The sequence below is a fragment of the Onychomys torridus genome, chromosome 6 (assembly GCF_903995425.1).
Source record: "Onychomys torridus chromosome 6, mOncTor1.1, whole genome shotgun sequence".
In the NCBI taxonomy this organism is placed as follows: domain Eukaryota; kingdom Metazoa; phylum Chordata; class Mammalia; order Rodentia; family Cricetidae; genus Onychomys; species Onychomys torridus.
The window spans coordinates 95,150-239,328 of NC_050448.1; the positions used below are offsets into that span (position 1 = coordinate 95,150).

At 38.7% G+C, this 144,179-nt stretch overlaps 2 protein-coding genes and 1 pseudogene across 5 annotated transcripts; 1 reads left to right on the forward strand and 2 right to left on the reverse strand.

The window, feature by feature from the left end:
* Positions 1–3,107: 3,107 nt before the first annotated feature.
* On the reverse strand, positions 3,108–3,588 carry LOC118585515 (annotated as a pseudogene).
* A 12,541-nt stretch (positions 3,589–16,129) lies between these two features.
* LOC118585278 (ceruloplasmin) lies at positions 16,130–54,764 on the forward strand. The gene is made up of 19 exons (XM_036189619.1): positions 16,130–16,370; positions 22,976–23,223; positions 25,999–26,208; positions 26,955–27,128; positions 29,035–29,289; positions 30,092–30,269; positions 33,546–33,685; positions 34,784–34,936; positions 37,083–37,300; positions 39,471–39,621; positions 41,047–41,259; positions 42,283–42,490; positions 43,605–43,744; positions 45,148–45,276; positions 47,724–47,830; positions 49,241–49,457; positions 49,822–49,961; positions 51,093–51,255; positions 54,565–54,764. The coding sequence occupies exons 1-19, from the start codon at positions 16,225–16,227 to the stop codon at positions 54,579–54,581; spliced, it is 3,207 nt and encodes a 1,068-aa protein (XP_036045512.1). The 5' UTR covers positions 16,130–16,224; the 3' UTR covers positions 54,582–54,764.
* A 1,435-nt stretch (positions 54,765–56,199) lies between these two features.
* On the reverse strand, positions 56,200–108,722 carry Hps3 (HPS3 biogenesis of lysosomal organelles complex 2 subunit 1). 4 transcript variants are annotated; one of them, XM_036189620.1, is made up of 17 exons: positions 108,461–108,722; positions 101,718–102,185; positions 100,533–100,704; positions 100,348–100,433; positions 95,790–95,979; positions 89,793–89,874; positions 78,431–78,585; positions 77,444–77,552; positions 75,681–75,862; positions 74,514–74,694; positions 73,462–73,695; positions 71,945–72,130; positions 71,421–71,609; positions 69,470–69,577; positions 61,256–61,462; positions 60,538–60,628; positions 56,200–56,542 (listed from the first exon to the last, which is right to left on the reverse strand). In XM_036189620.1, exons 1-17 carry the CDS (start codon positions 108,675–108,677, stop codon positions 56,415–56,417), a joined length of 2,985 nt encoding a protein of 994 aa, XP_036045513.1. In that variant the 5' UTR covers positions 108,678–108,722; the 3' UTR covers positions 56,200–56,414. The 4 variants fall into 4 exon arrangements, with proteins under 4 accessions (XP_036045513.1, XP_036045515.1, XP_036045514.1 ...); XM_036189622.1 differs by lacking the exon at positions 61,256–61,462; XM_036189621.1 differs by lacking the exon at positions 56,200–56,542 and having other exon boundaries at positions 60,544–60,632.
* Positions 108,723–144,179: the final 35,457 nt, after the last annotated feature.

Below are 144,179 nucleotides of genomic sequence, written 5' to 3' on the forward strand. Positions count from 1 at the left end.
TGGCACATGCTGATGCCAGAGACCATGTGGATGTCTGTGATCTGTGCTATGGCCAGAAATCATTTGGCAGAAAACAAAATCCATGCCCCAGCTAACTGTAAGTGGCAAGGAAGCTATTTTTTCCAGTGGTATTGATAACTTCAGGCTCACAGTTGAGAGTCATAGAAGGTTCCCTACCTCCACCCAAAAATTTAAAGCCTAGACAGAAAGCCATCCAAGAAAAACCCTTAAAATTGTGACAAGGATGCTGATATGTAGCTCTCCCCAACTAATGACTTACTGCAGGGATGTGGGTGGGGAGGGACTCAGTTTTCTTTATGGGAGTTGACTATGCTCCAGTGAATACATGAACATTACAAATTGGACTTGTGTTTTTATTGTTTTGTTTGTTTGTTTTGGGGTTGGGGAAGGAGGTCACAAAGGTGGGAGGCAGACTGGGGAGGACTGGGAATTGATTGTGATTGGGGTGCATTATGTGAAAATTCCCAAATAATCAATAAAAATATTTTATTGGAAAATTAAAAAATGCAATGTCCTCTTGGTGTATTTTTCCTTTGATGAGTTTGAAGTGTCTTTCCATGACTATTTTGTTATATATTAAAATGGCTACACCACCTTACTGTTTAGGTCCATTTGCTTTGAATACCTTTTTCCAACCCTTTACCATGAGGTAATGTCTATCCTTGATGTTGAGGAGTATTTCAATATCATGAAACAGCCAAATCATGAATCCAGTTTTCACATTGATTCTTTTAGCCCTTGTCTTTTTATTGGGGGAACTGAGTACATTTAGTAGTACATTGAGAAATCAATGACCAATGATTGTTAATTGTTGTTGATGGTAGTATGTATATGTTTCCATTCTTTTCATATTGCTGGTGTGAGATTATTTATTTCCTGTGTTTTATGGGTGTTGTTAGCTTCCTTGGTTTGCAGTTGTCTTTCTGGTATCTTCTGTGGGGCTGGATTTGTAGATACTATTTAAATTTGACTTTATTGTGAATATATTCTCCATATATGGCAAGTAAAAGTTTCACTGGATATAATATTCTGGGCTGGAATCTGTGGTCTCATAGAGTCTGTAATACATCTGCCCTGGTCCTTCTGGCTTTCAGAATAGTCAGGTGTAGTTCTAATAAGTTTGTCTTTATATGTTACTTGATATTTTACCCTGCAGCATTTAATATTCTTTCTTTGTTCTGTATGTTCAGTGTTCAGTGTTTTGATTATTATGTGGCAAGGTGACTTTCTTTTTTAGTCTAATCTATTTTATGTTCTGTATGTTTCTTGTGTCTTTATAGGAATCTCCTTCTTCAGGTTAGGAAATTTTCCTTATATAATTTTGTTAAAAATATTTTCTGGGCCTTTGAGCTGGGATTCTTCTCTTTTTGTCTAATCCTATTTTTCTTAGGTCTGGTCTTTTCATAGTGTCCCTGATTTTGTGGATGTTTTGTATCAGGATTTTTCAGACTTAGAATCTTCTTTCACTGATGTGTCTATTTCTTCTATCATATCTTCAATGCCTGAGATTCTTTCTTTCTTTTCTTGTATTCTGTTGGTGAAGTTTTTCTCTGTAGTTCTTGTTTGAATTCCTAAATTTTTCCCTCAGAATTCCCTCAGTTTGGGTTATTTTTATTGCTTCTATTTTCCATTTTCAGGTCTTAAAAAGTTTTTTTAGTGTATACTTTTTAACTTTAAAAATGATTTTTTTATGTGCATTGTTGTTTTGCCTGCATATATGTGTTGTGAGGATGTCAGATCCCGTGAAGATGGAGTTACAGGAAGGTGTGAGCTGCCATGTGAATGCTAGGAAGTGAACCCAGGTTCTCTGAAGGAACTGCTAGTGTTCTTAATGGCTGAGCCAGCTCTCCAGCCCCCAAGTCTTGAACAGTTTACTTCAAATGTGTGTTTGTTTTTTCTTGGTTTCCTTTAAGGTGTTTATTCATTCCCTATGATTGTTTACTTGTCTTTCTTGGATTTTTTAAGGGGATAGGATCTATAGGAACAGAAAGAGAGGAGAATATCTATAGACAGTGTACCTGCTTTCATTAGCAAGAACAGTCTGTGAGTTAGCAGAAAGCTAACTTTAGATCTCTTCAAACTGACACTCAACATTAACCATCACTGTGCTCTTCTTAAGCTATTTAAATGTTGAGGATTTAGTCAGTGGGTAGAGTGCCTACCTACCTCACCATAGGCCCTGGGTTTCATCCTCAACACCTCCTAAACCATAGTAGTGGAGCACATTTAATCCTAGCCTTGCAGAGGTGGAAGCTTATGGATCAGGACTTCAGGCTTATTCTCAGACATAGCCAGATCAAGGCCCACCTGGACATCAGTAAACTCTTTCAAAACAACTACAGAATCCAAATTTTGTGTTCTACTAGGCATTATCTCATGTTCTCTGAAGTCCATTTTCCAGAGAGAAACTTTAAAAATGTATGTGACTTAATTTTTTCAAAGCAAAAATAATGTTCTATAAATTAGCAAAGATCTACTTATTGACTCTGTCTTTGTTCTATTCAGCTGAGTGTAAGTAAAAAGATAAGACAATATACATATTTAAGAGGGCAGTGACTCAATTTAAAATAAATAATTCCTTATGTATTCCTTCTTAGGTTACTAGGTTAATCAAAGTTTCTCATCTAATACTCCGGATTATCTCTAAAAACAAAGCCACCAAATCATGCTCTATTCAGTTCATGGGATAAACTATTCCACTGTTATTCCAATACAGCTAAAGTTTGGGAGAAAGAACATTAAGTCTTTGATGCAGTGATGGTGAGCAGGGACTAAAGAAAGCTAAATAAATCAAGGTTAACATCTAAAAGAAGCCAGTTGTGTTTCTCAGCGGTTAAGATCACTAGCTGCTCTTCCAGAAGATGTCAGAGGGAGGTCAACTCCCAGCACCTGCATAGAGAGGCTCACAGCTATCTATAACTTCATTTCCAAAGGATTCAACATCCTATTCTGACCTCTATGGATATTGTATGCATATGATTTACAGACATACACGCAGGTAAAATATCCACTCATAAAAAATGAAATTTTTAAAAGAATTTTTTTTTTGCCCTTTATAGTCCAGGTCTTTTATTTCTTTTTGTACATTAGGCCATGAATTCATATGGAATGGGCTCTGGCATCTCAGGCTCCTTCCCATTAGTCCTCACAAAGTGTGCTTCTCTGGGTGGGGTGGGGTGGGGCTTCAGGTGAATCCAGGTGCCCTTCTCTTTGGCTTCCTTTTTCTTCTGGTCATTCTCCTTCACCAGCTTCAGGAAGCTGTCTCGGCTGTTAGAGTGCTTGATGTGCTCAATCTGCATGTTAATTCTCTTGGCAAGAATCTTGCCCTTAACTTGCTTTTGTACAATGATGCCCATGCATGGTGGGTGACATTGTAGACTCTTCCGGTTTTGCCATGGTAACCCTTATGAGGCATTTCTTTTTGAACAGTGCCCATTCCCTTGATGTCTACAATATCGCCTTTCTTATAGATTTGCACGTAAGTGGCCAAAGGAACAACTCCATGTTTCCTAAAGGCCTGCAGAACATACCCCTCCTCTTTCCCTTTGTGTTCATCAGTTTGGCGAGTTACTGGAAGATGGCTGCCACGCCCCTTTTTAAATGAATATTTTTATAAAAGAGAAGAAACTAATAGTTAGAAGGATGGAAACCCTTCTCCTTCTGGGCTAGCATAATAAAATGAGGGTGTTTGAGAAAATCCCAGTGCTTTCCCTAACTCACCAACCCACTCCAATTCTCAGAAGTACTTTCCATTTCCTAATAAATTGTCTGTATTTCTATTTCTAACTCATCCAATTCTTTGTCCTGGTACAAAACTCAACAACTTCAGTTGGTATCCTGGGACATAGGCAATCTTTCTTAAATGTGGTTATTGTTCCAGAGGAGCGACCAATAGACTACAAAAATGACCTGGAGAAAGAATTTGTAAATAAAATTTATTTCCAAGATGGGACACTGAGTTTGGACAGATGAAGCAGATGGACCAGTACCAAAGTAGAAGTGAGGGTGCCCTAGGAGAGAAAGTGTATATGCTGAGGAGCTAGGTTCTGGTTTTGCTTCTGATACTTGTGAACTTTAATATTGATTGTCAATTTGAATGGATCAATAATCACCTAGCAAACAAACTTTTAGACATACTGGTTTTTTGCTTTGTTTTGTTATTTTTTGTGGAGAAATAGAGGGGTTTCTGAAAACACTGTGGCCAGCAGAGTGCTGATCCAGAGGAGGCAAGAAGGAAGTCTTGTTCAACACAATTCAGTAGCCAGTATTGACTCAAATTATGAACGTCTGATACAGAGTAGTTTACTTTAGGCACATTTAAGCATAACACAATTTGGAAGAAAGTTTCCTGGTGATAACTAACTCAATCCTGTGTGTACAAGGAAGTTAAAGACATGATTACAACAAAACCCTTGTAAAGTACAAGTGACAGCTTCCATAAAGATAGGTTCTATGGATTAACTAAGGAAGCAGGTTCAAGGTAAACAATGCTTATGATATGGGTCTAGTGTACTTTTACTATTTCTTGTAAAATAGCCATGTGGGAGCAGGTGTCACTGGCTAGCTTTGCAATACCTTGCACAGTTGTGGTATCTCTTTTTCCATATTTTTAGTCACTTTATATATTCAGCATGAACTGCTGCCTCTTACCCCACAGTTCTTTTTCATTAACATATTCTACTCAAAATTTAACTGAGTTATTATGAGCATTTGAAAATTTATGCTTCCAGGGTTTCAAGTAAGTATAATTTATTTATTTATAAGGCATTTCTTTTTTACCTTAATCTTTTACATAAACATTAATATATAAGTTAGCATCAATTATAGTCTTTGCCTTGAATGCCTCAGATATTTAATGTGACTACTTGATATTAGTAGAGTTTGTCTTTTATAATATTGTTAAAAGTTGAAGCAAACTTTTCCTGAATTCTAGATGTGTTATGTTCATAGTTTACTAATGTAAAGGGTCTATTATAGAGATAAATTTAAAAAGCATGCAAGATTTGATTTGCACAAAGCCTTATTGAGAATGTTGTTTCCCTTCCTATCCTCCAGTGAACAGATTTAATTCCTTTTAAACTTTATTTTCTATCATAAGAGGTTTCATTGTGTGGAATATTATATAATAAAGTAGGCAGAATAACATAATAAATTCTCATTATGTCTGACCTAGCTCTACCTCCCATTGTTATGCCCAGATCATGACCCCAAAGATACCACCGAAGACTGTGGATGTCCAGAATAAAACAGCAAGGTTTATTGTTTAAGTTTACAAGTCTAGACAGGGAACTCACTCCTACACCCAATACAGTGAGGCAGGAAGGAGTTGCTCTTTCATTTGTGGCTAGCTATTTAAAGGCTAAAACTCCAAGCCCTTCAGGGCGTTTGCGGGGGTTGGGGCTTTTGCACGGATGTAATTTGAATTGGTTAATTTTTTATCTCTGTTCTCTTTTAATTGGATGAGGGTATGTAACCTTTGAATTTATTGGTTGGGAGTGAGTCACAATTATCATTTTGGGGGCTGTCTGGGACAAGTCCCAGGCTTTGTCCTTGAGCTGCCAAGGGGGCTGGCTGGCCTATACTGACCTTGGGGGCTGGCTCAGTGGTCCAGGCTCTGCCCTTGAGCTGCCATGGACATAATGAGGGGTCCCAGACAGTAAACACCTGGCTGAACTTTGAGCAGTCAGAGTACGTGCAGAAAGGGAAGTACTACAAGGACTGTCTTTTGTTCATGGCTCTCCCAGAAACTGCTTGCTCAAGTCTCAGGAAACTGAAATTGAGGCCTGATTTCTGAGAGAAAACTGAGCAGCCTGTTATGGCATCTGCTTGGTCTTCTTTAAAACCTTCTCTGCTGCCCATAGTGATTTGAAGCTAAAAGATAGACACTGGGATTATTAACATGTTCATAACTTTGTATAATGTCATTAAAACTTGGGACAAATGAGAATATAGTTAAAATCTGGTTATAGTGTATTTGAATAGCTCAGTTTGGGAAATGCCTCTAATATTCCTAGAACAATAGTATGTGCTATAAGGAAGTGGAATATAGTATTAACAGGACTAAGTATCTCCCTTAGTATTTGTAAATGGAAAGTAACGAAAGTTAGATTTCAACAGTGACCCATTGACTCTCATTCCAGATTCTATACTCAAGTACTTTCCACAGACCCCAATTAAGAATGACCTCTGTGTATCACAGAGCCTCCTGTCACCAGCTCTCCTTGTAGTCACTCATTAGTCTCTCAACCTTGAGGTCTAATTTAACTGATTTAGTGTGATGTTACCCTGGGCTTTTCTCTCTGCATTTCCTGGACAGAGTGGGACAGTCCTTTGATGTTTCTAACCTGGTTTTGAAGTGAGTCATAGCTAATTGCCTAAAGGTACCTTCTTCTTGTGGGGTAAGTGTCCCGGTACTTACTGAATGAACATTTGCTGGTGTCTTGAAAATTGTTGTCAACCTAAGTAACAGAAAAACAGAGATTTTCAAAGAAGTGAGATTTAATTGGGGAGAGCACAACATTGCAAAAGGAATAAATAGTTGTGACAGGAACATATTCAAAGAGACCAAGGCAAGGGAAAGTTTTCAAAGGAAAAAGTGGGGGTTACAAATGATTTTTAACAATATTATTGGGAAAACTACATATCTTCATATAGAAAAATGAAAATTGATCTTTCAGATCACTGAAATTGATCTTCAGAGTTAGACATCAAAGTCTGAAATATTTTAAAGAAACAAGAATAGGGAGTACACTTCTAGACATAGTCTCACATAAGAGCTCCTTGATTTCAATTGTCCAGGAAATAAGACAAACAATAAACAAGGGGGGCTTAATGAAATTAAAAATCTGTGTTTCAAAGAAAACTGTTAATCAGCTTGAGAAAGAGGATGGGAGGAGAGGATAAAGAAGAAGGTTGGGGGGGATAACTTACACTGTGCACTGGTTGTAAAGGTCATATGGAAACCTAAATACACACACACACACACACACACACACACACACACACACACACACACACACACAAACTCACATAAAAATTTTAATTGCAGTTACTTATACAAGAAATTACAATTACACTCACCCCAGAAGTCAGAAGTTGCCAAATAAAAAGCCCAGTTTCTCGTATGAGATTCCTCCACTCAAGTTGTTATTCAGAGGTATCCTAGACACCTCCAAAATAATAAAGGCTATTTTTGCTCTAGGTTACCACCAGAAATTGGTAGTGAGACTGGATGAGGACTCAGAAGCTTGCAGTCTGAGGAAACAAGACCAGCTGAGGAACTGGCGAGGTAAGGAAGCAGTGGCTTGTTCTGTCTTTCTGATCTTCCAGAATTCACCCCAATAACTGGCCTCATGTTTGTTCTTATTAATAAGACCTGTTAAGATTCCTGCTACATCTGGCGCCCAACGTTTGTGGTATGAATTAATGAAAAAGCCTCTTGCCTGTGGTCTTTCAGGCCCCAGCTCAGGCCCGAGCTACCCTCAGCCAGTTGTGGTGGCACACACTGGTAGAATTTGCTGACAGAGGCAGAGGCAGGAGGACCCCGAGTTTGAGGCCAGCCTAGGAGGCTTGCTAAGGAGACGTTTTGGCCCAGGACCCAGCCACAAACAGTGGCGGTGGAACTATGGAGGCAGCAGCTGCTGCTCTGAGTTGCCAGCTCTTTTTCATGGTGTTGGTGAATGTGGTGATGCTGCTACCTGGGATGAAGTGTTTACTACTGCTAGTTCAGAGAAGAATTGCCAGGACCATCATGTTACAAGAAGGCATCAGCAAAGGTCAGTTTGGAAAAGTTTGGCAAGACAAATGGTGGGGAGAAATTGCTGTGAAGATTTTCTCTTCTAGGGAAGAACACTCAATGTTCCAAGAGACAGACATTTATCAGACTGTAATTGCTCCAAACCACAGAGGAGGCACAAACAAACAAACAAACAAACAAAAACAAAACCACAGGAACCATGGTCTCGCTTAACAATGACTTTGAAATCTTCAAAAAGATGACTGGACCCCACAAAGATGATTCCACATGGACTATGATAAAGCCATTAAGCTGATTAACACCACCAAAAGATTGACTTTGGACTACAAACTGCTTAGGACAATTTTGAGATGGCTAGCTGAGATGATCCAGCTTGACAGACTACTCGAATAAGGACTTGGGACAGCCCTGCACTTTCCCATTTATAGAGACTGGACAAATGATACAGGACTTGACAATTAACCCAAAAAGATCAATTTTTTAATCTACTTTTAAAAAGGAACTACTTGTTTTAAAAAGGATAAGTAATGAAAATTTTTTTGTCTGAGTTTATCAAATGTTACTGGACTGGACATTGCTAATATATATAATGGAATTTTTATCTGAATTTTTCAAATGTTAATAGACTAGACATTGTTAATGTAATTCTTGACTGTATATATTTTATATACTTATTGGATAGTTTTTCTTGTATTAGTTATAACCTTTTTTTAAAATTTAGACAATAAAAGGGGAAATGTGGTGGTATTGTGTTCCCTAAAATATTGTGCACCCTAATAAATTTATCTGGGGTCAGAGAACAGACAGCCACTAGATACAGAATCAAAAATGGTGGCTAGAAAATGGGTCAGAGCAAGCCATAGCAGAAGCTGGGCGGTGGTGGTGCACGCCTTTAATCCCAGCACTTGAGAGGCAGAGCCAGGTGGATCTCTGTGAATTCAAGGCCACATTGGAAACAGCCAGGCATGGTGACACTTGCCTTTAATCCCAGAAAGTGAGCCTTTAATCCCAGGGAGTGTGGGCAGAAAGAGAAAGATTATATAAGGCAAGAAGACCAGAAACTAGAAGCATTTGGCTGGTTAAGCTTTTAGGCTTTGAAGCAGCACAGTTCAGCTGAGATTCATTTGGATGAGGACTCAGAAGTTTGCAGTCTGAGAAAACAAGACCAGCTGAGGAACTGGCAAGGTGAAGAAGTTGTGGCTTGTTTTGTCTCTCTGATCTTCCAGCATTCACCCCAATAACTGGCTCATGTTTGTTCTTATTAATAAGACCTGTTAAGATTCCTGCTACAGTGAGACCCTAATACAAGTAAGATATTAAGTCATGGTCATGGGGCATGAAGAAATCAAATCCGTACTTATCAGGAAGTTCCTCCCCTGTTGGGTAGTTTTCAAAGGGAGGTACTATCCTGATTGTTGGGCATGGAGGAGAAAACACAGTCTTACTCAGCTGTGAATCCCATGAACTTCAATAGTGAATACCATGGAAAGATAAGTCCATGAATATTAGTTTACCACTGCATAAATATTATTGAAGTAACTAGGTACTTGCTCATTGAATTTAATGCCCTCTCCACAGAAGGAACTACTACAATCTGATTATGAAATCAGAGCTTGGGGTCTCAAAGAACCCAGGAGTGAACCTATTTCTATTATTCTACTAAATGGACATAATGTTAGTTATTTTGGCTCTCTTACCCCGTGAGGAACATGTCCCGAACATGACAAATCCACAGAAGAACTGTTTATTAATATAGGGTAGAAGAGACGTGACAGCCCTGTGTGAAACACACACGTGGTTAAGGAGATAAGAAGAGAAGAGAGAGACCTATGCAAAATGGCGCCGGCTTTTTAAAGAGTGGGCTGCGCATGCATACAGGACGGCTTGTGGCTACTCCACGCATGCACGTTGATTACATGGCCGCTCGCACTTGCTTTACACAACCATGTAAAGCCACGGAGTCCCAGTCCTGCAAGATGTTTTGATCTGGAAATGGCTATTTTATACCGGAAATAACTAGGCAGTCTGCTGGGCAAGCCCAACCGTGTGGACATGTTGTGATTTCCTATCACATACTACTCATGTCTGTCTACCCATAGATTAGTGAAGGTTTCAGGCATTATCAGAGAAGTTTCTTTTTGCAGTGGATGGTGGCTAATGCAGAAACTCACAATTGGTCAAAGGTCAAATGTAGTCTGTTCAGCCACAAATGGGACATCTAAACCACTAAACCAAGGCTCATGGACCTCATTGCAGAACAGGAGGTGGAAAGGTTTTAAAAGCCAGAGGTCAGGAGGGACCAGAATGAAATGGTGTCTTCTGGATATGACAAGACCACTGCACTCATAAATAAACTCACAACATCTATGGCTATCTGCACATGACTAAGCTAGTCAACATTCTATCATGGAGTAGGAAGGATTCATGAACTGCTGAGTATGGTAATTTGAATGTGAATGACCCCCATAGGCTCATAAATTTGAATGCATAGTCCCTAATTGGTGGGCTGTTTAGGAAGCATTATGAGTTGTGGCTTTGTTGGAGGAGGTGTAGCACTAGGGGTGGATCTTGAGTTTTCAAAAGACTTTTTTCAAAAGACTTTCAAAAGACTTTGAGTTTTCAAAAGACTATTCTCTTTCTCTGCCTGCAAATTATGGATCAGACGTGAGCTCTCAGCTACTGTTTCAGTACTATACCTGCCTCTGTACCACCATGCTCCCCTCCATGATGGAAATGGACTAGCCCTCTAAAGTTATAAGCAAGTCACCAATTAAACTTTTTCTTTATAAGTTGTCTTGGTTATGGTGTCACTACACAGCAACAGAACAGCAACTAAGACACTGAGGAACTGTGGATAGTTGATGTCTTCGGAGGAAGGAAAGTAAGTTTTTCTTTAAGGGTATTGCTCCTGTTAGAACTACTATGCCTCAGAGGATGGCCCATGCCCAGAAATTTAAGAATAGCACAAATTAGAGTTTTTGGGTGTCTTAGTTACTCTTTGATTACTGTGATAAGATACAATGGCTATGGCAACTTATAGAAGAAGGGGTTTATTTTGGTCTTACATTTTTAGAGGATTAGAGTTCATGACCACCAAGAAAGTGACAGATTCTCACCATAGCCTCCCAGAAGGTGTACAGCCTCCTTCAGCCTTGATTTTAGCCCAGTGATACATATTTCAGACATATGGAACTATAAGGCAAATTTGTGTTGTACTAGACACTAAGTGCATGACAATTTTCTACAGTAGCCTTAGAAACAATTTATTTACCTAATCAGTTGTGTAGGGGGGAAATAATAAGAGAATTATATGATTCTTGGCACAGAGCTTCACATAGAGTGATCATTGAAGAAATGTGACTATTACAGTAATTTACATTTTTTTTCTTTCAACTTTGATTAAATTATATGTTTAAAACTCTTTCAAGTAGGATTTAATTTGTGTATTGGGATTTAATACACAACAGGCTTTGCCTAATGAAGGAGACATCTACATATACATTACTTCTAATAGGAAGTATATACTCTTTTATATAATTTCTTCATACTCCATGGTGCTATAACATTTTTTGGGAGGGGAAATTTCTCTGACTAGAGAAAAACTTTCTAAAGTAAGTTAATTCACAAGGGTAGTAAAGAACTTCTTGGTGAACAGGTCTTTCACATACTCCCCAAAACCTGCTTTATTTGATTCTCATGCACCAAGCCAGTGTTTTCTCTATTCCAAACTCAGCACAGAACTAGATGCTAGACATAGGGACAGCACTTCTGCCCTTGCGGGGCATTTACCCACCAACCGCACAGTTCCTCAGAGTTTTCTTGAGTGCAAGCAGCAGGAAATATTAGAACGATTTAGATTGTGGAGATAATCAGATAGAAAATAAAGATTAGCCTTGAGAAGGCCTGAAACCTATTCCAAGGAGTCCTGTCTCTGCCCAGGGAATTTATAGAGATGCCAAGGGGTGGAGCAAAATATTCCCCCCAGCACAGCAAGTGCAGACCATCTCAGACTCCTACACTCAGGCCCATGGTCCTAATCATCCTCTCTATGTGGACCTGCTGGGTAAAGCCACAAGGAAGCTGAAAACAGGCTCCCACATGCTCTTAAAGAAATTAGGCTTTTTCAATTAGTCAATCTGAAACTGTTTACCCTGCACTCCCAGTAAAGGCCAGCCCAGCAGTCTGTTTCTCTTTATTTCTGCTGGTTTCTCTTGATGAGCTTCAGGCTTTTCCTTGCATGTCCCTATGTAGCATGCTGCTCTCTTGCTTCAAGAGGAACTGTGAGCATCAATAAACTTCTTAAAATTTGAGGTGCACTGGTTTATGTCATCATTCAATTACTTTGTACAAAGTAAGTCCTGGCACAAAACAATATTTAAGAACTTTGCAGTGTCTATCACCTCATAGAGCAGAAGCAAAAAGTCAGATATGTTAAGAGCTAGAGTATTTCAACAATTGCCCTTTGAAGTTTGAGGTAATCAAGTCTAAAAGATATGTTTCTATTATTATAAAGTAATTCTATTAGTTAATGGATAGTTAGTGGTGGCTCCTGCCTGTAATCCCATCAATTGGAAGACAGAGGAAGAGACAAGCAGAACTGTGTGAGTTTGAGGCCAACTTAGCCTATACAGAAAGTTTCAGGCCAACCAAGGATACATAGCCTCACCTTCCCTAACCCCAAGAAAAAAGTCTTTAGTTAGACACAGTTGCTCCTGCCACTTGGGAGGCTGATATAGAAGGCTCAACATGAGTTCAAGTCTAGTGAGTTCCAGATCATCCTGAATTATAGAGTAAGAACTTGTCTCAAAACCAAACAAAGAAACAAAAAAATAACCCAATAGCAAAACAGAAACAGAAAACAAACAAAGATCCAAATTAACCCACCTCAGTATTTAGGGTTTTGTTCACTGTTGATAAGCCAGATGCTTTGTATCTTTGCGATAGCTCAAGGCAGTAAGAGAATAAAAATGAAAAATTAATTTAAAACGTTCTACCATTTAAAAATTAAAAATATCCTTTTGTTTTACAGTGTGCTGTCAGCTTTGACAGCAACAAGGCTTTCTTGAAGCAGCAAGCCTGGACTTTCCTTCTCTCACCTGTGAGTGCTTTGTGTATCAGAACAGATGAGCTGGGTCATGACCTATGACTAGGCAGCCAAAGGAGTATGAAGCAATCAATCTTCTGAGAACTCCATCCCTAAGCAACCATGAAACAATCAATAGTACAGAAAAGCTTGGAAGCATTCACATTGTGTGGGGCTAAGTCAGTGTACACATAATGAAAGTCCTGTAGGTGTCCACATCACTGATAAAGTTCTGGAGTTGCACAATTTCCTCTGCAAAAGCAAGCAAGGTGGTGGGCTGACTGCTCTAGAGAGAATGCCTTCCTGTTTTATACTAAATCTCCTAATGTCAGAGTAAAGGACAACCCTTAGTGGTGACTCATCTTTAGTAATTCCATTAACATACAGATTAACAGTTCTCACTGGACCCATAAAAAAAAATATGAACAGGAATACTAGAGGTTCAGAGAGATTTCATCCTGGCTTACAGAAATAAACCAAAGTGGGATTAGTAGGAGGGCATGCCCCCCTTGATTTCAGTTATCATCAACTTCATAATCTTGATGCTAAATGTAGAAGAGATTCCCTCAGTCCATAAATCATTAAGACAATGAAAAAGAAGCTGTGGAAAATGATTGAAACATGTTGTATAACTTCACTGACATCACCAAACAGTTAGCTTAGACACATGATGCTTCTTTATAACAGCAAAAGCGTACCCTGAGGTTCTGAAGTGAAGACCTTCTGACAGGCACAGCTAAGGGACATGCTGCTTGAGGCTTGGGAGGCATCTCTTGTTTTGCTCTACCTTTGCTGAGTTTCTTTTTATACTCCTGCTCACATTTCTTGTCAACTCAATTTGTATTGTTGTGTTGTACTTTTTGAGTGCAGAGAATCCTCAACTACACAATTATCCAAAGTTTCCTTTTACATATCAATTCTGGGGAGAGATGTGTGGTGTTTAATGCCTCTGCACACATCTGGTTGCTTAGAACTTCTCCCTCTTATGTAGTTCCTAAAGTGTAGATTGTCCCCACTTCTTGCCACACAGCAGCCACCTGCTTTTCAATGGGAAAAATAACCAGCACACTCAATGATTACTCTTATACTATATATAAAGGACTCACTGACACCAGTTGGGGTTAGTGTTTAACCATTTAATTCCACCATCACTGTGAAGGGTCCTATAGGTATACTTCTGGAGCCCTTAATTATTTGATCCTGAATGGTAAAATTTTTGGAAAGAAGTCACTCTGGAGATGGCTGCTCTGGCCATCTTAATCCCACAGTAAATTTAAACATTGAAACAAATAAGATATCTACAGGATCATGCAGTGGCTTCTTGCCAATTAAAAGCACACCCCTTGGCCGGGTGGTGGTGGTGGTGCAAGTCTTTAATCCCAGCACTTAGGAGGCAGAGCCAGGTGAGTCTCTGTGAGTTCAAGGCCAGTCTGGCCTACAGAGTAACTTCCAGGACAGACTCCAAATCTACAGAGAGAAACCCTGTCTCAAAAAAACAAAACACATCAAAAAAAAAAGCACACCTCTTCCTCTAGAGAATGAACTGCTAAGAGATGCCCCCTATATGGCCCATCTATGGAGAAAAGAGCCTTTGGGAAGAAGTTTCATACAAGGCATAGAGCTTGACCAGTGAATTCTGCACATGATTTCAGACCTTCTCCTGTCTGCTCTGTGAATGTGAGAGGAGAATTGTTCAAGGAAAGCCTAGAAGGAGGCTTAGGACACCCTAGGTTTTATGACTCAGTTTTCTGTATCAAGTCATTTATCTAAGACTATTACTAGCTAGGACTAGGCTTAGTGGTAGAGCACTTGCCTGATATGCATAAAGATGCCTAAAGCCCTGTGTTCAATCCCATTAACACACACACACACACACACACACACACACACACACACACACACTGTTATTACCATCTTACAAGGTCATTTAAATTAATCTGGATGATTGCCCTTTGAGGAGGAAATGTAAGCTGAGGGTAAGAATCTTGATAGTGTCAGATTTTAACTTTATCCCAGCATTTTCCCTGGTACTCATTATTTTTTCTTCATGATTTATTTCTCCCCATAGCCCTTCTTACTGACATTATGTTCTTCATTTTTGTGTGTTTATTGTTTGTTCCTCCTAAATGGAATGTAAGCTCAGTGGAGTTTTATCCACTGCTGTGTGCCCACAATGGAACTCATTCAATATTTACTAAGTGAATGATCTATTAACATGGAAGGTCACCTTTTCCCATACCAGTCTATTTCAGCAAATAGTCTTTAATGCTAAACAGTATCCTATAAGAAAACAACAATAACAATAACAGCTGCATTAACACAAAACATTAACTGCTATCATCAGGATTGTCTTTGGCTTTAAAAAGTATTGTATATATTTAGATATATACCACAAGTAAAGGCACGGTTTTTATCAAACATCTTTTATCTTGAAGCTCACACACAGTACAAGAAGAGAAATTCTAGGCTAATAAACAAGGTTGTTTTTGTTTGTTTGCTTTTGTTTTTTTCAATTGAGTAAAGTCATTCTTTGCCTTTAAAAACAGACTTATTTGTGGCTGGTTTCTTCTTTTCCTTTCTCTTTCCTACCTCTTCCCCTTCCTTGCTATTGTTACTGTTGCTTCTGCTTTTTCTTCTCTTCCTCTTTCTTCTTCCTTTACCCCATGTTCATTCTCTCTCTCTCTCTCTCTCTCTCTCTCTCTCTCTCTCTCTCACACACACACACACACACACACACACACACACACATTATGTTCTGCTCTTAATTTCTACATGAAAATCCAGGACAGTTTGCTAAAGTTTCTACATAGAAGTGACCAGATCTCACAGAGTGGATAAAATTTCAGAATGAAATTCTTGTTGGCTTCTTTTATGACATGCTAAACATCATGTTTCATATCTTTAAAACTACTTTGTTAGTCTTCTAGAATAGTTAACAGCTGCATGTTTTGATTCATTTTATCTTGACTTGTTAAGAACTGGCTTTGAGCAGGATGCTGTAGTACCTGGAATTGCTAGAAGAACAAAGGGAGCATTGAGAGATATTCTCTGCCTTCCTGGAATTCACACAACGAATGGAAGAAATCTCAGAGTTATGAACACTCGGTGAGTCCAACACTAACTGATGACATTCCATTTGTATTTAGAGAAGCCTGGCAACTGAGAACTGTTTTTTTCCCCCTGCTTCCTGGTTTACCAGAGGCAAACTGAGTTGGAAAATGTTATTTGCTTTAATGAAATTATTTACTCTTGTGCAACATTAAGTTGTGTCAATCAAGCAAGTAAAGAAAGAAAAACTTATTTATAAAATTGCTTGCTTCTGTTTTCACTGTATTGCATCTCAGTCTCCAAGACAGGCAAAAAAATGAACCTTTTGCTGCTTGGTACTTTTCTGTTTTTATATATTCCTGTAGCCTGGACAAGAGATAGACATTATTACATTGGAATTATTGAAGCAGTTTGGAACTATGCCTCTGACAATGGAGAAAAGAAACTTATTTCAGTTGGCACGTAAGTCACTAGTCTTTGATGTTTATGGGCCAAGTTTATAAGTTATCAACTTAAAAAATGAAGCCAACAAGAAAAGTATTTCTTTAATTTGTTAAACATAGAAAATGCAAAATGTTAACTTGAAAACCAATACTTTTGCTGGTTTCCTTTATATTCCCAAAATTTGTTCCTATGCAGCTGTCCTGCTCCTTCCTGTTACTCCAAGGGTGCTGTGCTGTTTTTTCACTCCTTCCTGTGGTTAGTCATTCCTTTATCTGTATTCCAAATGTGCTCTCTCTCCGGATGCAGAAGTTCTTTACTTTAAAATAATGACTCTATAGAATGTCCCTAACGGTGACAGTGTTGTTAATCCTTCAAAATATCAAACATGAAAATGAAATACAACTTAAAGAAATATGATTTCTGCTTAATTCTTGTTCAGTGATTCAGGACAGTAAATGAATGATACTAATCTCTCTCACAGTTTCTGAGTACTTATCTATAAAATGAGATAGCTAGCACACCTCACAAGGCTATTTTTAAAGTGCCTGCAAAGCACTTAGCACAACTTCACACATAACATGTGCAAGAAATGTTATCTTCTTATTGTGAGGTTCTGATAAAATGCCATGTAACTTAAAAGTCTTTATGTTTCAGTTACTTTATATCAAGCACTATTCTCTATACAGAAGAATAATAGAGTCTCTTTGAAGTTTGACACCACCACTTTTAATATTATCTGAACATTTGCCACCAAATGGAAACTTGGGATTCAAACAAATATTTTTTTTTTTTTTTTGCCATTAAAATGGCAAGAGAGCTCAAATGAGCCAAATGAGCAGCAGCAACTAAGATTATTATTTAATTTTATATATGGTTGAATTTTTCATGGTAAGAAAAAATACATTGCTAATAATAATATCAAATTGTTATTTTATTAACCTAGTAATGTTTAGTAAGAAAAAGTTCTAAGTCGATAACTGGCTAAAAAGACAATAAATAGAACTTACGTGTTCTTAAACCTGGTTTTGAGATAGTATTCTTTTCTCAAGAGTTGGACATATTTTTCTAGTTTCACTAAAAGCCTAGTTTTGTGTGGTTCATTCTTTTCCTGACTAAGTACAATGTAAATTATCTAGTGTTTATTTCCAAGGAAAGGGGTCAGACACACAAAAGAACTGGAATGGGAGTATACCTCAGTGGTAGAGTACTTACCTAGCAAGCATGGGTTCAATGCCATGGGTTCATTTATCAGCAACACACACATACACACACACACACACACACACACACACACACACACACACACAGAGAGAGAGAGAGAGAGAGAGAGAGACACACACACACTAATTAATTAAAACAAAGAAAAATACTGTTCTACTCAATTGTCCACTAACCCGTGTCCCTGTTTATAATCATTCAGCTTTCTATTTATCATTGTTCTACAAAGAGAGACCCTGTCTCAAAAAACAAACAAACAAAAAACACACATTTATATTATAATAAGTTTATCTGACCATTCTGTCAATCATGGATTGAGCTACCTCACACCTAAGCAGTTCACTGGTTACCAAAGACTTTTATGTTTCCAGAATCAACGTTAAGAGAATACATTTGATTAATTAAAGTAGAAATTTTCTGGTAGATATTACTTAGCAGTTTCTGATTGGTTAGGTCCATGATATGTTCAACTTGCACTCCACAGGCCACATATACCTTTACAGAACAGTTATGAAAGTGGTCCAACACATTTGTAGATGGCAATGTTATATTATAATGTCAAGAGCTTAGATACTCTTTTTACATTAAATTATTTTTTGGTTGGCTTATATAGGTACCCAAGTTGCTAGGCCTGGCTTAACTGAATGGCTTCCTAATTAATTATTTTAACACTGCCTCAAAAAATAATTTAAAAATATTAAAGGACTACATGGTGAGTGTTAGGTGCCCCCCCAAATCACAAAAACCCAGGACAAATGGCTAACTCTGCTGTCTATCAGCATACCAAAGCACACAGCTGGCCTACAGGCTCTCTCAGTACCATGGTTTCTCTGTGTTCTTCTCATCTCTGCCTCATACCCTAAACTTCCCCAGCCCAGAGGCTCCCCTTCCCTTCCCCCACTTCTATTTCATATGTAAGCCTGCCATTCAGGTCTGTCTGTTGGTCTTGGCTCACTCTTGGACTCTTGGCCTCTTAGCTCTCTTACTCTGTCACCTTCCCTCCCCCATGGCCAGCATCAGTCTGGACTCTTTCAGATGCCTCTGGTTGTACTCTCCCTCATATCTACACTAAGACTCTTCTCACCAATACCTAGGAGTACTCATGTCATCAAATTCATTCAGTGAGTTTGAGTCTAACCTGAGGTATGTGAAACTCTGCCTCAAATTTTTCTTTTTAAAATTTCCAAAGAGGTACAACATTTGGCTAACATTATTGCGTAAATGTCCCACTCTCTGAGGTTGCTAAATAAAAATAACAGAGGTTTGTAAGGGACAACACCTCATACAGGACAGCCTCTCTGGATGTACTTAACCTTAACATTTCATGCTTTCCACACTTTGCTACAACCATTACCATTTCTCCTGACTAAGAAGGTTGATTAGCATTGTATTCCTGCTATATTTTCAAAACTTAGCTAATTTTGATTTATAGTTCACTGAGACTTGTACTATATACCCCTGGTTGGGGGTGGTGGTGGTGAGCTGCCTGTGATTAAACCGTTTTTTTTTTTTTTCTGTGATTTCTGTATGTTAAAGGCAATATTTCTGAAATGTCCTGCAAAAGCTTTCCTGTTCTAGTCTCTAGAATCTGTGGGTAGGATGAGACATCATGTACAAAAAGCAGTGTTTTAGTCACCAGCATAGCTAGCCTGGGTGGAGTTGGAGAAAACTAGCTTGTGTGTGGGGTTGGGAGAACAAAGAGTCCTCCCATGGCTGGAGTGAACACTGGAAGCTACAGAGATTAAGGGAAATTCTATGTAGTGTTGCTGATTGGAAGTTGGAAAGATTACTTGAGAAGCATATGGGCAGCCTTAAAGACCTGAGAGAGGGCCGCAGACATCAGCCACAAGCAAACAGTAATTTGAATCCTACAGACTAAAGACACTGAATTGTGCCTACAATCTGACTGATTCAGGAAGTAGATTTTTCTACAAGTCTTCAGGGGAGTGCATCCCCTTGATTTCAGTGCTATGGTGCCCAGGGCAGAAAATACAGTCATGAGGTGTCAGGCTTATAACTCATCCAACTGTGAGTTATAAGCAGGTATTACTTCATGCTGCTATGTGATGATTTGTTATACAGTAATGAAAAATCTAAAGAAGCACCTCAACAAGTGAAGTCAAAGCTCTTCTGTAATCTAGAGACTTTAGTACCCAAGCTAAGAATAGACCAAAACCACTTCAGTGAATTCTGAACTTACCAGTGGAACAGTATTATTAATTAATTATGGTAGCATTAATGACAAATTATCTACCATTAAAAACTCAGTTCTGATTCTGAATTTACCAGAAATGATAGGAATAGGCTTTTTATTTTCTTTAAAAATAAAAATGGGGCCTAAAATAGGAACTGTGAATGCTGGGAAGAACACGCATTTTCTGTACTGAGTAAAAAGAATTACAGTTGCCAACAGGAAGGACTGAAAATAAATGTGGATAATTCGTTTGGTTCAAAGACCAAGTATAATAGATTCTTGTGGCTAATATGTGACTGGCAAGTTCTGACAAGCTTCCAGTAGATGACTGACCCTTTGTCCCCAAGCCATGAATGGCCCCCGATGTTCCTTTGCAGGACAGCGTCATAAGCAAACAGACCTCCCAAAGTTAGCTATTTCTCAATTTGGTAAGGGAAATTTGTCACAATGACCAGGTCAAATGGAAGAACCAGTTTGAGATGTGTGTGTGTGTGTGTGTGTGTGTGTGTGTGTGTGTGTGTGTAAAATCTTTTAGTATATTTTAGCATCAGATCAACTTTTATTTTAAAGGTCATTTTCATGAATACTCCATCCCCTCAAAAACTTTGTTTAGAAAAAAATGAGTCACAAAACTAAGACAGAGCACATCTTATTTTAAGAAATAAGTAATAAAACACCAGAATAGTAGAAACATTTTGACAAATGGACATTTATTACAGTATATGGGATGGCATGGATTCCTGGGTGCTGTAGAGTCACCTTATGGAAATCAGATGCACACAGTGTTTCAATAAAGCCTTAGTGACTAGAGGGCTGCCTTAAAACCTGATTCTCCATAAGATGTATATCGAAAGGCATGGTAGATTAGGATCTCTGCTAAAAATTATCAGGTAAGACTCCTAGAAATAGTGTCAAACTCCAAAGACAATTTGTTCTGGGGTTTAGAAGAATATGTTTAAGACTAGCTCAGAGTTCTTTTGGCTCTGACTGACCTTGTTCCCATTCCCTGTGGGGCCCTCTTAACACAGTCAACTGCATGCCTTTGGCCTCAGGGGTTTTCAGTGCTGCACGGCCAAGCTGCTGTTTGAGCACATATTTATTAAGATTCCTCCTGTCTACACTAATTCTGTGGGTTTATGGCAGAGTTCACCCCAGTGCTCTGATCTTTATTCATGGATTTCTTGAAGTTTCCAAGCCACCTCCATTTTTTTTCTGCTTTGCTTTAACACAAAGGGAAGCACATAACAATTATAAGTAACACAGGCAGGACACCTCATGGCAAGTATTTTCAGTAGGATTTTGCTGTTCCACAATTAGTATGTTTTTAACTGCTTTATTTTTCTTACTTCCAGTGTGACCGTCACACCTGAATGGGTTTGAAGGAGCATGAAATACAATCTCCATCATTTTCAGTGTACAATTCTGCCTCCTTTGAGTCCTGGTGTTTATACAATCAGTTGTCAGTATATGGTTGTCTCTGAGACTGTCACTCTAGAAGTCCTTAGTCAATCTAGAGAAATGTGGCTCTTTTGCTACCTATTTCTTGCTCCCTCACCCAAATCCAGCCCCAGGATCACTGCCAAGTGGTGGTGCTCTCTGGCCACCGTACCTAGGTTTCATCTATATAGCTACCAAATGCAGAGATTTGGCACCACCATGGTATCAGCTGAAAACAGTATTTTCCATAGTTCTTTCTCATAATATCAAGGAACCCCACTGCCTCTGCACTTTACCTTCAACATATTACCTTCAACTTTACAAATTCCCACAAGCCCAAAGTGGCTGCCTGCACCAGAATATATTAGCCTGCTGGTTAAAAACTGAAGGTGCCTATGCTGCACTCCCCTCTGCCCCCAGTCAGAATCATCAAACTGAAGCCAGGAATTTATTTGCACATCACCTAGTGCATTAGTAGATAATTACGCAGGTTAACATTTAGAAAACATGAGGTTAGATCCCTAGACTTTTGAAAATCACATCTTCAACTTCTGTAGCAACTCCAGAGCTCCTAACTAACCTCATTTTTTATCTTGAAACATGGAAAGAAAAATGTCTCCGAGCCTTGCTGAGGAGGTCTGAGCCCAGGGAACATGACAAAGTTTACTTTCCAGTCAGGTTATCCTGTTCTGTGGTGGTTACGTGGAACATGATAAAGTATTGAAAACTGATGGGCTATAACAGACAACAACTGTACACAGTACAAATGCAAGGCCTTGGTTATTGAGGACCTTACCAAAACCAGGATTTAGCCTTCTAAATGGCTGCATGGCACTGTTCACAAACAGATCCCACTGAAAACAAATGTTTTAAATTCAGTATGTAAGAACCAATTTAGGTGTAAATATCAAATGTACTCCCCCCACTTTTTTCTCCCTTCCTAGTTCTATTTATTATGTTGATATATTTAGGAGAATTTTCAAATTATTAATTGACAATAATAAGAAGATAAGCATTCAATATGAAGTATTTATGGTAGTGAAGGATTGAAAAATACATGTTGTAATTTAAATGCAAAGGTAATTTTTAAACCCAAATATATATAAATAATAAATAAATATATCCCAGTTCTAGGACTCCTAAAAGAAATGAGAAGGATAGACTGGGGCTGTGGGGAAACTTCAGCGGGTAATGTCCTTGCTGTGCTAGTACAGCTGATCCCCAGCATCAGGAAAAGCAGGGCAGAGTTGGGTGAACAAATCACATCACTGAAGACAGACAGCCTCTGGAAGTGGGCGTGGGGAAGCTCACTGGCCAACTGAAATGGGGAGCTCCACTTCAGGGAGAGAATTTGTCCCAGAAACTAAAGTGGAAAGTGATAGAGGAAGGTCCTACTATGGCCTCCACATCCACAGGTGAGTGTGCACTCATACACACACGCACATAACGGGTGTGTGTGTGCACACATACCCCCCCACACACACACAAAATAAATAATCTAAAAGATAGAATTAATTTAGTTCCATTCATTTTTATTTTGTGTCATTTTTGGCACCATGGTTTGGGGAGGTCCTCACAGGTGGTTTTCTACCATGTGTCTGATACAAAACCCCATATATTAAAATAACAGCCAACTGGCAGCTCTCCCCTTCGTCTTTGAAGCTGTTTATACAACAGGCAAATACTGAATGTTGATGTGATCATTGAGTCTTCTAAATTCTAATGATATTTCCAGAAATGATGGCTTCTGATGAAAATGTCTTTTTCTTTGCAGGGAACAGTCCAATTTCTATCTTCAAAATGGCCCAGATCGCATTGGAAGAACATACAAGAAGGCCCTTTATATTCAGTATACGGATGGCACCTTTAGGATGACTGTAGACAAACCAGTGTGGCTAGGGTTTTTAGGCCCTATCATCAAAGCGGAAGTGGGAGATAAAGTTTATGTTCACTTAAAGAACTTTGCCTCTAGGCCCTATACTTTTCATTCACATGGGGTAACTTACTACAAGGAGCATGAGGGTAAGTCCAGTGTGTATTGTGGTTGCAATTTCTTCTTCAGGAGGAAAACTTTTTAATGTCTAAATTGATGCCTTTAGATAGAACCTGTAACCACACCCTTTAAAACTGATCTATTTTATAATGGATTTGAACTCATCACAATAAGTACTTTGTTTCTTCAAGTTATTTGGCTTCCTATAGTGGGAATTAGATATGAGGTAGATCATTGAATCTACCCTGAGAAAAAAGATAAAGAAATAATAAGATAAATGTGTAGATAATTGCATCTACTCTAAAAAGAAAAAGGGGAAGATATAAAAATGAAAAAAGGTAGATTATTGAATCTATTAGGAAAAAAAGAGAGAATATGGATATGATAAAAAAGGAGATTTTGAATCTCCTTTTTAAAAGGAACTACTTGTTTTTTGTTGTGAGCCTAGCCTTTAATGGCTGAGCCATCTCTCCAGCCCTAACTACTTGTTTTAAATAGGACAAGTAATGAAAAATTTTTTTGTCTGAGTTTATCAAATGTTACTGGACTGGACATTGTTTTATATATATATAAATAATGGAGTGTTTTGTCTGAATCTGTCAAATAATGGACTAGACATAGTTAATGTAATTCTTGATTGTATATATTTTATATACTTATTGGATAGTTTTTCTTGTATTAGTTATAAGCTTTTTTAAATTTTAAAAAAGGGGAAATGTGGTAGTATTGTGTTCCCCAAAATATTGTGCACCCCAATAAATTTATCTGGGGTCAGAACAGACAGCCACTAGATACAGAGGCTAGAAAATGGTGGTACTCATGCCTTTAATTCTAGCATTCCGGAGGCAGAAATCTCTCTGGATCTCTGTGAGTTCAAGGCCACATTGGAAACAGCCAGGCATGGTGACACACGCCTTTAATCCCAAGAAGTGAGCCTTTAATTCCAGGAAGTGATGGCAGAAAGCAGAAAGGTCTATAAGGCATGAGGACCAGAATTTGGCTGGTTAAGCTTTTAGGCTTCTAGCAGCAGTTCAGCTGAGATCCATTCAAATATGAGGACTCAGAGGCTTCCTGTCTGAGGAAACAGAATCAGCTGAGTCACTGGCAAGGTGAGGAAGCTGTGGCTTGTTCTGCTTCTCTGATCTTCCAGCATTCACCCCAATAACTGGCCTCAGGTTTGATTTTATTAATAAGTGCCTTTAAGATTCCTGCTACAGGGAATGCCATACATCCCTAAATGGACTAGGTGCTGATAGTGAGAGCCACAACTGGACCATGAGTACTTAATCCCTTATCTAATAGTGGAAGAATATGAGAAGTGGACAATGTGCCTGACAGCTTAGAAGAGGCATGAAGCCAGAGGGAAGAGAAGGATTCAGGGTGGAGGCTTTCTTATCTTTGGAATTCTTCCAGTGATCATATTGTAGCTGCTATCACCTTCCATCCTGACTTCTCATAAACTCCAGCCCAGCTAAGGTGGCCTAAATAATCTCATACACCAGCCACAAAGCTTGAGGACTTGTTTTAAGTCCCTGGAAATCACATAGTGAAAGGAGAACAATGATTCCCCCAAGTTGTCAACTTACCTCCACACATGTACATGTATACACACATGCAAACACACATGGTAAATGAATAAATGTAAAATAAATTTAAAAGAGGTAATTTTTTAGTAAGTTAATTTTATACATGGTGTGTCATTACTGAAGAGACACGTACTTTTGAGTATCTATCCCAGATAAGGCACTAAAGAATGATGTTACATAAGCCTTGAATGATGAACTGGTGAGTTGAACTGGGTTTACTTGCAGGAGCATGGCAACACACAGGCAGTGATACTAAAGAAGAGTATCATGTATATCCTAGAGGAAGGCAGGATTGCCATGGAGCACTTCTTCCTGAGGTACCTCATAAGCCTTCACTCTCTGGACCCAATCTTGTGAGAGTTTCCTGTGGGTAACCACAGCTGCTCTGATTGCAAACTTATAATGGCCATCTCATGATCAGAGGACAGAGTTCCACATTACACCATCTCTTTTCTCTTTTTATTAGCCAAGTTCTACTAATAAGGTAACAATTGGCTGTCATGCTTTTTCTTTTTTACAGCACCATGGTATACTATGGTTAATATTAACTTTCAAGAGACAACAGTAGGCTTGTGATTTTGTTAAAAGGAAAAGTTCTTATTTTTTAAAGATACATGCTCAGATATTTATAAATTAAATATGCCTAGAATTTGCTTTGAAAATAATTTAATATGGCTGAAAACAAATTTGAGTGGGGTTATGGAAAAAACAAGAATAGTTTTCAGTTTACCATTGTTAAAGCTGCATTAATAGGTACACTGAAAATCCATTAACACTTTAAGGAAGATAGAAGTTCATTTCACTTTTGCATGTTTAAAAATTTTTTAAATTAAATGTAAATATTTTTTAGTTCTGTAATTACTACACATATACACACAAATCAGATATTATATAAGAAGTTTTAAATTATTTAACAGGGTGGTTATTTTGCTTATTCTTTAAACCATGACCCCTAGGTGAAAGCTTTCCCTTACATTAAAATAATTACAATCATGCTGAAATATCTATTATGTATAACTCAATCACCAAATTAATAATAATCATTTCTGTGAGGCTTATGGACTCCCTAGACATTAGCTTTCTGTTTGCTTTTCTGTGTGTTCAAATAGGATCTTACTGAATGTCCAAAGGGCACACGTTGAGATGATGAAGACTGACTATTCCTTCACTATATTCATATGTACTCACTTTCTAACTCTGTTACATGTTGTTTTCCAGGGGCTATTTATCCTGACAACACCACTGATTTTCAAAAAGCAGATGATAAAGTGTTTCCTGGAGAGCAATATTTGTATGTGCTGCATGCCAGTGAGCAAAGTCCTGTTGATGGAGACAGCAATTGTGTGACCAGGATTTACCATTCCCATGTTGATGCGCCAAAAGATATTGCATCAGGACTCATAGGACCTTTAATACTCTGTAAAAAAGGTATATTTTCTCATTGCTCACAATATGGGAGGCAGGTTCAAGGCAGTTTATTTTCTTTTTTCAGTTAGTTTTTTAAACTGTAAGTTATTCTGTGATTAAGTTGAATAGATAAATGGTAAGAATAAAAAGAAGGAAGTAAAGTACAGGATAGGCCTTGATGATGTGAAAAAAATGAAACAAACCTTTAGAGGAAAATGCCAGTGAAGCTAAAATGCTTGAAATCATCTCTGTGGGATGGGTTTTCTGGGTATAACTTCCAACAATGGTGTTATATAGAGACACATGACTTTACTATGTGTGGCACTCCTTTACCTCAGTGGCACTCCCTAGCAATGGCTACAGTTACCTGTATTATGTTAGTAAGTATAATAATACATTTATTCCTCACCTTATGAAGACAGTGTAACTCAAGAGATTGAAATGTAATGTTTATTGGACCAATAGTTACCTGCAAAGCCTTTTTGTGGTGGCTTGTGGCCTATATGTGTGTACTAGATGATATGGACAGACACACTTGAATTTATAACCTTTTCAGTTGCCAAAAAACATTTAATGGTTTTGTCAGTAGATATATAGACACATACATATGCAGTGCACAGGACATGAACAAAGTGGAGTAGCTGGTCCAGATCTGTGGTTTACTAAGAAGATGAACACTAAATTTAAAAAATAATCTAATTACCTAAAATGATGTTGAATCACATAATAAAAATTCAGATCTACTAAATCATAAATTTCTACTTCAGATTCTCTAGGTAAGGAAAAAGAAAAAAATATTGACCAAGAATTTGTAGTAATGTTCTCTGTGGTGGATGAAAATCTCAGCTGGTATCTAGAAGATAACATCAACACCTTCTGCTCTGAACCAAATAAAGTTGACAAAGACAATGAAGACTTTCAGGAGAGCAACAGGATGTACTGTAAGATTAAAAAAGATATATCATTTTTGTTTTAAAAATTATGCTAAGATTATTCTCTCACATGAATAATCCTAACCTGAGGTCATAATAACAAAAGCAATGGACACACAATTTGATATTTATCTGTCCTAGTTAGAGTTACTATTTCTGTGATAAAACACCATGACCAAAGGCAAAAGTTTGAGAAGACAGGGTTTATTTTACTTACACTTTCACATAATAGTCCACCATTGAAGGAAGTCAGGGCAGGAACTCAAACAGTACAGGAACCTGGAGGCAGGAGCTGATGTAGAGGCCATGGAGGGTGCTGCTTACTGATTTGCTCCTCATGGCTTCCTCAGCCAGCTTTCTTACAGTACTTGGGACCACCAGCTCAGAGGTAGTACCAACCATAATGGGCTGGGCCCTCCCACAATAATTGCAAACTAAGAAAATGACCTACAGGATTGCCTATGGCCCTAGCTTATGGAAACAATATCTTAATTGAGGATCCCTCATCTCAGATGACTCTAGCTTGTGCCAAGTTGACACAAAACTAGCCAGCACACTGTTTAAATACTAGACAAGGTAAAAGGCAGAAACACCAAACATGTACCTTAATTTACAAGAAAAATCATCAGTTGAAATTTAATACACACGTTATACATACATCTTTATTTATCCTCCAAGTTCATTCTAGAAGTTATTTGAATGAGCTAATTAGGACTATTGAAGTACATGTTTAAAATTACATTTATATTATAAATCATCCACCTATGTTTAATAAAATAACTCAGACTACTAGTTCTAAAAATTATCCCTTTTATATACTACACTGTCCTCACCAGGTCCCCCATTCTGTATTAATTAAATATTTTAGTTCATTTTGTATCTCCTAGAAATGCCAAAATGTCTTCTTGAGAACCCAAGCTTTTCCTTAATTCCCAGGGACAAAAATAATGAAATTAAATTTTCTATCCCTCAGAATTTACATGGTAAATTAAGTACCTTAACATTAATTAGGCCAAAAAGTATAGATTATTTTTCATTTAGCTTCTTTAAAATGATCTTCACTTGAAAACTGAGAAAAACAATAACTGCACTTCTAAATTAGAAAATGAAATTATTTCCAGAATTTTATCTGAAAGGTTTTGTTTTGTTTTCATCTGACATGAGTGTCTCCTTCCTACATATTTTACCTTCTCTCTGTTATCCTGCTAACAAAAACAGACATTAGAAAAATATCCTCAGATTTCTAGTCTGGATGGACACAGTTTGGTAACACTGTCACATCTGCTATATTAATGGTCCTTAACATTAATATTTCTACCCATGAATTTCCTAGGACTGCACAATTTGAATAATGACCCTCAGTTTCTTCCTAGGTTCTTGGGCCTGACTGCTTTTGAACTTTCAGATCTTCCTGGCTTTTGTCCCTGCTGCCCATTGCTGAATTTATTTTTTCTTCAAATCTCTTTGAAGTGTGTCTTTCAATCTTAGAAACATTTCTACTTGATATTATTATTACAAAAGAAATTGATATAAGTCCAAAAAGTCCTAAACAAAAAGAATAAATTTAAATCATATGACTTTTGCCTACAATCACAGTTAATAATTGATTATTAAATAACTTTAGCTGAGTACTCTCTATATATGTATATGGATACATTTATATTTATACACACACAATCAATGCAAATAGTTTATAAATATCAGAGACCAAATACGGTTTACTTCTAATATTACATTTATCTTCAGTATTGTATTAGCAATGAGCTTTAGCCTGAATGGAAGAGTATGTGATTGATTAGCAATGTCTGGCACAAATAAGGGGTTGGCTAACTGCAAGTGTGGCATATATTTTCTATATCAAATTGATCACTATTCCAAGCACCAATGTCTATAAGGCAAAAACTCTGTCTTGCAGCTTTGAATGGATACACATTTGGAAGCCTTCCAGGACTCTCCATGTGTGTAGAAGACAGAGTGAAATGGTATCTTTTTGGTATGGGTAATGAAATTGATGTGCATGCAGCTTTCTTTCATGGTCAAGCACTGACCAGCAAGAACTACCATACTGATACAATCAACCTGTTCCCTGCCACCCTATTTGATGCTTTTATGGTGGCCCAGAATCCTGGAGTCTGGATGCTCAGTTGCCAGAACCTAAACCACTTGAAAGGTAAGCATCTTCACCTTTAGTCATCTGTCAGTTGTAAAAACAGTTATATATTAGTTACTCTAGTAGGAGATGTTTGAAGAGAAGCAGAACCAAACAGCCAAATAAGTAATCTGAATATTGAATTATTACTTTAGTTCTATCTCCATACCCATGAAAAGTAATCAAGCTAACCTTTTGCTTTGAGGAGGTTGGCTGCTTTAAAATAATAGTCTTTAGGGGAATTACCATTCAGGAGGTAAGTTTTTCAAAGTCTAATTTCCTTGGGAGATAAACTTCACAAATAGGTTTAAGAACTAAAACTTTCTTATATCTTGTGTTACAAAGACAAAAATGACATTTGCAAGTTAAGACAAAGAACAGATACATCACAGATAAATAAAAAAGTTGGTTATACTTGAAACAAGTCAAAAAACAAGCTACTTTCCAGCATAATGTATAAATCTGTTTTTACAGTCTTCTATTTTTACATTGAGAAATTACAAGTGATACTGTATTTCCATGGCAGAAGTCATTGCTATATTTTAGAAATTAGGATTTTTTTTCAGATCTCACTGGATTCTCAAGAGTAATCCCACAAAGTCTGGTACCTTACTTTCAAAACTCATATGCTCAATGTCTCTTTTCTGTCATGAATACATTAAAAGATACATGTCTGTTTAAAAACTTGAATTTTTCATCAGTAGTCTGTTCACAGCTGTTTACCATGTTTTATTGTATTATCTCTGTCATTGGATTCAATTTCCATCTGTCACCTCATCAGCAATTGTCACTACTCATTAGAGCCTTTTCTGTGATGTTTCAGCTGGTTTGCAGGCCTTTTTCCAAGTTCAAAACTGTAACAAGCCTTCACCAGAGACCCCACCAGATACCCAGGAGAGACATGTGAGACACTATTACATTGCTGCTGAAGAAATCATCTGGGATTACGCTCCTTCTGGGACAGATGTCTTCACTGGAGACAATTTAACAGCCCTGGAAAGGTAGCTGCCCATTTCCTTTATGAGTAATGATATTAAGTGTCTATGCAGGACTTACCGGCCATATATATATATTTTCTTCAGAGAAATGCCCATCCATGTTCTTTGCCCAGTTTTGACTTGGGGAATTTGTTTCTGTTGGTATTTTTTTAGGAGTGCTTTATATAGCCTGAATATTAGTCCTTCATCAGATACTCAACAGAGCGTTTTCTTCTATTATGTAGTCTTTCACCTTCTGAGTGTGTCCTCTGATGCACACAGGTTACTCTTTGTATGTGTGTTGCTGACTTTCATAAGCTGATGCATTCTTTCTTTCTTGGCCTTCCTTTCCTGTATACAACTTTCCACAAAGCAGAGAAGGTGATATCTTAAAAGTTACAGGCACTATGGCAATGACTCAATGTGGAACAGAGCTTGCTGCCAAGCCTGATAAACTGAGTTCCATCCTGCGGACTCACCAGGGTGGAGAGAGACAACTGACTCTTGAAAGTTGTTCTCTGACCTTTACATACACACCATGACACTCATACACACACACACACACACACACACACACACATAATAAAAGTGTTAATTTTTTAATGTCTACAAGATTATTCCACTAATCCACATCTACACATATGACAGCACTGTTTCACAGAATCTCTGTCTGTGACTCATCTTTTTTTTTTCTTTTAAATCCCCTTTTAGAAAGTTTAAGAAATTTATTCTGTGTTACTCGATGTTGGAGAGTAGGGCCTGGCTGTGCCCAGGTCTGTGATTCCTAAAGCACAGACTTAAGTCCCAGGCTATACTGACATCCACATGACAACTCCCAAAACTGCATCTCCAACCTACAAGAGACTTAGAAATTTCAGATTTGTGTTTTTGTTTTCTTAACAATACCTCCACTTGGATGAGGCATGTCCAACCTGAATTCACTGTCTCCTGTGCAAAACAGTTTCCTCTTCACTCAATGAACAGCTTCACCATCTGACCCCATAACGTGCTGAAGTCCAGAACCTGAGAACTGTCCTTTCTCCCTTTCCTTCACCAATGCCTCCTACTCACCTCATCAGGTACAGTTCTCTGGAAACTGCCTTCTTCTCTTCATCTTCTTTGTCAATACTATTTTAAAATCCTCACTATCTTTCACTGAAATTATAAAAGTGTTTCTATCTGGCCTTCCTCCTATAGTATTTTATTTCCTAACCTTTTCTCTAAGCAGCTATTGGAGGGATCCTCCAAAACACTCATCCAGAAGTCTTATTTCCTTTATTATTGCCAAGGAATGGAGTACCCAAACCTTAACAAAGTCCTCTTGCCCAGTTATATTTCTCCAGGCCTTATTCCTTACTTTTCTGCCCTAAATTCTCTGCTTCTGCTGTGATTTCTGGGTACAGCTCTTCAACTGTGGGCTGCTAACCCATATGGGACTATACAAACGAATATGAGGATCACAAACATTTCATCAACAGTAAAAGGTTTTGAATGCACAACAACCAAAAATTAATTTAAAACCTAATATATCATGTATACAAGATGTTCTGGGCAGTGTTTTCCTGTATTCTACCACATGATTCCTCTGCAGCATTGGGCCTGAATGCACAACATGCACACTTTGCATTCTGCATGCTACTATGCCACACACAGTCATCTTACCTGCCCGAAACACTTCAGCTCAGATTCAAGGATACTTACAGTATGTTATGAATTACAATGCTGTTATTGTATGTACAGAATTCTCTATTCTTATATAAACATCATGGTTTACTTACAACAAACAAAAGCTAACTATTTCCCTGTCACCCACCAAGCAAGGACAAACTGGCATATTTTTGGACTGTATTTGTTGCAATGTTTGATTTTTAAAATTGTTGTTTGAGCTAGGGGATGGTGGCACAGCTTTTATTCCCAGCACTCGGGAGGCAGAGGCAGGCAGACCACTGTGAGTTTGAGTTCGAGGACAGTCTCATCTACCAAGGGTGTTCCTAAGAAACCTTGTCTCAAAAAACAAAACAACAAAACAAATTGCTATTTAAGTTGCTGACTTGACTTTCACACACACACACACACACACACACACACACACACACACACACACAATTGTTAAATGAGTTCTTGCTTGGGATTAAAGCAGAATGTCCAACAATTCCTGAAATGACCTTAAACATATTTGTACCATGTTGTACTATATACTAACAATTATAAAACCAAAATATTAATCCGCTCTGAAAAATATTGAAGATGCTGTGTTCAGCCAATACTTCATTCTTTTTGTAAGGATAAACAAGCACATGCATGACATAAGTATGCACATTTGCTTTCATTTTAAATAAATGGCAAAATTATATACATCAACAATTGTCTTAAAATAAATTTATGGTTTCTTATTTGCAATATTCCATTTGTAAACCTATTTTATATATCTCTATACCCAGGGTCTTGGAAAAATGTCTCAGGCAAAAGGTAGCTTAGAGTGGGAAGGCTTAAGGAGCCTTGCTGTAGAGCATAACATACTTACACTTGCTCCTTTGTACCTCCCACAGGTTGTTGCTTGTTTGCAGTCTTCTGGCCCATTCTCTCCACTATCCATACATCACATTTAGAACATTATTTCTAACAGCTTCTGTCGAGAGACCCAAGCTGCTTTTCTTAGGAGAAATGTACCACAACATACTTCTTGGACTGTATGCAATCAGCTTGTGTGATCGGAGCTTGGTCTCCCCTGATAGATGTGCAATCCATGCGGATGAGGAGTTCTGCTTGCTTGTCACTGTCTCACCAACATAGTACAAGGGCCCTGGCAAAACTCTGGTGCTAACCCATTTGTCAAAAAAAGAAGAGATTAAACAGGGCAGCTTTGTGAAAATCATATCACTTTCTGAAAATTAATTTCTTTGTAAATGGGAGAAGACTAACAACCCCACTACATTATCATGTGACTTCTAGCAAATAAAGGCAAGCACTAAGCTGATGCTCATACCCAACAAAGGACAGCTGCTGTACAATGGGGTGGAAAGATTCTACTGCAGAACAGGGGTGACATAGCTATATTGAAATTTGTTTTCAATTCACTTTAAAATGCAACTTCCTCCTTGATTTTCTATTCCTTCATCAAACCTCAAGAGTTGCCCAGGTTTGTGTGCCTTTTCAGCAAAATTAGTGTGGACTGTAAATCATGGGTGTAATGCAGCACTAAGCACTAGACAGACTCTTTTTCTTCCGTTAGAATCCCATGGATATAGCCACCTTGTTCTACCTCCAAACCAGAATTAACCCCTTTTTTCTTTCTGGCAGTGATTCAAGGGTATTTTTTGAACAAGGTGCTATGAGAATTGGTGGCTCTTATAAAAAAGTGGTTTATCGTGAGTACACAGATGACTCCTTCACAAACCAAAAACAGAGAGGCCCTGATGAGGAACATCTTGGAATCCTTGGTGAGAATGTTTTCTTCTTGATTCTCCCAACCTCAGGAAGAAAATTGTCAGGACCTGCAGCATGAATTCTAGTTAGAAGCCAGGCACACAAAAGATTGGGTACCACTTGACACATAGCAGCTGGATACTTTCCAAAAAACAAATTATCAGCCATAAATCTTCACTACGTCATGAAGAGATAAAGGAAACTGTGTGACAGTTTAAATGACTGACTTAGCCAAAAGCGTACTTTCTCAGAAACCAAATGTGGGCTTACTGATGACCCAGGTTGCATCTGCCCTAGAGGCTGCTCCCAGCTCTGAGTTCTCTCATAAATGGTAAACACAGTCTAGACTCATGAGACAGTCTTCCTCTTTATCTAAAAGCTGGGTGACTTTTGAAAGTGACTTAATTTTCGGGGCCTGCTTTTTTCTATAAAGTGGAGTTGAAAATGGTTATTACTACATCAAACTTTAGTAAGGGTTAGATGAGATATTAGACATAAATAAACACTTAGAAGTCGGGATAAGATTCCCTCAATAAATGTCATTATGGATATTACATAAAACATTTGTATACTATATAGCTATATCTTTACTCTATAATTGACAACAATACTAATTTTGGAGTTTTACATTCTAAAAAAACTCTTACCCTTCACACCCAAAAAAATATATCTTAAACTTACCTTAACTGGGGATGAAAGTCACACAGCCCAGACTATGGTGAAGAATGTATAGATGCTCTAGAAGTTTTTTTGTAGATGTGTAGACACTCTAGATTAGTTTTTTGTGATGTACAAATTTTACTGACTTGAAGAAAGATAATAAACAAATTAATTTCCCTCAAGTTGTAGTAAAAAGAATTCTTGCATGTCTCCAAATTTGCCATATTGTAGCAATAATGGACTTTTAAAATACCAAGCTTTCCAACTTTTTTTTAAAATACCAAGCTTTTTTTTTTAAATACCAAGCTTTCCAACACATATGTGCCTTGATCCTGGGATGCTTGTCAGGGGACACAGCTAAAGCCAGTAACTGTTTTTGTACATTCTGTATATCACACAACAACAACAACAACAACAACAAAAAGATAGCAAATGCTCTTTTTTGTTCCTAGGTCCTGTCATTTGGGCAGAAGTAGGAGACATCATTAAAGTCACCTTTCATAACAAAGGACCATATCCTCTCAGCATTCAGCCAATGGGGGTGAGATTCACTGTTGAAAATGAGGGAACATACTATGCCCCACCTGTCCATTCCCTGAAGGGAGGTGAGTAGAAAATTAAGTCCTGAGAAAGCTGAATGTCAACAGAATCTTGATTTACCTTAATTGGATAACTACTGACAATTCAATAAGAATTTAGTTGGGCTGTATCAATTATACATTTCTGAAATATTATGGGGTGGATCTCTTTTTTAAGTCCCTGCAATGTTTAGATTTCGTTTCCATTCTGTTTGCCTGTGTCTTTTTATAGGTGAATTGAGACCATTGATATTGATGGATATTAATGACCAGTTATTGTTAATTCCTGTTATTTTTTGGTGGTAGTGTTATATGTTTCCCTTCTTTGGTATTTATTGATATGGAACTATCTATTGCCTGTGTTTTCATGAGTGTATCTAACTTCCTTAGGTTGGATTTTTCCTTCAAGTGCTTTCTGTAGGGCTGGATTTGTGGAGAGATATTGTTTAAATCTGGTTTTATCGTGGAATATTTTGTTTACTCCATCTATGTTGATTAAGAGTGTTGCTGGGTATGATAGTCTGGGTTGGCATTCATGGTCTCTTAGTATCTGCATAACATCTGTCCAGGACCTTCTGGCTTTTAGAGTCTCTATTGAGATGTCAAGTGTTATTCTTATGGGTCTGCCTTTATATGTTACTTGACCTTTTTTCCTTTGTAGCTCTTAATATTTTTTTCTTTATTCTGTATGTTTAGTGGTTTGATTATTATGTGTCAAGGGAACTTTTTTTTGGATCCAGTCTATTTGGTGTTCTATAACCTTCTTGTATTTTATAGGCATTTCCTTCTTTAGGTTGGGAAAGTTTTCTTATATGATTTTGCATTCTATTGGTTATACTTGCATCTGTAGTTCCTGTTTGTTTACTCACATTTTTCCACTTCCAGCATTCCCTCATTTTGTGTCTTCTTTACTGACTCCATTTCTGTTTTGAAATCTTGAATTGTTTCCCTCACTTGTTTAATTGCTTTCTCTTGGATTTCAAGGGATTTACTGATTTTTTCCTATTTTTTGTTTGACTTTTCCTTGATTTCTTTAAGGGAATTTTTCATTTCCTCTTTTAAGATCTCTAATATCTTCTTAAAGTCATTTTTATGGTAGATATCTTATGTTTCTTCTGTGTTGGGATGTTCAGGTCTTGCTGATGTAGATTCTGATGGAGCCATATTGTTTTTTATGTTGTTGACTGTATTTTTGCACTGGCATCTACCTCTTTCTCCACTTGGGGCAAGCGGTGTCTGTGTCTAAGGGAGCATCTCTTGGTCTGATACTCTTGATCCAGTGGGAGCTCTTGGTCTCATCAATGCTTATGGACTTTTTGTCTTAGCCCAACTGGCACTAATGGGCTCTGTTTTAGGGAGTAGCTACAGTCTTACCATGTGGTAGATGGTGGTATTCTGACCTGTCTGCAGGATATCTGCCCACCAACTGGTCTCCTAGTCCAGTTGGGTGCTGGCAGGCTCTGTCTCAGGGAGCAGTTGCAGTCTTGGAGGGTGGGTGGGATTTGAGGGCAGTGGGGCTTAGGTTACAGGGTCTGATGGGGGATAGGAATAGTCTGACCTGTGTGCAGGAGGTCTGCCTGCCAACTGGCATGAAACTGGAACTACAATGTGTGAGGGTTTGGGGGCACAGAGTTGTGGCCCTGGGCCCAAAGCCTAGGGTCTGGGGTGTTCGGGTATGAGGATAAAGACTCATCTCCTAGTCCAGTTGGGTGCTGGCAGGCTCTGTCTCCTGGCTTCAGTTTCAAGTGAAACTCTAGATGATTTGCAAGGTATCACAGGCTAAGTTCCTTTCAATTCTGCAATTACCTTCTGATCAGTTTAGTCAACAGAAAATGGGCTGATTACCTCCTACTGCCAGGCAGTGATCTAGCTGGTAGGAGAGAAGAGATGATATTTGCCTTCAACATTAGTTCTTCTTTGGGGAAAATGCACATATTTGCTCTTTGAGCACAAAAGGGGGTATCAACCCTAAATAGAGGTTTGAGGCAGGGTTGGAGGCTTCCTGAGTTTATCACACCAGTCTGTCAACTCTGACAGGGCAGCACAAGGAGGATTCTATCCCAATTGGAATCAAGTAACTTAGAAGTATATTGCTAAACTTAACCTACTCTGTGGCTCAATAGTCACATTAGAAAACACAAATGTAACCTCTGTGCTGTGACCTTTCTTGTAGGTATGCCTCATCCTCAAGCAGCTTCCCATGTAGCACCCAAAGAAAACTTTACATATGAATGGACTGTTCCCAAAGAAATGGGACCTACTTATGCAGATCCTGTGTGCTTATCTAGGATGTATTATTCTGGTGTAGATCCCACCAAAGATATATTCACTGGGCTTATTGGGCCAATGAAAATATGCAAGAAAGGCAGCTTACTTGCAAATGGAAGACAGGTAAGCCCAGGCAGGGGAGAGTGAAAATGACTCCCAATTTGTTTTGAATTATCACTATAAAGAGAATTCTGGTCTTTAAGGCACTGAAGATTTTACATATTTCTTATTTTAAATTTTCCTCAGATTTATAAAATTTATATTATGGTTGGTCATAGTGGTACATACTTGTAATCTCAACACTAGGCTAAGATGAGGCAGGAGTATCAAAAGTATGAAACTATTCTGGGTTTTGTAGTAAGATCATGCACTAAAAATGTATTATGCATTTTTTTCTGGTAGAAATAATTCAAGTTGATCTGAAATTGTATTGTAAATGGAATGCATAGTCTTTTGTGATAAAATTAGCAATAAGAAAATAAGCTCCTGACTCACCATTATCATCCTATAATGTTTTTTAATCTGCAAAATATTTTATATTGTACCTACCTCTGACAATAAGGAACCCTGCCATGTGATCCTACAAACCTGTAATCCCAGCCTTTGGGAAGTAGAGGCAGGAAAATAAAGAGCTTAAGACTATCCTCAGATACTTTAGAGTATGAGGCAATTCTGAGCTACATGAGACCCTGTTTCCAACAAACAAGCAAACAAACAAACAAAATTATAAAGATAGGGTCTCCTAAGCTTGGCATGGAAACACATACCTGCAGTCCCAGTATTTGAGAGAGAAAAGGACCACATTTAGCCAGGTATCATGGCATAGGCCTTTAATCCTAGAACTTGGGAAGCAGAGGCAGGTGGATCTCTGTGATTTCCAGGCCAGCTTGGTCTACAGAATGACTTCCAGGATAGCCAAGCCTACACAGAAATCCTGTCTCAATAAACATACAAACAAACAAATAAACAAGGACCACATATGAGGGTAGCTTAGGCTACTGTACTCTGAACTTTCCATTGGAAATGAGAACAAGTATCTGTTTATCCCAGATAGGCCATTAGTGGACCAAAGAAGTGATCCTACCCAAGTCTAGCTCCGGGAATCAGTAGCTTTACTGAAGTATGAGTAGCTTTACTTCAGTATGTAAGCTTTACTTACAGAAGTATGAGTAGCATAAATGTAGTTACATCACCAAGAAACTCACCCTAGACAACCTTCATCACTGATGCAATTTTCTGTAGGATCTAACCTTTAAGTTTGCATCTTAGTTGGCTGCTTTCACTTTAATAAACATATTGTCCACTTGAATGAATCATGAGAGAAAGACAAACAGGACTTCAGTATTCTCTTCCTTGATGGCTCATTTGCTTTGATTCCATGGACTGGTTGTCTTCTGAATGACTGGATCATTCTCAAAACCAATAATTTTCTACTTCCTTATTTGTTTTTGTTTTAATCTGCCTGAATATTGTGTGGATCCTTCGTCCAGCTCATTGCCATGCCATTTCCTCACTAAAGATGATCTGTGTGGGTTATAGTTCTTTCTGGTTACAAGAACATGGAAGGCTTCTTTCCCAATCCCAGCACACAGATATTCCCACACTAGTTTTTATCACTGCACAAAATACCCAATATAAATAAATTAAGGGGGGGGGGAGATCTATTTTGGCTCTTGGTTTTAGAGGGTTCAGTCAGTCAGCTAGTTCCATTCCATTTGGGGATGTAGAGAAACAGGCATGCATATGGTTGAGGAAACCTGTTTTTCTCAGGATACCCAATATAATGAGACAAAGGAAAGGAGGGGGGAAGGGAGAAGAGAAAGGGTAGGAGAGGGAGGGAGGAGAGATATTCTACCATATTCAATGGCACAATTCAAGTGACATTGTCCTTTCAACTGGGCCCAACCTAAAGTCCTCATTACCACCCAATAATGCCATCAGCTGGGAATTAATCCTTTAGGCACATAGCTTTGGGCACATTTCAAATCTAAATCACATGTCTATCTGAATAAATTGTTTTAGTGGCTTCAATTTGTATGGACAATCTGGACATGAAGAAGGAAATTTGAAATTTTAGATGTAAGAGGCTCAGGTTACCTTAAACCCTAAGTCCTCAACAGATACCAGTGAAAACTTTGGTGGCCAAGTGGAATATGCCATGAACCAAATTTTAAAGGGAAACAGAAACTTCTGTTGACATTCCTTAAAGTGGTTTGTGCACAGAGTATTATTTGTATAGAAATCTTTTGCTTTTCTCATTTTATCTCCACCTCGTTGTTATTTTGATTTGCAGAAGGATGTAGACAAGGAGTTCTACTTGTTTCCCACAGTGTTTGATGAGAATGAGAGTTTACTTTTGGATGATAATATCAGGATGTTCACAGCTGCACCTGATCATGTGGATAAGAAAGATAAAGACTTCCAGGAATCTAATAAGATGCATTGTAAGTACTGCACCTTTTACACCTGCCCAGGCTACTTCAGTGGTATATAAGTAACAGTACCAAATAAACCCAAAGTGAGCAGCTTTTTTGATTACTTTTCAATAAACAACTTAATAGTGTTCTGAAGGCAAAATCTTAGGTTATAAACAAACAAACAAAAACCCACCCCAGAATAATCAAATATAGCAGACATGCCAATGTGATGAAGGTGACTTTAAAAAAAAATGTTTATTTATTTAGAGGGGAAGGAGGCAGGGAGAATGAACATATGCCATGGTGCCTATGAAGGTCACAAGAAAACATTCATATCAGTTTTCTCTTCCCAGAATTTGGGTTTTGGTGGGATTCCCAGCAAGTGCCTTTATCAGCTGAGCCATCTTGCTGACCCCTGAATGTGTCTTTGTGGTCCCTTGATCAGCAGCCTCGGTTTTGCTCAAGAGCTTGTTAGAACTACAAATTCTTGGACCCACTTTTGAGTTACTGAATTATAAACACTGCAATAAGTCCTGGGAATCTGTTTTTAACAAATCCTTTCATTGATTTTGATGGCATGATCAATTTGAGAATAATGGGTTAAATGCTGTTCTTATTTTTTTCAATTATTCAAAAATATGAACTCTTCCATTATGATTTAAAAATATGAACTTTGCCATCATGATTTCATACTTGTTTGCTCATCAGAATCAACTGACAAAATTTAAAACTTGAGGAGCATCAGATTTTTTTTTATGTTTTAGCTAACTTATATGTGTTTGGTTTTGAGACATGGTGGGCTAATTGTTCCAAAGACCCACACCATTCAGAGAGAACAGTAAACATTTAGTGTAGTTGGTAGAAGTAAAAATTGTAAAGTTGCAGTAAAAATTAATAGTTTTGTTATTTGGGTTTTGTTTTGTTTTGTTTGTTTATTTTAAGCTATAATGATACTACTCACACTACCCACAATCCTTATAATATTACTTTAAATTCTACATTTAGCATTTTGGTCATGTCAAGAATATCATCTTTTGGAAACAATAGTGAGAAAAATTTTCTACACAAGATTGTCCCCATTTTCCAAGACGAGTCAGGAAATTTTTCATGTAAAACAACAAATACATTCCCAGTGTGTGACTCCCAGGCTAAGCTGTTATTATTCACAGAAATAGTTGCTGACAAACATGACCTTTGAAAAAAGTGAGAAAAATCGCCTGGAATCTCATTCCAGCTGAAAACACTGAACTCCCCAGTGTGGCAGGGACACAGAACTCCATGCTCTGTGAACTCTGACCTGCTTCTTGTAGCCAGAGGCCGCTCTGGAGACAGCCAAGACATTTCCAACACATAAACAATGGGCAGGTTGAAATGTCTTTACATTAGAAATAAATTTTCATTTCATTAATTTCTTCAACCCTTTTTCTTCTCCCCCTTCTCCAAATTTTGTAGCTATGAATGGATTCATGTATGGCAATCAGCCTGGCCTCAACATGTGTCTAGGAGATTCCATTGTGTGGTATTTGTTCAGTGCTGGAAATGAAGCTGATGTACATGGGATATACTTTTCAGGAAACACTTATCTTTCTAAAGGAGAAAGACGAGACACTGCAAACCTCTTCCCTCATTCAAGTCTGACCCTTCTCATGCAGCCTGACACAGAAGGTACACTTCTCTTATTGGTCAATGTCTTAGGGTTACGATTGCTGTGATGGACTAACATGACCAAAGCAAAAAAGGGTTTATTTGGTTTACACTTTTGTATCACTGTTCATTATTGAAGGAAGTTGGCACAGGAACTCAAACAGGACAGGAGCTGATGCAGAGGGCATGGTTCCCTCCTTTCAGATGACTGACTCTAGCTTGTGTCAAACTGACATAAAATTAGCTATGACAATAAATTTATGTATATGGTTTTGGTTGAAAATCCTATTGAAAAACATATTGAGTGATGAACTCTTTCAATGCCTCCCAGATAGACCTTCTCTTAAGAGAGTGTCTGGGTTACTAATGTTGAAGCACATATCAGGTAGATCTCCTTCCTATTTATGGGTGGAATGAGAGGATATAAGTAAGAAGTCTGTGGTGTGTGTGTGTGTGTGTGTGTGTGTGTGTGTGTGTGTGTGTGCTTCCTTGTTTCAAACAGCAGTATGTATGAGATGGTTACTTTCCTGTCCTTTTAAAGATAACTGTGATAAAAACAGGCTAGAAGAAATGACTCCTGCATGTGCTCTACATGTAAGCTTTCATCATGTCGCTACAGCTTTGATGTGGAGTTGGCTTACTGACTGCTTGCAACTGGGTATTCTATACAAAAACTGTAGCCATGCATGCTTAGATACATATGTGGGCTTGGTTCTCAATGGGTAAAGCAAATTAAAACAAATAGGAATTAATTTAATCATATCATGAAAAACACTAACTTCTTTCTGGCCTCACTTGATTCGCTGTGTAATACTCAAGATGAGGTAACTGTAAGCCCATGAATAAAACCAAAGGAAGGGAAAAAGGTAACAGATATTCTCTCTTGAGACATAATAAAGTAAGAACATAAGTTATGCACACATCTGCTAAGTTACAGGCAGGGGGAATAGCAGATGCTCTGAGACAGATACACCCCTCAATGGTTCTTAGAACAGTAAAGAGATTTCTGTTAAAATTGACAAGTTTTCTATTTTGCTACTCCAGGGACTTTTGACGTAGAGTGTCTTACAACAGATCACTACACAGGTGGCATGAAGCAAAAATATACTGTGAACCAATGCAAGCAGCAATTTGAAGATTCCACTGTCTACCTGGGAGAAAGGACCTACTATGTCGCAGCAGTAGAGGTGGAATGGGACTATTCACCAAGCAGGGACTGGGAAAAGGAACTGCATCATTTGCAAGAACAAAAGTAACTTTCCAGTCTCAGATTCCCAAAGTGCTCAAAAAGCAACAACTGCATTAAGCAATAGCAATGACCACTTCCTGAGAATTTGTGCTCATTCATTTCTATTTCTTTTGGCATCCTTACAGGAGGCCTTCCCTTTACCGGTTCTGAGTCTGTGGTATCATTGCTCTTCTGATCAAACTCAATCAAATTGAGAGCAGTCACAGTGTTGCTTACTTTTACTCCTCCTGATTTTATTTCCAGTATAATAGTCATTCCACATTCTTAATTATGCTGTATACTTCTTAAATGCTTAGCAGTTCTTTTTTTCTAAGAACTTAAACGAAAATATGTTCAAAGCAATTATGACACACTGTGAAAATTTTTTTTAAAAAATCAGTAAGAGCAAATCCAAGTAAAGAATGGCCATAAGAACATCAAAAGCATGTCTCAGCATCATGATACTTCTAGGTGTCCATTTTCAAAAAATTTTCCCAGGCACATCTGCTCTATCATGTCATTTCAACATGTGATCTCATGTGCACAAGATCTGAGGGAATAGGGTGAGCTGTGGGACAAGTAGGCCTAAGATGCCCAGGAAAACTAGCGATCTGGCTGGCAATGGCTAGCTGGATAGTTTGGTTTCAGTGATGAGTGTGGTTGGACATAGAAAGGCTGCTTTTGTGATTTGGATAAGGTGGTTAAAAGGAATCATTAGTTAACCAAAAAGAAAATGACTAGAAAAAAATATGCTACTTCAGTTCCTATTGACTAGAAATACTACATTAATTTGATTGAATCTGGATTTCATAACATGTTAGAGTGAAAAAATGTGATGAGATAGATGATTTGATCAATGCCTCTCTTTAGGGGCATAGGAACTAAGGGGTCTTCAGACAACATGGATTGAGAGGTCAGCTTAGCTAGACAAGAGTCAGGGCCAGGATTGAAGCAGCTCACTAGACAGTTCTCTTTATAGGACACCTCAATATGTTTAAAGTCCATTTTTTTTCCCTATCGGGATGGAAATAATTTTAAATGAGCATAACTATTCACAAGAATTTTTACTCAAAAATTAAAACAATTTCTTTTCTTTCATGAAAACAAATAGTAACCTGCACCCATTTTTCTTTTCTAGTATTTCAAATGCATTTTTGGATAAGGAAGAATTTTATATAGGCTCAAAGTACAAGAAAGTTGTGTATCGGCAATTTACTGACAGCACATTCAAAGAACAGGTGAAGAGAAAAGCTGAAGATGAGCACTTGGGCATCCTAGGTAAGGTGAACAGCCCCATCCTGCCAGCCTTCAGTTAGCAACAAGAGCTGCCTGTGGCAACATGCATCAATATATATAGATTGCAATTTTCTAGTTCATGGATCCAAGTTATTTTTTTAATCATTCAATAAAAAAGGAGAAGTGTGTGCTTGATGAAGAATACAAATAATATCACTTATTTCTGTCAGGAATAATTTAATTTATTATTCCATACACTGATTAAATTATTTGTAATGAGCCAGGCAGTGGTGGCATCAGCCTTTAATCCCAGTAGTCTGGAGGCTGAGGCAGGCAGATCTCTGAGTTTGAGGCCAACCTAGTCTACAGAATGAGTTCCAGGATAGACAAGAATACATAGAGAAACCCTGTCTCAAAAATATTTTTTAACTTGATGCCTATAGCTTTGGTGAAGTTCTTAGAAATTACTTTCTAACAAAAACCTTAACCAAATTCTCCTTGTTATCACACACCCCTCCAAAAAGAAGTACAACTCTTTACTTAAAAAATTAAGATATAATTAATCACAAAATAAAGATATATATGGAGGTTGAAAAAATGTTTCTTTACACAGAATCAGGGGAAAGTTGCCTTCAGGTTTTCAGGAACCACTCAGGCAGAACATGTAACCTGAAACCCTTGAGATGCTGAACTCCTAAACCTTTCACTACTTCCACAGGATCAGAATTTCCCTAGAGAGATACTATAGAGCAGTTGGTTCTCAACCTTCCTAATGCTGCGACCCTTTCATAAAGTCCCTCATGTTGTGGTGATCTCCAACCATAAAATTATTTCATTGCTACTTCATAACTGTAATCTTGCTACTCTTATGAATCATAATGTAAATATCTGCGTTTTCTGATAGTCTTGTGTGACCCCCATAAAAGAGTCATTTAACCCCTAAAAGAGGTTCTGACTCATAGGTTGAGAACTGCTGCTCTAGAGCTAATGACATTGTTGAGAATAACAGAAACACATGTGACAAGAAACAGCTGCAGCTGGCTGAAGGGCAGAAACTAGAGGGCCAGCTTCATGCTTGCCAGCACAACCCTTTGCCTGGAAGTCCAAATACTGAACCCAGAGAGTAAACTGTGCACAGTAGCTCCTAGCCTGCCACCAGCAATCCCCGTTAGATCTCTGACCCTCAGAGGGTTTTCAGGCTACAGTGTTTCCTGGAACTCTGATTAAGAGATACACTATGGTCTCCATATTTAGAGAAGTTCTGTCTAGTGTTGTTATGCACATCCTCTGGGACCAGAAATAAATCACTGTAACAGCTCAAAGACATGTGAGAAAAAGAAGATTCCATTCTTCACACTGAAAAGTTACCTGAATTTTGCCTTTATCACTAACACAGAAATTTCAAAACAAGACAATAAATTGATTTTCCTTTTCACTCTTACCAGGTCCACACATTCATGCTGATGTTGGAGACAAAGTTAAAATTGTCTTTAAAAACATGGCAACCAGGCCATATTCAATACATGCCCATGGGGTGAAAACAGAGAGTTCTACAGTTGTTCCAACACTGCCAGGTATTGTGAGCAAAGGGATGCTTCATACTGATTTTGTAGCCATTCCACAAATGCCAGCTACTATAAAGAATAGTCTTTCTAAATGACTATGTTGTAAGGAATTGCAAAGGTGGGGGCAGAGGATGCAGGGACCAGCTCTGTGTGGGTGATTGAGTATAAGCACGTTTGCACCAAAACAGTTTACAGAAGAGCTGTAAAAACAAACAAGGAAGTACCAGACATTTACAAAGGTGGAAGAGTGAATTAGAAAGATGCTTCCTCCACTCAACTAGAACTAGAATGTTCATGTGCCAGCCTGTCAAACAATGTCTGTGGTTTGGAATTTAAAGCCTGGGTATTTGCTTTAGTATCTGGCATGTCCCAAGAGCTTAACAGATGTTCAATTAAGATAAAAATTGAGATAGATTATGTACACTCAAATAGAAATTAAAATTATTTTACAGGAAAAAGGATTTGTTTTAAAAACTTAGCAGTTTCCAAATATATCAAACAAACAAAAAAAAATAGTGCTCTGTAGAATTACTTTTATAAATTTAAGAGAAAAGAGCAAAAACGTCTCTCTTGATCTTCTAAGAGAGAAAAACATAGATAGTATTGAGTCATAAACAAGGCTATGAAAAAGACTCATCAGAGAGCAACTGGTTATTTTAGGTAGGACAGTCAGTAGGGCTGGACATTGGTGAAGACAAATAAGGGAGGTGCAGCTCAAGCTAATTGTGGGGTAAGATTCCAGGGCTTCATGTGGGAGCATGCTTTGTCTCTTACAAATGGTAAGGAGTCCAGACACCACAAAAGCAGAGTGAAGAGGGTACAGAATGTTAACAGATGGGGACAAGGGAGAGAAGGAACTGGATGGAGTAAGGGCCTGGAAGGCTATGATTAGGACTCAAGGTTTTAAACTAAACAGTCGCCTGAGGATCTGAGCTAAATGGGATTTATCTGATTATCAATAAGAGGCTCTTCTGGATGACATATGAGTAAGGGAGAAAAATGGCAACATTAAAGATCAGATAGGGAAATTCTGTACTAAACAGGTGAAACAAAATTACCAGAATTAGAATTAACAAGATTTGGCATGGGACTAAGCAGAGGAAGAGGTAAGAAGTTCTCATGCTGCAATTCTACTTTAACCCAAAAGGGTCTGCTGAAAATTGAGCACTAGAGTCTTATGGAAGGAGTCAAGGGTGACTCTATAGCTTTGGGAATCAATCCCTGGTGACAGAGCAGGCTGGAAGAACATATTATGGAAATAAGAGTGGTTGGCAGAAGTGAGACAATGAGGTGCTGCATTTATATTTTATGTTCTTGGTGAAAATTTCTGCTTAGTTAAGGGATGAGGACATTGGGACTAAAAGTGATGACTTGAGAAAAGGGGGGAAAGTCCACACTTCCCTTAAGAGCAGACAGACCTCAATTCTTGCTTGATTCCCCAGTAAAGGATTTCAGACTCCAGAGTATTAATCTGATAGCACTATGTTTGCAGGAAATAGCAAGGTGAATCTAAACAAATTGGACAAAGGGTTGTCAGGATCAGTAAGTCAAGGTCTATGGACAGATATAGGGGAAGTTCTAAGGCAAGTGGAAAAGGTTAGATTAGAGAAGAGCCAGGAGTTCATGGGAAGAGAGTACATGACAAAGTAAGAGGATATAGTAACCATCTTCAAAGCATCAAGAACCAGTATATGTCTTGCATGTGACAGAAGAGTGACAAAGAAGCACATGGTGTGACAGAAGCAGATAACAACAGAAGTTGACAGATGAGAGAAATCAGGGATCTTTAAGATCAAGTGCTCTCATGGCTCCTTGCAGGAATCATCAGCTCACTGAGGAGGATAGTGAGAAGGAAGTAGGAAAGAAAGGGAAAGTGAAGCTGATTCTACAGGGCAACATCAGTACAGGAATACCATGAGCAAGGTGCTGAGGTACCATGTGGTATCTGTAAATAAAAATTAATGAAACCTACTTTAGAGTAAGAAAAGATGGATCCACTCAGTTTCTTTGTTATGGCAAGTGAATGAGAGCTGCTTAATTCATAGTAAATATATGATTGCATAAAAATACCTTAGTGTGTCTCAGAACCAAACTGCGGGATCATTAATGTGGTTCAGTGTGTAAAGAAGCTTAGCCTGATAACTCAAGCCCCATCTCCATAACCCACTGTCACAAACTGTTCCAACTCTCATGTGTGTTATGGTGTATGTGCTCCCTTGCATGCACATACATGCCTACACATACACATACACTCACTATAAAATTAAAAAACTAAATTCATGGAAGAATTTTGAGTACTATTATTTTTTAACATGTTAATATTTTTACTTTCTGGGTCACTAGTGTCAAGGATTAACATATTGTATGTGTATATAAAATGTATATGCACATGAAACACATATGCGTGTCAGATATAAGCCAAATATAACCAGACATGTAACCCTTGCTTAATCTAGGTGAAATTCGCATTTATATATGGCAAATCCCAGAGAGATCAGGCGCTGGAACAGAGGATACCCCTTGTATACCATGGGCTTACTACTCAACTGTGGATCAAGTTAAGGTAAATTTTAAACATTTGTTCTGTAAGAATTCTCCAGATAGACAATTGCAAGAACATAGTTTTCTTGTCCTCCAATCTATGTCAAAATACCAGGAAAATAAGTTGCTCTGTAATCTATTTCATTTTACATTTTCAGTTTATTTGCTTTTAAACACAGTTATAATTATCTTATTCCTGCTGATTATTGATAACTTAATAAAAATTGCAAGCCAGTGTATTTTATTTTTCTTTTGATATGAAAACATATTAAATGCAAAAACTAAGATGTGTGGCTTCAGAGTTCTTTGTTGTCTGAGCAATCCCAATAGGCAATCAGAACAGTAGGTATTGTCTGATAAAATATCACAAAGCCAAAAATCCCCCAACAGCCCTTTCAAGTGAGATGGTACACCATTCTGCAGAACAAAATCTTCATCAGAATCCCTTTTGAGTTCCCAATATGTCAATGCAGCTGCATGTTGGGCTGCTCCACCAAAAATTCTCAGACTTAAAACCAAGCACCTTCTAAAGGGGACACCTCTATAGGGGTCTTCCTCCTCCTTCATTTCCTGTTGTAAAAACAAACAAACAAAACAGCAGCATAAGTGCTGTTCTATCCATTTCACTCAAGTAGGAACTTTGAACCACTCTTCTTATGCAGATTATGTGTCCCGACAATTACTTGGCCCACTCCTCTCCATTTTCACACTTAAGTACTTGCAATTTGTCTCAACTGCTGCTTCCCAGGCCCCAGACTTCTCCCTCTAAGTCTTCTTTCAATCAACCAATATTACTGGACTAAGATGTAGATTTGCTGTTGTTCTCTGTCCAGTGTTTCAGAGGCTACTTATGACACTGCCTGAATTTCATTAATATGATATAAGACAAAATCTGCCATCACTAGCACCTGGCCACACCAAACTTGTCAGATTTTTAAGAGTTGTTAATTGTGGTCTTTAACATGGGTATTCATTAGCATTCTGTTTCTCCATGACAAATGGAAATTTCCTTAGTTTCTACTCATTTCTTTTATTCCTATATGAGCTCCTACAGCAAAAGGTTTTGTTTCATTCAGTCATGGATTTACAGTGACTGGAATAATACTTGGCTCATCCTGATAAGTCCACAAGCTTATACAATTAATAACCAACACTGTTCATTCAGGTAGCTCATGAATGAAGGTTAAGCCGTTTTTTGTTTTTTTGTTTTTTTGTTTTTTTTTAAATCTCTCTAAGTTCCACATCAGCCACATAACCTACCTCCTATTTGTCATTGCTTCAACTTAACCATGTCAAGTATGAGGATATTACAGTGGCTTAGGTATCCCACTAAAACCAGTCCCTCCAAAACTGCTGAGATTGTGGGTGATAAGATCCCAGCTCTCTGAAATCCTGACCAACACTTCCAACTGCTCTTTCTGTTTGTTTTCAGGATCTCTATAGTGGACTAATAGGCCCACTGGTTGTTTGTCGGAAATCTTACATGAAAGTATTCAATCCTTTAAAGAAAATGGAGTTTTTCCTTTTGTTTCTAATATTTGATGAGAATGAATCTTGGTACTTAGATGACAACATCAAAATATACTCTGATCATCCTGAGAAAGTAAACAAAGATGATGAGGAATTCAGAGAAAGCAATAAAATGCATGGTATGAGAAACTATTCTAAACCACTTTCTTTTTTTACTCCTTTCTTCTAAGAAAATCATGTTGTAGGGCTGTTTTATTTAAAAATATTGTAATGTAAAATTCTGCTCAAAACCAAAATAGGACTATGTTTAAAATCTTTACTAATTCCTCTCCCAATTCTAAACCCTCATTCCCTTTTAAATAAGTTCATAATTAAGATTAAGGCTCTTCATATAAAGTAACTTGAAAAATAGCAATGATATTGGTAAACTTGAAAGATCTGTTTTCCCCATCTATAGTGAAGTAAGCTCTGTTATATGGACCTAGTAATAATTCCTATGAAGGAAGGTTTAAACTACTCTGAAATGTATCAAATTTTCCTCAGCTATTAATGGAAAAATGTTTGGAAACCTACAAGGCCTCACAATGCACGTAGGAGATGAAGTCAATTGGTATGTGATGGGAATGGGCAATGAAATAGATTTGCACACCGTACACTTTCATGGCCACAGCTTCCAATACAAGGTAAGAGACACCTACCTCAGTCATTCTTGCTCTGCTTAATACCTTTTAATTTAAGCCAAGAATGCATTTCATCAGAGATACCTGAAAAAGGGTGGGCCAGGCAGCAGAGATCAGAACAATACTTCACTGTAGCCCTGATCATTCCAAGTTCACTCTTATATTGTGTGAGGTGAATTAACACTTAGGTGTCAAGCAACTAACATCCCTAGAACTACTACCCTTTATCTAGTGAAAACAACGGTCCTCTTAAAGATGCATTTTTCTGTTTTTAAACTAATGTAGAAAATGCACAGGCGGCTGGGTGGTGGCGGCGTACACCTTTAATCCCAGCACTTGGAAGGCAGAGGCAGGTAGATCTTGTGAGTTCAAGGCCAGCCTGGTCTGCAAGGCAAGTTCCAGGACAGTCAGGACTGTTACACAGAGAACCCCATTCTGAACAAACCAAAAAAAAAAAAAAAAAAAGACACACTGCAGAATGTCTTTTGTATAATCTATGCTGTTTTCTGCACATACATCATTAATGAGCTTTCAGTATTATTTTCACAGAAATATGCCAGGGATGGGGGTCAAGAATACTTGAATTGTCAATGTTATTTAAATTCTCCATCAGCACCCTTTTCTGCTTCTTTTATTCTCTCTTTAGCTGACAGTTTCACAAGCAAGAGAGACTATACTTTTTTTATTTTTGAGACAGGGTTTCTCTGTGTAGCTTTTGCCCCTTTCCTGGAACTCACTCTGCAGCCCAGGCTGGCCTCAAATTCACAAAGATCTGCCTGGCTCTTCCTTCCAAGTGCTGGGATTAAAGGCGTGTGCCACCACCGCCTGGCGAGAGACAATAATTGATCCAAGCACTAGTGACACCACAGGTTGGTTGTTTTGTGTAGCTCAAGTCTCTGAAAAAGAGACAAACTAGATTCACGGTTTTAGACATAGTCGTCCTGACTAATAAATGCCTCCTTCACATCTTCCTTTATGGCTCAGAGTGCTGAGGCTTTAGATGAGGATTACAGATTTCACTACATAAAATATAGAGGGATTCATTTTTTTAAAAAATGTTTCTGCTTTTTCATTAGAGCTGGCCAATGAAAGGCTACTGAATAAACTCTAATATTTGTCATTTTTCTAATAAAGCACAGGGGAATTTACAGTTCTGATGTCTTTGACCTTTTCCCCGGAACATACCAAACCCTAGAAATGTTCCCCCAAACACCTGGAACCTGGTTACTCCACTGCCACGTGACTGACCATGTTCATGCTGGAATGGAAACTACCTACACTGTCTTACCAAATCAAGGTGAATATACAGGTAGTACCTCTAGGTATTATGAGTGCAACTAAGATTCCTGTCTTGTCTAAATAGATCTTCCAGTATATACTTGTGAACTGGCAACCCTGGTATCTTCCTTCAAAAGAGAATGTTTTAGTGCTGGGCCAGTGGGATATCACTTACTTGGTGACAGCTAGGATGGCATTAATTGTCTAAGTGTACAAATGGACACTAACTTTGCAGTGTAATCACACCAAAAACTGGTGTAAGCGAACAATCACATTAGGGGTTTTTGTTTGTTTGTTTTAACAAGAAGCAACCATGACTTATAAATGAACATTTAGGATTTAATTTCTTTCTTAAGAGAAAGCATTAGCATTTTTTTCTCTGTATACCTCCCACATAAGAGAAGCATGAACCAGCCCAGTATAATTTCATTCACCACCCAGAACAGTTCTTTTTGTGCTACCAGAGAAGGACTGTTTCTAAAGGAACTGGGAAAAACTAAAATTTAAATTCCTCATTCAACTCTTACATGTATAAGTATACACAGATACCTAGATATACACACACACTTGCACATACACAGAGCACAGAAAAACAAACAATCTTTTTGTGACTATATACCAACAACAAAATGTACAAAAAGTAAAATTCCAGCACTGTAGTTGAGAACTGTAGGAATAGAAATAGCAAATGTAACTGAAGGAAGTTACATACAGAATATGCTTCTTCCTTAAAAATAATAGAAAGGAATAGGCAGGTGAATGCATGTTTGTATGAGTGTGCATGTGCATTTGTATGAGTGTCCATGCATGATGTTGTGTGTGTGTGTGTGTGTGTGTGTGTGTGTGTGTGTGTGTGTGTGTTGTGGTCCTAGCAACAGAGCCCATGGTTTTGCAAATGTTAGGAAAGCATTTTACTACTGAGCTATGTTCCTAGTCTAAGTCAATGTATTACAAATCTAAAAGTAACTCAAGATTACACCTTATTGTAAATAAACTTTTCATTTTTTGCTCTTACACCATCTTTTTTGACAAAAACAAACAAAAAAACTTTCACGAAAGTAAAAAAATGTAGTTACTGGTAATGCACAACCACAACAGTAGCAAGGTTACAGTTATGAAATACTTTTACGGTTGGGGGGTCATCACAACATGAGGAACTGTGTGAAAAGTGTTGCAGCATTTGGAAAGTTGAAAACCACTGATCTAAATAAACAAGCTTGCAGGGCTAGTGAGATGGATCAGCAGTTAGCAGTACTGGCTGCTCCTCCAGAAGACCAGAGTTCAATTCCCAGCACCTACATGTCCATAACCCTCTGTAACTCCAGTTGTGTAACTACAGTTCTAAGGAATCTAGTTCCCTCTAGTCTCTGTGCATACAAGGCACACAAGTCATATACAGATATACATGCCATGCAGGCAAAATACCCATACGAAAAAAGAAAGAAAGGAAGGAAGGAAGGAAGGAAGGAAGGAAGGAAGGAAGGAAGGAAGGAAGGAAGGAAGGAAGGAAGGAAGGAAGAATAGATAGATGGAGGGAAAGAGGGATGGAGGAAGGGAGGGAGGAACTTACTTGCATATAAACCATGCAAAAAGTAATGGAGAGGAAGGAACACTGGGGCACTTGAAAACTTATGTATGCAAATGTCTGACACAGAGAATGTCCTGCACATAGAAACACTAGAGACTTCTGTGTCTAACAAACCTGGGAGAAGAGGGAGTGGTAACTGCTATTAAAGAAGAGAGTGTTTTTAAAATAGAGGAAATTAGAGAGCAAATACCAACATCGAAAATATTTTAGAGAAATTTGACTTTTAAAAAAAGTTTAAAAGATATTACATATGACTAGAAGAAAGAGTGACAGAAAAAAGTCTGAATTAAACACAGAAAAATAGGAAGCCATGCTTATCAGTTTATATTATCTATAAATAAGTTTGATAAAGCTTTGGGGAAATCTACATCAATTTTACATCTCTGAAAATGACTGCCTTTCATTATACAGACAAGAGCATATAGAAATAAAAACAAATCTTCTGATATCACATATCAGCTGACAGTTGTCTCTACAAGGAAAAAGTTAATTAAAAATGGTGACTTTCCTACCACTGTCATTTCCATGTTTCTTTTTCCCTATGAGAAGAAACACATAAACAACCTCCTTTGACATATGGAAAAAGTGCTTTTGTTGAACTATGACTACTCTGTCAGATAATATTTAAGATACAGACTATAGTGGGAAAGCTGGAGTAATTGTAAATTCCTCAAAGTTGGACTATACACACCTGCAATTCTAGCTAAATAGGCAAATCTATTACAATACTCTGATGAATATCTAAAAACTTTCTCTTGATAAAGTAGAATATTTGAAACTTTCTTTGAACATAATCCAAAACATAATTTTTTAAAAAGGCTGCAAAAGAATTACCACAGACCTTCCTTCCATATTTACAAAGTTACAGCTGCCTTCTTGTTCTCTCCTCATCTCCCCATCCTGTGCTTGAACATGTCTATGTGTGCATATATATTTGTATTTCGTAATTATATTCTTATGTATAACCTAATACCATCATCAATGTCAAGAATGGTTTAAAAAATGATTTAAAAAAACTATAGCTCTTTTTCAGCTTTCAACAACTATCCCCTAATATTCTTTACACAAAAAGAAAATCCCAGCTCATACAAAGATCCCAAGGGACAACTTCTCACTTTTTTCTTTGACATCGCTGACTTCTTTTTGTTTTAAAGTTAATTCTATGTGCAAGGATGTTTTGCCTGCATGTATATCTGTGGACCTGGTGCCCAGAGTCCCAAAAGGGCATCAGATCCCCAGAACTAGAGTTACAGATGGTTGTGAGTAAACATGAGGTCCAATCCCCCCAGCAACATTCTGTCATACAGAGCAGTTACCACCTTGTAGACTCTGCTATGTAAGAGTCTACATAAGCTCAGTCCGTGTTTCCTCATCTGACTCAGGCTACATACTGATGTGCTCATCCCTTTTAGTACCTACATCCTAATGTGCCTATAATTGCTGAACTTTGAGCTTTGGGTGAACGTGGTATTTGCCAAGATTTTCCACAGTAAATTTACTACTTTTCTCCTTTATGATTGATTAGGATCTTTTGCAATGAAGAAAACAAATTTTCCTTAATTAAAGCAGTATTAGAATGAGATATTTTTAAACATATGAAAAATAAGTGAATTAAGAATTAATTAATTGAAGTTAACTAGTATTTTAAAAATAGAAAAATGTAAGGCATCCATGTACAGATTTTTAACCATATAAAACATACTATTTTAAGTAACCGTCTTAAAATTTCTTTTTCTATAGAGACTAAGTCTGGCTGAAAGAAATAAATCGGTGATAAAATGGAAAAAAGAGAGCAATGATTCATAACAATGTATGTGTCACTGAATAGAACACCTACGCTGGATTGGTTATCAACAGTTTAAAAAATTGAAGCCATACAACTGTTCATTTGTGTGGGAACTGGTATTACTTCAGATGGACAGACTATATCATGACATATATTTGTTCATTGGGTAACAGAATTGCTTCACATAATCCACTTATACCTGCATTGTTAGGACTTTGTGAAACAGTACCAAATAAACAAAAACATATGACGAGATGCTGTCCTTGAGGGTCTTCACAGGATCACTATAAAGTTCACTTAACTGTCTCCAACTCTTGCCTTCCCATCAATCACTCTAACAAGCCATGGGGTAAAGTGGTGGGGCTAAGAGCACAGAAAAGAAAGGAAACATGAAGACAGCAAGCTGTGTTTTATAGAAACATGAAAAGGTAGTCAAAAGATGCTATCTGGAACTAGAGAAAGGTAGAGTCCAAGAGTATTAAATTTAAAAAATTAAAATTCAGATAATAAAATAAATAAGAAATTGCCAGTAAGAGGACTAAGTCAGGGTTCCAAAGAAATGATTGAGTAGACGTTTTGCAGAGCCTTACTGGGTTTATGAGCTCTAGCAATGAGCTGGACTTGAACACTATAATATGCAACAAAGGGTTACTAAAAGGGCTCAATGGCTAAGAGTACTTGCTACTCTTGTAGCAGACCCAGGTTCAGGTCCCAGCACCCACACTGAGTGGCTCCAGTTCCAGAGGACAGAATGCCATCTTCTGGCCTCTTTGGGTACCTAGATGTACACAGTACACAGACATACACACATACACATAAAAAAAATATTTGAAACAAACCAAAACAAGTCTAATGCCAGCACTCAGGAGGCAGAGGCAGGTGGATTTCTATGAGTTAGAGGCCAGCCTGGTCTACACAGCTAGTTCCAGGATAGCCAAGGCTGTTATACAGTAAAACCTTGTCTCAACCAACCAACCAACCAACAAGGAAGTTATTAAAAAGACAGATATGAACATCATGATAGTTTTTTAATTTTCTCATATACTGTGTTTGAAAGAGTAAGAGTATATACATATAAAGAATAGAAATAAGACTTTGGCTGAAAATATGTGAAGTCATGTTAACAGCCACATGAGTACATTCATCTAATTCTGAGAAAAGTATATCATGAGTTTCAAAAGTAGCTCAAAATCTAAATATTCAGTCTTTCACTGGAGAGAAACATTACATCTTTCTCATACTTACATGAAAAAACAAAATAGTAACCCAAATAGAAAATCTGTAACAATGAAGATATTGTTTGACCAGCAAGCATACTTGCAATGTATTTTCTTCCAATGACTCTGGGGTGGATAGGACTGTCATGCCCCCAGCACTGAATCCATGATATTTCTCACAACAGAAGTCTGTGTCCAGTTTTGAAAATACCTGCATGACACTTCACATCTGTAAGGCTTGGGAGGTTTGCATAGATTGAGGTCAGCATAAGATTCATAATGAGTTCCAGGCCCACATAGGATAGAGAGTAAAAAAAAATTAAAAAAAAAAAAAAAAAAAAAAAAAACTAAAAGGAAATTCATGTGAACAGATCTTACATCTTGAAGGTTTTTTTCTCTTTTTTTGTTACATTCTAGATAATAAATGGATTCAGGTTATAGATTAAGCGAACAGCCAACATTGCATGGTAAGGTAAACAAGCACCATAAAGCAGCTGCAATACACATTAACACAGAACTCTTTGGGCTCATTTTATCTAGGACTGAACATTTAAAGTGCAGTTGCTTATGCATTGCAAAAGATATGTTCAAGTCAGTGATTTCTTCCTGCTGCAAAAAAGGAGGTAGGGCAGGAAAAATGCTGCAGCACCATCTTCTGGGAGAACATTCAAGAAATCCTTCAGGTCCAGTCCCATGGCAGTAACTGACAAGGCTTCTGTTTGTGGAAAAGAAGAATGCATGAGTTACAGCTACAAATCTATTTTCTTACAAATTTGCTCTTAATGATTCAAAGCTCCTTCAAGTAACAAAATGCTAGAATTATAAATAAAACTCTTTAATCTGCATAACATAAGTTCATACTTCTTAATTTATCCCTTCTAGAGCCCTTCAAATTTTATTTTGCAGTTAGCCCCTGGAATGAGTTACTAATTCACTGGTGGATTGCTACATTGCCTTTTAATCAATTCCTACCATTTTCTAATGAAAAATATAATCATGTGGCTGCTACTTTAATGTTAGGAATGCTGCTACTGTACAAAGACTGTTTGCTAGGACATGAATACCATTATCTACTAGAAAACATTTTCCTAAATAGGTTCCTCTCTATAATGAGATTTTCATATTGTTAATAAGCATAAATTTTGTCATGACCACATACCTTTTCTTCTAAATAGTAAATAAAGTACTTCAGTAAACAATTTCAATATTAAGGAATTTAATGGGGTTGGGGATACACTCAGCTATAGAGCCCTTGCCTAGTGTATATAATTTCCTGGATTCACCTCAGTACCAATAAAAGAGCATGTGCAGGCAGGGAGAGGGGGTTGCCAAACATTTTTAAAAAGATAATTATGCAAATTTTGTTTATATTCTTAGTTGGTGCTGCCCTACCCTACTAACAAAGACTTCAGAGGGCTGAATAGATAGTTCAGGTGGTGTAGTGCTTGTCACACAAGCCTGAGAACTTAAATTCCCAGTACCCAGGTAAAAGAAAACCAGGCATTGTTGCATGCCTACAATCCTAGACCTGGGAAGTCAAAGATAGGTAGATCCTTGCAGCTCACTGGCCAGCTCAGCCTCATTGGTTAGCCTCAGGTTCCAGTGAGAAACCCTGTCTCAAAAAAAAGCTGATGGCTCTTGAGGAACGATGACCAAAACTGACCTCTGACATGTACACATAGATGCACACATTCCCTCACTCCACAAAAAATGAAAAAATTACAAGAATGTCTTCAAGACCTTGTTCTCCTAAGAATAGTGTTCCTGGGAAAACATTGTTTTCTTCCATTTTTACCCATACTCCAACATCATCTCCTGTGTGCTCTTACCCATTTGCAGGGCTACTGTACAACCCACTCACTCATCTGTCAATCTAAATCATCCTTCACACAATGGGATGGGCCTGCCTTGTCACTAAAAAGTTAAAGAACTCTGCAGCAGTGACACGGGGGAAGGAATTTTACTGTTCCAATCAGATACATCTGAGAATGGATGGGATACTCTTCAACCTACATGCTGTATGACTTTAAGAATGGTACTTGGGGCTTGAACTATGATTTAGTGGCTAAGAGCATTTACTGCTCTTCCAGAGGACCTTAGATTGGGCTGCCAGCACCCATGTCAGATGTCACAACATCCTGTAACCCCAGTTCCAGATTTGACACCTCTGGTATTTGAGGTCACCATGTGCACACACCCCCATGCAGACATACACACACACACACACACACACACACACACACACACACACACACACACACACACACACACACACACACCTTCTGAGGTCAACTGCACTAATGTGCACACACCCACATGCAGACACACACATACACACCTTCTGAAGTCACCTTCACTCATGTGCATACATACACATACACACACACACAAAACTACATGGTTTAAAATAATAAAAATAAATCTTACAAAAAGGTACTGAGCCTTCCAAGTGGGTTTCCTCATCTATAATATCCTGGGTACCAATTGCTAGCTTTCAGAGTTCTCTGAGAATTATAATAGGATACTTCTCTAACATATACAATGATCTTAATAAACAGCAACCACTAACTAGTTTGCAAAATTCATATGAAACACATATATTATTGATGTTTTCCTATCAAACACACTTACTTTCCTAAATGTGGAGTCTATAAGTAGTAGCCTGGATACAAGAACTTTTACTTGGGGTAAGTACTGAGCAGTTACAAAGTCAGTAAAATTATCACCACTGTTCAATTCTCCTCTCCCACTAGAAGGCCCTAAGATAACTCTAAGAAATAAAGCCAATATCTTAAATCTGTACAGTATTTTAAAAGCTCTTCCTAACCTCTCATTTGGTTTCCTTCCTGAATCCCTTAATATTTTTATTTATTTAATCTAGCCCTCATTCCAAAGAGAATATATTAATAGGTATGATTTGTGGTTCAGTTGGAGAAACTGAAGATAAGAGAAGATTAAAATAGGGGACAGAAGGGTGCAGTGAGATGTCTCAGCAGGTAAAGGTATGTGCCACACAAACTTGATGACCTGAGTTCAATCCCCAGAACCAAAATAAAGTAGAAAAAGAACCAACTGCAAAGTTGTTTTCTGGCCACCACATGTGCATCATAACACATGCATAGATATATGAACACACATAAATAAATAAATAAATAAATAAATAAATAAATAAATAAATAAATAAACTAATTAATTAATTGATTAATTAATTAAACAAACAATAAAAAATAAATAAGTAAAATGTAAAATTGTGTGCTGTTAATAGTTAACTCCACTGTTAAGATAATACTTTATTTTTATAATATATTACAATATTAGATTAAAAAAATAAAAGTAGTGAGCTGAAAAAATGGCTCAGTGGTTAAAAGTGCTATCTGATCTTATAGAGGACCTGGGTTTGGCTCTCAGAACCCACATGGTAGTTCCCAATTGTCTGTAACTCCAGGTCCAGGGGATCTGATACACTTTTATTGGTCCCTGCAGGCAGCAGACATACACGTGATACCCATACACACACTCGGACAAAACGCTCATATACCTAAAAATACATAAATAAAAATAATTTTAAAAATAATAGTTCATTATTTCAAAATCAGTAACAAATTCTTCCTTAAATAAGCCACCTATTCACCCTCATTTCAATAGCTCTGCATTAATGAACTTGTTCTCAACTAGGATAATACTGTCCTTGGTGACACCTGGCAACATCTGGAGATATTTGTATTTGTTATTATTATTGTGGTGCTACAGGTAGAAGTCAAAGATGCTGACTAACATCCTTAATAGGGTGGGGAGAAAGCCTTCCCAACACAGAGAGTTTTCCAAAGCAAAGTGACAGGTTCGAGTAGAAAGATAAGAAATCTTCAGGTTCCTAAATGTGTTGTGTAGTTCCCTGTCCACCATCTTCAACTTTGATCTTCTTATAAGTTTACTCAGAGTCAGCTAAGAACTTCTCATTAATCTGACAATACTAAAAAACAAAACAAAACAAAAAAAAACAAAAACAAAACTGGATTGTAGTGGCAGACCCAGAACTCAGTTCCAATTCCTAAGACTCTACTCCTGAGTTCTTCTCAGTGTGCTGTAGCTGCCAACAAAAAGACCTTAAATAAATGAGACTCTGTCAATAAACAGCCGCAAGCCTTCCCAACAGGAGCTCAATGCTGATAAGGAGTCTACTACGAAAATGAACAAAACTCTATGCCAGCCCTTCAGCTACTGCAGTCTAAAACTGAAAATCACACAGAGAACTCCGTATTCTAAGTTTATGAATTACAAAAATACAAATAATTCCAAAACTGCAGGATTTACATGTTCAAGATGTAAGTCCTTGAAGAACTTACTGTTCTTCAATACTTATAATTATGTTTACTAATGTTAATTTCCTACATGAAGTAAATTAAAAACCTAGAGTGCTCTGAACTTTCACAATTTTTAAAATATTAGAATTATGACAGTTTCCATGGCAATAATCTGCTAAGAGTCTGGAAATACTATCTTCTAAGAACATCAGCTCTGTGAATACACATGCTGGATGAGATCAAGTATGAGGGGGCAGGCAACATGACAGCTGAAAACACTCCAGATGACTTCTATAACTTCTGCACCTCACTTGACATCAGAGAGACAAACAACACCAGAGAAATCAAGAACTTGTCCAATTTAAAACTGAGAGTGAAGTTAATAATCATCCAAAAATGAGAATTTTACCTTTTAACGATGACAGGTAAAGTTGATGTTTCTCTCCACCATGCTTGACTTTCTGACAAAGTTCAGGCAGCAGTTTTTTCCACCACAGAATCTATCTTAGGGAAAATGGATACAATGTAGTTTGATGCATCTTATCCTCAGATTTCTAATGAGAGTAAGAAGGCCGTGCAGGAGAGAGCAAACAAACAAAAAAAAAACACGTATGCTTTGGCTAAGGCATCTATCACCTCTGTTGCAACAAATGTTTTATCAGCAGCTAGGCTTCTGCTGAAACTCAAACAAAAGGGAAGGCCTGTAACTTGAGGTTCTTGTACACATTTATTTTCAAGGAGAAACAGAAATATGTTCTTTTATCTTGGTTAGCAAGAAGAAAAACAAAAAAGAAATGCTAAAGCTAAAACTCTTGTAATTGCTAAATCAAAGACCAAATACAGGGACAGTATTTCCTCCACCACACATATGTTACTCAGACCTTCAAGTAATCACAGATCTCATCTGAAAACAAGGGCACTTTAAAAATGAGATATATCATCCCCATGCATTTTAATAGCATCTAAAAGTACTCAAAATGTCTAACATTAAACATACATGTTCTTTGGTCACACAGCCCAGTAAAGCTAGACTAACATAAATAGTCCTCATTCTGACGATAAGCCAACAAAATTACCAAATCTTATCACCAATGATCAAGACTAGAAGCACAATCTGAAATGCATACCCAGTGTTCTTCTTTCAGTTCCTGATTAGCATATGCAATGATTGCCTCCGGACATCTCTCTAGCAATGTGTCTATGCACTGCTCATACTCTTGTAATCGTGTACGACATAGAACATGAGCACTGAGGCCAGCAACAGTGTCTTCTGAGAGTGGCTCCAGAAATGGGATAATGGAAGCTACATCAAATGAAGGGCCACATATGAGAGACTATGAACAGAAAAGTGAAATATTATGGAATGGAGCATCCCAAATTAAAACACAATGTATAGCATGATTTTTCAAAATGATAAAACCCTACTTTGCCAAAAACAGAAAGAAAATACAACTTTAGAGAACATGAATTTGGCCCTGAAATACTTGTACTGAAGTGCTAAATAATCTTAAATTCAGCTCTCATTTAAAGAAATCTGTTTAATACAAAGCAATCGTCTTTAATTAGGACTCTAACCTGAGGATATGTCCAACATGTTGTCAGAGACTTATGCCCCATAATGTTTGGCATGAATATTCTTAACACTGAAAGACCATGGGTGGTTGCAAGTCCAACAAGAAGTATAGTCAAAAGTTTTCTCTGGTCCCACCTGGCCCTTGGTACTGCAGCCACATATAAAATAATCACTCAGAGACTTAATATTATTTACAAACTGTATGGCCTATGACAGGCCTCTTGCTAGCTAGCTCTTATATCTTAAATTAACCCATTTTTATTAATCTATGTTTTGCCACGTGTTCCATGGCTTTACCACTCTGTTGGCATGTTGTTTATTGGGCAGTAGGCTGGCATCTCTCCAGACTCTACCTTTCTCTTTCCTGTCTTTCTCCTTGGATTTCCTGCCAGCCTCTAAGCCGCCTTGCCATATATTCACAGTGTACAGAAAGACATCCCCCAGCAAAGACGGAACAAGATCAATAAACTATGACACATATTTCACACAACATGATAGAATTGCCAAAATTATATTTCCAAAAGACAGTTAAGGAAGAAAATAATTATGACAAAACTGAGCCAAAATATCTTAAGGTAAAATTGTACACAGAGCACGATTGAAACAGAGATTAGTTCAGCAAATGAGGGGGTGTGACAAAGCCTTGTTTGTTTTGTTTCTTTTAACACTTCCTTGTCTTTTCCAACATTTCAACAACAAGCATGTAAAATGTATGGTGGTAGAGAGGTGGGGGTGTAACTGTCCTTTTTAGCATTAACTGTCACCTATCACTGTACCACATACAAGTCTCAATGGATTAATTGCTTTTATTAGTTTGGTCTGTAGAATGCCTATGAGGTAATGTCTTTATTGTTAATTGATGGGGAAGGTTCTAGTTCATTGTGGGCAACACTTTTCCCTAGGCAATTGATCCTGGGCTGTATAAGAAAGCCAGCTAAACACTGACCATGTAGGATAAATTAGTAAGCAAAATCCATCGAGGTTTCTGCTATGTTTCCTTGGCTGTGAGTATCCTGGTTGGAGGTAATGCTGCACAGAACAGCAGGCAGTCCTGCCTTCAGGCTCCTGCTGAGATCCTGCATAGTGATGCACTATGACCTGGAAGTATAAGCCAAATAAAATCTCTCCTAAGTTGCTTTTGGTCATGATGTTTGTCACAGCAACAGGATCAAACTAGAACAGTAACTACAAAGAGAATTGATTATATTTTTAAAAAGAGATTGCAGGGTAGGGAGAAGGCTCTACAGGTAAGCAAACATGCCACCAAAGCTTGATGAACTGAGTTTATTCCCTGGGAACCAGATGATATAAGGAGAGAAGTAAGAACCCCAAATTTTCCTCTGAGTTTCACATATACTGTGGCAGCGATCTCACTGCTCCCCCAAATAAATAGTAATTTTTCCTTTTAAAGTGACTGTTTAGAATCTAAACATTTGTATATACCACCTGCCACATACTGAATGACAGGCATAGGTATTACTTTAATATTCATAAATTTACTAGTATTTCCTTTTAAGCAACTTTACTAGTTTTACTTTTAAATTCTATAGCATTTTTTATTCTACCATCAAAATTTTCCCTTTTCCTATTAAGAGATATACTTATGGCTTAATTTCTTTCATTGTATCTTCTTTTGCTACAGCATCTTCTCAGAGTTACAGGATGACCTGGAACATCCACTATATACTCTCAATCAACATGATTATTTTATTCCACGTATCTACCAAGGACTGGCCAGGAAAATAAGGTTGTATCTTTTCTTACCAAGCTAAATAATTTATCTGAATAATTTCCTGGCAGTAAGATAGCAAAGATGAAATAAAGTGAGACTTTCCCACACACAGTATCTTCCAACACAGAAGGAGGCACAGATTACTTCTCTACTGACCCCTGATTAAATGGGATAATGGGTGTGGCAGGAAAAGGCAAAAGCATGGATACAAAAACAGAGCTGAAATGAAACTAGTCAAAACAGCAAAAAGTGGATTATTTGTAAAATTTTGCTTCATTTTAGCTATATTGCTAAGAATTTAAAAATCAGTATAATAAGAAACACAAAACAACACTTATCCAGATATCGCACTATACCCTATAAAACCAGCACCAAGAGATGAAGTCTTGGGGAGTCCAGAATTTGATGGCAGTGCTGTGGATATCACTCTGTATAAATAAAGTGCTGATTGGCTAGTAGCCAGGCAGGAAGGATAGGGTAGGCGGGACAAGGAAGAGGAGAAGGCTGGGAACAGGAAGGCTGGGAGGAGACACTGCCAGCCGCTGCCATGAGAAGTAACATGTAAAGATACCAGTAAGCCACAAGCCATGTGGCAAAGTATAGACTAATAGAAATGGGCTAAATATAAGAGTAAGAGCTAGACAATGGTAGGCCTGAGCTAATGGCCAAGCAGTTTAAATAATTTGAATGTTTGTGTGTTTATTTTATAAATGGGTTGTTGGACTAATAGGGCTTGGCAGGGGCTGGAGAGACGCTCTCCAACTACAAATGGCGCCCAATGTGTTGGCAAGAGTTTCCACCTAAAACCTGACAAAAAAGAGTCTAAAACGGAGCTAAAAACAACTTCCTAGTTGTCTCTCTCAAGTTAGAGGCAGCCTGCTGGTTTGAGCTACTATGGCAGGTTCCTGGCGTGTGCGTCTGACCTGCAGTGTGGCAGGAATGATGAGTCTACAAGCAACACTTTACTCTGCTGCATGGTAGATTTAGTCTTTGCTATTTTTTTTTTTTTAAAGTTTCTGGGCTATGCGCTGCTTTGATAGAACTGCTTCTGACAGTTGATGGTACACGTGGCTCCAGACCCAGAGCTGGCAGTAAACTACCACCATCATGTTGGGAAGCTGAGGTGGGCGGAGCCAGCAGCCACAGTGGCATTTCAATCTTACAAAGATGGATATTACACAGAGAATCTGGTTTGTGTTGTCTTTGGGATTTTTAACTACAGGAAAAGATTTGATCGTAAAAGCTGTTGAGTTAAACAAATATGTAAATTTTAAAGGTACCTTGACTTCAAAATTTGGATATAAGGATATGTTGCTTTGGAAAAGAGTCTCTGCTTTTGTTTCCACAGAAAGCCAGAGGCTGTGGATTTGTTCCAGATTAAGATACATCAGGTTTGATCAGCCAAGACCACCTGAAAGGTCTCCGATGACACAATGGCCCAGATGATCCAACATCTAGAATGGTTTCAAGGCAATTGGCTCAGAGGTTTACCCTCATGGACTACTCCATAATCCTAAAATTTTCTTTGTGTCCCCATAAGATACAGTGCCCCCCTCTAGCAGGAAGTAGTAAAAAAAAAAAAAAAAACGCCCCATTTCCCAAAATTATCAAGCTGGCTTTGGAGATGGAATTGGCTCACTCTTTCTCTAAACCCAAACATATTGTTGAAAGAAAAGGTTAAGAGATTTTTGTGTCCCAAATCAGAAGAGCCTTCTGGTGTGGGACAGAAAAAAACCAGTATTTTTATTTAAAACAAGTTGATTATAAATGTGATCTCTTTCTAAAGAAGAAAAGGGGATATGATATAGATATAATAGGATAAAAGGGTAGATTAAGGAACTTACTTCTAAAGAGCAACAACTTGTTTAAAATGTTTTACATTGGTATAGATTTTAGTCTATTGATACAAACTTAAAGTTAATTTTGTTATACTGTGTGTATATTTCTCTACTCTTGTTTAAGGTATTATGTTTGTACAGCTCATTTAAAATTATAATGGATAATTAAAAATAGATTAATAACTGGTTATCTATGATAATCATACTCATAGCCATGTTAGTTAAGTCTTCTAGGTATATACAGAGATATTTCAGATAGACAGGTAATCTTCAAATACTTCAAAGATCTACAGAATATGGCATCTAAAATATTTTTAAAATTTAGACTTTTTTGACAGTGAGACATGTCTGCTCCTGACAGCACCGATTTACTTCAGAGAGGAGGATGGGCATTGAAGACACCTCATATGGAGTTTATCTTCACCTTGGCAAAAATAGCCATTTGGACAAGAAACTATTCTTGCCTAGACTGCTTGATCGACTGAACATACAGGACCCATAGAAAGGTGACCACTAAACTTTGCTTGACAAAATGGTCCTTCAGGCTCCTGCTTCGCAGAGGAAACTGCCAGACATTCTACAGGACACTGAGAGAAGTGACCAAGAGACTCTAGCCCTGTGGGCTAAAGACAAATGCCCCAACTTTACAAAGGAACATTAGGTGACTGTCCAGGCTGCCAGCTGTCTCTGTCTACCCTACAAGACTCCCGAAAGTTGCTTGCATCCTTCTCCCTGTTCTCAGATAATATTATATCCTTTTGAGGTCTTTGATGTGGTTGAAGACTAGATAGTTATAATTTCCTCAGTTATGATACAAGGTAAGTTAGATATAAAACTTTAGACTCACAAATATAAGATAGATAGGATATCTTCTTTAATATTGTAACTATAATTCTTGCTTGATAATTATTTTGTTATATGTAATTTTACTATGTAAAAGTTAAAACCTTCCTTTAAAAAAAAGAAAAGAAAAGAAAAGAAAAGGAGAAGTGCTGTGGATATCGCTCTGTATAAATAAAATGTTGTTTGGCCAGTGGCCAGGCAGGAAGTATAGGCAGGACAAGAGAGAAGAGAACAAGGGGGTGGAAGACTGGGGCAGGGAGACACTGCCAGCAGCTGCCATGACAAGCTAGATGTAAAGACACCAGTAAGCCACAAGACACATAGCAAAGTATAGATTAATAGAAATGGGTTAATTTAAGATAGAAGAAATAGATAATAAGAAGACTGCCACGGCCATACAGTTTGTAAGCAATGTAAGTTTCTGTGTGTCTACTTGGTTGGTTCTGAGCATCTATGGGCCTGGTGGGTGAGAGAGATTTGGCATGACTGTGGGCCAGGAAGAAAAACTCTAACTACAATGGCAATGTGGGCCACACAGTGAATTCCAGGTCAGCCAGGCTATAGAATGAGATACTGTCTCAAATAAATAGATAAATACACAACAAAACTTCTATCACTAAACTGAAAATGACCCAAAGATTACTGTTAGTCTGCTGAGGATGGTTTCTTAGACATCTTCATTTTTTTTAAAAGTACTGAAATTAATTCTTTCCACCCTTATCACATACTATTTATTTCTTTCTTCTACCAAGATCTGTCTGCCTCAGCTCTGATTTGGCAAATTTCTCTGATTCTCTACTTTTACAGGCAAGGATGTAGAAAGCAAGATATTTACTAGTCACTGTGTTCTCTCAAATAATAGCTTTCTAACTTATCAAGGACTTATAGATTTTATACTAATTTTTATACAAATATGCCCCTATTGTAACTGAGGACAACAGACCAACATACCAACCCACCAAAGGATGGGGAGCGAGCCACAATTTTGGAAATACTCTTAGGTGATTCTGAACCTCCTGCTTCTAAATGAGAGCCAAAAAAAAAAAAGCCCCTTTGTGAGCTCTGATGGTCCTTTTTCTTAGTGACTGAGTTTGACTGATCTATAGATAATCTAGAAAGAAGCATAACTAGGGGGGAAAGATTTAGAAATGTTTAGTCAGTTTATTTTCCATTTTTAACAACAAAAATTTCCAAAAAGGGGTTAAAGGAATGTACAGAAACTGGAGGGCATCGTGAAAAGAACAAATCTATGAAGCACGGGTACAGATAAGAGAGAAAAATCCTATGTTAATGGCACAGAACAGATTGAAGAGAATTATAAAAAATTCCCCAAACTAAGGAAAGACATAACCATACAGACATAAGAAGCAAAAAGAACACAAACTAGGACCAGAAAAGAAATTCTCCATGGAACATCAAATTAAAATACTAAATATATAGAACAAAGAGGACACTGAAAGCTTCAAGAGAAAAAGCACATCACATATAAAGGCAAAAATAATTGCTGATGGGGACGTTGAAAGCCAGAAGAGCCTGGTGCAATGTCCTTCAAAATACCACAGTTGCCAACCCAGACTACTTTACCCTGCAAAACTATCTGCCATAATGATGGAGAAAGAAAAACCTTTCATGATATAAATAGATGAAAAAATTATTAACCACCATGCTTGACCCACAAAGAATACTAGAAGCAATACTTTGGACTGAAGAGAGGATAGGCAAATATAAGAAGCCACATAAAGAAAATAAACGAAGCCATTATTATAGAAACAACAGGACAAAAAACATAAATGAAACAAAAACACAACAAAATGACAGCACTCACCAAATCCTTTTCAATACTAACTTTAAGTATTGGCTTCAATTCTCAATCAAAAGATAGAGGTTAATTGAATGGATTAAGTAACAAAAACTATCTTTTGTTGCTTACAGGGATTTTAAATAATCACTGCATTACACCATTTGATTGTGATTATGAATGTGTTTTGAAGCTTTATCAGTAGAAATTTCATAGCATATTACAATTACAATTTTAATTATATCACTGTTCTGTGTGCTCTGGGAGGACAAGACCCAGTGCTATCTACCACATTTACAACTCATTGTCAGACACTAGTTATAAAATGAACAAATAAGCACCCAACACAGGAGTTTCAGTGTCACACAGACACTAGAGATAAGAGGCAGTGAAAGACTCTTCTTTGTGATGTATTGTTGCACGGTTAACTACTAAATTACTGAGGCTGGACTTGAATTCATGATCCTTCTGCCTCAACCTCCTAGGTGCTAGGATTACAAGCATGTACCACCATGCCCAACTCTGGTGATTTTAATCAAAGAATGTAGGCCACATAGTCTGACGTCTGAGACTAACAATCTAGCCTCTTGTCTTTCCTTCCCTAGCCCATGCCCAATTCGCCAGCAGGCTCTATAATCGATAATAACCACATTTACACTAATTCCCAAAGTTTATATCAGGAATTTCACACCCAAAGCTAAGGGATCAAGCAGAACAAAAATGCATAAAGGCCATTGGGTTTAAGGAAATGCACAATGAGGCCCTCAGCATCTTGATGGAAGCCACGGAGATGGGAGTGGTGCAGACTGGACAGGCTGTGCACTGCTCAGATAGAAGCTACTTGCATCTGTCAGAACAGGTCCCAGGAGCAGTGAAGGGCACAGGTGGTCAGTATTCCTGGATTTTTCAAGAGTATTTGTAAACTCAGAATTCCTAATATGAAATATTGATTTTTATATGTGGCCAGCTACAGCAAGAAAACTGAATAAAAGAAAGGCAAAAATTATATTCTGTCTTTGGGCCAACAAACAATATTAAAAGATATGCACATTTAGCCCAGCCTGACCTACCACAGCACATGCAGAAAAAGTTATAGAATGGATTCCTATACTATAAATTGTGGCCCACAACTCTTTTGAAATATTCTCTTCTGACACAGTTTTCATAAGACAGATGGTAGTGGTGGCTTGGGTAAGAAGTCTAAATTGTGTTAAGCCATTATTAAACAAAATTCATGCTCACAAAACATCCCTATATATTTGTACACTTTTATTTCTCACAGCTATTTTCAAGCACACCCTAAAACTGAAGACAGTTGCACAGCTTACCCATTTACCTGCAATGAGACCAGCTTCTCAGCTCAGATGCCCCATCCATCAGCAGCTCCAAACAGAAGCCAGGACTCCAAAGCTACTGAGTGTGACCAACTATAGATTTTTGCCACCAAAAGCTATATTCTAAATTATCAAGCCATGTGATATCACAACATATTTAAATTGTAGAATATACTGTAACATATTACATATTTAAAGAGTAAAAGAGACAATTTTATTTTACCTGTAGTTTCAAAAGGTCTTCTGTGTAATTTTTATCAGCTAAGGAATCAGATGATATTAAGACATGAACCCATGGATAGACTAAGCCATAATGACTGCAGGCATTTATCTGAAACATTACAGAAATGCATCACAAGCCAAACATAACAGCAAAACAAACAAATAATTTCTTCACTCATTCATTAATCCTCTGCTACATCTCAGACTCAGTTACAAACTCTCCTAGGAAAAGGAAAATTTTTAGAATGTATTTCCCTGGAAAAGGCTGAAGTCTCATTGCTTCCATACCAAAAATCTGCAATAACTATTTTCTAATATTTTGAAACTTAAAAATATTCTACAGAAGTGCTTCTAGAAAAAAGAATAGCACTGTTCTTAAGAAAATTATATTCAATAAAAGTTAAAGGTAAGAGTGGAAATAATTTTTATTTATATCATTTTGGGGGTGGTAAAACATCCTTGTAAGTTCTCAAGATGATCCCCACAGATACCCTTTATCCACAAAATTACAGTAGTGACCTTTTCAGTCACTGCATAGTAGCCACAGCAGTCATGGCAGCTGGGCTGAAAAAGGGAAGCAGAGTAGGATGGGAAGCAAGGACTGCTATGGCTGCCTTCAACAAACTGAAACCAAGTGTGCTCTGATAGGAAATGGAAGCATAGTGCTACTGCCCCTGGTCTCAGGCCTTCCAAAATTCCTCACAGGCCCCTTTCTTACTCGGTCCTCCACTGACGGGTACAGCTCTGGCAGTGTTCTGGGAAAAGCCCTTCACATGCTGTGGGGAACAGAAGTATTCTTTATTTTGAGGGTATAGCATCTGAGACAGGTAGGGTCTCGTGTGCAGTCCTGGCTGGCCTGGAAATTCCTTTGTACACCAGGCTGGCCAGAAACTCAGAGATTCATCTGCCTCTGCCTCCCAAGTGGTAGGATTAAAGGCATGAGCCATGACACCTGGCTTCTAGGCAGTAGTCTTTAAATTTTTATTCATTTACGTGTGTGTTATGTTTTTGTGTGCCATGAAGCACATGTAGAGATCAGAAAACAACTTTCAGGAGTCAGTTCTCTCCTTCCACTGTGAATCTCAGGGATGGAACTTAGATCCTAAGACTTGGCAGAAAGAGCTTTTACCTAATAAGCCATCTTAACAGCCCCAGGTGGTGTTCCTTAGAATGGGAAAATACATAAGAGATGGGTAACTTCAGGTACGTTCTATGTATTAAATATTAACGTAGGGGCTGAAAAGACAGCCTCAGTATGTAATGTGTTTACCTCACAAGAATAAAAACCTGAATTTGATTTCCAGAACCTAAAAAAATGTCAGGTATGGCTGTACATATTTGTAAACTCAATGTTGAGGAGGCAGAACAGAAGATACCTGGGGCTCTCTGCCTAGCTAGTATAGCCTAACTGATATCCTGCAGGTTAATTAGAGACCCTGCTGCCAAAGAAATGGACAGAGTTCCTGGGAATAACACCCGAGAGTGACCTTTAGGATCTGCACACAGAGTATCTACATCTGTGCATATGCAGAGCTCCTTCGCGATCTTCTCTCTCTCTCTCTCTCTCTCTCTCTCTCTCTCTCTCTCTCTCTCCCTCTCCCTCTCTCCCTCCCTCCCTCCCTCCCTCCCTCCCTCTTTCCCTCCCTCCCTCCCTCCCTCTTTCCCTCCCTCCCTCCCTCCCTCTCTCTCTCTCTTAAAAATAAAACAATACTGCCAGGCGGTGGTCGTGGCGGCGGCGGCACCGGCGCACGCCTTTAATCCCAGCACTCAGGAGGCAGAGTCAGGCGGATCTCTGTGAGTTCGAGGCCAGCCTGGGCCACCAAGTGAGTTCTAGGAAAAAGGCGCAAAACTACACAGAAACGCTGTCTCAAAAAAACCAAAAAAACCAACAACTAAGAACAGATTATTGTGCATGTAATGTATACATTTAAGGCACTATTTCATTATCTTACCAAATCCTCTGCTGTTCTCAGTGGTATGGTATCGGGACACTGCCTCTTAGATAACCTCCAGATGTACTGAGATAGAAGCTTGAAGAAGAGTTCCTGAAGTACCATGTTTGGGAGACAAGCTATCAGCTGAGCTTCCCAGAAGTCTACCAAAAGCTGAGGAATTGTGTTTTCATCTTTTCCACACAGCACCTTGAAAACAGGGTACCCCACATAAATGCTGAGCCAAATGTGACAATAGAGCTATCACTCCACCATGTGGTCATGTAGTTTATGTGGTCATGGCTTGATAGCCATGGCAAGAGCAAAGTTATATTTTTTTAAAAAAAATAAGGAACAGATTCTAGGTTATGTGCATGAAGTTTCTGCAGAAACATTCTTTTTAATCTGTATGTTTACATTATAAACTGATTATACAGAAGTCTGTCTTTTCAATAATGAATGAAAATTCACTTCAGTTCTATTTCCTACTCTCCTTTGTTTTCTATCAGGTTGTTCAGAAAAATTATATTTTCAACTGGACAAACCTTAAAGAAAGAATCTGCTTCTTCAGTTCCAATTTTACCATTTTTCTGTAAGCCCAGGACTGAAGCCACAAGCAATCCAGGCTGAGTTTCCTTCAAGTGAATTGCAAGTTCAGTAGGAGAAATCTGGCCTTTCCACTGTTGAATTAACAGCCGAGGCTCCAGAATGAAGCCATATACCAGCTTCATCTTCAGATTAAAAAAGAAATGTTAGAATGCAGTGTATATTACAAATCAACTTTACTCATCTCATACATACATCCTAATACATTCATGATTTAGGGGAAAGTTATTAACATTTTATTTCTATTTTTTAGCCACAAAAACTAACTCTTATCCCAAGAAGGATACCATTAACTGTATTATATAAATTACTAATAGATAACTAAACTTAGAGATGTTCCATTTTTGTAAAGAGTTTTAGATTCGGAATATATGTCCTAAGTCTTCTCAAAATTATGGAAAGAAAACTCTGATTTTCAGAACTCTGCTCTTTTAAGCAGATGCCCTAATGCTGACTTCTTCTCATTGCAAATTGTCTCCTGGTATAATCTTTCCTGTTTTAGAAAACATGTTTATACTGTGAGCATTTGACCAAGCAGGCAACAATAAGAAGGCCCAGGCTCTAAAGTCGCCTTGCCTGTTCAAGCTGGCCAACTGTTCAATCACAGACAAGTTATTTCGGCTCTGTGTTTTAGGGGTCTCATGTGTGTAACAGCTATGACAACACTGACCTCAGCACTAAACAAGAATGAAATGGAATAATACATGAAAGCGATTTAGAATAGGCCTGGGACATAAGCACACAAATAATCCCCTCACCCCCACCTTAAATAATTAGCATCTTTGGCCTCTGTTTCTTCCTTTGGTGTACTATTTAAATATCAACTACTCCAGGGTGTCACTTGTGGTTTTTCTGAGTGGAAAGCATTTTTGTACCTATTAGACTCATATGGTTTACAGTTAATATCCTTCTTTCTATACTTGAAAAAACTCATTACCCTATTACGCTTCCAGGGAATACACTGTCTCTTATATCTACTCTAATCGCCAATTCTGGGCACAGCTTTTATATTCTTCTGTATCAAACATAATATTCTGAATATATGTGGTACTAAGATGATGAAAGATCTTTGAATAGCCACTTCTGGTATTTATCAATCTTATTTTTTTTGTTCTATTTGCAGATCTAAAGTCCCACTTAGATTAATTCCCATCTAATACTGTCTGTTATCTGTTACTCGGAAACCATGAGCTAGGCCAGGAGGTGGCACACATCTTTAATCCCAGCACTCGGGAGGCAGAGGCATGCAGCTCTCTGAGTTCAAGCCCAACCTGGTATGCAGAGCATGTTCCAGAACAGCCAGGGCATTTACACAGAGAAACCTTAACTCAGGGGGAGAAAAAAAAAGAAAAAGAAAAGCAGAAGCCATGAGGTACAAAGCCAGAAGAAAGCCAAATGCCTCGGGACTACCTCCAATCCTTTTTCAAACTGTGCTCAACACCAGTCATTACTATACCTCTGAATGGCTCTTCATTTCATTTCTGTACATGTCAAGGTCTCCCATTTTCAAGGCCACTGCTGCCTTGGTCAAGGTCACTAAGACTGGTGAAAATTCACAAGTATCCAGATTCTTTAAATAATGCAAGGCAGTTAAAGGACTGATATTCTTCATAGAAGGACTACAGAGGACATGAGGCAGTTGCTTCGGCTCAGCCACATGAAATATCTGAGCCACTTTTGCTGCTAATTCCTTTAATAAATATGAACAAAGTATAAAAGGTTAGCCAATAGGAAGCAATATAATCAGGACAAAAGGAATGTGTGCGTGTAAAGTCAGTATATAAACAATATAATGTTATGATTGAGAAATAGTGTTCATAAGAATATTTGGGAGACTAAAAATGAGATGGCATGATCTGTCTATAGAGGTGCAATAAGAAAAAAAATCAGTGAAAAATATATACCAATTTGTGACCAACATTTCTAATTTTAATCACATAGGAGAAAATGTTATTATACTTAAAAGTCTACAATTTAAAAACTACAACTTAGTTCAAAATATACGCAATAATATAACTCAAGAGAAATTTTACTTCCCATGAAGTCTCCAAGTAGGCAGTATTGCAATTTCCAACTGTGCTTAACTTAAAATACAAAATACAAAAATAAACTTTAATAATATTTTAACAGGTCATTGGCCCATTTGAAGTTTGGACACTTGAAAAATAAGTCCAATGGAGTTGTAAAAAAAAATCATACTACAAAGGAAGGCAGGGACCTGCTTCTGTCCTTCACTTCAAGAATAGATGTCATTATGATTGGGCAGGTCCCTCAACCACTAGATAACATCTCCATGATGAATATTGAGGAAATATGAGAAGGTGACCCCTAAACTCTTTTCCCAGCTATAATCCTAAAATCGTTAAAGGATAAAAGAGCACATTGATTTCTTTTTTAGTAAAAAAAGAAGAAACTATTTGGAACTTAAGTTCTAAATACTATTTACTAAAAAAATATTAAGGGGAATGAAAAGTTAAAAATAGAAACTGTATAGGAAATTATATTCACTTCACTTAATTCTTCATCCAGGTTTTCATAAAGTGAATGATTAATATAAAATATTAATCCTCTCTCAAATTTCTGTGATTCACTCTCTCCTGTCCAGTCCACACGGGCCAAAACTTCAGCCAGAGACAAACCAGACATCTTATAGTACGGTAAGGCGAGGTGGGATTGCTCAGTGTCAAGCCTAAAGAGAGAGAAATTTTAAAGGGCTTCAAATGTTCATTTCTAAACCAGCTACTTAACATAGTTAATAATAAAACAGATAATGCTTTCAAAGAAATAAGCCTCACAGTGCTCCGGCCACTAGTAACCACATAGTTTGATTTTATAATTTCACTTCAATTTGCAGTTTCTTTTTTTCTGAACACAATAAAGGTCGAACAGCAATCATTCATTAAGTGAATTTTAGTTTTTCATTTTTGGTTTTTCAAGACAGGGTTTCTCTGTGTATCCCTGGCTGTCCTGTAACTCATTCTGTAAAACAAGTTGGCCTCAAACTCAGAGATTCACCTGCTTCTGCCTCCTGAGTCCTGGGATTAAAGGTGTGCACCATGACCACCCAGCATTAATTTTAATATTTAATATGCCTCTAAAATAGTGGCATTTATGGTTCAGCATAGTCTATTTATAATTACACGAGCTAAGTAAGCTTGTAAAACAACTGTCTACAAAAACTTTTATAAACATGGTTCTCAGAAATAAAAATCTCTATTGACCTTAGCATTTCTTTGTGACATGAAGAAAGCACTGATCACTAATATTAAGATCTCAGACTGTTCCAGTGACATCCCTCCCTCAAGCTAATAGTCACAAAACAAGTACCAAAGCTATCCCAGGTCTTTTTTCCTGGTCATATGCCCCTCAAATCCTGAAAACAAAAATAAAGTAAAAATAAATAAATAAATAAAGCCATCCTCCCATATTCAAAAGTTTGGTATTGGATTTATTATTTCTCTAACAAACTGTGACACTTTCAAGACACTGTGTCTTGAAAGGTCATATTCATTTTGTATCACTAATCCTACCACAGTACCTGCCACATAGCATGCATTCAACAAATGCTTGTAAAATAAATGAAAAAAAGTGAACCAACTCCCAGAGATTAAAAAAAAAAAAAATCTGGTAAGTATATATAAAATTCTGTAACAAAGCTTAAGAAGTCTCACCAACCTGCTATAACAGTCTCCAAGGTGCCCACAGCTTTCTTTAAAGGCTTCTAAGAGCTCTGCTTTCTCTCCAGGCTCCAGCTGACTGCCATCCAGCAGAGCAGCTCTCACTAGCAGATGAGCCTCACTGAGCAAGTGGATACAGCTCTGGGTTTTCACGGTCTTGTAGGTGTTACTGTAGTCTACCTGAAACAAGAAGACAAACAGCTAGTTTTGCTGAAGAAAGATCACCAGTTCCCTACCCCGTCTCCACTCTGAAGAACTTCATTACATTTTGCTACTAAAATTAATATATAGGTATATTAAACACTAAAAGTAAGTAAATAAATGGTTGCATATTGTCTTAGTTTGCTTTTTATTGCTGTGATAAAACACCAACATCAAAGGCAACTTGGGGAAGAAAGGGTTTATTTGGCTTACAGGTCACAGTTCCTCACTAACAAAATCCAAGGAAGGAAACTGGAGGTGGGAACAGAAACAGGGACCAGAAAGGATCACTGCTTAGGCTTGCTCAGCCTGAATTTTTTCCCTTCTCCTCCTCCTGATTAAAGTAAGCTAAGGAGACACAATAATTAAGTATATTACCCAATCCTAGAATGGGTTGGTGGGAAAGCCATCAAGCCATGGCTGACTACACTGACTAAACTGGGTGGGATATAAAATATGTATCTTATATTTAAAGTTAAAAGCTGTGATGTATGCAGTTACTTTTCAATGGACCAAGGGAAATAACTGTGTTGGAAAAGTACAGGAGTACATGAGGGCAAATTGGGAGGAGTACAGACAGACAACAATCTGTGTGTCAGCTGTAAGGTTTTCTTTGTATATTTCTCATTCCTTCAATTTATCTAAGCTTGGCATTATTTAAAAGAAAAGTGTTGTAAGTTGCAGAGATGAGTAGGGAGTGGTGAATTTTGAAACAGGACAGGAATTCCACTCTAGGCCCCTCACCAGGCTGCTGCTGGAGTTACTGTACCTGGACAACCTATTATACTTAAAAGAAAGAGTATGACAGAAAATAATTATCTGAGATTTTTGTTTTTTCACCTCCATTTCCTGGTTCTCTTTGTTAGGTGCTTTAGTTTGTCTTCTGTTGCTATGATAAAACACTGATCAAAAACAACTTGGGAGGAGGAAAGGGTTTTTTGGCATAAAGCTTATAATCTTGAGGGGAAAGCCAAGGTGTGGAAACAGGAACTGGAGCAGAAGCCGTGGGAAAACACTGTTTCTGGGCTTGCTCCTATGGCTTGCTCAACCTGCTTACTTATATCACCCTGGACCACCTGGCCAGAAAGTGGCATTAACAGTGAGATTGGCCCTCTTACCTCAATGATTAATTAAGACAGACCTATAAGATATCTGATGAAGGAATCAATTAAGATTTCCTCTTCCCAGATTAGGTCTGTGGTATGTTGACAAAAAACAACCAGCACACTAGGACTCAAAGTCAATGGATTAAATTAGTTCAGTAGTCCTCCCTGGAGGGTGAGTGTAAGTGGCCTCTCAAATGCCAGAAGCTGTGAAAACAAGGTGAAGAAAGATACATGCTTGACTGTTGTGATGAAGCCTGGAAGCTGCCTGGGTGCAGCAAACTGAAATGGATAATTGATTTAATCCATTTTGTTTTTCTCTTTTGAGGTTTCCTTAGTGAAATATAAGGGACAGAGGCTAGGCAATAACAAGAGCAACATCTGCCTAGAACCACTCTCTTACATTCAATTTCACTCTAAATTTCTATAACAAAGAATCAGATGTCTGAAAAAGTACCATTTCTTTGTATAGCTGAACTGGTGCAATAGTATTCACAATATACAGATTCCATCCAGCCTCGGCTATGGGAGGGATTCTGCTTCTAACACTGGCATCTTTTCTAGAACTGAAAAGGATCAGAATTAAAGGCATGTTATTAATAAATTACCATCCTCATCTATAAATATCGGGTACTGTAAAAATAATACAAGTATTATATCACTTTCATTTAATTTTTTCTTGGTAATTAGCTATATACATAGTTTCCAAAGTTTACATCACTTCACAAGTATATAGATAGCATTTACTATTCTGTCATATACTGGTAAGCCAACTTGCCTCCAATTCTCCAAGAAAAGGTCCCCAAATAGGCATGCAGACCTATCAGTTTTGAAATTCCTCATGTCCAGACCCTCTTCATTGTGGCTTGAGTCCAGCATGCCATGGACCACAAAAATCTTAACAGAAACAACATGTAAAATGTTCAGATCACTAGAAAATGTTGAAGATACATAAGCCTGTGAGTTGGCTTAAAGTGTTATCTCTTTTTCTGTGATGTATTTTCTTTAATATAAAATAGATTATTCTTTAATATAAAAATATAATAAGCTCTTTTATAACATAAAAATGACCTTTGGATAAAAAATGTAGTACTGAAATGCCAAAGAGGAGAAACAGGAAAAAGCTTTGTGGCCAGGATTAACATTATGAGCTCTGTCTATGCCCATAATTCCACAGAGAAGGCACATCTTTTATATTCTTATCCACAGTACAGGCAATAGCTACTGAAACTATTTTATAATTCATTTCTTGTAAAAGTTCCATGGTAAATTACAAACAATATTATAGAGATCATTACACCTTCCTTATTTTCTCTGGAAAAGAAACCTATCTGATCATTCTGAGTTTTAATTAAAAAAATAAAAGTAAGACACATATACAATATACCAGTTACACTTCATTCCAGAAACTGGCAAAAATGTGTGGGGCTCGGGGAATACTTACAGAAGTCTCTTGGGTAACTCTCTTCTCTCTGGAATGGATTCAGGGTCTGCCTTTGTCAGAAGTATGATGTGGTTTTTAAAATGACAGATGGCTTTCAAGCCTATGAAAAGCTGTATTCTTAGAGCACACACATCCATAGTGACAGGTGGGCAAGCCTAATAAAGAAAAAAATTACAATTTTAACCAAGGAATGAAGGTATGTGAATCTCATCTTCAAACATCAGGGCAGCAGATGTAGCTCAGTTAGTAGAGTACAAGAAGCCCTGGGTTCAATCACCAGCATGGCATAGTACCAGGGATAGTGGCTCATACCTTACTCAAGAGGTGGATACAGGATGATCAGAAATTCAAGGTTATAGTCAGGTACAAAGTGACTTAGAGGCAAAGCTGAGATACATGAAACCCTGTCTTTAAAAACAAACCTACAAATTCAGTCTGTTCATTTGATAAAAATTCTCCACCCAGTTCTTGTTCTTTACAATAGTAATCTATACATGTCACCCACCACCTACTTTATAGATCTTTTTTGAACTGTTAATTATAAATACAAGGAAGGGTCTGAGAGCTGGGGGAACTATTGCAGAATAGTCTTTGAAAACTTTGTCTTTCCTGTACTTTCTTTTCCACCAAAGGCAATTCTCTCTCAGCTTCACCTGATAATTCTCTTGGACTATTTAAGTCCTTGTCACCCTCTAAGGATTTGACCAAATTACTCAGTTCATCTTTTTACTCCAAGAGTGGTCCTTAGATAGGAAATGTCTCTGAATAATCTTTGAAAGTCATTAAGAGTCCATAATCAATTTCTCCTAACTTGCACCTTTTGGGAACTAGTTTTTTGTAGACCTATTTTATATCCTAAATAATTAATAGAATCTCCTCTTTGTATCTTTTCAGGAGTAATTTGTAATCCCCAACAAGGCAAAATTGTCTTTACTTCTTCAAACATTCTTTCTAAATAACCTACATTTGAAACACCTACTAAAATATCAGCCATGTAATGATAAATTATAGATTTGGGAAATTGTTTACGTATTACTTCCAACAGCTGTCATACAAAATATTGGCCCGGGTTGTACTATTTAACATTCCTGTGGGTGAACCTTCCATTGATATCTCTTGACTGGCTGAGAATTATTATAAGTAGGCATGGTGAAGGCAAACTTTCTCTGTCTTTTTCTTGTAAGGGTATTGAGAAGAAACAGTCTTTTAAATTTTTAACTATAAAAAGCCATCCTTTAGACAATAGAATAGGCAAAGAAATTGCAGTTTGTGGAGAGCCCATTGGCTGAATTACCTTGTTAATTGCTATTATGTCTGTTACCATTCTCCACTTAGCAGATTTTTCTTTTTAATAACAAATACAGGAGAATTCCAAGGGCTGGTTGATTTTTTAATATGCTGAGCATTTAACTGCTCTTGTACCAGCAGTTCTAAGGCCTGTATTTTCTGTGTTGTTAAAGGCCATTCTGAACCCAGACAGGCTTGTCTGTTAAGCATTTTAAAGGTAGAGCTGTTGGTATCTTTGAAAAATCAGCAGCTGTTGTGCGCTGTTCTAGTACAGTCTAGATGGTTGGTAACTGTTCTTTATAATACTTTCTTATATTTTTCTCAGAAACATATGTCAGTTTCTGGTTTGTTTCTGAAGTTGGAGGAATGTTAATCTGGGTATTCCATTGTTGTAATAAATCACATTCCCATAGATTCATAGCTGTATTAGCCACATATGGCTTTAATTTTCCTCTCTGTCCTGGACCTATACATTTGACCCATCTTGCGCTGTGTTTCACTTGAGATAATGTTCAGATCCCTAACAGTTGAACATTTACCTCCTGAAAAAGCCAATTTGGATGCCAAGATTCTGATGCAATTATTGTTATGTCCACACCTATGCCAACAAGACCTTCAATGAGAATGTCATTTATTCATATTTTTAATTTTTGTCTTTGTTCATTTATAGAAGTTTGCCAAAATATTCGCTTTATGGTTTCTTCTGAACTTTTTGTTCTCTCTGCTGTAGCTGTTCACCCTGAGCAGTATGGATTTTTACAATAGTCATTTGGTTATTTAATTGCTCTGAAAAGGGATTTCTACTGTGATGGCAGGAAAGGATTGAACTGAATTTGCCATGGGGGCCTGCAAGAGGGCCCTCAGGTAGTTTCCCAATGGCAAAGAAAAAGGATTACCTGTTTCTGCTTTGTTGATCTACATTCATTAGTCCAATGTTTGCCTTTACCACACCTTCTGCATATTCCAGAAGGGAATGGTGTTCTGTTGCCATTGTTTTCTGAAAAAATATTGTTTCTAAAAACACCTTGTTTACAGTTCCTTTAGGTAACCTTGTTTACTGCAGTTAAAGCATCTGAAATTATTATTTTTCTTCACACCTCTGGAAATCACCTCCTATCCAAGTATCCTATCCAAGTATCATCATGGTCATAAGATTCAATATTAATTTATCTTGGATCCATTCCTTAAAGGGCGCTGATCTTGCCTTTTATGGCCTAAGTACCCTTTTGCATTGTGCATTAGCATTTTCAAAAGTCAGAGATTCAATTATTATCTGTGTTGCTTCTGAATTTGGTATCATTCTATTTACTGCTGAAGACAGCCTTTGTAAGAAATCCATGAAGGTTTCTTTTGGGCCCTTTATAACTTTGTGAATGACTCAGTTTTCTTTCCTACTTCTTCAGTTCTATTCCGAGCATTCAAGGCTGCTAAGTGGCATAAAACTAGGGTGTGGTCATCATGTAAAGATTGTCTTTGTATATTAGCATAACCATCTTCTCCAAGAATTTGATCTTGGAACATTTCTATACCTCTAACCCTACATTGTTGTTCTATAGTCTGAGCCTCCTCTTTCTATCATGTCTTCCATTGTAACTGGGTTCCAGTCTTTAAATCAGCTGTATCCATTTTTCCAGTATTGAGGGATAATTCTATTACAAGTTGATCATGAATGGAGAATGAATACCATATGAGACTGTAGCTTCCTTGAAAATTCTCAAATCTAACATTTGCACAGCAGTACAATCACTCATACACAGCCTTGATCAAGTATTTGGCATTTCCTGTAAAGTTACTGGATAGATTAAGGTTGGCTGTTTGAAAGCCTTAGGCTGTTTCTCTATAACCATATAATTCAATGCTGAGATAGGTTCATCTTTAAATTCTTCTGTCTGGGTCTGAATATGTCTATGATCTGATTTAACAAGGTTTTCTAAAACTTTTATCTTGGCACTCAAATTAACCAACCTTTTTAATGATAAAACAAAATGATCAAACAAATAATATCCATAATTGACATTATACAAATACCATCAACATTAATTATCCTAATTAATTATCTTCACAACACCTAATATATTATCTGACAAAGAACAAATTCCCTTCATCATAAAAATGTTTCCCACATTTTTAATGTGGGGGAAATTTTTTCTTTTAACTAATTTATCCCTTTAAGATATCTTAATTGACTCACTAAGTCTGCCGACCACATAGAACAGGTCAAGCCTGAGGGAGTTTCAAGGCAGGTACATAGTGTGGTAGCAGTCCGAGATGGGGATTCATAGAGAGCCCATAACCCACCAGGAAAGAAGAAGCCAAAGAGACTCCAGCCCATGTGGGGTGGAGCCTCCAGCCACTTGCAGCTTGGGCCTGAGCCCTAGGCAAGAGGCTTTTTTGTGAATTCGTGCCACAAGCGTTGGTTCACCAGACATAACACAAATTGATAAGCAGTCTTATTAATAAAAAAAAAAATGGAGCCAGATATTGGGGTGAAAGCTGAGAGGAATATAACAAGCCACTCACAAGTTCTTACCGCTAGGAAATCCTCAGCCCACGAAAGCTACTTCCTGTATACTCACACCTTATATACTTTTCTATACCCTGCCATCTTACTTCCTCTGTCCACCTAGCTACATCACTTCCTCATTCTGCCCAGCTCTATCACTTCTCTCCCAGTCCAGCCACAAAATCTGTTTGTTTTTCCCTTCCCAGAGAGATCCTTATGTCTCCCCTTGAGCCCTCCTTGCTTTATAGCCTCTCTGGGTCTATGGACTGTAGCTTGATTATATTTTAATTTATAGCTAATATCTACTTGTGAGTACATGCCATATTTGTCTTTCTAGGTCTTTTCAGTTTCATGAAGTCTCATTTATTTATTGTTTATGTTAGTGCCTGCACTATTGATATTCTGTTCAGGAAATTGTTTCCCATGACAATGTGTTCAAGGCTATTCCCCACTTTCTCTTCTATTAGGGTCAGTGTATCTGGATTTATTTTGAGGTCTTTGATCCACTTGGACTTGAGTTTGTGCAAGGTGATAGATATGGATCTATTTGCATTCTTCTACATACCAGCATCCAGCTAGACTAGCATCATTTGTTGAAGATGCTTTTTTTCCCATTGTATATTTCTGGCAGCAGCCCAGGCTGACCTCCAACATGGATCAGTCCTTCTGTGTCAGTCTTCCAAGTTCTGGGTTCACAGGTGTGAACTACCATTCCTGGTTCTACAGTTTTGCTTTTAACATATTTGTAACAACTACACAGAACCATTAAAACAGTATTGTGCAATTTGTGTAATTGAAGGCAATGCATGAAAGTGGTTTCTTTTACTATCATCAGAATACAATTCTTCATTTTCCAAGGCCTTGACAATTTTCTATACTTTAAAGCTTCTTAATATGCTACACCAATAATTTCATTTTTGCTTTTAGTGAGAATATCCTTAATATTAGAAAATCTTTGAATACAACTGAATGTAGGCAATTTTTTGATGATCATTTGACCTTGAATTTCTTTTCTCTGTAATATAGTCATCATCTGTATAACAGTATGTGCTATTTCACTTCTAAGGTACAAGATAATTGAATGAATATTCATAACAATTATGCTATGCTTGCTACAAGTAGCTCCCAAATTATTCAGCCCTGGTTTTCACAGGTTACTTGATGGCTTCCTTGAGTGTCTTTTTTTCTTTTTTTTTTTTGGTGTGGTGGTGGTGGTGGTACTGTTGCTTAGTGATGGAACTAGCTGTTTGGTCCTGCCTAGTGAGCCTGAGATATGGGTACCACAGTACTATCAACAGGTACTGGAGAGTGACTGTGTCCAATAGAGTAGGTTCATTTTTTTAGCTGCTCAACTGTAGTGCTGTAGTTTTCTGTTGCTGTCTTGGCTTACTTTTTGCTTTCAGCTGCTGGGAAAACTAAAATTTGTAGATTTTTCTGTACTTTTTTGTGATGTGCAGAGCATCACTGGAGGTGTGAGAGGGAAGGCAGTGAGTGGTTCATACCTTCTGGCTTCCTTTCCCCACTGCCTCGCCAGTTCTAAAACCCTAGATGCTACTGAGTAAGCATGCAATCACTTCACCCACTTATTAACTGTGGTGATACTTTGTGTTCTAATGAATAAAGCTTGCGTGAAAATTAGGAGGAGCTAGCCACTAGTTAACCATAGAGGCCTGGAGGTCTGTACAGACAGACAGGAAGTGATAGAGCTGGGTGGAGAGAAGATGTGATAAGGCAGGGCAGAGAGAGGAGCTCACTCTCTTTCGGTGGAGGATTTTCTAGGGGTAAGAACTAGTGGCTTGCTGCTCTGCCTCTCTTATCTTTCAGCTTTTACCCCAATATCCGGCTATGTTTTTTTTTTTATTTATTTATAAGACTATTTAGCAATTCATGTTACATCTGGCGACCCAACGTTTGTGGCATGACTTCACTAAAAAGCTGCTTGCCTGTAACCTTGCAGGCTTCTGGCTCAAGCCCAAGCTGCATGTGACTGGAGTCTCGTTGGCTTCTTTTCTCCTGGTGGGTTGTAGGCTCTCTCTGGATCCCCATCTTGGGCTGCTACCACAGTAGGTAGCTGCCTTGAAACTTGCTCAGGCTATTACTGCTCTACACAGAAACAGTCAGCCTCACATCTGAAGGGTCATTGTCAATAAATTTGGTGAATCAATTACCAGGAATAGACCCAACAGAAATTGTAATACCTGTAACTAATGATGAAATTGACAAATTATGGGCAGAGAGTGAACTTTGGCAAAGAGCTTGCAGTAATTTTTTGGGAGAGATTAACAACAAATATCCCAAAAAGATAGAAATAAATATAAAGAGAGCTAACTGGATCCTGTCTCACATTGCATGGGAAACACCAAAATCGGGAGCCTCTATATTTTATACAGACACAAACAAACAAGGAAAGGTGGGTTGCACATGAGAAAATTTAAGTGGTTCAAAGTCCTTATAATTCTGTCCAAAAATCGAAATTATAAGCTACTCTGATGGTATTAATGGATTTTTAGGAAACTCTCAACATAGTTACTGACTCTCAGTATGCTGAAAGATTGGTCTTACATATTGGGAGTGCAGAATTTATCCCTGATGGGTCAGAATTAACTTTGTTATTTACTCAGTTGCAAGAAATAATCAGGAATAGGAATCATCCCTTAAACTCACATCTGATCCCATATGGGTCTACCAGGAACTCTAGCACAAGACAATGAGGAGATCGATAAACTATTGATTGGAAATGTGCTGAAGGCCTCAGAATTTTCATAAAAAAAAATCATGTCATGTTAAAATGGATTTTTCTGTAACCTTGCAACAAGCTAAGGAAATTACAAGGAAATGTCCTACTTGTTCTTTTTACAATCAAACTCCACTAGCAGCAGGATGCAACCCAAAAGGTATGCAGAGGAATAAAATCTGGCAGATGGAAGAGTTTCATTTTGTAGAATTTGGAATATTGAAATATGTACACCACACTATTGATAACTATTCAGGATTTCAAGGGGCAACTGCTCTAAGTTCCAAAAGGCTGATTCTATAATCACACATTTACTAGAAGTTATGGCCATCACGGGTATACCTGTACAAATTAAAACTGACAATGTTCCAACATATGGCTCTGTTTATTTTTTTAATAAGTTTTTGCTTATTACAATATAAAGCATATTACAGGTATACTACACACTCCTATGGGCCAAGCAGTCATAGAGAGATCAAATTGAACTCTAAAGGATATGCTAAATAAACAGAAAGGGGTGGCAAAAAAACCAGAAATAGATTACATGATGCTCTATTAACTTAAAATTTTCTCAATGCTAATGAGAAAGGAACAACAGCTGCAGAGAGACATTGGATAATAGAAAAAACTACAGAATTAAATCAGCCTATATACTTTAAAGATGTGCTGACCTCAGAATGGAAACCAGGATATGTGTTACATTAAGGATGAGGTTTGCTTGTGTTTCTACAGGAGAAGAAAAGCTATGGATACCATCAAAATTGATAAAGGTTCGATTTGAAAATGAGAGACCTCTTAATTAGAAGAGGTGATAGTTCATCAACCAGACTGACCACTAAATTTAAACTAACTTATACCACTAACAAATGTTTTCCATTTAATCAGATACAACTTGCCAAAAGTGAAACTCCCCAAAGTCAGTGTTGGGGAAGGGTTTTTGTTTTTGTCTTTCAGGAGAATGAAGGCTAAAGAATCTGAAGAACAATGGACAAATGAGACATCTGAAGGAAAAGGATAAATCATCCAGAAAAAAAATGACCCAAGAAAAAGAGTTAATTGGCTTATTGGTATATTACATATCTAACTAGATAAAATTTCATAAGTCTTCCTAAATTTTGTTTCTGCTTTTCTCTACAAACACAGAACGCAAATGGACTTTATGTAGTCCCAGTTCAATTAAAAAATTAAAGCTGCATTTGGAGTTGGAGTGTGGCTCTCTCCTTCTCTAAATCCAACTACGCTTATTAAAAAAAAAAAAAAAAAATCTCTGTATCCTGTCCAAAGAGCCACCTGATTTGGGACAGAAGAAAACCAAAATTAAGGGACTATTCTATTGCAACTAATCTCATAATTTTTGGTTCTACTTTGACTCTTTAAAACTTTTAATAACTAATCCTAGAAAAAAGGCTTTATCTAGCTTCCTATACATGATTTCGGGTTTGAGTTTCTATCAGTTTTCTGAAGGGAACCATGATCACATCTAACTGTGACTTTGAAGTCACCAAAAAGATATTGGGGCCCCACAAAAATGATTCCATCAGGATGATGATAATACCACTAAGCTGACAAACACCACCCAATGATTGGTTTTGGACTATAAACTGGTCAGGACAAATTTAAGATGGCTAGCTGAGATGACCCAGCCTCACAGACTACATGAGCAAGGACTTGAGACAAGCCCTGCATTTTCTCAGTATTCAGAGACTAGACAAATGATACAGCTAACTCTCTCAGGACTTGACAATTAACCCATTTTTTTTCCTTTTCAAGATCCCCTAAAGATATTGTCGCCCCTAAATAACAGGAAGTAATTTTAGGAAAATGATGCCCACATTCCCAAAAGGTGGTGGTTTTTGGTCTTTCAATGGGTTATGGATGATTATCATTGTTTAGGATGGTTGGTTACATGTTGTTAATTGATAGTGGTCAGGAAAAAAAGCTAAACAAGAAGATTAGATTCAAGGTTCTTGTTTGAGGGAAAAAAAGTGATATAGACATAATAAGACAAAGGAGTAGATTATTGAATCTACTCTGAAAAGAAAAGGGAAGATAAAGATATAAGATTAAAAAGGTAGCTTGTTGAATCCACTTTTAAAAAGCAACTATTAGTTTTATAGATTTTACATTGGATTAGATTTCTGTATAATGTATACAAAGTATGTATATTGATACAAATTTGAGATTGATTTTTGTTGGAAAATACTGTATATATATATTTCTAATCTTATTCAAGGTATTGTACCTATACAATTCATTTAACAATGTAATGTAATTTGCTAGTCCTTGAAAGATATTACCAACTATTCAGGATAATAAAAAAAAATGCAAGTTAGCATTACAATCAAACTTGAAGTCATATTAGATATGTTTTCAATCAAATAGAGATATATTTTAGATAGACAGGTCATCTTCAAACACTTCAGAGACCTGCACAATATGGCATTTAATAACATAGATTTTTTAATACAATGAGATTGGCACCAATCTACTTCCGAGAAGATGATGGGCATTAAAGAAACTCCTTCTGTGGAGATTATTTTCATTGTGGCAAAAGTTAGCCACTGGCCAAGAAATTGCCCTTGTCTGGACTGCAGGCAAAATGGACAAGCAGAACACAAAAGAAATTACTGCCACTCCTTGCCAAAACAAGGTAGAAAGGCTCTTTAGAAAATCCTGCTTCACAGATGATTCTGTCAGATATACTAGGTCGGTAGGCTGAAAATGGATGCCACAATGTTGCAAAGAAACCTCGGGTGACTGTCCAGGCAGGCAGATGTTTCTGTCAATCTTCACATTTTTTTTGGAAGTCATTTGCTTGCATTCGTTGTTTAACTAGGTAACATTATTTCCTTCTTGGATCTCGGAGAGAGTTAAAGATTAGATAGTTATAGTTTTTCTTACTAACAAATTCGAAGAGAAACTCACTAAAGAGTGTAAAGTGTGTAAGTTTGAAAGACATCAAAAGACAGTTTTCGGTTGGTAATACAAGTTAGGATAGAAAGTAAATAGATACATGTTGGATTCACCAAACTAGGATAGAGAATGGAATTTTTTCACTGAATTTGTCGAAGGCAAATGGACTACACTTTGTTGATGTACTTATTGCCTATATATATAGTTATTGTACTTATTGTATATAGGTTTTCTTATATTAGTTATATTTTTTTTTTATTTTAGACAAAAAAGGGGAAAATGTGGTGGTATTTTATTTGTGCTTTAATAAATAAAGCTTTCCTGGGGATCTGAGGATAAAGCCAGCCACTATATTAAACACAGAGGTCAGGCATTGATAGCACATGCCTTTAATCTTAGCATTCGAGAGGCAGAGATTCAGTCAGATCTCTATGAGTTCAAGCCCACACTGGGAACAGAGCCAGGCATGGTGGTACAGACCTTTAATCCCAATACTAGTTAACCATAGAGGTCTGGGGGTCTGTACAGACAGACAGGAAGTGATAGAGCTGGGTGGAAAGAGGAAGTAATGTAGCTGGGCAGAGAGAAGTAAGATGGCAGGACACGCCTTTAATTCCAGCACTTGGGAGGCAAAACCAGGTGGGTCTCTGTGAATCTGAGGCCAGCCTGGTCTACAGAGTGAGTTCTAGGACAAGCTCCAAAGCTACACAGAGAAACCCTGTCTTGAAAACAAACAAACAAACAAAAAATACAACAACAACAAAAAGATGGCAGTGCACAGAAAGTTATATAAGGTGTAGGCATACATGAAGTAGCTCTCTTGAGCTGAATATTTCCTAGCAGTTAGAACTTGTGGCTGGCTTGTTCTATTTCTCTGATCTCTCAGCTTTTACCCCAATATCTGGCTCTGGGTATTTTATTAATACGACCATTTTAGCAATTGGTGTTATAGAGAGGAGGTGAAGGGGAGAGGCTGGGAGAAGGAGATGGAGGGGAAACTGTGGTTGAGATTATAATATATGAGAGAATAAAAGACTAAAAATAAAACAAGACAAAAAATGTCATAGTTACAAACTTGTCTTTAAAGCAATGGTTCTCAACCTTTCTAATGCTGCCATCCTTTAATACAGTTCATCATGTTATGGTGACCCCCTCAACCACAAAATTATTTTCATTGCTACTTCATAACTGTAATTTTCTTACTGTTATGAATCATAATGTAAATATTTTTGGAGACAGAAGTTTGTCAAAGGGGTTGCGACTCATAGGTTGAGAAACTGCTCTAAAGGTACACTGTATCTATTACTCATAACATTTTAAAACACTTTGAAACAATCTTAAAAACTGTCAAATCACACATCTGAAATGCTTATTAACTAGTGTCTATCCAGAACTTCTACTTTAATAAATGTATTAATTAGGGTTACTATTGCTAAAATGAAACAACATGACCAAAACAAGATGGGGAGGAAAGAGTTTATTTGGCTTACACTTCCACATTTTTCATCACTGAAGGAAGCCTGGACAGGAACTCAAATGGGGCAGGAACCTGCAGGCAGGAGTTGATGCAGAGACCATGGAGGAGTGCTGCTTACTGGCTTGCTCCTATGGCTTTATCAGTAGCCTGCTTTCTTATAAAACCCAGGACCACCAGCACAGGAACACCCTCCTGCACTAATCACTAACTATGAAAATACTCTACAGGCTTGCCTATACCCTGATTTTATGGAGGCGTTCTCAATTGCATCTCCCTCCTCTCAGATGACTCTAGCCTGTGTCAAGTTGACATAAAACTAGCCGGCACAATGAATAAGGCCTTCTTGGGCCTTTAGTCTTTTCCAAGCTTAGGTCTAAGAACTAGTTTGCAAGCATTCATGCCCTCCCTTGAGCTTAGTGTTTTGCTGTCATCAGAAGCCAGCTCTAACCTTCAACGTCGTGTCCATGCACAGGTCCTCTTCATGAGCCACTGCTGCACTGCACCGCACCGTGAAACACTGCAGGCTTTGGCTAAGGAAGAAGACAGATGCCACTAAGCAAAGAGGGAGCCAAGGACCAATGTACTCACCATGGTGGAAAGGGCTTCACCAGCAATCAGAGCAAAGGCAGAGGGCAAAAAACGATGCTATTATCTGTTACATTATAGTGAGTAAGTCTGGTTCTTAGAAAGGATAGTGTTGTGGAATCCCTGAGGCATATTTGTAGACTACCTCATTCCCATGGAATCGAAATCTCAAGCACTAACTGTGATGAATACTCACATTTAAGAGTCAGGCTATCCAGGCTGGAACCAACATCTTCACTTAACCAACAGCAAAATGCCCCTAACAGTAGCTCACAGCATGAATGGTTGACTACTAGAACCCAGAATTAGAATCTGCTTCCTGACTGCTGCCTAATGTTCAGTTGGAAGCTCTGCCTCACCCTCCCACCTCCCTCTCCAAACCCTGCCCCTCTCAGAAAGTCTACCAAGAGGTAGCTCCTCCCCTGGAACTGCTCAAGAGCACACATACAGGTTATTTAATCTCCCTGCCCCTAGACGTGCCCCATGATTTCTCATTCCCCTCCCCTGCCTCACTTCTAGGGGGCTTAGAGTGCTTAGCTCATTAAATGTGGACTTTTAATTTGGCTTGATCTGGCTTATTGCATCAGCAGAGAAACCTAGTTTAGGGGATTCAAATACCTATCACCTATCACACTATCTCAGAATAAAATTCAGCCTTGATTATGAAGTGTGACCAACTCAGACTACACAAACACATGAATGGTAAAATGAAAATAAGACTCTTCAGAATGCCTTGTCTACCATCTTGCTTTGAAAACTGGAAAAGTTCATTTTGGCTGACACCTTTCTAGAGAATAAAACCAACTAGACTCAAGGCTCCTGACTCCTCTATCTCCTACAACCCCAGGGTCATTGTGCAGGGCAAAGGACAGATTGAGGGCACACAGACACCTGGCTGTTATCTGCTGTTATCTAAATCAATAGCAATATTGATTAAAAAGCTATTTACTGAGAAATTACTACCAAATTCAGCTTGTAAAGGATGTACAAGGAAACAAACTAGAAACTTGGAGAAGTAAACATGAGCTCTTAAAAATTAGGAAAAAGGGCTAGATATGGTGGGTGATGCATACCTTTTGGCTCTCAGGAGACAGAGACAGATCTCTGTGAGTTTGAGGCCAGCCTGGTCTACATAGTGAGTTTGGGCATAGCCAGAGCTACATGATAAGAAGAACCCTGTCCAAAAAAAAAAATGTCTAAACCAAACCAAACAGTAGCTAGCATTATACTGGAAGTGGCAGCACCTTTTCAGCCATGCTCTGTACCTCATATGGCAGGGCATGCAGCCAGGCCTCTGCCCAGCTCTCAATGCTACCATTTTCATCTCATACCACTGTTAAGTGTCATTCCCACAGTTATAGGAAATAATCTCTGATGCTACCACATAAACTAGGATACCAGCACTAGCATTTACTAATGTACACCAGAGAAAGCAACCTTGTGATGTGAAGAGAGCCTGAGAGAATGAGGCACAAACAACATCTGCATGAGTCTAGAATGACAGTGGGCAACTATGACACAAAGGTCAATGATTGTTAGGTTCTGGAGACAAAAGGCAAGGGTCTCTGACTTATTTCCACCTACCGTAATCCTGTTTATTTGCTACTATTAGATTACTGAGCAGAAATACAAAAGGAATAAAAGATAAATATTCAAAATATCTACCTTAGTTATTTTCTATTGCTGTGAGAAAACACCATGACCAAGGTAAAAGGATAAAAGAGTTTAGTTGGGCAGTGGTGTCACACACCTTTAATCCCAGTACTTGGGGGTCAGAGGCAGGCAAATCTCTATGAGTTCCAGGCCAGCCTGATCTATAAAGCAAGTTCCAGAACAGCCATGGCTGCACAAAGAGACCCTGTCTTGAAACACTAAAATTTTAATTAAGGAGTTTAATTTGGCTTATGGTTTCAGAGCACTGGAGTCCATGATAACAAAGAGATAGAACACCTGGGAGCTCTTAATTCACAACCATGAGGCACAGAGATAGTACTGGGAATCACCTATATCTTTTGAAACCTCAAAGCTCACGTGAGCATCACTGTCCATCCTCTGGAATAATGGCCCACAGAAAATAAAAGGGGAAAGTGAGAAAGCCAGCTGAACACCAGCAGTTCTTTTTCTGATTCCCAGCAGCTGTGATGCAAAAGGCTCTTCTCTGCTACATACTCCTCACCAAAATTCACTGACATCTCTAAAACCAGAGCCTAATCAATTCTTCAAGATAGTTCTGTTGAACATTCTGTAACTATTATGACATGAGAAGTAACACAGGGTACAAATTTAGTAGGTAAACTAATTTCTTATTGTACTATCCATTTACATAATCAGGTGGAGGAAAAAATGAAAAGTCTTTTTGCACTTGGAGACAGAGATGGGCATTTCTATTCCTCCCTTCTCTCTCTCTCTCTCTCTTCAATTCCTTGGTTTCTGAGATACTTGGTTTCTTGGGACTGTAGAGATAGCTCAGTGGTTAAAAGCACTTGCTGTTCTTGAGGAGGACTGAGGTTTGGTTCGAGCACCCACACAGTGGCTCAAAACCATCCCTAATTCAGTTACAGGGGATCTGACATCTTCTTCTGGTTTCTGTAAGCAGCTGGCACACACATGTTGTACATAATTCATATGGTGCACATACATAATGCCAGCAAAACACTCAAAATAAAATTTAAAATCAATCTTTGTCTTCCTTCTTTTGCTTTTTAAACATAATCTTCATTAGAGCTGAGGATCCCCAATGACTTTTCTCTTCTATACACTCTTGACTACTTTGAAAATCATCTTTTGCTTTCTGGCCATACACACCTGAACTTTCTTCTCTATTCTTATCTAAAATCCACTTAGCATGCTCTCTTGATAGTCTATAAGCACCTCAAACTCGATGGTCTAAACCAGACTGCTCTTGTGCTCTACATTGCAGTAGGCAGCACTATTTCATAAAATCAGGCTTAAGCCAGGCACAGTGACACAAACTGGTAATTCTAACACTCAAAAGCCTGAAGCAAGAAGATTGTTAGAACTTTCAAGTAGTCTGGTCTACCTAGTGAGTACCAAGCCAATCAGGACTACATAACAAAATGCCATGTTAACAAATTAATAAACAAATAAAATCAGGCTCAAAGCCCTAGTGGGTTTTTTAAAAACTCTTTCTCTCTCAATTAGCCTTTCAGATACAAAGAAACTCTGACAAAGCTGCTCCTAGCCATCCTTACTTCTCTCCCTGCCACTTACCTATATACAATCCCTTAATACCCTATGAACCACTCCCACAGCCTATTTATAGATGTTGAATTTGCTGCTATCAGTGTTCAAGAAAAAGCCTTCCTCAGCCTGATTTTCAAAATCTGACACTAGCTCTATAGCATGATTCCCACCATATGTTTATTTTTAGCTTCTTCATATTCAAAGACTATCCACTACACACAAATTTGAAACGCTCCTATCACCAGTCTAGAGGACCTGGGAGAGTAGAGTCAAAAAATGAAGTGGACTAAAGTCTCATGCAATCACCAACTTTATTTACATCATCACACAATCTATATTCTGAGGGTTAAACAAGGTCATATTAGTTCAGGCTATAAACATTTTGAATAAGAATTGCAAGATAATGGGTAATCTCAAGTAAACAAATTCCTATTTACTATACCTATGAAAGCACATTCCAAGAACAAACCCATATTTAGAAGGAACTGAGTTTTCTCACAAGCATTCAGAATTTTACTCACACAGCTCCATTCTTAGACTGTGTTCTGACACTTCCACTATTGGCATTTCTCCTTACACCAGGGAGAAGTCTGTTTAAAAATGGACATCAGAATCCCAAGGTGGTTTTTTTACCGTTTAAAATATACTCAGCCAGGCGGTGGTGGCGCATGCCTTTAATCCCAGTACTTGGGAGGCAGAGCCAGGTGGATCTCTGTGAGTTCGAGGCCAGCCTGGTCTACAAAGCGAGTTCCAGGAAAGGTGCAAAACTACACAGAGAAACCCTGTCTTGAAAAAACAAAAACAAAAAACAAACAAACAAACAAAAAATACTCAAAGCATCCTCTGGAAATTCTGATATATTCACGAAATTAAAACAAAATAAAACAAAAATCAAGGTTGTGGGCAGTTAACTATTGGACATTTCTGAAAACCTGGATTACAAACTTTATCATCTTCGTTCTATCCGTTTTAAGCCTCTGAGCCACATGAGTGGCCAGGCCCTCCCCCAACGACCTCCAACTGCCAGATTCTACCCATAGGACATTCTAACTGCCCTAACTGCTGGAACCAGGGCCTCACCCTACAAAGTAGGGCCCGTGGTCCTACATTAGCCAGGGTCTGAGTTGATGTCCATGGCTCCTGTTACCACTGAGGGCTGATTAAGATGCCTGGGGTCTGACCAGTCATCCAAGTTATTAGCATTTGGGGGCCATGATGCTGCCAGGGCCAAACTGATCTGGGTATTGAAATCCAGGAGCTACGCAGGGCCACCTTCGCTGGCCCTGAGATAGCTAGCCCTGCTCCTCCCTGGACACTGAAGCAGGAGAGCTGCCCCTCCCTCCCCCTGCACTCAGGAGAAATGGCCCTACCCCTCATCATGGGCATGGGAGATCTGGCCCCGATGGCATGGGCCTAGAAGAGCTGGCTCTACACCTTGCCTGAGGGGAAGAGTCCCAGAGGCCCAGACTGACCAGCTCAACTACCAATCAGATCCCTGGGCCTTGAGTTGGTCCACCCTAACATCTACCCCATCTATAACCTGCTGGAGCAACTGAAGGGTTTAGTCCTACAGAATGACAGACTCAGGACTCCATGACTTGGGTCAATAGCAGGATATCTGGGAGGAGTTCTGTGAGGGTCCAGAGATGATGTGTGTGTCAGAGGGCCTTGAGACTCATTGCAAGGAACATTTGTGGGTGGAGCTGACTGGACAAAAGGGTATAATGTGTGACACACCGCAGCTCCCAATGTCACTAGGACAAATGAAGAGGTGTTAGGGAGACGGGAAAAAATGGAAGAGCAAGGTGAGTTTTTTGTTTTGTTTTGTTTTTGTTTTTTTTAAATTTATTTTGTGAGAAATTAAATTCTTTTGGGGGAAGGGATGCTGCAGTGGTAAGGAACAGATATGGAGGGACGAGGAGGTAAGCAGGATTAGGGTGAATGATGTGAAATTCCCAAAGAATCTATAAAACATTATGGTATTTAAAAAAATAAAAAAGAAATAAAAAAGATGAGAGAGAGAGAGAAAGAGAGAAAGAGAGAGAGAGATCAATTTATATTCTAGTATGTAAGGCCAGGACTACCCTGAAAATAACTGCTACCCACTAGTCACATGATGACAAATCTCGACCTCCCTTATGAATGCTTCTCCAGATTCATTTTTATTTTATTTATTTATTATTTGTTTTTGGTTTTGTCCTGGACTAGCTCTGTAGACCAGGCTGGCCTCGAACTCACAGAGATCCACCTGCCTCTGCCTCCTGAGTGCTGGAATTACAGGCGTGTGCCACCACTGCCCGGCCAGATTATTAATTCAGGAACAGAATCAGATCATGTCTGGCTGGTCTGAGTTCTAAACCATTATGAAATGACACAGTGAGAGGAGATAATGGCCATGAGATGAGGCATAGAAAGGGAATCTAAAGAGATGCTGAACTGTTTCCCACTCTTCACAATTCTCTAAAAGGCTTTATTGAGAACTTTAGATTTTACAAGACCACCTATCCAATCTAAGAGAGCAAAGCCAGAGCCTAAACCTTTAACATTGACAAGACCACTATAACAGGCTTAAAATTCTCAAATATTTCAGCAGCAGCTTGAATATGTACTGAAAAGCAAGTGAGCCAGAGACCAAGAAGCAACACTGGACCCATACCTTGTGATGACGTGCAAAAACTGTGGTGTGAGCACTGCCTGCTGAGACTTCTCAGGATACCAATAGACTGATATTAACTCAACAGATTTCACAACCATATACAGATAGCCCACGTGAGGTAATGAGAAGAAACAGAAGAGACTCAGCAGCTCTTTTTCTTGAGACAAACCTTTTCCATCAGGAGGAAAACCTGCATTGGAAAAATGCAAGAGAGACATGCCATGAAGTCAGAAAATAAAAGGAGAGAACATCATGATTTTCCTATGCAGCCTAGACAGACTAAACTGTATCAGACTAGACTATATCAGAGACCACAAAGATGATAAGGGGAAGTGGATAGTAAGAAATGTAAAAAGGAGGAGATAATTAGGAAAACACCATCTTACAACAACATAAGTCACAACACTTATCAATGGCTATTAATATTGCATTGTCCACCAAGAACCATAGCCTTTCCAAGAGACAACAGAACTATTTGCACAACAAATAATAATATCCTGATCAAGCCTGAGTCTATATCAACACAGCCAATAAAAACATAATTATTCCATATCTGGAACTTAAATTTTCTAGTATTTCAAAAAAGTAAAACAGGAAACAATTTTTAGTAATATTGTCCTGTAATCTATCCTGTCTAAAACACTGCCATTTCAACAAGCAATAAACAAAAAAGTGTTTTATATTTTAGTATTAAACATTCAAAATCTAGTCTGTGGTTTATATTTACAGTATATATCAGTTTCTATTAGCCATATTTCAAATGTTTGAAGGAAACTTATAGCTAATAATGTACTAAAAAGTACAAATTGAGATCTAATGACTAACTCACACAAGAATACAGCAGGTTCAACAGAAACCTGATAAATGACTCAGTCAATTGTGAGGACTCAATCATCAAAATTCAGATTATAGGAAGCTTTACAGTATATGTCCAATTTCTTGCTACAGGAAGGAAAAAGAGAAGGCTGATCCCAAATAAGACACAGAAATCAACCAAGATACATAAATCTAACTTGTTTATGTACCTCATTCAAACAAATGAATTGTAGGGGGAAAAAATCTTCAGAGGACCAAGAAAATGTGAACCCTGAAAAGATATCTGATGACATCTTGGAATTTTTACATGAGAAGTATTTTTGAATTCATTTAAAATAAACCTGATTCTGTTTAGAGAAATATTGATAGAGAAAAGGTATCGCTGTTAAAACAGTCATCAAAATAACTAGGAATGGATCAGGATATTGTCATGTGTAAGCTATTGAAGAGGATATGGGGGGTTGTTTTACTATTTTCTCACTATCTAAATAAGTTTCAAATTTTTATAACCACAGTTTTTTTTTTTTAAAGTCTTCTTCATCCTTCTATGATACTCATTGATACTGAAAGTTCAATTCTGCACTTTCCATAACTAGCCCCAAACCATTTCCATTTCTTCTTTCTGGTACACATCTGAACCCTAGGTAAACAGAACTGATCTCTAAGCACATGACATTGCTACAGCTTACATATGTTGGTTCCTCTTATAAAATACCTTAACAAATTCTTCAGCTTCTAAAACAACCACTCAACCTTTGACCCAGCTCAAATATAGACCACACATCTACAGTAATTTGTCTATTCAATAAATATTCCCTATGGCCTGCTGCAGTATTCTAAGGAGATAGCAATACACAAAACAAGGTGACTTCTTTCACAGAGCCTTGCATTCCAGTGATGGGAATTGGGACAGGGAACAAACAAGTAAATTCTAAAGTGAAGAGACAATATTAAATGGAAAGAGCTAGGGGCCTGTGTGACAGCTCAGCAGTTAACCGATGCTCTAGCAGAGGGCCGGAGTTCAACTCTCAGCAACGAAGTTGGGTGGCTCATAACCACCTGTAACATCTTCGTTGGCCTCTGGCAGAACCACATTGACATGCATAAGCCCACATTCAGAAACACACACACACATACCCACATAATTAAAAATAAAAGTAAGTCAAACTGGGAGAACCAGAGAAGTCCTCTGTTATAAGGTGAAATTTGAGCTGTGCACTAAACAATGTTAATAAACTACTCACAAGGGATCTAAAGAAAGCACATTCTAGGTCTATGTAGAAGAAGTAATAGCTTTTACAGAAAAGACTACTTTGAATATCTGAGGGAGACAGAAAGGATACTGTGGATGGAAAACAGTAAGCAGGTCAAGCTGAGACAAAATGAACCCAAAGTTAGGTCACACTGGCCATGAAACGATTGAAACCTTTTATTCCACCTGTTATGGGAAGTTCATTGAATGAAAAGAGCTGCCCCTCTGACTGGCTAACTGACCCTGTTTGGTCTCCAGTCTTGTATCACAACCCCCTTTCCTTTACTCTGCTCGGTTCTTGGCTCTTTCGGTTCCTCAAATACAGATTCTCTGTTCAGCTTTGGGGCTTCCTCTACTTAGAACACTCTCTTCTCTTCCCTTTGCTGAACCCATCTAAATCCCAGAGTCATCCATTCTCAGGAAGCAGCCTTCCTAGACCCCAGAGAAAGTCAGGGTCTTTTGCTACAGGCTTTTGCTACCAGGGTTTTTTTCCTATTTCAGTGTCTCATTTTGCCTGTGACCTGCTTCAGAGGGGTGGGAGGTTCAGGTCCCATCTGAGGGTAAATCAAGGTGGCTGCCAGAAGAGATGGCTCAGTGGTTAAGAGCACCGACTGCTCTTCCAGAGATCCTGAGTTCAATTCCCAGCAACCACATGGTGGCTCACAACTACCTATCATGAGATCTGGTGCCCTCTTCTGGACTGCAGGGAGGGACACATGCAGGCAGAATACTGTATACATAATAAATAAATAAATCTTTAAAAAAAATAGAAAAGGAATACATACACCTTTTGTACTTAACAGTTTAGTCACAGGCAAGATGGAAAGCAGATTCAATGATTCAGTGCCAGAAAATTCAGAGAGTATCTAAATGTCTATTGTTCTCATATATTCAGTAACTCTACCAGGAACCCTCTTACATCAAGGAAGGGCCACAAGTTCCTCCTGCCACAGATAAGGAGAATGACTGCTTTAGCAAGCAGGAACTTGCCCCAGAGGGAATGGAGACCTTATCCAAATGCCTGACCTTGGGAAAAGGGCTTCTGGGGACCAGACACTCGCGTACAATTGAGAGCAGTTCTCATTCCTCAAGGGGTAACACTGAGGCACCCCTAATTGTGTTCCTTTGTGTCTTAGTCTTACCACACGTGCCTGTTACCCCATAGCTCCAAAACAGGAAGGTCCTGATATCTTACTCTTTTCCCATTATACCTTATAAACTGAACTCTTGCCCTAAGGCAAGAACTCAGGCTCTGAGTCTGGATTGTGGGTGTTTCATGTAGTTCTAGTAAATGTTCTTGGTGTAAATAGGAGGGCATAATGGGATTCCTGGTTCCTCAATGACAGGGATTTTTCCCAAAGAATTATTTTGTTTAAAGGGCCTGACATTTTATGCATTTTCATCCTTCAAAGCCCATGCAAATTTCCCAAAGGAAAAGGGAACTCTCTTAACACATAGTTGATAATCATCTAAAAATGAAAGTAAAAGGTGCAGGAGAACTGCAGTCTGCAATGTCAAAATGCTGGAAGTTTGTCAAGCAGCAATGGTTGCCATGCTGTCCACACCACAATTTTGTCAGTATTTAATGAGTATGTGCTTTTACCATCAGATAATTAAGTTCATAGGTGCAAGCATGTTGCCTACTTTTGTTCTGTACTCAGCACAATGATCAACAACAGTAGCTACTGAATGTTTACTTTAAAAAAAATAACATTAAAAAGACGTTGGATTACAGCAACATTTATATCTTCCCAGAAACCATCTGAAGATACTGAACAGGCCATGAGTGAGTGCAGAGCCTACACTCAATCTTCATGCTCATTAGATTTCTGGTGCCAGATGCAGGTGCCAGAGTCCAAAATAGCCCAATAAGTCAGAATCAGAATCACTAGAATTTTTTTTAATAAAGGGTCTCATGTAGCCCATACTGGCCTAGAACTTACTAGTCAGGCAATGACCTTGAACTTCTGACCCTACCTGCCTCTACCTCCCAAGTGATGAGATTACATGTGTACATCACCACACCCTGTTTAGTCAGTGCTAGGAATCAAACCCAGACTTCATTCATGTTAGAAAAGTACTTGACCAACTAAGCTAAATCTCCCTTAATAGTACTGTTAAGTATCCAGGTAAATGTAATGTACAGCACTGTTGAAAAGCAGTACTCGAATGAATTTCCACTTATATTCCAAGTTTTCCTACCTTGCTTACAAGTCCATCCTAAAAAACTTTGTCACTTACTCAGCTCCAACAGTGCTCACAAATTTCTTTTACTGGGCCTACAGATTATTTCAAAAACAATAACAACAAAAGAATTTAGTTTTTTTTCTGGTCACATTCTCCTAGTGGCTTCACTTCTCCCAGCCAAAAATATGACTCACCTTTCCTCAAAAAACTGAGTAGAAGAACCAAATCTAATGTCTACATACTGGTCTTCCCTCCAGTCCAGGGCCTTGTCACCTCTCTGCAAGGCAGCTCAGCCGTACTTACCTGTTTGGTGAATAGGTAGCAGCTGAAGGGAATGTAACTTGATGTTATCAGACAAGACACAGAATGAAATATCAGGAGCAAAACGTCTGTGGGTTTAATAAGAAAAAGAGGACAGATCTAATTTCTATACACTTTAAGCAGGTACATAAATATTAAATCCTGGTGAATAAAAGGTGCTCTCATACCTATACAGCAGGTGCTGAACACTTAAATATTTTACTTTTTCATCTGCTAGTCCTGTGGACTCCAGTTTAACAGATATTCCCGACTGTTCACACTTCTCACCAAGAAGCTCCATGGGTTTTAGGCAGATAACAAAATCCTCTGATTCAAGCCGTGAAGTTTCATTACTGACATCTTAAAAAATAACATTTTAGAGTTTAACAACTATAAGTACTACCATCTGCCTGATGGCTTGTGACTTATGTTTCTGCTGTGATAAAACATCATAACCAAAAGCAACTTGGACAGAAAAGGGTTTTATTTCAGTTTACAACTCTCAGATCTCACTCCATCACTGCAGGAGTCAGGGCAGGAACTCTGGGTAGCAGCTGATTCCATGGAAGAATGCTGTTTACTGGCTTGTTCCCCATTGCTTGCTCAGCCTGCTTTCTTATACACCCCAGGACTGCCTGCTCAGGGGTGGCACCACCCACAATGGGCTGGGCCTTGTCACATCAATAATTAAGAAAATGCCCCCTCCACAGGACTGCCTACAGGTCAGCCTTATGGAGACATTATTTCCATTAAAGGTCATTCTTTAAAAACTCTAGCCTGCGGCAAGTTGGGGGGAAAAAAGGCAACCAGGACAATGTTATCCAATGTCATTAAATGTCAAATTTAATGACAATAAAAATTAGAAAGTCAGACGAGCAGTGGTGGCGCATGCCTTTAATCCCAGTACTCGGGAGGCAGAGGCAGGTGGATCTCTGTGAGTTTGAGGCCAGCCTGGTCTACAGAGCAAGTTCCAGGAAAGGTGCAAAACTACAAAGAGAAACCCTGTCTCGAAAAAAAAATTAGAAAGCCATGTAGGCCAGGCATAGGGACTCACAACTATGATACCTACACTTAGGAACCTGTGACAAGAAGATCACAAGTTTGAGGCAAGCCTGAGTCAAGTGAGTTCCAGGTCAGCCAGGGACATACTGAAACCCTATCTCAACAAAATAACACCAACTGCTTTCTCTTTAGAAACCCTTCATCTAATAGCAGTTGCTCCATTACTCACATACTGACAAATATATGTAGAAACAGAATAAGCTATGGATAGTTATAAACCCAAACCAATGTGATAGGAACACCTAAACTTATAAGAATAGTGGCAAACCATAGATTCTAGGGTTCTTTAGAAAGTAAAATTCATCATTTACCTTCCATTTGTGGGTGGTATTTAACTCCCTCTCCCTTTGAAGGGTCTGACTCCAGTTTTAGGATTAAGACTTCTAAATCAGACATGACAGCGACATACCCAACACACAAAGAAATTTCAACAGGAGTGATATTATCTATGTGTATAATTAATGAACGTTCGAAGTCCAACACTGAGAATTCTTCATTAATAATCCAGTACTTCAAAGTAAATAGGACTAACTGATTTGTGCAGCCAACAAGTAGATCTCCTTTCACAGGACAACATGAAATGCATAAAGGAGCTTCAGACAATGGCATTTCAATTATAGACATTTGGTCTTTAAAACTTTCACAGAAGGGTGCCTCCACACTGTGCCCAACCATTCGAATGCACACACGGGAATTTTCAGTCTTCTTACTCCTCCAGTTCATGTAAGCACATAAGAATGTAGTTTTGTTTTTCTCTTCAATTGCTACCAGATAATCCCCTAGAAAAAGAAGCAAGATTACATTTAGAATTTGGAATTAGAAATTCAACCACTTACTTTGCTGCTTGAAAATGGGATGTATAACATGACTCAAATGCATAACTGACTCAAAGGAACAAAGCTGCCATCTAAGTCACATCAATCATGGAAGTTCTGAAATACAGTCTCTTCCCATCTGAGTGTCTTTACTATTATATAACATACAACATACAACAACAAAAAAACCTTTCCATTTTCCTCTGTTAACTCTTATCACAGTTGAAAGGTCTACTAACTAAGCAGCAGCAACATTTAGTGTAACTTACAAAATTCAGGTAAGAACTAAGGGACTCTGAGTTTAACAGAATTTACATTTGACATTTCCTTCCCTTGCTACAGAAGTCACAACTCTGGAAAGTAGAATAAAACTAGAGATACCAAATAAAATGTAAATTCAAGTTAATATTGTTTTAACTAGTGATTATATTGGACTGTTTTAACTATAAAAGTAACATTTGTTGTAGAAACCAAAATGGTTAAGTACAAAAGGAAAGCATAATGACCTCCTCCTTCAGTTTCATCCTTAAGGACTAATGTTCACACAGTCTGGTGTTGACCTTCCACTTTCTCTCATATAAACCTGGGTCACAGAAAGGTTTTTTGTCTTCTTTTTATATCACACTAACTCTATTTAGTAATCTGTAACTTTTAGATTCATGTTTAACTTAATAATCACATTTTGTTGTAATAATACCTATTTTATGAATTAACAACCTCAAGTATACAGGTTAGCAACTTTCTTGGGGGGAAAAAAATCCAAGTAACTAAACAGCATAAACATGCAATAGAAACCACTTGCAATTATTTGAACAATGAATAAATCTTTTCCTCCAAGCTGATACATGGCTATCCACCATCCCAACAGAACATACAGATACATTAATATCTATAAAACATCCTATATACAGATGTACCGTAGCTATTTAATAATTCTCCTATAGTGATACTTTATTTGTATTGAAATGTGATTTTATTTGTATGTCAATAAAATTGCCTTGAGGTCAGAGCAAGCCAGAGCAGAAGCCGAGCAGTAGTGGGGCACGCCTTTAATCCCAGCACTTGGGAGGCAGAGCTAGGCGGATCTCTGTGTGTTCAAGGACACAGCCAGCATGGCAGACACACGCCTTTAATCTCAATACCAACCATAGACGACCTGGAGGTCTGTACAAACAGGCAGTGACAAGGAGGTCATGTGGCTGGGTTTACAACCAATGAGAAAACAGAACAGAAAGTCTTTAAATAGACAGGACGCACAGAAGTAGGTCTCTGGCGGAGAGGAGGAACCGCAGAAGCAGTGAAGGGTAAGGTTTTCCGCTTTTGCTCTGACCTCGTGGTTTTTAACTCTGCAATCGGTTCTGTGTTTCTTATTTAACAAGCTGGTTACATCTACATTCTCCTATTAATGTAGGGGGATTACCTACATACTTTATTCTGTAACAAATAAACCTATACCTATATAATTTGTTTTATGATGGAAATTTATGTTGGGCTACAGATCGAGTATTTTAAACTTTATTAGAAACTGGAAAGTTACCACCATAATTAGATAACAGAAATTCAGACTGCCAGCAAAAATATTTATACATCCCTGTTTCCTACCATCTCAGGGGTCATGCATGCTATATATCCCTGTCTCACCTTGAACTCATGACATAGCCCAGGATGTTCTCAAACTTGCCAAGATCCTCCTGCCTTGGCCTCTTGAGTGCTTATAATCCATCATATCCAGCTACTTTTTAATAATCTTAAAATAAGAACTGTACTATGGGTTTTGAGTATATCACTGTGACTTTAATTTGCATTTCCCTGAGGATTAGTGATGTGGAGCCTCTTTTTATGTGCTTTTAGATATTTGCATATCTTCTTCAGAGAAATAGTTATTCAAGTCCTTTGCTACGTATGTACTGCCAGGGATCAAACCCAGCACCTCACGTGTGCTAGGCAAATGCTCTGGCACTTGGCTGTACACCCCAGTTCCAGTTCCACTTGTTCAATAAAAGAAATTAATTAATGTGTTTTTCTATCACCAAATCAATTTATTATATATTTTAGACACCATTCCTTTATTAAATATAGGATTTATAAATATGTTTTCAAATCCTTTGAATAGCCCTTTCCATCTATTGGTAGAATATATGCACAAAAATCTTTAATTTTGGTAATGTCCGATTCATCTACTATTCTTTTGTTGCCATATTCTTTTGGTACCATATGAATATTTCTTTAGTTACAATAATTCATATATATAGATATGGATACACACACACACACACACACACACACACACACACACATATATATATATATATATATATATGATGTCCACACATGAAATGATGTGTCTGCAAGTAATATCCACATTGTATTGCATGATTTCAGATTGATGACTTATTCTGTAAATGCTAGTAGTAGCACTTGCTAAGCATGCCTATTTAACAAGCCTCATGAGCCCACTTTTAAAGTTCTCTGTAAATCCTTATAAGAGCCCTTCAGGAAAATATCTTCCCTCCAATTTTATAGTTCAGCACTCTGAGGCTCAGAGTATTATTAACAGCAACTTGCCTAAGGCAACAGTCAACAAATGATGGATCTAACTAGTCCAAAGGCTTATGCTCATTCTGCGAACTGTTGGAAAGGAAATAAAATTCTATAGGGTTCCGTATAACCTTTTAAGAGAGGACCTAACTTTAATAAGAAAGTATGTGCCTGGTACATCATAGGCGTGGAATGGGGGGCAGATGGGATGAGTTGACAATGGTCACTGGTTCAGAATATTTGTGCTAAAGTGCTAAAGGATGACTTGTGTTGGTTTAGTACATACAAGGAGAGCTGTGTGTGAAAGGACCAAGCAGATGCCATAACAGGCTGCTCAGTCTTCTCTCGGAGATCAGGCCTCAATTTCAGTTTCCTGAGACTTGAGTAAGCAGTTTGGGGGGGGGGGGGGAACAAAAGACATAGTCCTTGCAGTAGCTCCCTTTCTGCACATACTCTGACTGCTCAAAGTTCAGCCAGTTATTTACTGTCTGGGACCCCTCACAATGTCCATGGCAGCTCAAGGACAGAGCCTGGCTCACTGAGCCAGCCCCCACAGTCAGTACGTGCTGGGCCAGCCAGCCCCCATGGCAGCTCAAGGACAAAGTCTGGGACTTGTCCCAGACTGCCCCCAAAATGATAATTGTAACCTCCAACCAGTAAATTCAAAGGTTACATACCCTCACCCAATTAAAAAAGAACAGAGATGCAAATAAACCAATCCCAGTAGCACCGAAACCAATCCCCACAACTGCCCTGAAGGTTTTAGCCTTTAAAAAGCTAGCCTCACAAAGGAAGAGCAAGCTCCTCCCAGCCTCACTGCTACAAGTGAGTGTTTTGGAACAAGCTTCCCTTTCACGACTTGTAAACTTAAACAAAATAAACTTTGCTGTTGCATTCTGGACATCCACAGTCTTCGGTGTCTCTTTGGGGTCATGATCTTAACATAACAGTGTGGTCTTAACTTTCTTGCCCCACCACCCTCATAAACACATGTCCAGCAACAGGGCCTTCAACACTGCACTGGCCACTGGGTCTCTCTCTGTCTGTTGCTTATCCCTCCTTTTCACATTACATATGCAGCCTAAATCCAATTTCCATTATCCCTGATGATGTTAAAAGCTCAAAACTTACCTTCTATATTGTTACCTACTTTCTCTCTAATGTTCTTGTAATGGTTCATCATTTCAAATTGATTTAACTAAGAAACACCTTAGAGCACACCTCTGACTGTTTCTTGTGAGAACATTTCCAAAAATGACTAGATCATGAGCTCTGACCTAATCAATACATTAGTCCACTGGTAAATTTATATTCTGGAAACTTTAGTGTGCTGGGGGTAGAACTATAGAAGGGCGTCTGGCTAGAGGAAGGAGACATCTGGAAGGAAGATCACTGTTGGATAGGGAACTCTATCTTGCCCTAGTCCCTTTCTGTTATGCTTTACTTTACTTTCTGGTCACCATGACATAAGCCCTCTATAACATGGTGAAGTGAGTCCTCTCAAACAATAAACAACATAAATCTATATTCTTTCAAGTTGTTTATGTCAGAAATTTGGACAAAGGGACCCCAAGACTGATTTACATAGTGTCCACATTTTACAAAAGGGGAACAGCATTTGACTGATTAGTAAGTGTATGTGGAACAGCATTTGACTGTTTATTTAGCGTATGTGAGGGTTTTAACACCTTATGTACACTGGCAAGACAGGCAGGAGCTGAAGGAAAACTGCCAATATGACATGACCACTCAGTAATAGTATGGTTAAGGGGAAGGTTTTATTGACTAAGAGAGAGAGAACAGCCAGAAGATCTGGCTAGAGTCCAGAGCAGAAAGAGAAAGAAGCACACTCAACATGCACAGCTGACTGGACATGGGCAGGGCTATCTGAAAGAGAGAGAACAGCAGGGGGTAGAAAATAAAGGGAGCATAGTGAGACCAGCAAGAGCAGAGAATAGCCAGGTTATAAGTGGAATGAGTAGCTGTGGCAAGGGAAGCCCACAAGATGGAAAGAGTCTAGGGTAGAGAAGAAGGTGAGGACCTAAAATACTAGCATGAACTTTGAAATATATAACAGGTAATTGTGAGTAGGAGCTAAGAAAGCCTGGAGGCTAGCCTGGACCTTGGTATGCTGATAGGTACCACAGGTTAATTGGAGAACCATAGATCCCTTTTGCTGGAGTTAAGGAAAATTACTCCCTTCGAACCAGCTTCACAAGTTCCTGAGGAAAACTGGCTTTTATCTAACTGCCAGAAATCTCTCCCTCCTTCCCCAAAGTACTGGATGAGCTAATTTCTGGATATATGGACTGCCTTTTGGAGTTTGGAAATTGGTGTTTCCGTTGGATCTGACAGTAAGTAAAAGAAAATGTTTCTGCTAGAAAACATTTATAGTAAATATAAATACACAAATTATCCGGGTTTTTTTTTTTTTTTTTGAAAGGGTAGATTTGCTACAGCAGAGGATACTGGGCACTGAGAATATGAAAAAGAGGCCAAAGGAAAAGTCAAAGACAGGTTTTCTGGACATAGGCAAAGCCAAGAGTCAGTGTATTAATGCTTGGTCACGCATGGATTAAAAGAAGTTACACTCAGAGGTTGAAGTTCAACTGTAGACTGAAAGCTACCTTTGAGCTATATGGTTCATGATGCTAATGCAATACCACATGACTCCAAGTTTTTTAAGGCAGCCAGTTTGATTATAAAAGTATGTTTGTTCTTCAAGATTTCATTAATGAATTAATCAAAAAAAAGCTGAAAAGTCAAACTGATAGGAAAATGAAAGTAAAAAAAAAAAAAAAAAGATTTCATTAATGAGGTCATCACAGTTTAGTGATAGTCTCCTGCAATTGTTGTGGCTCAAGTCATTAGTATCCAACCCAGACAAGCATTTAATACACTCCAATGTTAGCTTCACTCCAAGGAAACTTAACAGTGTTTCTGAACATGTGACCCAAGTATGGGGACTTTTTTTTTTTAAATGCTTTCTAAATGATTCTTAGGCACAAGTAGTAGCCATGCAAGGATCCCAGGAATCAACACCAATGTCAGGCAAGAAAACTGCCTTCTATAATGCCTGCTGCCTCAGATTTTGGAATTAAAGTCCCTTTGAAAGGGGGGGCATTTTATACAGCCTATGTCTTTGTCTTACACACGCGCACAGGCAATTTAAGAATTTTTAAAAATCAGACCAGAATGTAAGGACTTTAAACCACACAGAAGTAATAGTGACTTATAGGGCTGGCTATGATTTGGAATAACTTTTGAGGTCCGTGAACTTCAGGCTATCATTCTCTCTCCCTCTTTCTTTTGTGCGAGGTTTGAAATTTCTTCTTACATTTTTGTTTGTTTGTTTTATAGGTCTGGCATAAGTGGAACCCAGCCACAAGCCTTTAATTCAACGCGTGGAAGGGATCAGTCAGTCTTCCCTTCCCACTGCAGGCTCATGCCTGTGTGGAGTGTTTGTTTTGCTTTACTTTGAGACAAAATTACTGATCCTCCAGACTCCACCTCCCAGCGGAAGATCAGACAAACTAGGCAAGCGCTCCAACAAGGCGCTCCACAAGATTTGTGGTTGCTATGACAACTGCACAAAGCGCCTTCAGCGCTCTATTGCGGGAATCGGCAGATAGCAAGCAGCCAGTACGTAGAAGCACCCGCCCCTTCCCCACCCAGAACACCGCCCCAAAGCCTCTCCTCACCGGCTTCACTGTAGGCCATGCGCAGCACTCTGCCCAGCGTGGAGAAGGCACAGCGAGGCTGGCACAGATCTACTCCCTGCACGGCAAAAGCCTCCACCTTGCAGCCTGAAGCCACGAACAACGCGTCCCGCCCGCCACAGCAGAACTGCTCTGGCTCCCGCTGGCAGGGGACTACCTGCTGCGATCCGAACGGGTGCAGGTTGTATAGCTGCACCATCCCGACAACTAGACTGAAGAGCGGCTTCCGCAAACTAGCCAGCTGCTCCGGATCACGTGAGCGATGTGCCCCCGCCCTGAGCTCCGCTTCTTAAAGAGGCCTTGCGGGTAAAGTGACCAGCTCTGCACTGGGTGGGTGCGGGGACCACGGATCTTTTCCTTGGGATTTCATTTTACTGCTTCTGGACAGAAGAAGGGTGATTCTCGACCCTTGAATGTATTTGACTCGATCATGTGCTGGTTTGTGCCTGGATTGACTTCAGAGCATCTCTCTTGTCTTCCCATAGCCTTTGAGCTTCGGAAGCATGTAGCTGCAAAACCTGAAGTGGCTATATACCGCTAAACTTGGATTAAATATGCCAGAGTTGTTTTGAAATACTGTGGATTGTGAATTGTACAATGGATTTTTTTTTTTGAAAAGGCAACTCCTTGAAGATGCTTAGCAAAAAGATAATGTATTGCATGAAAGAATCTGTGAACATTTTGTAGGCATTTGGCAAAAGATTCCTCTAAGCCCCAGATAATAGGAAGGAAGGAAATCCCCCTGATGATCAGTGCAGTGTTCCTAAATACACCCTTTATAAGAGAAACTTGCCGTCTGAATTCTTCTACTTTTGGAAATTTAATACAACAGATATTATAATTTTTTAAACAATTCTAGAAAATGTGTATGTATGCATGCATGCACATATGTATTGATTGAAGAATGCTCTTTTGACACCGGGACAAAACTGAAAAGAGCAAACTTCAATTCCCATGTCAATCATCATCATAAGTCCTTTGTTCCAAGAATTTATAAAATGGGAGCAATTGGACTGAAGTTAAACCTGCTTCCATTTCCCATACCTTCCAGTTGAAGATGAATTATGTGTTAGCCTTCCTCACCCACTGCTAGGAACACTTTGGCAGACAACAGGTTTATCAAATTCAGTAAGCAGAGAAAAGCATAGAAATCTGGGCTGCAGAATTGGTAGAGGGAATCAAGCAGACTGCAACTCATGTTCTAGATTCAACACCCATGAATACTTCTTTCCCTTTCACTAGTATCTGCCCTTTTAACTAATTTCTCTCTTCAAGACTGGTTTGGATATTAATTTTAATGCAATTTGACTTACATGAGATTCATTCTCTTGTAGAATAGCACCATCTTCTCTAGAGAGCCTCTTCTCCCTTGATGTAGTCCCTGAAACTGGCTCACCCAAGGGCCTTTAGGAAGAGATATTTTATCTTTAATAACTACTTTGTCACTGCTGTCAACATCAGCTTAAGAGAGAAAATGTTTGTTTTAGGTCAGTGTTTGGGAGATAGGGTCCAACATGGAGTAAACTGGTTCCATCCAGGCTGATCAGAAAGCAGAGAGAGGAGAACTGCTTTCTCAGGGTTTTTTTTCCCTCAGTCAAGGACCTCACAACACTGAATGGCACTACCCACATTCAAGTTGTGTCTTCCCTCTCCCATAAACCCTCCTGAAAATGCCCCCCAAGACACATTCAGAAGTAGGTCACTAGGTGATTCTAAGTCCAGTAAAATTGATAAAAGTAATTATTGCATGAAGATTAGGTGGAGTGTGTGTCTAGATTCCATGTTTGTGAGGATCTGTGAGTAGAAGTCACTCATCTCCTATTACAAAAGCGGGGACCAGGGTGTCTTGCCATCATTTCCTAGTGGGAAAGGCCATTTGTTCTTCTGTGCTACCATGACAAATACAGAACATTGGTTGGTTTCAGCAACAGACTTCTTAATTTTTTGATCTCAGTTAGAAGTCTGAGATCAAGGTATCAGAGGCCTGGTGTCTTCTGAGGCCTCTTTACTTGACTTGCAGATGGCCATCTTCTCACTGTCTTCACAGTCTTGTCTCTATAAACTTCATTCTTGGTGTCTCTTTCTCATCTTATAAAGACACCAGCTCTGCTAAGGCCTTCACATAAGACCTCTATTAAACTCAATAACCCCATAAAGTGTTGTCTGCAACATTCTGAGGTACTAGGGTTTAGGACTTCAATGGGAATTTTCAATAGACACAATTTAACCTATAACAGAGATTTCTAAGAGTGACATTATAGATGAAGAGATCTCACTTTGGGACTTCTTACCACTGCATTTGCTGGAGAAGATTAGGTGAATTATACAGGTATAAATAGTATCCCAGGTTGACACTGGTGTTAGCCCTTCTGGAGATTACTACAAAGATGGAGTTCCAAAATCAGGGACATATTTCCTCAGCCACCTATGGAGGTCAGGCTCTGTAGACAAGCTATTCAGGGAAAGCAGGTTCTGTTGAGAGAGCAGGCTCTGTTGTAGGGGAAGGCTCTATGGGGAGAACAGGCTCTGTAGGGGAGCAGGCTTTGTAGGGCAGGCAGGCTCTGTGGAAAGAGCAGGCTCTGGATCTTGGATCTCCTGTTTCCATTCCTCTCTGTGAGCTAAACTCCAGGATTGCTAAGCTGCATGATGTATTGAGAAAGTATGGCACAAAATGACATTTATTTATAATTTTTTAATTACTGCCTATCCTCAAAGAACTTTTGGAAAAGTAGCAAAGGCAGGTGTGGTGGTACATGCCATCTATATAATCCCAGCATTCAGGAAACTGAGTCGAGTGGATCACCAGCACAAAGCCAACCTGTGCTACTGAGCAAGACCCTAAAAACAAAAAAACACTAAGTTGATGGTAAAGCATCTTCCAGAAGAATTTCTCAAAGTGATAGACAGTTTCCACAACTCTGATCAGTACCAACAGGGATATGAGAAGAGCCCAAGGTGCCTGGGAAAATTCAAGCCCCCATGCTGAGGTTTTCAGTCTCCTGAATTCATGGATATGGAAACTGATGATGTGTAACTACTGCTTCAAAAGTCTCCTCTCTTTTCCTTTCTATACTCTCTTCTCCCACTTTCTTGGTTTTTCTCTGCTAATTGGCACAAGAATGGCACTCTTCTAGTTTTATTGTCCTGATGGATTTAGAGGCTATCTGGTCCCAAAATAAAAACAAATAAACAAACAGAAACTTTGGACAAATGGCTAACTGTGGTACCTATTAGTATACCAAAGCACATGTTGGCCTCCAGGCTCCCTCAGCATTGTGAATACCTGTTACAGAGTTCATGCTGGCATCCTAGCTCTTTTCACCCCACATCACACATAAACTTCTCCAGCTCATGGTCTTCCCTTCCCCGAGCTTCTGATTCCAATATAACCCTGACATTTCTCATTTCTGCTAAGCACTTCTCTCTCTCTCTCTCTCTCTCTCTCTCTCTCTCTCTCTCTCTCTCTCTCTCTCTCTCCCCCCTCCCTCATCTTCCTCCTCTCCACCCCCTTGGCCAAGTCTATTCTGCTGGTTGTGTTCTGTGTATGACTTTCTCTCCCTTCTCTTGACTTTTATCTACAAAATAAACTTTTCTCTTAAACATACATTGGAACAATCGTGTCCTCACTTTATGCATCTGACACTGAAATCTGGGATGGTGCATAAATGGACCTCTTTCTAAGGGACCCAGCATCTGACTTGACTCTTCTATGGTGTATATGGAGCATTTGTTTCTACTGGCTTCTGACACCCTTTATATTTGAGTACAAATTCTAGCGTACATGCCATCAGCCTCTTCTCCCCTCCACCTGCTGTTTCTCCACTGATTCTGGGAATCTGAGTCTCTCTGGCTTCTGGAGTCTGCTAAACCCTCCTGGTGCCTGTTACAGGAAAAGGCTGTCTCTCCCTACACTTGTTCTCTCCTCTTCTTCTGGGTAAGTGTCACCCACAGCTGTCTGCTTTGTCTATTACTATAAAAGCCACACCAGTATGCTAGGATGCTCCTTTCACCCTACTGGCCCCCATCATATGAAAAGGGACACCTCTCCTTTGTGATTGTGGGACATTTCTCTCTGATGGGTCTCTCAGTTTGCTTGGGGATGCCCTGGATTGAAAAATCTTTTCACCAGGACCTTATCTTTCTCTCTCCTACCATTTCCATCCTCCCCCCCCCCATGTTTTCAACTCCTTCCTAAAGCTTCCTTGCCTCCCCATAGGAGCTGCCCACTCTGTCTCTTTACACCCTCTGCTTATCATTGTATCTTCTTTTGAGACTAAGGTCTTCAAAATATTGTGGATTAGGATGGGTTTTTGTATGATGATAAATTCCTAAGATTATAAAGGTATACTCAGGTTAACAGAAACAGACTTAGACATGTATGCCTAACCACTTACATCTTAGCACACTGTGTTCAACACCAGTCTTCTAGAAAATTTTGATAAGAAACAATATATATTTGGTGAATTCCTAAGGTCTACTCAGGTTTACAGAAACCGACTTGACGATGTATGTCTAGCCTCTTTGTCTTTGCTAACTTTCAATAAACTGAGTCATATAAGAAACTGTGATGTTCTATAAAGACACATTATAAAAGTATCAGAAAGGTAAAGTTACAAGTCTCTCAGTGGACTGTATTTATGGTTTGAAGATTTATTTCGGTGTTAAAAGATCTTCAATTGAAATCATCTTTTTTTAATTGAAAATAAATTCTCCTCTCATACAATATATCTTATACAAAACATCACAGTTTTCCCTTCCTCACTCCTCCCATCTCCCCCTTCCTACTTCTGCTTTATCCCCTATCTACTCCCCTCCATCTCCCTTCAGAAAAGAGCAGGCCTCTGAGAGAAAACAACCAAACACAGCAAAACAAAATGCAATAAGACAAGGCAAAGGCCCTTATACCAAGGCTGGACAAGGCACCCCAACAGGAGGAAAAGAGTCCTAGAAGAAGGCAAAAGAGTCCAAAGACACACCTGCTCCTACTGTTAGGAGTCTCACAAAAACACCAAGTTAACAGCTGCAACATATACACATAGGACCTTGAGCAGACACCTGGCAGGACCCTTGTTTGCCCCTTTAGTGTCTGTGAGCCCATATGCACCCTACTTAGTTGATTCAGCTGGCCATGTTCTCCTGGTGTCCTCTATCCTCTCTGACTCCTACCATCTGTTCACTCCCTCTTGCATGTGATTCCCTAAGCTCCAAGATGAGGGACCTGATGGTGACCTCTAATTTAGACTCTCAGTTGCTTAATGTTGGTCTATGGGTTTCTGTGTTTGTTCCCATCTGCTGCCACAGGAAGCTTCTCTGATAACTCAACAAGGAACTGATCTAGGAATATAGCAGAATATCATTAGGAATCATTTCATCGATATGTATGTATAGATGTGTGTGTGTGTGTGTGTGTGTGTGTGTGTGTGTGTGTGTGTGTGTGTTTAGACCAGTCATATTTGGTTCTACTCTAGGTCTCTGTGCTATCTAGTCTCCAGTTTATCCAAGCAATGTTGGATATGGGCTGCCTCTCATAGAGTAGGCTTCAAATTAAAATAGATATTGCTTGGCCACTCCTATAAGTTCTGCACTAACATTGCCCCAGCATATCTTTTAGTCTCTGGGAGTCAGAGGGTGTGGGTCTGGCAGAAACCATGTCTTGGCCACTTGCTTGGAATCTGAAGGGGGAAGTTGCTTCACTGAGTAAGCAGTTTGAAATACGCAGTTTTAACAGAAGCTAAGTTAGCTAGGACATCCTGACCTTTGGTTCCTAAGATGGAGTTAGATAGTTTTTCATTGGATTATCCATCCAGTAAATCAGATTCTAGTTAAACCTGGAATGACCTCAGCAAGAATGCAGGATGGAGGAAACGGCACTGTTTTGCCCCAGCACAGTCTAAGGAAATGATTTAAAGTGTGTAAAAAAATGAAAAAATGTTTCAAATTTCTTTCCCTTCCACTATTGAAATTGCTATTGTTATATTAAGACTTCAAAAGTCAGTTTCAATATTAATCCGTGAAGTTCTGATAAGCTAGTATCCTAGTTCTGGTAAAGCACTGACTATATTATCATAGTCACAAGCTCAAAATTTTAAATTTCTTCTAAGTATAGGCTTAAAAGTGCTTCTTACTGTGTTAAAAACATCTCTGTCCACTCTATATATCCATCCCTATATATAGGGGATGGAAGAGGGAAGAGGGTTCATCCTTTTAACCCCAAACCATAGCTTTTGCTCTGACTCAAATGGGTGAGTTTACTGCGTTTGTTTACAGGCACTTAACTGCTTTTTCTACAGTGAGGATTTCAGTATAGAAAACAAACAAGAGTAATATTAATGTATATTAAACCTTTATCTCTTTTTGTAAACTTAAAAAACTCAAGTACGTTTTAGGGAGTCCTGACTTGAATTCACCTGTCACAGGTCAAACAGCCTCCAGAGCAGTACTGTTGTCAATCAACAGCCTAAGCTTCCATGACTGGAGGTGAGCTCACTCTCCCCTTTTCCTTGGTTGTAGGACTTCTCTTCTCTCCCTAACCACTAGAACCACAGGCCTGGAAGTTTCAAGTATATACCCAAGATAAAGGTTTTCTTCTAAATAACCTGGTATGGTGATACATGCCTTTAATCCCAGCACTTGGGAGGTAGAGGCCAGCCTGATCTACAAACCAAGTTCCAGGAAAGCCAGGGCTACACAGAGAAACCCTGTCTCAAAAAGCAAAACAAAATAGATCTTTCCCTAAGCTCCTTAATTTTACCTTCCATCTCTAATTTAAATCTTTAGTAACAGACTTCCAATCAGTTGTAGGCCACAAGCTGCTCTAAAACTGCCTGCAATATGCCAGCCCCAGGTGGTCCTATGGAATAAGGGAGCTAAACAGAAGTGCCAACCTTTGGCTGGCATTCTAGCCTTTCTGGGACCTGAAAATGTCCTATTTTTCAGCTATGAAGGAGTTAAAGAAGAGATTACACCACCATTATCATCACACAAAGGCTAGAATATCAGGTCCAAAGAAAACATGGAAAAAATGGCTAGCTGTGGTGTCTATCAGTATTCCAAAGCTCATGCTGGCCTCCAGACTCTTTCAACGTTGCAAATACCTGTTACAAAGTCCTTGCTGGCATCCTGGCTCTTTTCTTCCCATTTTCCACCCTAAGTTTCTCCAGTGTGAGACCATGAGAGCTTCCCTTCCCCCAGCTTCTCATTCCAATATAATCCTGCTCTTTTTGCTTTCTCTGTCTTTTCTCTTAGTCTCTCTTCAGCTCTTGTTCACTTCTCATTTTTGCCAAGTTCACTGTTCTCTCTCTATGATCTGGACTCTTCCAGATGCCTTGACTGTATGTATTCTTCCTCATATCTACAATAAAAACCTTTCCCTAAACAATGCCTTATAGAGTCATGTCCTTACTTTGTACAGAGACAAACACATTTGCCTTTACTTACTGCTTTTATCTTGACCCCTCAGCAGAATTTTATCATTCTTGTTTGGTTTTGCTTTTATATTTTGAATTAGTGTCTCTTTGTTAGTGCCAGCAGGGAGCTAAAGCCCAGAACTGCTCCTAGCAGCCTGAGAAAATCTACTGACTAAGTCCCCAAGTCCTGTACTCAGATAGTACAAGGTCCTCTATATGAACACAACAATTTTTAGTAATATTGTCCTGTAATCTATCCTGTCTAAAACACTGCCATTTCAACAAGCAATAAACAAAAAAGTGTTTTATATTTTAGTATTAAACATTCAAAATCTAGTCTGTGGTTTATATTTACAGTATATATCAGTTTCTATTAGCCATATTTCAAATGTTTGAAGGAAACTTATAGCTAATAATGTACTAAAAAGTACAAATTGAGATCTAATGACTAACTCACACAAGAATACAGCAGGTTCAACAGAAACCTGATAAATGACTCAGTCAATTGTGAGGACTCAATCATCAAAATTCAGATTATAGGAAGCTTTACAGTATATGTCCAATTTCTTGCTACAGGAAGGAAAAAGAGAAGGCCGATCCCAAATAAGACACAGAAATCAACCAAGATACATAAATCTAACTTGTTTATGTACCTCATTCAAACAAATGAATTGTAGGGGGAAAAAATCTTCAGAGGACCAAGAAAATGTGAACCCTGAAAAGATATCTGATGACATCTTGGAATTTTTACATGAGAAGTATTTTTGAATTCATTTAAAATAAAACATCCTGATTCTGTTTAGAGAAATATTGATAGAGAAAAGGTATCGCTGTTAAAACAGTCATCAAAATAACTAGGAATGGATCAGGATATTGTCATGTGTAAGCTATTGAAGAGGATATGGGGGGGTTGTTTTACTATTTTCTCACTATCTAAATAAGTTTCAAATTTTTATAACCAGAGTTTTTTTTAAAGTCTCCTCTCCGAATAGGATTGTGCATTAGGTTCTCAAGGGTAAATGGTTTCAATGAGAATATTACCCAGAAAAAGTCAGAAGAGATGTTCATACCAATAGATGCACAAGTCTCAACAGAAAGAAACTCAACATGATTCTTTAATAATCCTTCAACTACTGAGTCCAAAGATACAGGTAAAATTTAAAATTTCAAAAGTTTACTAGTAAAAATGATCAGTGACCTCCAAAAGGATACAAATTAGCAGATCAATTAAACCTAGGTCTACATAGTGAGGTCCAGGCCAGCAAAAATTACAGAGTTAAACTATGTTCTGAAAAACAAATAATAACAAACAACGAAGTCTAAAAACAAAACAAAAATAAACAACAAACAAAAACAAAACACTAGATAATAAAGCCAGAAATGTGGCTCAGGTATCCAAGCATTTGGGAAGTGGAGGCCAGTTTAAAAGTTCAAGGCCAGCCTCATCCATATAGTAATTCAAGGCCAGGCTGGCTATCTGACTGCTGCATAAATAGGTGAGAGGAAGAAGGAGAGAAAAAACAGGAGAGAAGGAGGTGGTGGAGAAAAAGGGAACAAATGAATTAATAAAAATAGATGGTTGAAAACCATTCTCTTCACCAAAAAGATGGTCAACTTAAAAACATTGTCATATAAAAATCTTTCAAAGAAGTCTTTTCATAATAGTTACTTGAAAAAAAAAAAAACATTTCCCCATAAACTGGTAGTTCAGAAGCCTAAACATGTATCAGAATCCCAAAGGACTTGCTAAAGTTTTCCTATGCCTTTATCTAGAGGTTTTGATTCAATAAGCTTAGAAAGAGTTAGAGAAAGTACATATCAAGCAGATACCAATGAACCAATCTGATTCTATCTTTATTTTGGAAGTCATCTTATTACAAGATCAAAATAAGTTCATGACTGTTTTCTGTAAAACTTGTTTGATCATGTCTTAACCCATTTTCTGGAATTTGATATGTTTTACACCCTATGAAATTTGACTAACTCCCTGACCATATCCACACAGTTAAGATGTTCTATCAAATAATGTTGAGGTGTTCTATGAAGTTCCTACATAACCAAAATTCCTCTGGAAATCCCCCAACCCTTGGAAATCTCCTAGTCTTGAAGGTTTGAGTCTATAACAAAAATCCCACATTTCCTATGACTGAGACTAACCTATCAAATCCCACATTTAGGGAGAGGCAGTCACTGGACAAACACATGTAAGAAAGCTGGCTATACATTTGGCTAATTTGAGTAATAATCTTTACTCTTGTTCAGTGGGATTAACTATACCAGATGTGTTTAAGGTTGCTAGGCTTTCTTCTTTTTATTATATACATTTTACCTTAAAATTTTTATAAGTTTTTTGGTTGTATTCTTCTGCCTTCTCCAACTTCTCCCACACCATCCCCCAATTCTTTCTCTTTCTAAACAATTAAAAAAAACAAACAAAATAAAACACCCCTAAAGTACAATGAAACAAAAACCTACAAAAATATGTATTTTGTGTTGGCCAGCTTCTCCTACACATGTGTGGCCTGCCCTGATATGTTGTGTAGGGTAAAAAGTGCTAAGAAAAAACACTCTAACCTTGACTTGACCCCAGGACTAGGACTTGAAATCCCACCAATCCCTGATCTTGCCCCAGAGTCAAGATGCAGAATCCTACTAATCCCTGAGCTTGTCCCAGAACCAGTCTACAAAAACTCACCAATCCCAAGCCATCCTGAAAAAGCTCCACCCCCTGAAAAACCCTATATTAGCTCTGTACTCTGTTCAGTTTGCTCCTGCTTCTCACCTGTAGAGAGCTGCGTGTAGCCGCACCCTAAAGATGGTGCTGGCTTCTACCCTCTGCCTTCCCGATGGCAAACACTCTTTATGGTAAACAGCTCCTTATTTGGCTATGGCTGGATTCGTGTGCTGCTGGCATATGCGTGAACCTGTGGATAGTGCCCACGTGGCTGCTTGGGGTTGGCAGCCCAGCCCTACTTAGGTGCTGGGAGAGGCTTGCCCCAGGAGAGAGAGACACAATGCAATTAATCAAAGGTCTGATTAAACTGTAATAAGAAGGATCCCGGTGTGGCGTCTTCCTTGCTGGTCGAGGCGGGCGCGACAAGTGGTGGCCTCCTACGGGGACAATTACCACATCTCTCTCCGGATTCAGAACTTATTACAGTCAGGCGGTATACCGGTAAGTCCTCAGGAAAAAAAAAAAAAAAAACTGGGGATCTGCGACAAAAGCGGGTAACGCTCACCTGTAGAAGGGAGAGCGGGATAGCAGAGCTGCGATAAAAGCAGACGGGTAATTCTAGAGCCGTGATAAAAGCGGACGGGTAATTAGACAAAACAAACAGGGAAACCGGAGGGCTGGAGCAATTCTGCAGAGGCTCTGAGAAACCTCCGAGAAACTTCTCAAATTGAGGAAAAAAAAAAAGTATACTAACATGGGCGCTTCCTCCTCGCACCCAATTTTTTTGGCTCTTAACGAGCTGCTTCTCTCTAAGAAATTGAAAATAAAAGGAAACACCCTGGAGCGATTTCTGCAACAGTGTGATGTAATTGCTTCTTGGCTCGCAATTTCAGGAAGCCTTACAGTGCCTTCCTGGGAGAAATTGGGAAGAGACTTAGATTTGGATTGCAGGTGCAGATCGCAGTATCATAGCTAGCAAAGAGGTTGGCCTATACAGGCTTCCTCACAAACATTTCAGGGACTTGGTTATGCCAGTGTTCCAAATGTTAGTGCAAATTTGTTAAATTGGCAAGATTCAGAAGGTCACTCTGGCGTTATGCAACCCTATGTCCTTGAGCTTCCAGTGTCCCTCTGGGGGAGGGATCTTATGAAATCCATGGGCTTTCAGTTGAGTAATGAATACTCCAAAGAATCTAAAAATATTATGAAAAACATGGGGTGTCATCATGATTTTGGCCTGGGAAAATTTTTACAAGGCAAAAAGGAGCCAATACAAACAGTACCTAGGAAACCCAAACAAGGGTTGGGTTTTTCCTAGGGGCCGCTGAGGAGGGCATTCCCATAACCTGGGTAACGGAGGAGCCAGTTTGGGTTCCTCAGTGGCCACTCTCCTCTGAGAAATTACATGCTGCATATCAATTAGTGAAAGAGCAACTAGAGAAAGGGAACATTAAACCCTCTCTTTCTCCCTGGAATACACCCATATTTGTCATCAAGAAGAAATCAGGAAAATGGAGATTGTTACATGATCTTAGAGCTATAAATGAGCAAATGAGAATTATGGGACCTGTACAGCGTGGTCTTCCATTGCTGTCAGCCTTGCCTGAAAATTGGCCTATTATTGTGGTAGATATTAAGGACTGCTTCTTTTCCATTCCACTGAATAGCAAGGACAGTGAGAGATTCACTTTCACTTTACCGTCCACTAATCATGAGGAACCTGATAAAAGATATCAGTGGGTTGTATTGCCACAAGGCATGGCCAACAGTCCTAAAATGTGTCAATTATTTGTAGCAACTGCTTTAGAACCTTTGAGAGCACGTTTTTCCTGGCCTGAGATGCCTCCATTATATGGATGATATATTGTTAGCAGCTAAAGAGGAGAGCATTCTTCAAGAAGCATATAGCTCACTTGTAGAACTGCTAAAGCAAAAGGGACTCTGTATTGCCCCTGAGAAGGTGCAACAGAGCAAAGTTGTCAATTATCTTGGCTCTAAAATAACTAAACATCATATCATGCCACAAAAGGTAGAGTTAAGGAAGGATCATCTTTGCACATTGAATGATTTTCAAAAATTATTAGGAGATATAAATTGGATAAGAGGAAGTTTAGGAATGGCCAATTACGAGCTAAAACCATTGTATGATATTTTAATTGGAGATGCAGCCTTGGATTCACTGAGGCAATTAACCAGTGCAGCCGGAGAAGCCTTAACAAAATTAGAAGATAGACTACAAAGAGCTTTTCTTCAAAGAGTGCAAAATAATGATGATATTACCCTGTGCATTCTGCCTACCCAGTTACAACCTACGGGAATTTTATGGCAAAAAGGACCCTTGTTATGAATTTATACTAAAATCTCACCTACAAAATCAATTGAGTATTATCCTACTGCTGTGGCATTACTTGCGCAACAGGGTATTCAACAATGTTTACAATATTTTGGGACATCACCACAAACGCTAGTTGTTCCTTATGATTCTAGTCAAGTCAAGGTATTATGTGCTGCCATAGATGATTGGGCAATACTGCGTTGTACCTATCCAGGACACATAGATTGCCATTATCCTAAACATCCACTATTAACTTTCTTTAAAGAACATCCTGTAGTTTTCCCTAAAGTAACTGCTTCAAAGCCCATTCCAGGAGCAAGTGTTATATTTACAGATGGGTCTAAGACAGGCTGTGGTGCTTATATGGTGGATTCTAATGAACCTGTAAAACATCAATTCTTGCCAGGTGCACCTCAACAGGTGGAGCTTTCAATAGTTCTTGAAGTTTTCAAGGCTTGTCCATTTGCATTTAATTTAGTGTCAGATTCTAGTTATGTTGTTAATGCTTTGAAAAGCCTTGAATGTGCAGGTCCCATCAAATCTTCTAGCCCGGTTAGCTCATTGTTTGGCCAATTACAGAAACTGATCTGGCAACGTAAAAATCCCTTTTTTGTGCAACACATCCGTGCACATACCAGTCTGCCAGGTCCATTGGCTAAAGGCAATGATATAGTAGATCAGTGTACTAGACAGGAATGGATGTTTGTGGCTTCTGCCATACAACGAGCACATGCTTTCCACAAAGAATTTCATGTTAATGCAAGGACATTACAACAAAAATTTTCTATCTCACATGCAGAGGCACGAAAGGTGGTACTAGATTGTTCTCAATGTGTCATTTTTCATCATCCTTCTAGATTAGGAGTTAACCCTCGTGGTTTGCTCCCCCTAAAAATATGGCAAATGGATGTTACACACATCTCTGAATTTGGACGTGTCAAATATGTACATGTATCTGTTGATACCTGTTCTGGAATCATTCATGCCACCCCAATGGCAGGAGAAAAAGCCTCTCATGTCATTGCTCATTGCTTAGAAGCTTGGGCAACATGGGGTAAGCCTCAACAGTTAAAGACAGACAATGGTCCTACATATACTGGACAGAAGTTTGCTTCCTTCTGTCAACAGATGAATGTGCAACTTGTACATGGCCTACCATATAATCCACAAGGTCAAGGCATTGTGGAGCGTGCTCATCGCTCCTTGAAGGAGTTGCTTCAAAAACAAAAAGGAGGAATAGGCTATGGCCGTACCCCTAAGGACAAACTCTCTCTTGCATTATTTACTCTGAATTTTTTGAATTTGGATGCTTCCAATTGTTCTGCTACAGATTTATCTAAAAAGTTGTCTAGTTATCTTTTAGGCAATTGGACTGGAGAGTTCGATAACCTGATGGACCAGCTGAGAGTGGCTACTGTCACGGTGAATTCAATTCGAGTGGATACCAGACTGGTGGAGGGATTGTCTTCCTGGATTGCTACAGCCATGGATCACATGAAGGAGTGGGCGGGAATAGGAGCCCTAGTAGGTTTACTGGTGCTCACCTCCCTAGTATGCTTGTGGTGCATTTGTCGCATTAGGATCTCACAGCGTCGCCATGCAGCCATGATTGTCCAAGCCTTTATGGCCATTGATGCAGGACAGTCCCCCCAAGCCTGGTTGGCTGCTTTAAAAGATATTTAGGCACAGGATGCGAGGCCTGCGCACTGCACTTGAGGTTATGATACGCTGACCTCAAGAAGAGCAAGTCTGATTGCATGTGGGTTGGTACCCTAACTCCCACCTCTGTGAAAAGGGTATCGGACGGGTCTAGTGTTCTCTGGGTGGACGACGCCTGGACAAACATTAGTACATGTTCCATTTTAGCAGAGATCAGACCTCTACTCTTGCCTGTTGCTTTGTAAAACAAAAAGGGGGAAACTGTAGAGAGCTGTGTGTAGCCGCACCCTAAAGATGGTGCTGGCTTCTACCCTCTGCCTTCCCGATGGCAAACACTCTTTATGGTAAACAGCTCCTTATTTGGCTATGGCTGGATTCGTGTGCTGCTGGCATATGCGTGAACCTGTGGACAGTGCCCACGTGGCTGCTTGGGGTTGGCAGCCCAGCCCTACTTAGGTGCTGGGAGAGGCTTGCCCCAGGAGAGAGAGACACAATGCAATTAATCAAAGGTCTGAATAAACTGTAATAAGAAGGATCCCAGTGTTGCGTCTTCCTTGCTGGTCGAGGCGGGCGCGACACTCACCCTAGAGGCAGTCACCCTCCTGGACTTTTATTTCCCAGTAAATCTCTTGAGTGAGGTTTGTTGTGCAGTGTGACACTTTTGCTGGAGTGGAGCCCAGCTGTAATAGCTTTTGGTGGAGCCAGAGTGAAGCAGAACTGTAACACTTTTGCTGGGGAAATTTTCCCCTAGCAGAGGAGAGTTGTAACACTTCTGGAGACCTGGGTAAAACTGTGACACTTCCCTGAACCCAAGCAGAACTGTAATACTTCTCAGGAGCTGGGCAGAACTGTAACACTTTCACTGGGAAAAACTCCCCTAGTGGAACAGAGTTGTTACACTTGCATTGAGGAAACTGTTCTCTGGAGCAGAGCTGCTGTGCTTTCAGTGACTTTGTGGATTCCTTGGCTCTCAACTGCCAGGATACCTTTCCATCCAAGCAACAGTGTAGTGTTATTCTATTGAAAAGTATTTATTTTTTTCCTTTCCCATCAGGTATCAATATAAAATAACATCTTGGTTAAGGGACTTTGTACCCACTTCCCCTGCTCCATGCTGGGATTTGGTCTGGCTTGAACTTGTGCAGGTATCTTAGTTATTGTTCGGCTGTTGTAATCAGATACTATGACCTAGGCATTTTCTAAAAGAAAAAATTTAATTGGGGGCTTGATTACAATTTTAGATTAGTACATTATCATCATGGTGGGAAGTATAATGGCAGGCAAGTATGGTACTGGAGAAGGAGCTGAGAACTCATATCTGTTCTGAAAGTTGTAGGCAGCAGCAGTGAGACTTTGCATGGGCTTTTAAAATAAGAAACCCTACTCCTAATGACACATTTCCTCCAACAAGGCCATATATCTTAATTCTTATCAAAAAGTTATACTAACTGGTGACTAAGCATTCAAATATAAGAGCATATGGGGGGCATTCTCATTCAATCACCCACAGCAGGTCTTGTATGTGCTGACAGAGTTTCTGTGAATTCATTTGCAACAGTGCAAGGGAAATGCTATTTCCTTGGAGTCATCCCCTACCTCTATCTCTACAATCTTTCTGACTCCTTGTCTGAGTAAGTTCCCAAGCCTTGAGGGAGGGGTTTAAAGATATCCATTTAGGGCTGAGTGCTACAAGGCCTCTCATTCTCTGCACACATTCAGTTGTGGCTGTCTGTGTTAATTCCCATCTACTGATGAGAACTGAGCAAAGCATTGATCTATATGTAGACATCAGCAGATTGAAAGAAGAGACTGAGATGACTGCTAAAGTGTCTTCCATCTCTAAAGCTACTTGGTGATTCTTTGATACTATGCTATATACTCTGACATTTTTTTAAGGAAACAAGAAAGATCTTCAAGTTCTAAACAAATATTGTTAGGCAATAATGACCTCTGCTGGTTAGATGAGATCCTATACTAATAATAATCAAATTTTCTTGGTGCAGGACCCTTATCCTAGGAAAGAGATATTAGTGGTCACTCTGTTCACCTAAACATACCTCCTTCACATATACTTATTATCTATAGTGGGAAACTGAAACTTGGAATGTCAGCTATCGAAGTCCAAACAAAGAATCACTCATAACTGAAGAACCTGAGGGGACCAGTCACCTTTTCTTCCTTTCTAGGGCATTCCTGCCACAAATGACCTCATCTTTCTAAGTATGAGTGACACCCATGACTGTCAATAGATTCTTGTTTCTTTTTCTGGATTAGCATGAAATTTATTCCTGAATGCCATACACAGCAAGTACCTGACCTCAGCCAGAAGTGTTAGATCTATTGATACCTTCTCTGTGCCCTATGACTTTAAGTTCCCTTGTTTGGTAGGAAGTGAAGTTGAACTGTTAGTTTGATAGATTCTGCTAAGAGGTATAATATCAGTTAATCTAGTGCATTCTTGCTGAGGTCCTGACCTGGTTCCAGAGAGCAGCACCTAGCCCCAATCCTTTGTTTAACCACACCTTTTGTTTCTCATATTGCCCTATGTGAATCTTCTTTGAGAGTCAAGGATCAGAGAGTCTGCCAAGGACCAAAGGCCTATGCAAAACTTGGTTCAGGAAACCCAGAAAACCGTGGTAACTGAGAAATCAAGTAATTTGCACTTGGCATTTTGTCTCTGGGAACTCCTTTTAGGTTGCTTTGAAGGTATGGAAATTTACTGGCTAAACTGTGATTAGAGAGAAATAAAAAAGAAAGATAATTACCTAGATTGTCCATCTTGACATAACTCTTCACTCTCTCCTGAATTCAAGGGGCTTCATGTCAAGTAGAAAAACAAAGGACCAAGTATAAAACAAAATTGTCCAAATATGTCTGATTGGCCTGTATGTACAACACCAGAACACTACTAGTGTTGTGACATTCTCAAGATCTAGTTAAAATTGGTTGGGTGATGCCAGAGGCTGAATCAAACATTTGGAACTGTGGCCTTTGACAGAAGGTAAGGTACTGCAGGGGGAGATAATGAAGATGAAGAAAGACCTAGGGTATTTATGTTGGGACAGATCAAAGAATCCTTATTCCTTAGCTGGTAGAGTTGAGTCTTTGTAGTAGAGACTAACTGGAATGTCAGAACTGATGAGACATGAAAAATTAGGAAAGACTGGGGCCCTTTATCTGTGGTGTTTTTAGACTGAGATGGGAGCAACCTGATGCTTCATTCCAGCTTGTCTTTTGAAAACAGGCATTTGAAGGCATCCATGGTGTTGCATGCAGCTCTCGGAGACCAGTCCACTGTAATAGGATGTGACATGTGACAGTTTGTACATGGTTTTAAAGGGCTGAATAATTATATTATGAATATTCATATTATAATATGAGTAATAATGTTGTGATATGAAAAATCATATCTAGTATTATATGATTGGAGGCACTGTGAAAGAGTCTACCTAGAAAAGAACTTCACTTGACAATGAAAACAGACAGAAGTTCTGAAATAAAAAAACAAAACAAAACTGTAGACCTTAGAAATACAAGCATGATAACTAAATGATGAAGGTCTGTGTGTGTCAATTTAATGAGGTAGGTACTACAGTTGAGAAACTAACAAGCACACTCAGCTTCCTATAACCCAAGAACAGGCATACTTTGTGCTGTAAAGGAGAGTTTGGGAAGTGATAGGGAAACTAAGAAGCCATTTTTTTTTCAGGACTCTGCTACAGACAAGATTGGGCCATTAACCAATGCCTGGAAGAGTCAGCAAGGATCTCCTCCCTTAGGCCCATGTTAGCTAATGTCCTTGGCAAGAAGAGGTTAGGAAGGACATCATTTTCCCTGTAGGAAAAGAAAAGTGAAAACTAGGCTGTCTTCTCTCTATGTAAAAGCTCCTCAGAATGGAACTAATAATTCACACAACCATGCAGGTGACTTTATTCTAATCAAAAGTGTCAGGGACTATAGTGTAGATGCAACTGTCTTGTTAAATAAGAAACACAGAGCCAATTGCAGAGTTAAAAGCCAAGAGGTCAGAGCAATAGTTGAGAGCTGAAAACCTTACCTTTCACTGCTTCTGCTGTCTTTCCTCTCTGCAAGAAGCAGTGAAGGGACTCTTCCTCCTAGGTGCTGGGATTAAAGGCAGTAGAAACCATATTCAGCTTCAAAATAAATTTTCATGAAGGACAATTTTGCTAATTGGCAGTATGGATTTCAGGGATCTTCTGAGGTAGGTAGTACTTGGTAGGCAAGACAGCCCCTCAGCTAATCAACCTCAAATTAAAAGCTGGTCAAGCCTACTGTTGAGAATGGTTACCCTCTTGTGTTTTCACAGACCATCTCAGATCCTGTACTCAAACGATGCTGAGAAATGGAATTATAAATGAGAAATCATAAACAGGTCTGGTGAAAGAACACCCTGGCCCTGAGACCAGAGCCAAGGAAACACACCCTGCCCCTAACCAACTCAAGACTTGAAATCTAACCAATACCTGAGCATGAAATCCAACCAATTTCTGAGCTTGCCCCAAGGCAACCACCCTCCTGGATTCCTTCCTCTCAATAAATATCTTATGTGAGGTTTGTTGTAACAACTTTCTTTCCCTGGAGCAGAGCAGAGCTGTTTCCCTTCCCTCCTCTTCACTGGCTCTCTCTTCCCACCTCCCATCAAACTTCACTGGTTCCCTCTTCCCACCTCCTATCAACCCCCTAATTCACTTTTCTTGTGTCTCTGTTCAGAAAGGGGCTGACCTCCCATGGTAGGCAACAAAGTATGGCACATCAAGTTGAGGCAAGACCAAGCTCCTCCCCCTGCATCAAGAATTGAGAGCTGCTGGTAGCAAAAAGCCATTAGAGTATACAGCAGTGACAACTAGTGTTCAATAGGTCAACCTATTAGAACTAAGGGTTCTGTTAGAGGAAATCACCAAGCAAGACATTATGGATTTACTGCCTTTTGAATGAATTGGCTGTCTTTTGTTGTAAACTTCCTGTGCAATAACAACTATGATTTTCCCCATTTACTGTGCATTTCCATGTTACATGTACATGTAATATCATGACTGTATCCCAATCTTGGGCACAACTTTCCCTATACATTTGCGATAGTTGGATAACTGTCCCCAGCTGTGTTTATTTTTTGTTAACATATATCTGGCCAGGGCCATTCCTCAGACAAAAGTATTTCAGCAAAGATACCTTTTTCCAAGGAAAAAACTGCACTTAGATAAACATTAGCTCATCTCACTTACAGATAAGAGAAAAGAACCACTAACAATTAAATCCTCAACTCCTTACCTTCACCCCAGGTTATTTACATAAGACCCTAACTTAAGAGATTTACTGCTCACATTCCTGGGATGATGTTTTAGCCATTTGATATTTACTGAGTTAAGGCAGTTACTTCTTACTGACCTAAGGAGATTGCCTACCATGCCAGGCAGGTGATAGGTGCCAAGCTTCTTTCTTGTGCATATTAAGTTTTAATTCCTCCTCAACCAGGTGCTATTTCTAGATTTTTCTCCTCAGCAATTACTCTGAGTGAAAGTGCTTTTACTAACCAAATAATACATGCTCTAACATAGGTTACTTAGCCACCTATCATATGTCCCCCTTCCTATCAGAAAGCAGCTGCAGCTGGGATGAGTGGAAAAGTGGAGCCAAAGACAGTTTACTTTCTTGTGATTTATTGCCCTTAGCCATTTCTAGATTACAGTTTGAGCACATAAATTTCCTAATTGATCTTAGCCTTTAGTTGACCCTACCAAAGAACTCCCCTTTAGTCACTCCCGCTTTGGGGTTATAATTGGAAGCTGACAATTATTGCTTTATCTGTGGATCCTTCTTATCACCTTTCTCTGCAACCATGAAAACTTCAAGCCTTGAATTGCTTTGCCAAAGAATTACTACACACACTGGCTCTCTGAGAGCACTGGAGAGAAGTGACTGGGAAGAACAAAGATGAGGACAGAGATGGAAAGAACTAGGTAGAATGAAGAGAGAACAGCAGAAGAGACTGAGAGCAGGAGGGACTGAGTGGAGCTAAGTATGAGAACAGAAAGGAAACTGTGTAGATAGAATTGACTTAGAAAAATAAAGAATAAAGAATAACAAACTCAGTGTGCTTAGATTCATTGAATATCCCTCAGATTAGAATCCTCAGCTGGTTGTTACACTCTTCCATGGACCCTGGGAGCAAAAATATAGGCTGGACCTATTACTGTTTGTGTTGGGGCAAGGCAACCCAACATGGGGAATAGGCTCCCAAAAGGCAGATCAAGCACCAGGGACAGGTCCTGATACCACTGCTAAGAGCCCCACAAACAGACCAAACTATGCAACTGTAACACACATGCAGATATTGGTGAAATTATTAAGGCCACTCCACGTAGTTAAAAGGGAGGTTTATTTTGTGGGGTAACTTACAAATGAAGGGGTAGGTTGCAGGGTCTGGCAAAGGTATAGGGTAGTCCGGCGGTGTTCTCTGGAGAACTCTGCTCGGTCCACTTCCCGCGTCCCGCGTCCCGGAACCAAGAGAGCCACCTCCTCTTGCTCCTCGGTCTTCCGCTCCCTCCTCTGCCCCGCCTTGTGGGCGTGATCATTACTGAAGCCTCAATGGAGGTTGGAACTTCCAGGCCAATGCTGGGATGGCTATCCACTACATCTCCCCCTTTTGTCTAAATAAGAAAGTTCTAAACTAATACAAGACTATACACAAAGAGGTGGTTATCAAATATTGTCCAGGAGTAATGAGGGATAATGACTTAGATAAGTTGGAATTACAATAAGTGCAAACAATGTCAAGCAAAAAACACATAGTAAAATCCAGGGAAGTCTAGAGTGTGGGTAGGTGGCATGTTACAAAGATCATTCCAAAAGGTATCCTATCCTAAAGAACCTGAGTCTAATACATAATATATTCTATCTAAGATATTATATATGTATATATACTAAGTTGTAACTATAACTGCTAATCTCCAACCTCATCAAAGACCTGAGAAGGAATGTAATAATACCTGAGAAATGGGAGAAGGACGCAAGCAACTTTCAGGAGTCTTGCAAGAGTAGACAGAGACAGCAAGCATCCTGGACAGTCACCTAACGTTTCTCAGTATCGTTGGTGCATTCAAATTGGCTACAGGCCTAGAGTATCTGACAGACCATTTCAGAAGCAGGAATTCTGAAAGACCATCTTACCCTGTCTTGGCAAAGTATGGTGGTCGCTTTCATTGTGTCCCGCTTGTCCAGAAAGGACAGCATTTGTACTGTCAGCAGTTGAGGCAAGGGCAGTTCTTTGCCCAGTAGGCTATTTTATGCCAAGAAGACAAACTTCCAAATGGAAATGTCTTAGAAGCCCAACATTCTTTTGGGGTCAAATTGGTGCTGCCAGGAGCAATTGTGTCTTACGTCAACAGAATGCTAAATTATTTAAATGCCATATTCTCTAGGTCCATGAAGTGTTTGAAGATTACCTGTCCATCTGACCTATGTATTTATAAATCTGGATAACCTAACTAACATAATTATAGAGGTGACAAGCATAGGTGACAATAACTCTATAAGTCTCATCTACCTAAACAACCTAAGGACTAAGGCTTCCTATAAATAAGGCAAAGAGTCTGTAAGCAATTGTACAGTAAAAGGACAATGACTTCAAATTGTGACAATACACAAAATATCTTAACAGAGGTAGGAATGTATAGTGCAATATGCAATATGATAATAATCCTAAATATATATCAGTATACAGAATATCTTAAACAGAAGTAGAACATACATACAGTATGACAGACATAAATTCACATATGTATCAATATACAAATATTTCAAATAAGAGTAAAAATATGTGCACAATATAACAAACATAGTTCTGTATTTGTATCAATATACAAATTATCTTAAATAGGAATATAAAAAGTTTATATTTGTATCAACATATAAGAATTCATAACAGTGCAAAGGCTGCTATATTACTAAATTTGTTTACTAATGTATGTGATAGTCTACCATAACATGTTATTCATATCCATTCCATTTCTTCTTTTCCCTTTTTTTTTTTGAGACATATTTTCTTTCCTTAAGGAGAGTACTGAGTTTGACCATTTCTTCTACCCACAACCCTAGAACCATTATCCATAACCCTGAGAAATATGAAACCTAAGGGATAAGGGGCGTTGTTTTCTTAGAATTGCGTCCTGCTGTTTAGGGGGCGATGGTATCTCTGTTGGGTATTGTGAGAAAGCTCAGATAGTTAAATCTCAGTTAGACTAACTGTAGATTCTGCAGCAACTCTTAGAGTAATGGGTAAGATTGTCTGAAATTCTGGCAAGAAGTGTAGTATGATGATGATTACCATGGTATCATTCTGGATTGGGTAGAGTTGTTGTTGTTGTTGGGGCCCCATCTTCCTTCTGGAGACTTCAGAGATTGCTATTGGAAAAAAACTTATTTTTTATCAGAATGGGAGGTTTGGATTTAAAGATGTCATGACATGTAAGAAAGGATTCCAAGAAATCAAGAATAAGCATGGAGAGAATTAGAATCTTGAAGATAATTGTCCCTTATAATTGGTTTCCTTCTGTCTCACACCAGAGGGCTCTTCTGATATGGGACTGAAGAATTTCTCAACCTTTTTTTTTTTTTTTTTTTTATCAATACGCTTGGGTTTAGAGAAGGAGTGAGCCAGTTCCATCTCCAAAGCCAGCTTGGTTTATAATTAAATTGGAACCACAACTATTCTAGATTGATAGAGATATAGATGTTAGACAGTGATATCTTACCCTGTGTAGATTGGTACCAATAGATTCTTTCTTTCTTCTGTAAACATCCGGATATCCAAGGCCTTATGATTTCTGGAAGATGGGTATTGCCATTATCCTGGAAAGACAAAACAGAAGCCTACCCCAACGTTTGATTGTTAAATTTTTCTTACAACCTGAGGAGATGTCACATTGGTGGACAATCTTTTATTTCTCCTCATCAAGGGGTTTCTCCTGTTCAAATCGAATTTTTATTAATTTTGTTGGTATCCATAGCTTTTCTTCTCCTGTGGAAACAAAAGCAAAACCCCTTCCCCAACATAGGAAATATCCAGGTTTCCATTCTGAGGTCAACACATCTTTGAAATAAACCGGAGTTTTATAGCTCAGGAGTTTTGTTTGTCGTCCAATGTCTCTCCGCAGCTGTTGTTCCTTTCTCATCAGCATTGAGAAAATTCAAGGTTAATAAAGCACTATGCAATCTATTTCTAGGAGTCATTGTTACCTGTTGCTGTTTATTTAGCATATCCTTTAAAGTTTGATTAGATCTTTTTATGACTGCTTGGCCTGTGGGATTGTGTGGTATACCTGTAACATGCTTTATATTGTAATAAGCAAAGAACTGTCTCATTTCATTGGAGACATATGCTGGGGCATTATCTGTCTTAATTTGTACAGGTATTCCCATGATGGCCATAACTTCTAATAGGTGTATAATCACAGAATCAGCCTTTTCAGAACTCATAGGAGTTGCCCACTGAAATCCTGAATAGGTGTCAATGGTATGGTGTACATACTTTAATCTTCCAAATTCTGCAAAATGAAACACATCCATCTGCCAAATTTTATTTCTTTGTATACCTTTTGGATGGCTCCCTGCAGGTAATGGAGTTTGGTTATAGAAGGAACAAGTAGGACATTTTTTCACAATATCCTTAGCTTGTTGCCAAGTAATGGAGAAATCCTTCTTCAAACCTTTGCTATTTACATGGTGTTTCTTATGAAATTCTGAAGCTTCTAGCACATTACCTATTAGTAACTGATCAATCTCATCATTACCTTGTGCTAGAGGTCCTGGCAGACCTGTATGGGATCTGATATGTGTTATATATATAGGATGTTCCCTTTTTCTGATGATTTCCTGCAGTTGTATGAATAATGAAGTTAATTCTGTATTATCAGGAATAAATTCAGCAGTTTCAATGTGTAAAACAACTCTCTCTGCATATTGAGAGTCAGTGACTATATTGAGGGGTTCTGTGAAGTCCATCAGTACCATAAGAATGGCATACAGTTCTGCCTTTTGTACAGAGCTGTATGGACTTTTACCACTTTACTTAAGTCTCCTGATTTGTATCCTGCTTTCCCTGATTTATTTGCATCAGTATAGAATGTGAGGACTCCTTAAATTGGCTTATGTCATACAATGTGAGGAAGGACCCATTCAGTCTTCTTTATGAATTCTATCCTCTTGCTTTTGGGATAATGGTTGTTAATCTCTCCCAAAAAGTTACTGCAGGCTCTCTTCCAGTATTCATTATCTTTCCATAGTGATGAAATTTCCTCATTAGTTAAAGGTACTACAATTTCTGCTGGGTCCATTCCTGTCAACTGACGAAGTCTTAATTTACCTTTTTGAATCAAATCAGAGATCTTTTCTATATAAGTCTTTAATTTCTTATTCGGTTTACGTGGTAGGAATATCCATTCCAATATAATATCTTCCCTCTGCATCAAAATACCTGTGGGGGAATGTCTAGAAGGGAATATGACAAGAATGAATTTAAGTTCTGGATCCACACGATCCACATGTGCTTCTCGAATTGTCTTTTCTACTAGAGCCAATTCCTTCTCAGCTTCGGCTGATAATTCTCTAGGACTATTTAATTCTTTGTCCCCTTCTAGAGTATTAGCCAAATTTTGTAGTCCATCTTTGGGTATTCCCATGATACCCAATAAGTTGGAAATGCTTCCTAACAACTTTTGAAAATCATTAAGAGTCTTTAATCGATCTCTCCTCAGTTGTACCTTTTGGGGTCTAATTTTTTGTAACTCTATCTTATATCCTAAGTAATTAATAGAATCTCCTCTTTGTATTTTTTCAGGAGCAATTTGCAGTCCCCAGCGAGTCAAAACTTTTTTTACTTCTTCAAACATGCTTTCTAATGTGTCTAACTTTGCATCAGCTAATAGGATATCATCCATATAGTGATAAATTATGGATTGTGGAAACTTTACACGAATTATCTCCAATGGTTTTTGCACAAAGTATTGGCATAAGGCAGGGCTGTTTAACATTCCCTGTGGGAGGACCTTCCATTGATATCTCTTGACTGGTTGAGAATTGTTATAATTAGGAACTGTGAAGGCAAATTTTTCTCTATCATTTTCTTGTAATGGTATGGTAAAGAAACAGTCTTTTAAGTCAATAACTATTATAGGCCATTCTTTGGGTAGCAGAGAGGGCAAGGGCATCCCAGTCTGTAGGGAGCCCATTGGCTGAATTACTTTATTAATAGCTCTCAGATCTGTCAGCATTCTCCAATTACCAGACTTTTTTTTAATAACAAATACAGGAGAATTCCAAGGGCTGGTAGATTCTTCAATGTGTTGAGCATTTAACTGCTCTTGAACCAGCTGTTCTAAAGCTTGTAGCTTCTCTTTTGTCAAAGGCCACTGTCCAACCCAGACAGGTTTATTAGTTAGCCATTTTAAAGGTAAGGCAGTTGGTACTTCTGAGAGTTCAACAGCAGTTGTGCTCTGTTTGTGTACAGCCTGAATGGTTGGTGACTGGTTTTTATAGCATGTTATGATATTATTCCTAGAAACATGCATTGGCCTGTATTATTTTCTGAGAGTGTAGGAATTTTAATCTGGGTATTCCACTGTTGTAACAGATCTCGGCCCCATAGATTTACTGCTACATTCGCTACATATGGCTTCAGCCTTCCTCTCTGTCCTTCTGGCCCTATGCATTCAACCCATCTCGAACTCTGTTTTATCTGAGATAGGGTGCCAATTCCTAAAAGTTGGACATCTACCTCTTGAAGAGGCCAATTTGGATGCCATGATTTGGGTGTAATTATAGTCACATCTGCACCTGTGTCTACCAGGCCCTCCAGAACCAAGCCATTAATTCGAATTCTAAGCTTTGGTCTTTGTTCATTTATGGAAGTCTGCCAAAATATTTGTTTTATTGTGTTCTTTGTAAACTGTGATTCATCTATCAGAGCTGTTTTATCATCCATTGCAGTATTGGTTTTTACAATAGGCATTGGTTTATTCAGTTGTCCTGGAGAGGAATGTCTTCCACAGTGGCCGGGAATGTTCTTACCACATTTGATTTGGGGGCCTGCAAGAGGCCCCCTGAGGCGTTTCCCGCCAGTAAAGGGTTGCCTTGTATATCTATTTTTGATCTGCACTCACTGGTCCAATGTCGGCCTTTGCCACATCTTCTACATAATCCAGGAGGTGGTTGGGGTCTCCTATTTAGGCTATTCCTAGAAGGAGTATTACTTCTAGGATTACCCCATGTACAGTTTTTACTTATATGACCTGGTGTACCACATCTAAAACATTTGGTACCACGGGGCCTTCTTTCACCTCTGGGATTTGTCTCTCCTATCCAAGCCTCACAACTGTAGTTAAAAGATTCAACACCATTAGTATACTGAATCCATTCTTCCAAAGGAGCCGATCTGATCTTTAATGGTGTAAGTATTCTTTTGCATTCTGCATTAGCATTGTCAAATGCCAAGGACTCAGTTAATACTTTTCTTAATTCTTTATCTGATACAGCTTTTGTTATAGCTGTGTTCAGCCTTTGTAAAAATTCAGTGAAGGGTTCATGTGGTCCCTGAAATATCTTTGTGTGTACCTCAGTTGCTTTTCCAAGTTCTGGCATTTTTTTCCCAAGCATTTAGAGCTGCTGTACGGCATAGGGATATTGTATGCTCATCATAAATGGCTTGTACATTCCTGTCAGCAAAACATCCCTCACCAAGTATTTTATCTTGGGAGATCTCAAAACCTCTGAGTTTACCTTGTTGTTCTAAGTTTCTTGCCTCTTCTCTCAACCAGCTTTTCCACTGTAACTGTTGGCTATATTCTAGAACAGCTGAAATTAACTGATGCCAGTCATCTGGAATGATTCTATGTGAGGTAGACCATGAATTTAACATCTGTTTTACATATGTGGAGTGTATCCCATATGTAACTACTGCTTCCTTTATATTTTTAAAGTCCCTTGTTGAAATTGGTTGTAATGTATATGTCGTATATGGCTCGGGGTGTGTGTCATCTGCTGGCTTCTCATGGATGATAACAGGATAAGCCATTGTATGAGAGCCATTTGGAGATGTTACAACCTGTATGGTCTTGCCCTTCTGCTTATTAGGTCCCTTGTCATGTTTATTGAGAGTTTCCTCCAGGGCTTGTAAACGAGCTCCTAGGGTCTGTTCCAGGGAGTAAACCTCCTCTCTTGTAAGGGATTCCAGATTTTTCATGGAATCATGGAAGTTTTTATGTTCTTCTGAAACACATGATTCCATGGACCTTATCTTATCAAGTAATGATAATTTTTCTTCCTTATATAGTGTCTGAGTAGCTACAACTTCACTCTGGAGAGTTAGTGTTCTATCCATTAAATACTCACATTTATTATCAATAAAAGCAATTTTGGGTACAAGCTTGTTTTGTAAATTCTGGTTAGCAGATTCCAGAGAGAGAATCTTTTTATGTAAGTCCTCATTGCTATCTTTTAAAGCCTGTATCAGTCCCAATAATGACTCATCTTTGTTCTTACTATTAAACCAGTGTTTGAACACTGTGTGAATTATTACAATGAATGTCAAAATGGTACAGGCCAGATATGTCTTAGGGAGGTCGTATATTTCCAGGAAAATGTCATTCATCATACAGGCAAAATGTTTTTAAATTCTTGTGAGGTAATGTTGTCAGCCATATTACAAGAATTACTCAAAATTTGTTAGTCAGTTTTAAGGTGTAAAATTATCAAGTGCTTTTACTTGAAAGAAGCTTACCTTTCCGTGGTTTTGGGGGGTGCAGTAGCACTTTTCAGCCAGCAGGAGGCGTTGGTATAGCTCCAAAGCAAGGCCTGCTAGCGACCTTGGCTGGCGGCAGCTGAAGGCAGGAGCCAAGATAGCGGGGAGCCAGCACTCAGGGAGGAGTGGGAATGCCTCACTCACAGCGGTTTTCGCTGGTCTAGGGGCTAAGCTGGGGAACTGAGACCGGATTAGCTGTTCCCTTTTTTGGGAATGGGACCGTGTAGGTGTCCCCTGGTTAAATGGAACTTTTCAGGCGGGTTTAGGTGCCCGCCAGCCGCTAGCCGGGAGGAGGCTGAGGGAGGGAGCCGCCTGGGTCTTTGGAATTTGCCCCACGTTGGGCGCCAGATATTGGTGAAATTATTAAGGCCACTCCACGTAGTTAAAAGGGAGGTTTATTTTGTGGGGTAACTTACAAATGAAGGGGTAGGTTGCAGGGTCTGGCAAAGGTATAGGGTAGTCCGGCGGTGTTCTCTGGAGAACTCTGCTCGGTCCACTTCCCGCGTCCCGCATCCCGGAACCAAGAGAGCCACCTCCTCTTGCTCCTCAGTCTTCCGCTCCCTCCTCTGCCCTGCCTTGTGGGCGTGATCATTACTGAAGCCTCAATGGAGGTTGGAACTTCCAGGCCAATGCTGGGATGGCTATCCACTACATGCAGAGGGCCTGGTTCAGTCCCATGCAGGCTTCCTAGCTGTCGTTGCAGAGTTGGTGAGCTCCCACAAGCTCATGTTAGCTGTCTTTGTGGATTCCCTCTCATGATCTTGACCCCCAAGGCTCATATAATCCCTCCTCTCTCTCTTAAACAGGACTCCTGGAGCTTGGCCCAGTGCTTGGCTGTGGATCTCTGTGCCTGTTTCCATCAGTTACTGGACGAAGGTTCTCTGATGATTTTAGGTTAGTCACCAATCTGATCACAGGAGGTCAGTTCAGGCACCCTCTCCACTGTCGCTAGGAGTCTTAGCTGGCGTCACCCTTGTGGATTCCTGGAAGTTACCCTAGCACCAGGTTTCTCCCTAACCCCCCAACCCCCCCCCAACAAGACATCTCTTTCATTACTTTCCCCCTCCATCCTGCCCCCAACCTGTCCAATCCTCTCTCTTACATCCTCACCCCACCCCCAACCCCTGCTTTTCCTGGGAGATCTCTTCTATTACTTCTTCCCAGAAAATTCCATGCATCCCTCTTTTGGTCCTCCTCATTACCTAGCCTCTCAGGGGCTGTGGATTGTAGCCTGGTTGTTCTTTCCTTATAGCTAATATCCTCTTATAAGTAAGTACATACTATGGTGTCTTTGTCACCTAACTCAGGATTATTTTTTTCTAGTTCCAGCCATTTGCATGTCTCAGGCCTTTTTATCTTTCTCTCATTCTATATGTCCTACTTTCTTGCATCCTCTGTGTCTGTCTGTCTGGTGGGCCCCTGAAATCTCCCTGTCATCTCCTTTAATTTCTTCTCTGAGCCTAAATTCCTTCTCCTACTTACCCCCTGCCCAACAAGTCTTGCCTATTGGCCATTCAGCTTTTATTAGACTACTCAGGTACCTTAGGCAGGCAAGATAAAACAGCAATACATCTTTACATAATTAGACAAATGCAACACATCTTTTCATAAACAAGTATTCCACAATATAAACAAATGCAACACATCTTTACATAGTTAAACAAATATTCCACAACATTACATTACCCCCTTTTTGTCTAAATAAACGTTTTAGCTTTAACATAATAAGATTATATACAATAAGAACGGTTAACAAGTAAGAATTACATTTACATATCCAGTGCATTTACATTTAGGAAATTCAGAATAAATTCTCCATTATCTATCCTATCTTGATGAGTCCAAAGCTGTGTACCTAATATACCTTCTATCCTAACTTGTATTACCAATACAAAATTTACCTTTTTAGATCTCAAAACATTTTCTTAGATAAACAATTTAAGCTTTTATATTTCTCAGTTGTATAAACTTTAATTTCTTATGGAAGTTTCTTTTCTGATTTTGGTAACAAGGAAAACTATATATTTATTTTTCCTTCAACTCCATCAGACAACTGAGAAGAATATAATATTACCTAAGTAAACAAGTGTAGAGCAAACAACTTTCAAAACTGTAGAAATGACAAGCAGCTGGCTTCCTGGAAAATTACCCAAGGTTGCTCAGCACCCTTGGGGCATCTGAGTTTGCCTTATAGGCCTAGAATATATTACAGACTTTTCTATGAAGCAGCAATTTTGAAGGACTGTCCCACCTTGTCTTGGTAAAATTTAGCAGTCTTTTTCCTTTGTGTCCTGCTTGTCTAGTTTCTATAGTTTATAGTCAGCACTTGAGACAAGGGCAGTTTTGTGACAATGAAAGTAAACTCCATATGGAGGTTCTTTAATGCCTATCATGCTCTTATGAAGTAGATTGGTACTTCCAGGAGCAGATATGTCATATTGTCATAATAAGCCTTAGGTTACTAAATATCCTAAATGCCATTTTCTGTTGGTCCCTGAAGCATTTGAAGATCACCTATCTATATAAAATATATTTATTAACCTTGAAAACATATCTAACAGGACTAAAGTTTGATTGTTACAGATTACTAACTACTAATCTGTATTTTTCAAATTATCCTAAACAGTTTTTAGTAATAGGTTTTAAAGACTAGAACTTTATATTACATTTTAAAATGAGCTGCATAGGTACAATACCTTAAACTAGAGTAGAAACATACATACAGTATAACAAAAATAACCTTAAATTTGTATCAATATACAAGAATCCATACCAGTGTAAATATTTGAGAAGAATAGTTGTCTTTTCCCCCTTTATCCCTATATCCTCACTAAATTGTGACAAACATCCATAATCTAACCAATGACCAAAAACCACCCACTCCACCTCCTGGGAATATGGACATTTTATTCTCTAGACTGCTTCCTGTTGTGTGGGGGCAGCAGCATTCACAGGGGACTCTGGGAAAATTGAGATAATGGTTATTAAAAGCTATCGTGGGCCATGACATAAATACAACAGATGACAATTGATGATGCAGCTGTCAACTCACCAGATGAATAATTCTCTGATGGAGGAATCCTGTTTAAGCAAGGCTTATAGGACAACAGACTATGAAAACTGGGTGTATCTGTCTGTAATTTTACACGTGCAAAAACAGTTGTGGAATCTCTCCATTACTGTACATTTTTATGTAATGTGAACATGTAATTTCATGATTACATCTCCATCTTGTGGGTACTTATGTCTGTGGACTGTCTAAAGATGACCTCTCATTATTTATAATTTTGATCAATAGAAAACATACTAGTATATACTTCATAACAAGAACTATTGTTCCATGAGGATTGTAAGACATTTAGGCTCTGTTTTATATCCTTAACTCAAACTAACATAAAGAAAACAGCAACTTCTCAGATTCTTTTTTTTTTAGTATTTTTATTTTATAATTAACTTAATTTCACATATCAGCCATGAATTCCCCAATCCTCTCCCCTCCCAACCCCCAGTTCTTCCCCCCAATCCACTTCCAACTCCCACAGACTCCATGGCAGGATCTCCCAGCCTGGGGAGTCAGCCCAGCCTGGGGAGTCAGCCCAGCCTGGCAGACTCAGCCAAGGCAGGTCCAGTCCCCTCCTCCCTACACCAAGGCTGAACAAAGTGTGTCAACATAGGCCTCAGGATCCAAATGTCAGCCCATGCACCAAGGACAGGTCCTGGCTCTACTGCCTGGGGGCCTGCCAAACAGTTCAAGATAATCAACTGTCTGACTTATTAAGAGGGCCTGGTCCACTTCCATGGGGGCTCCTCAGCCATTGGTTCACAGTTCATGTGTTTCTGCTAGTTTGGCTATTTGTCCCTGTGCTTCCTCCAACCATGGTCTCAACAACTCTTGCTCGTAAATCACTCCTCTCTCTCACTGATTAGACTCCTGGAGCTCCACCTGAGGCTTAGCCGTAGATCTCTGCATCTGCTTCCATCAGACACTGGATGAGAGTTCTATCATGACAGCTAGGGTGTTTGGCCATCCGATCACGAGAGCAGGTCATCTCAGGCACTCTCTCAACCATTGCCAGTAGTCTACAGTGGAGGTATCTGTGGATTTCTGGAGTCCTCTCTAGCACTCTGATTCTTCCTATTCCCCTGGGGTCTTCATTCATCATGGTGTCTCCCTCTCCATTCTTCCACACTGCTCCTGAGCCAGCTGGGACCTCCCTTTCCCCTAAGCTCTCTTCCCCCTGACTGTTACCCACCATTACCTCCCCAACCCCAGTTTGCTTATGTAGATCTCATCATATATTTCTCTGTTGTGTGATCCCTATGTCTTTCTTAGTGTCCTCTTTGCTAGGTAGCCTATCTGGAGTTGTGAGTTGCAGTCTGGTTATACTTTGCTTTACATCTAGTATCCACTCATGAGTGAGTACATACCATGCTTGTCTTTCTGATTCTAGGTTATCTCACTCAGGATGATTTTTTTCCTAGTTCCATTCATTTGCCTGCAAACCTAATGATGTCATTGTTTTTCTCTGCTGAGTAGTACTCCATAGTGTATATGTATCCCCATTTGGTTTATCCATTCTTCAGTTGAAGAGCATCAAAGTTGTTTCCAGATTTTGGCTATTACAAATAATGCTGCTATGAACATAGTTGAGCATGTGCCCTTGTGGTATGATTGAGCATAGCTTGGGTATATGCTCAAGAGTGGAATAGCTGGGTCTTGAGGAAGGTTGATTCCCAATTTTCTAAGAAAGCTCCATAGTGATTTCAAAAGTGGCTATACAATCTTGCATTCCCACCAGCAATGGAGGAGAGTTCCCCATGCTCCACATCCTCTCCAACATAAGCTGTCTTCAGTGTTTTTGATCTTAGCCATTCTGATGGGTGTAAGATGGTATCTCAGAGTTGTTTTGATTTGCATTTCCCTGGTGATTAAGGATGTTGAGCAACTCCTAAAATATCTTTCAGCCATTTGAGTTTCTTCTGTTGAGAATTCTCTGATTAGCTCTATAGTCCATTTCTTAATTGGACTGTTGGGTATTTTGATGTTTAATTTCTTGAGTTCTTTATGTCAGCTCCCTGTCAGATGTGGGGTTGGTGAAGATTTTTCCCATTCTGTAGGCTTTTTGTCTTATTGACCATGTTCTTTGCTCTACAAAAGCTTCTCTGTTTCAGGAGGTCCCATTTATTAATCGTTTCTTTCAATGTCTGTGCTACTGGTGTTATATTTAGGAAGGGATCTCTTGTGCCAATGCATTCAAGACTAATTCCTACTTTCTCATCTATCAGGTTCAGAGTAACTGGATTTATGTTGAGGTCTTTCATCCACTTGGACTTGAGTTTTGTGTAAGGTGACAGATATGGATCTGTTTGCAGTCTTCTACATGTTAACATCCAGTTATGCCAGCACCATTTGTTGAAGATGCTTTCTTTTTTCCATTGTACAGTTTTGGCTTCTTTGTCAAAAATCATATGTTCATAGATGTGTGGATTAATGTTGGGGTCTTCTGTTTGGTTCCATTGGTCCACATGTCGGTTTTTATGCCAGTTCCAAGCTGTTTTTATTACTGTGGCTGCATAGTAGAGCTTGAAGTCAAGGATCATGATGCCTCCAGAGGTTGTCTTTTTGTACAGGATTCTTTTGGCTATCCTGGGTTTTTTGTTTTTCCATATGAAGTTGAGTATTATTCTTTCCAGGTCTGTGAAGAATTGTGTTGGGATTTTGATGGGGATTGTATTGAATCTGTAGATTGCTTTTGGTAAGATTGCCATTTTTTTATAGCTGTGGATCAAACCCCAGTCCTTGTGTTTGCCTACTGAGCTAAATCCCCAACCCCCAAGATTGCCATTTTTTACTATGTTAATTCTACCTAACCATGGTCATGGGAGATCTTTCCATTTTCTGACATCTTCTTCAATTTCTTTCTTCAGGGGCTTAAAGTTCTTATCATACAGGTCCTTTACTTGTTTAGTTAGAGTTACCCCAAGGTATTTTATATCATTTGTGGCTATTGTAAAGGGTGATGTTTCTCTCAGCCTGTTTGTCATTTGTATATAGGAGGGCTACTGTTTTTTTGGTTTTTTGTTTGAGTTAATTTTGTATCCTGCTACATTACTGAAGGTGTTGTTAAGCTATATGAGTTCTTTGTTCAAATTTTTGGAGTCACTTATGTATACTATTATGTCATCTGCAAATAGTGAAAGCTTGACTTCTTCTTTTCCAATTTTTATCCCCTTGATCTCCTTATGTTGTCTTATTGCTTTAGCTAGAACTTCAAGTACTATATTGAATAAATATGGGCAAAGCAGACAGCTTTGTCTTGTTCCTGATTTTAGTGGAATTGAGTTTCTCTCCATTTACTTTGATCTTGGCTGTTGACTTGCTGTAAATTGCCTTTATTATGTTTAGGTATGTTCCCTGTATTCTTGATCTTTCCAAGACCTTTCTTTATCATGAAGGGGTGTTGGATTTTGTCAAAGGCCTTTTCAGCATCCAGTGAGGTGATCATGTGGGGTTTTTTCTTTCAATTTGTTTATATGGTGTATTACATTGACAGATTTTGTATATTGAACCCACCTTGCATCCCTAGGATGAAGCCTACTTGATCATGGTGGATGTTTTGATGTGCTCTTAACGTCTGTTTGCCAATATTTTATTGAATATCTTTGCATCAATGTTCATGAGGGAGATTGGTCTGTAGTTTTCTTTCTTTGTTGCATCTTTGTTTGGCTTGGGAATCAGGGTAATTGTAGCTTCATTAAAGGAGTTTAGTAATGTTCCTTCTGTTTCTATTGTGGGGAACAATTTAAAAAGTATTAGTATCATCTCCTCTTTGAGGATTTGGTAGAATTCTGCGCTGAAACCATCTGGTCCTGGGCTTTTTTTGGTTGGGAGATTTTTAGTGACTGTTTCTATTTCCTTAGGGGTTATTGGTCTATTTAAATAGTTTGTCTGGTCTTGATTTAACTTAGGTATGTTGTACCTATCCAGAAAATTATCCATTTCTTTTAGATATTCCAGTTTTGAAGAGTACAGGTTTTTGAAATATGACCTGATGGTTCTCTGGATTTCCTCAATGCTAGTTGTTATTTCCCCTTTTCATTTCTGATTTGCTAATTTGGATGCTCTCTCTCTCTGCCTTTTGGTTAGTTTGGATAGGGGCTTGTCTATCTTGTTGATTTTCTCAAAGAACCTACTCTTTGTTTCATTGATTCTTTGTATTGTTCTCTTTGTTTCTATTTTATTGATTTCAGCTTTCAATTTGATTATTTCCTGGTGTTTGTTTCTCCTGAGTGACTTTTTTTGCTTTGTGGCCAAGCATGTGGCCAATTTCAGAGAAGGTTCCATGGAGTGCTGAGAAGAAGGTATATTCTTTTTTTGTTAGGATGGAATCTTTTCTGTAGATGTCAATTAAGTCCAGTCACGAGAGTGGGGTGTTGAAGTCTCCCACTATTAATGTGTGGGGTTCTTTGTGTGATTTAAGCTTTAGTAATGTTTCTTCTACATATGCCTTTGTGTTTGGCATAAATGTTCAGAATTGAAACTTCATCTTGGTGGATCTTTCCTGTAAAGAGTATGCAATGTCCTTCTTGATCTCTTTTGATTTTAGTTTGAAGTCTATTTTGCTGGATATTAAGATGGCTACACCAACTTGCTTCTTAAGACCATTTGATTGGAAAGACTTTTCCCAACCTTTTATTCTTAGCTAGTGTCTATCTTTGAAATTGAGGCATGTTTCTTATATGCAGCAGAAAGATGGGTCCTGCTTTTGTATCCATTCTGTTAGCCTGTGTCTTTTTATAGGTGAATTAAGTCC

Excerpts from the sequence above, each read along its gene's own strand:
- LOC118585278 (XM_036189619.1), top strand. The coding sequence starts at position 16,225 with ATGAACCTTTTGCTGCTTGGTACTTTTCTGTTTTTATATATTCCTGTA. Across the intron at positions 49,458-49,821 it reads AGAAAGCAATAAAATGCATG|CTATTAATGGAAAAATGTTT; the intron begins GTATGAGAAACT and ends AATTTTCCTCAG. Across the intron at positions 49,962-51,092 it reads GCCACAGCTTCCAATACAAG|CACAGGGGAATTTACAGTTC; the intron begins GTAAGAGACACC and ends TTTCTAATAAAG.
- Hps3 (XM_036189620.1), bottom strand. The coding sequence starts at position 108,677 with ATGGTGCAGCTATACAACCTGCACCCGTTCGGATCGCAGCAGGTAGTC. Across the intron at positions 95,980-100,347 it reads GCTACCTATTCACCAAACAG|GTTTTCCTCCTGATGGAAAA; the intron begins GTAAGTACGGCT and ends TTTCCAATGCAG. Across the intron at positions 73,696-74,513 it reads TGGATGAAGAATTAAGTGAA|GAATTAGCAGCAAAAGTGGC; the intron begins GTGAATATAATT and ends TATTTATTAAAG.